Source organism: Lissotriton helveticus, chromosome 5_1 (assembly GCF_964261635.1).
Source record: "Lissotriton helveticus chromosome 5_1, aLisHel1.1, whole genome shotgun sequence".
Lineage (NCBI taxonomy): Eukaryota > Metazoa > Chordata > Amphibia > Caudata > Salamandridae > Lissotriton > Lissotriton helveticus.
Window position 1 is genome coordinate 2,045,564,126 of NC_136065.1, and position 144,179 is coordinate 2,045,708,304.

At 44.8% G+C, this 144,179-nt stretch overlaps 1 protein-coding gene across 1 annotated transcript; it reads left to right on the forward strand.

Moving 5' to 3' along the window:
* The first annotated feature begins 23,503 nt into the window (after positions 1 to 23,503).
* LOC144756251 (kelch-like protein 24) lies at positions 23,504 to 102,815 on the forward strand. The gene is made up of 9 exons (XM_078645889.1): positions 23,504 to 23,960; positions 33,097 to 33,459; positions 76,416 to 76,602; positions 79,007 to 79,153; positions 79,897 to 80,025; positions 82,483 to 82,659; positions 83,698 to 83,844; positions 98,512 to 98,677; positions 101,495 to 102,815. Exons 1-9 carry the CDS (start codon positions 23,577 to 23,579, stop codon positions 101,673 to 101,675), a joined length of 1,881 nt encoding a protein of 626 aa, XP_078502015.1. The 5' UTR covers positions 23,504 to 23,576; the 3' UTR covers positions 101,676 to 102,815.
* Positions 102,816 to 144,179: the final 41,364 nt, after the last annotated feature.

Genomic DNA, 144,179 nt, shown 5'->3' on the forward strand with positions numbered 1-144,179 from the left:
TGCTGCCTAAATACTAGATTCAGGAGCGTTACAAGGGAGTGACAGGTAGGGACCAATGGGTCTCTTACCTGGGGTGACTACACCCACTATTATGCCACTTTCCGGTGGGAGCGGGTCATAGTCCTATCCCTAACTGGATAAGTCCCACCATCTTCAAGACGGTGGGCACTGAATTGGTATACTCACATTCAGGCAGCGTGGCAACTTGCCCTTCACCTACCCTGGCTCTATAGCTCCCATACTGGGACGTCCCGAAGGTGTGTCTTTTGCACATGTTTCCTCTCATCGCAGTGGCAACCACTAGTGCATTAACTGAGGTGGCCATGTTGGGAGGGACGCGAGGGGCCATTAACTGTGTGTGGGTAAAGTTAATTACTACTGCAATGCAGATCTCACCACTTTGGACAGGCTGAACCTGTGAGTGAGCGGTTGCAATTCCCTCAGTGATGGTATAACATGAGGCAACCACAAGTACATTTACAGAGGCGAGGGCCATTGACTGCATGGAATAGAATAGAATAGAAGAGTATTTCTATAGCGCCTAAATACCCGGAGGCCTCGTAGCGCTTGTAGAAAAGAAAGGCAGAGCAGAGCCAATCCGCAGAGCTAAGGAAGCATTCCAAACAGGTGTGTTTTTAAAAGCTTACGAAAGGTCAACAGGTTGTCGTTCCCCCGCATAACTGGGGGAAGAGAGTTCCACAACTTAGCAGCTGTGAGTGAGAAGGAGCGTCCGCCCCATCTCGCCTTCCTTATTTTCTTGATAGTGGCCAGATGTAAAGAACTAGAGCGTAGAGTTCTATGCGGAAGATATGATGTTATTAGTGGGTGTAGAATGGATGGACCAGTTTTCCATATGGCTTTATGTACCAGACACATAGCTTTGAATTGTATCATGGCAGAAATTGGTAGCCAGTGTAGCTGTCTCAGTGCTGGCCTTGCCGATTGCCATCGTGGAACCTGAAGGAGCATCCGAGCAGCACAGTTGTGAACTACTTGTAATTTATTTATTGTGGCCTGGGGGGGCTCCCAAGTACAGGACATTCCCGTAGTCCAGGTGGGACAATATGAGAGCCTGGACCATTATCCTTCTTGCCTCGAAAGGAAGGAGGGGGATAACTTTGTGAAGCATTCTCATCAATCCATAACAGATTGAAGAGAGTGCAGTAGGCTGATACACAAAGTTAAGGAAGCTATCAAGCCAAATTCCATGGCTCTTTATCTGTGGCTTCGGGGATGGCGCAGGACCCAAGCAAGACGGCCAAATGGAGACAGAGATAGTGGGTGATGAATTCCCCAACAGCATAATCTCTGTCTTGTCCCCGTTGAGGCGAAGGTAGGAAAGCTCCATCCATCTGGCCACTGCTTCAAGGCAGGGAGCCAGGACGCTAGATGAAGCTTTATCGTGGTATACCGATACCACTAACTGGGTATCATCTGCATAACTGACAATCTTAATACCAAATGGGTGGATAATACCCGCCATAAGCAAAGATGACACAGTCGAACTACGCTGAAATCTAAAAATCTTCCCTCTCCAGAAAGTCCTAAATTGACTTAACACCTGCCCCTTCTAAATTCGTTCAATCTATGACTACTTCCCTTCTTACAGTCACCCTCTGTGCCTTAAATGGGCCGGTACTCACAGGTACTGAGTACCGGCATTTCTCTACTGCCAAGGAGAGTACTGGTACTCATAAACCGTAGGTGCATTGGCTGCTAGTGGTGGTGACCTGTCTAACAGCCAAGTCACTTCTGTAGCAGTGACTGGTGTGCTGAGCCCCTGCTGAACTATTCAGCGTGGGTTCATTTGCATAACGTCCGGTTTCCACCATCATGCTGTGTTGCAAACACAGGAATTGAGGCAGCCGAGTGACAGCGCAATTAAGAAAGCCAAAGAAGGTAACGAGGTTAAATTGGCTTTAATCTTACCTGCCTGTGGGCGTTTTTGTGTGAGGAAAAAAGTGAGAGAGATGAGGGGATACTATTGTGCCAATCAACCGTATATAACAGTGTGGAAACTGCAAATATTATAAAACAAGGAAATGTTAAAACATCAACGCGTTTGGCTTTTTTTTGTGTTATGAGTAAACACCTTTTGTTCATAGAAACGCATTTCTCATGTGTTTTAGTATGTACTGCAACTAGTACTGAAGTCAATAAGTATCAGCATGTCTTGCTCTTAGCCCCGTCCCTAGCCCCACCAACTCGCCGCATTTAAATGAGTACCTGCACTATTTTTAGGTCTCGCCTATGCAGTACGCAGTGCGCATGCGCTGCATAGGAGGACCTTTAGCCATCGACCTGCTCTTTTTGGAAGCACATTCTCGTGCTTGTGGCGGCTTCGACCTTGCCGGAGCGAGCAGCGGCGCGCATGCTAATTGGCTGTTGCTCGCTCCCACAAGGCAGATGCTGCCACAAGCTTGAGTGTTCTTGAAAACAGCTGCTGTTACTCCCCCCCTCTCTCTCACAACCCTCCCGCCCATTCCTTTCTTTGTTGCTTTTTTTTTAAATTTCAGTGCGAGGCGCGCACGCTTGTTTTTCTTGCTCTCTTTCATGAGCGGGCAAGGACAGTGTCAGCAAGGACTCTTTAGAACACCGCTGTTGCGCTGTCTCAGGCTACTTCAGATTTGCCTTTTTGAACCATCTAACAGATCAGGGAGATAGCGACGAGTCTCCTTCTCAGACAGCGCAAGAGGTCTTGGAAATGTCAGACTCTGTTATATTATGTTGTTATGTTTTGTAAAGCTATTACCATTTGTACAGCGCCTTTAACCAAAAGAACAGTCCTAGAGCGCTTTCTTAATTTGACCACCATTTTTATACAGTTCTGGAATTTCCATCCATTGGTTTGCACAATTGTCTGTGTTGCGCTTTCCATATGTTGTCTGACACACAATATTTTGTCTTTTTTCTACCAGTACTCTAACTCATTGTCGACGCACAGTAGCTCACGAGGCTCCGACCTAAAGCACTTTGAATCCGGCCTCCTCGGGAACTGTAATCCATCTGTAACGGAACTAGTGTCATGTAAAGCGCTCTGATACTGGTCTAGTTCGTGCTATATAAAAATCTTACAAAAACAATAAACGGACCTGTGATTAAACAGTGCTTCCTGCAGCTGCACATTTGGGAAACATCTCTCTGCTGTCTGAATTCGCCTCCCTTTTAATCTTTTTTTCTTTTCTATTCTCGTCCGATTCTTTTATTAGCCAAGAATTCTAGTAGTAAGAAGGGTGTGCTTTTGTTTTGTGGGTGCCGTGGTTAAACGCTGCTACAGTGAAAACTGAAACTTATATTTCAAGTGCCTTCACATAAAAGAAAGAAAGAAGATCGACATACAAGCAGATCAAGTATTAAACAGAGATTAACTCATGGCAAGCCGCATAAAAGGCTTGAGGCTTCCACAAAGAACATTACTCTGATGCAGGCGCACAAAGTTCAATCTTGTGACCTATGATGATGTCTACAGTAGCTTCGGGTAGCGGTCACAGAGTAACCCAAGCAAAGGAAGGGACAACCTACCCTGTTGTATGGAAGGATGCATTGTTAAAGCGCTTACTTTATTTAGAGTGAATTAGGAATTAAAAAGCACACAAATATGCGCTCAAGAAGTGCTTTTACGAGCTTTGTAACTTGTTCATTGGTTACATCCAAGCAGCAAAGCTGCGCCCTGCATGCGAAATACAAAATACTCAAACTTTTCTCCATCAAAATTTTCTTGGCAGCAACTCAAAACAAGTAAATAGGACAGTAAAAAAAAACTAAAAAAAACACAACACACAAGCTGAAGCTATTGTAATTGTTATTGGTTGTTATTGTTTTTTTTTTGTTTGAACCTCCAGCCATATAGAGATGCTTTAACAAAATTATACCATTCTTCCCCTGCCTACAGTTAGTGCTGTAAATGCGTTTACTATTTACAAAAAATAATAATTCCAGAAATTATCTTTATGTCCAGACCTGGCCCCTACTGATATCACACAAGGCTAACCTATGGGAGGAAGCGAGTTAATTGGTGTCTCCTTCAAGGTTTCTTTCCTGATTGGATGAAGGAGGGTTTTGGCACTTTCTTGCAAAGGCACCACATAAATTAAACATCTATACTTAAACCCTCAAATGTATGAGAAGACCAGGAAGCATTAAGGAGGCTGCTTTATTACACATTGTTAATGACCCTTACAGAACCTTAACACTACTCATTATCGGATAACAGTCCTCGACTTATCTGCAATTTATCTGCTGCATTATTATTTTGGAATATTTCTTTAAGAAGTATTTTAATTTAAGTGCATCAAAAATGCAAAGGCTGAAAAATGAAATTTGGGGACTAAGCCGCATCACAGGGTACTATAACATGCAAGGAACCTCACAGCGGCACACATCGACATGCATAATTATTATTTTTTTGCTCTTATCCTCCCAGTGCTGGTCGGAGCAGATTAAATAGCAAGCATTTGCAATGCTATCGGTCTCGCATTTGTTAAAGTCAGAGCTATCGGGGTGGTGAACAACAATATTTTTAACTTTTTTTTTTTGTTGGCAGTGGAGTGATTTAAAGAAACAAGCATTGGCATAGCCAATAGGTCTCGCCTTTGGGACCGTATAAGTGTTTAGCCATGCAACAGTTGGTGTTGTTGCACCAAAGATATTGTGCTGCATAACTAAATACTTATAAAGCCTCAAAGGCGAGACATATGTAGCGTAGCACTATAGTCATCGCGTAGGAAGGCGATGACGTAGTGCGCGGCGGCCATTTTGTAGGCGCATTCCGCGCCAATAGCTGAGCGTCCAGGACCTATTCCAGGCGCTCTCTTTAGTAATAATAAAGTTGCTTCCTCTAAATACTTCCCTAGGTATTGATGACCAGCACGGAGCATCAGCCGAACTTCAAAAGAATGAAAAGCAAGTTGCCCACAGTGTTTGGTGAAACTGTGGGCAAATTAACGAAATTCACGCATAGAATAGACCCCAAGGAGAATGTCACACCGGTTTCACACAAAGTAAGGAACATACCTATAGCAGTCAGGGAAGCAGTCCAACAAGAGTTGCAGCGACTGGAAGAAAACGGGATCATTGAACCGATAAACTGCTCGGAGTGGCTGGCCCCGTTGGTAGTGGCGATGAAACCCAATGGCAAGGTCCGCCTATGTGTGGACTTGCGGAAACTGAACAAGTGCATTATCGTGGAGAAATTTACGTTACCACGGATAGAAGAAATGCTGGCTAAAACAAAGGGGATAAGGTGGTTTTCCACCATTGACCTCACTTCAGCCTATCACCAGATAGCTCTACACCACACGAGCCAGAAACCGACACCATTTATAACACCATGCGGATGCTATCAGTTCCGCCGGATGCCCTTCGGCCTAGCATCAGCAGCGGCAGTGTTCCAAAAACTTATGCACAAACTGTTCGGAGACATAGAGGGAGTACAGTACTTCCAAGACGATATCTTGGTGATGGGCAAGGATCAAACCGAGCATGACAAAAAGCTGACAAAGGTGCTGCAAGTCTTGGAAGGAAATGGCCTGACGGCCGAATGGGAAAAGTGCAGGTTCGGAATGACATCAGTCACCTACCTAGGCCACGAGATCGGTAAACAGGGCATTACACCCCGACGAGACAACGTGAAACCAATATGCGAAGCACCAGCTCCGATAAACAAAGAGGATGTGAGGTCATTCTTGGGGATGGCCGAATACTACAGTAAATTCGTGCAGCACTTTGCCACCAGGACGCACCCCCTGCGGCAGCTCATACGTGACAAAACAACATTTACATCGACTGAAGAGGCGCAAGGAGACTTCCAGAAAATCAAGGAAGACATCAGCAAAGCAGTACCTCTTCAAGGTTATGATCCGCTGGGGCAATACACACTAACTACTGACATGAACGAAAAAGGACTAGGGGCAGTCCTAATGCAAGAAAGGAAGAATGGAGAGATGGCAACCATCAGCTTTGCATCCAGGTGCTTATCGCCAACAGAACAAAAATTCAGTGTCATAGAAAAAGAGATGCTAGCAGTGGTGTGGGCCATGGGGAAATTCCGCCAATTTTTATGGGGTATGAGGTTCCAGCTCAAGACAGATCATAAGCCCCTGGTCAAAGTACTCACGTCCTGTGGTCCCGCCAGTGCCACACCCCGCATCACCAAGATGACTCTGAAGTTGTTAGACTACAGATATGATGTGGAGTACATTCCAGGAACAAGGAATAAGGTAGCTGATTATCTTAGCCGAGCCTCAGCGATGGAGGAAGCGCCGAGCAGCACAGACGAGGATGAAGTCCATGTGGCTTTCGCAGAAGACCCGAAGGAAGTGATAAGTGGCCGAGAATTCGAACAACCATATGAAAATGACCCAGACATCAAAGAGGTTAAAGTCTTCCTGACACAAGGATGGCCCGAAAAAAAACATCTTGGTGCAGCACTCAGGAAATTCTTTGAGGTGCGTGAGGAGTTGTCCATGGGGGATAAGGGGACATTCCTGTTTAGAGGGAATAAAGTGGTCCCTCCAACGTCGTTAATACCTCACCTGCTAGCTGTATTACATGAAGGTCACTTGGGCATCGTGAAAACGAAAATGAGAACCAAACAGATGTACTGGTGGCCGGGAATGGACATCCAGATTGAAAGACATGTAAGGGAATGTGACCAGTGCCAGAGAGCGGACAAGTCTCAAACCCTACTAAGGCCATCACTGAGGAAGTTGACAACCCTGCAAACCCTTGGGAGGAAGTGTCAATAGACATCCTGGGGCCAGTACTGGATGCACAAGGAACCCCGAAGTATGTGTGTGTTCTCATAGACCGGTACTCAAAGTGGCCAGAAGTGGACATACAGGAGGAGATGGACACGGAGACAGTCCTCAGATTTCTTACTGCCACCTTTCTTAGAGAAGGCATACCGCGCTCCATCCTGAGTGACAACGGGCCCCAATTCACTTCGGAAAAGTGGTACAAATACATGGAGCGCAACGGAATCAAGACAAAACACACATCCATATACCATCCTGCCGGCAATGGTTTAGCCGAAAGGTTTAACCGTGTCATAATGGGTTCCATACAAGTCGCCTTAGCGATGGGCAAAGATTGGGAAAAGGAAGTAAGGAGTATGCTGTGGGCCTACTGTATTACACCCAAGGACACTGGGTATAGTCCATTACAAATCCTAAGAGGACGTGATCCTTTCACCAAGGACAATCTGGCGTGGAAGGAGAAGACCGTCACGAGCAAGTGGTCGCCAGCCGTGGTTCAGCACAACTTGGATAGAGCACATAGAATATACACTGAGCACTACAATAAGAGACGCAATGTGAAAGAGGCCTCGCTCGAAAGAGCAGAGTGGGTCATAGTTAAACTTGCCCAGTTGAGAAGGAAAGGGGACAGCAAATACAGCCAGCCCATGCAGGTAAAGGAGGTGTACGACAGAGCTGCATTGCTTAGCGACGGAAATGACTGGTCACAGGACCGCATGTCCAAGTGCAATAAGATATTACAGTGGGCCAATGAAGAAAGATCAAAGACACAACAGAGCCAAGACTCATCAACAGACAGAGAGTTACTGTGCGAGGAGATGAAGACTCAGGAGCTGAAGGAAATGGAGCAGAGTTCGAAGAAGGAGGCAATCCTAGGGCAAGGGAACATCAGGAGGAAGCTGGTGAGACTGCGAGAGGGAGAGTCCCAAGGGAACTGGAAGAGGGCTGGCGAGCCAGGCAGACAGCAACCGGGAGAGCTTCATCTCCACTTCGGTAAGACGTACAAGGGCAGGGAGGACAATAGTGAGGCCTGCCAAATACAGAGACTATGAACAGGGTGAAGCGAAATAACTGGAACCGGAGAGAGACTTTTTCGTTTGTCATTGTCATATAAAGAAGGGAGATATGTAGCGTCGCGCTCTAGTCATCGTGTAGGAACGCGGTGACGTAGTGCGCGGCAGCCATTTTGTAGGCGCATTCCGCGCCGATAGTCGAGCGTCCAGGACCTATTCCTGGTGCTCTCTTTAGTAATAATAAAGTTGCTACCTCTAAATCCTTCTCTTGTCTGGTGCACTTCTTAGGGTGAATCAAGGAACATTACAACCTATTGGCTATGCCAATGCTTATTTCCCATTTACACTGGTCACCCTCATATACTCACCACATCTACAAAGTTTATTATTATTTATATACGTAAAGAAGCTGTGCTCAACCCTGCCAAGTATCACGCATCATGCGTTAGACTAACGCATTTCAGTGTGGTGGTCCGCATCACCGCACTGAAATGCGAAGTCACGCATAATAGCGCCTCGTCAGCGGCGCGAAGTAAACATGCATCTTACGAACTAATTAAACTAAAGATTGTCTCCCTGGAGTGGCAGTGCGCTCTGCACCCTGATACCTGCAGTCTTAAGAGCGAGTCTGGGGCTATACGCTGCTACAATGTGACTGAAATTCACCGGACATGCGCTTCAGCATGATTAATCAACACGTTCATGACGTTGTGACGCCTGCCCCACTTGTTAGGGGCGGGCAGCGGCTAGAGTTAAAATAAAGCGCGGCGCAGCAGGCACTGATCTTATCACTGGGCATGGTGTTAAAATTGCTCTCTGGTAAGCCTAAGTGCGCTCGAGTGATTTCTAAAGCGCAGCACTTCCAGGTAGTGGAAAGTGCAGCGCATTGGTTTTATAATATAAATCTATAAGGTGGCAGGGCAAGGGCGGCTCATTCCCACATTTTCCGTGCTTTTCCCGAAGGCTGGCTGGTGTGACAGCTTCTCACTCTCTCTACGGGAGGAGTCGGGTCGGTGCACGGACAAATGATTGAGGAGACGCAGCTACTGCTGCTCGTCTCTAACTACACTCACTCTGCAGGGGCACATACTTACCAAATGCATTAATTGGTCTTTGGTGCGAAGGCTTTCTAATGCCAAAGAAGCTATTTAAAATAAACTAGCGCCAAACCAACTTTTTGTAGAAGTTCCTGGGTGTTATCAGGTCCTCCTTCCGTTGTCCCAGGCTGTGGCAGGATGTTTCAATTTCCTGCCTGCCAGCCGGGCCCCAAGGCACCGAGGAATTAATTGCTGTTCCTCTGCAGCCGGTGTTCGAGAATTGATCATCACCGGTTCACCTCATGACCTCGACACTATCCTGTTGCTGTGCCCTGCCCAGGCAGTCAGAGCCCAACTAGTGCCCCGGACTCACCATACAAGCGTGAGTCACGTAGTGAGAGCAGGTGGCACAGATTGAGGATACAGTGCAGGACGGCTCGCTGTCTGACTCTTAAGGGCTAACGATCTTGCTGTGACACGCAGGCAGCTCCTCTCAGTAGATCATTCTATCAAGAGACCACACCAGGTAAGTCAGATATTAATTTAATAATCTGCTCCTGAAATTCAAAATGTTTATTAAGAAAATGGCGAGGGGGCTCCAGCATAGCACCTAGTAAATGGGTACACTAAAGTTGTCTGTGCTGTAAATGCAGGCCATCTCCGAGTTTTGTCTGCACTAATAAATCATCAAAACTGCTAGTTTAGTTAAAGGGTTTTATATCTTTGCTTGACAGTGGTACTACAAGCAGCATGAGACTTGCTTGGTCAGACATAAGGCAGGTGATTAATATCCACGCTGGAGAGCTGTCTGTGTCAGACTTTTGTCTCATGGTTGTTTTCATTCACTATTAAGTAGAGCAGAGAGTTTATATGCATACTGCAAATAAAGTTACCAGCATATTGTATTGTAATGAACTGTATTATATGTAGATAGCTCAGTGGGTTAATTCTTTTGTCACAGAGAACCCTTTGATTTTTGTGGTTCAGCCACACCTGAAGCGGAGGTTGGGGTGGTGGGTGCTGATTATTTAAAAATTAAATAATTGCTTTAAAAGCACATGCTACTGAGTTGGACTTTATTATTGCTCAAATCAGTGTGATTTCCGAAATGTGTCTGTTTTCATGGACTTCATTGCATGATTTTGGCCACAAGAAAGTGTAGCCCTAACTGTCATACATTTAGTTGTTAAATGTCTTGATGGAGCAAGGATTCGCACGTAAAGCGCCTTGCTTGTATTCATGATCCTCGAATAACCCTAATTAAAATAATCAACCTGTTTGTCTTATTAATTTCCCTTTATTCTGACATTTGGGTATCCGAGTGACGCTTGCTTATGTGTTTACTAATCCTAATACGCTTGCTACTTAAGATGGCTGCTGCTACGCGGGAATTTCTTCTGTGCATGCGTCGGTCATACCCATGTGACGTGACGTACTCGCAGTTCTGGTGGGAATCTGTTGCACTTGCGCATTTGAGCTAAAATGGCTGCTTTGTGTTCTCACATGCCTGAAGTTGCACCGCAGTTTTTTGCTATGCTGTTCGTTCTGCCTAATCCATAAGGCTAATAGTTATTATAGAGTAATAGGTATAGAGTAGGGATTCATGGTATACAGTGCATTCATTTATTCTGAGTTTTAAAACAGTTTATTTTCCATTTCATGGTACCTTACGAAATGTGGCCGTTTACCCTTGCGGTACTCCATCTTTGCTGAAACTGAGTCTGCGCAAGTTCTGCGAGTCTCCCGCAGCAGATGACCTTTGAAATACTGCCAAGGAGCTGACTGACTGAGAAGAGGCTCATGAGAACTGCACCTTGCGACCCCTAGATGAATACATTGTATTTGTAAATAGGACATGTATTGTTGTACACCATGAGAACCTGAAGTTTGATTGGCGGTCTTGAAAATGAAAATATTGAGCTTGAGAAAGTCAAATCCTAGGTGGTGTGGTGACCTGTCCTTTCTTTTGTCCAATCGAAATTGAGGATCCTTACACTTGCAACATTTGGGGGGAGGTACACTGACCTGAAAACAGTATAACTAGCCTAGGGTTAGCTATAGAATTTGTCCGACTTGTCCGAATAGCTGACCTGTCACTGATCCAATGCTCTCAATAGCTGATCAAGAAACAGAGGTGCTGCGGGGCACTCTGTCAGACAGACTCACAAACCCAATCGGGGTTTTGAGAACCTTAAAGTGCTGGTGAAGCACTTTGCTGGGAAAATCGATAACCCAATCGAGGTTTTGACTGATAGCTGCAGAGAGGGTGTAGCGCAGGCGTTGCAACTGAACTGCGGGTGCTGGTCTCAACTTTGGTGGTCCTGTCCTGATCCTAATCTAGTTTTCCTGTCCTGGTTTCCATACTGCACCTGCTGGCCTGCTGGCAATCTTTTCATTGGGGTTCTCCTATCCTTGACTGACCCGTGGCCAGGGTTGGTCTCCACACGGTTCTATGTAAATACAAATCTGTGAGGGAAACACTTTGCGTTCTTTTCTTACCTTTCCCTGAAATCTTGCTAAAGTTATAATTGGATATGTTCCTTTTTCTTACCCTCCCCTTCTATGAATAAAAGATAAAGCCTGATATTCTAACTGTTTATTAGCATGTTCCAATTTCTTTACCCTCCTATAAGTCAAAATACTGAACGTTTGGTCATGAAAACATAGATTCTTCCTTTTCTTTTCCCTTTCCTTTAGACAAACTGAAGTGATTAGCCTGAATCATTAGTGTGTTCCATTTTCTTACCCATCCCTATAGTTATATGGTAAACTCAGTTTCGTCATTACAGTTCACGTTCTTTCCTTATCAAACCTTTGAACCAATTATACTTTGATATTTAGTATGTTCCTTATTTTTCCCGTCCTTTAGACCTTCCATATTAAAAGTCTAAACCTTGCTGAAAGTTTTTTATCATGTTCCATGTTCTTACCTAACCTTTAGACTTTTAAATGATTGGCATAATCTATTTTTTGCATGGTTATACACTTTTCATGATTCTAGTTATTGATAGTTTGCTTGTTGTGAACTTTATGCTTTCTGACATGGACGAGAACTAGATAAAGGTTTTCAAAAACTTCTCGAGTTTGTGGTTATTTTCAAGAGAGCAAAATGATATAAAGGTTATGAGTATTTTTGTGACTGCTTACTTTCACAGCTAGCTCCCTGATCTGTTGTGGTCATAGGCACCGGAAGGACGAAAATTGGTAAGCCTAGAGGTATAGGAAGTTGTTGGAATCTGGGTTACTGGTAGTAGAGTGTAGGTTACCCGATTAAATAAATATGGTAAATGAATTTTATGGGCCCAAGTGTGCATATGGTAAAATTTATAGTCGGGTGACCTGCGCGCTCTATCAGTAATTTTCTGGTAGCAGAGGGATGGTTAGGGACTAGTTAAAGTAGGTAGGACTAGTTAAGCTAGGTAGGTAGGTAAACTGCTGTTAAACTGTGAAAATTAAAATTTGCTGCTAAAAGTATTGATCGATCAAATGAAAATTTGTTTTGAAATATTCTGAAATGTTTTGATTTTTTTCTTTATATGCTGCTATATTGATATATGTTTTAACAAAACTGGTCTGTGATTGTTATATGTTTGTCTGGAATCCCCGGGGGCAGAGTAGCGAGTGGTATGTCGAAGCCACGTCGCGCAGAGGTCACTTGCTCGCAGGAATGTTAGTGCAGGTTGGGCAGAACTGGAAGCACTAATTAGGGTTTTCTGTATGAATGTATGAATAAGTGATAGCAAAGAGTTCTCTGGCAAAACTTCTATTGTGATATTACCTAGTAAGGGTCACACGGAAGGAGTAGCAGGTTCGTCTGAGCTTGAATGATAGCAAAGGGATTCGCTGGCGAAACTTTGGACTTAGTATATATCCCCGAGTGGATGAGTCTCAAGGAGTAGCAGGTTCTCTAATGCCTGTGTGAAGGGTAGGCAGAAGGGATCTTCTCACAGTATATGAAAAGTAAACAGAAGGGATTTACTTGCAATGAAACAAATCTTTTCTTTCTAGACATTCGAGTACAGTGGCGAATGTTTTTGCGTTGTAAATTAAACAAGGCACTTGCACTTTAAAAGGTAGAAATTGAGTTTTCCGTTACCTTGTGAAGGAGGAAGTCAGTAGCGGAGCTGCGCTGACGTCACTCAGTGCCGCGCTGGTATTGGTTGAGACAGCGGGCGTGTAGTTGAGTGTCATTGTAAAGGAGGGGTGAGTGCAGGAGCGTGAGAACTCATCTCACGAGAAAAGCCGCGCACTCATTGGCTAAATTGTTTTGATACCGCGCATTTGGTTGGTTGCAGAAAAATAAAACACGCATTTGTATTAGAAGTAATTTTTTGTAAACAAAATAATTTTACGAAAAGGGTATATGTGGTATCCAGCTCGTCCAGAGATTCGACCTGATCCTAGATATCAAGGGTTTGTGAGAGATCAGTGGAGAACAGCTAGAAATAACATAATGTATGGAAGTAAGAGGAAAATGACATTTGTAGACAAAGTAAAGAATTATTTTAAGAAAGACAAAACCATCAAAACTAGAGAAGGTGTTATCAGTCCACCACCGAATACCCCCGCATCGTTTATGATGTTTGATAGAGGCTACCACTCTTGTGTATGGTTAGAAAATTGGGTAGAATATACTAAAGATGACGGAATTTTAGCATTTCCCTTAGAAGGTACATTTAATGGAAGAATTTTGTTTAATTTGAGAACCCGCATGAATGATTTACATCCCAGACCTAGATTAACGCAATATGAGGCCTTAGAAGAATGGGAAATAGAGGCTTTTCAGTGAGACAGACCCAGAATTGACAAAGGGTTAGCTAAATTTTACCCAAAAGTAAATAAGGAGACCCGAGAAAAAAGAATGAAAGAATGGAGACAGAACATGATGGTAGAAGGTCTGTACCCTGTATTAACAGTAGAAGAGCCCATGGGAGGGAAAAAGACAGAGAAGACAAAACATTTAATGACCAGTGGTGATTCAGATGATGATTATCTGGAGGATTTGTTAATGAAAAATCCACCACCTTATAATGAGGGTCCAAGATCCCTAAGTACGAGAAACCCATTCCTGAAACCTAATTATGGGGGGAATCAAGTATGACAAATCCTAGGGCCCCGAGTTTAAACCCTCCTTTGATTCCACAAATAGTACATGAAACCTCCATGGACAAAGTTCTTCAGGATAGAGAGCGAGAAGCTTTAATCAAACAGAGAACTGAACTAATCCAGAAAATCTCCCAATTAAATAAGAGTCCTGAAGCTTTGACAATCCCAGTAACTATTGGCCCAGTTGTCCCTTTGTATGGGGATAAGCAAGGTAGTCCGAGAACTCCAGTCATAACCCCATCTGTAGTGCAGCCGAGAAAAGAACCCTTGGTGGTAGATGATCAAGCAAGTGAATGCGAATCTGTGATTTCCTTGATGGATTTACCAATAAGGGAACCAGAAGGGAGTTCACAGAGAAAGAACACTCCTTTTAGTTCGTGAGAAGTTCAGATTGAGACAGCTCCTGGTACTAGAAGTGCCACGGTAGTGACTCCTGAAGAAATAGACAGATGGACCCGAGAGTTAGAGAAACCAAATCCTCAGCCAAAACCATTGGATATATATAAACTGAGAATAGAATTGGAGGAATTGATGGCTGGGAATGTGGGTTTGGACAGATTGAACACCCTTAGTGAAGAAGAGTTGTTATTTATTTGCAAAAGCCTTACCCGAAATACCAGGGTGTACCATGAGAAATTAATGGACACCGCAGCTAGTATGGGAATAGACATTTGCAAATCTAAAGTATTGCAAAAACCCTACAGAGCAGAATTCGCGGACAAAGATTTAGAAAATATGAAAGTGTCAGGGAAAAAGGTGCAGATAAGAGAATTGCTAAACCTGTTACAAAAATGGGGAGACTTAGAAAAATGGAAAGCCAGGTGGGCTAAGAAAAAGGAAGAGGCTCGATCAAAGCAAATGACTTCTGAGTATGTCCTAAAAGAGACAGAAAATGTGGGAAAATTATATCCTATGAGAGAAGTGCCAGGTGGAGGATATGTACATGTTCCATGGTCCCGACAAGATATTGTGTCCTTTACAAATGACTTCCCAAAATTGCGAGAAAAACCCGTAGAATGGTACAGACAGGTCGAGAGATTTGTGAAAGTCCAAAAATGCCTCCTGAAAGATCTAGATGGTTTCTTTGACATTGTAGTTCCCGTGAACTTAGTGACAGAATGTAAAATTGCTGTTGATTGGCCTAGTGAAGAATACCCGAGAGACCCAAAGACAGGGGCTCCTTCAGGGGATGTCATGAGGAAGTACAACCAGGTAATGTTGTATTTGAAAGGAAAGGTGCCTGCAAAAGAAACTGATTGGACCCGAAGAGATAGAACTACCCAAAATCGAGGTGAAACTGAACATTCTTACTATGAACGACTGCTACAGGTGTTCAAGACGTACGGTGGCTTGGATAATATAGAGATGAAGGACATGACCCACTTCATCTATCGATTTGTGTTAGGGTTAAGGCCTGAGATTTCCCAGTGGATCAAATACAATAAAATCTGCTGGCAAGCTAAACCAATTGATGAAGTCCTAAAATATGCAAAGTACTGTGAAGATGTGCTGGAAAACAAAAGAAAAGAGTTAAAAGGGAAAGTCATGTGGGCACAGGTAAAACTAGCAGAGCACCAAGAACAGCAGTTGAGCAAAATGGCTAATAATCAGAGTCAGGGACCCGGGGGTGGGGGAAAGCCGAGAGTAAAGATGAGCCGAGAAGAGGCAAGGAAACAGTTCCCCTGTCACGGTGCGGAAAGGTGGGACACTGGAGAGACGAGTGTAAGGCTGTACAGAATGGTAATGTGCAAATTAATGATTTAAATCCGCAGACGCAGAATGAGACACCGCGGAAGACCCAGCAGCAGGTAAAACAGCATCAGTTGCCGCGTGCACCTAGGCCAAATTACAGGAGCAAAGCACAACAGGGTGAAGACACCACAGATTGGGAAGGAAGGGAGGATAGAAATACAGCAACTATACAATTCTTGTTAAACGACACATTCCTCTGTGACGATACCTACTGACGGTGCCGAGGGGGGAGGACGGGGAGTGCGTGCTTGGCGCCTCCTTGCCGGTGGACCAGTCAGGGCCATACATTGAAGGAAAGGTTGAAGGAAATGATGTCACCTTTCTGTTGGACACTGGTGCTACCCGTTCTACTGTGAGAACAGCAGACGTTCCAAACCTACCCCTCTCGGGAGAAGCGATCCAAGTAGTGGGCGTTTCTAATAAGCTAATTAGTACCCCAGTGACAGAACCTATGGAAATCAAAATAGGGAATTTCAAAGAAATGCATAGATTTGTTGTATGTGATTCCAGTCCTGTGAACCTATTAGGACGAGATTTGATGTGTAAAATGAACTGCACTATCTTTTGCATTCCAAATGGTGTCGAAATTCAGACCCCAGATGAAGACGGAATTTACAAATTAATGTTAGCAAGACCCGACTCAGAAATTAAAAGACTGACAATACAAGACTTACCTGAAGAACTCCAACAGGCAGTGAAACCGGAGGTATGGGATTTTACTGGAAAAGATATAGGACTAATGGCAAATGTTGATCCAATTAAAATAGCCATAAAGGAAGATGCAGTCTACCCAAATACTAAACAGTATAAAATGAGTGCAGAAGTGAAAGCAGGAGTTGCTATTGAAATAAAAAGATTACTGGAAGCAGGCATTTTGCAAGAAGTGTTGAGCAGTCCTTGTAACTCACCGATAATTGGCTTAAAGAAACCAAGTGGTAAGTACAGGGTCGTACAGGACCTGCGCAAGGTTAATAAAATTGTTGTTCCTTGCTGTCCTGTCGTGCCAAACCCTGCAGTGATCCTATACCAAATACCGTGGAATGCTGGATGGTTTACCGTCATTGACTTATGTCATGCATTCTTTTCGATTCCATTACATCCAGACAGCAAATTTTTTTTCTCATTTGAATTCGACAGTCATGTATACGTCTGGAATCGTGTCCCTCAGGGTACACGGAAAGTCCTTCTATTTTTAATCAAATTTTGAAGAAATGCCTTGAATCTTTGGTATTGCCCGGAAAATCAGTCCTGGTGCAATATATAGATGACCTTTTGGTGGTGTCCAAAAGCAGGAAAGATTGTGTTGTTCATACAATTGCCTTACTGAACCATTTAGGTGAAGGGGGACATAAAGTGTCGCCAGACAAACTACAGTTCTGCACCTCATCAGTAAAATATCTGGGGCACCAAATAGAGAGAGGTATCAGGAAAGTTACCACTGAAAGAATTAGGATAATTCGAAATATGGAATTGCCCAATACCCAGAAAGAAATCAGAATGTTTCTTGGAGTTGTAGGATACTGTAGACAGTGGATTGTGGGATTTGCAGTCCTAGCAAGGCCACTGATAAAAAATGACAAAGAAAGGAGCTAAAGACCCAGTGGAGTGGGATGACGAAAGCATGACTGCTTTTGTAACACTAAGAGAATGCCTGTGTACAGCTCCTGCATTGGGAATGCCTGACTACTCGAAAGAATTTGCACTTTTTTGTGATACACGAGACAATTGTGCACTCTCAGTCCTGACTCAAATTCATGGTCTGACCAGACGTCCAGTGGCATATTTTTCGTCCACATTGGCCCCAATAGCAGCTGGATTACCTGGATGTCTGAAAGCTGTAGCTGCAACATGCACAAGTTTAGAACAGAGTGAATCCATTGTTATGGGACATCCAGTAACTGTGTATGTTCCACATTCTGTTGTAATTTTGCTGACAAGAACTAAAACTCAGTATCTCACGCCAAGTCGGCTGACTAATTATGAGAGAATCCTTGTAGGTGCAGGAAATGTAACCATTGCTAGGTGTAACATTTTGAATCCAGCTACCTTACTGCCCAATTCATTCGCAGCAGAAGTAAGAGAAGAAGTTGAACATGATTGTATTGACTTGACCGGGTTTAGTACAAAACCACGCCCAGACATAAAAGAAGAGCCTTTAATCAGTGAAGATTATGAGCTGTTTGTAGACGGCTTATGCATGAGACATGAGGAAGGAGACCTAAGCGCCGCCTACTCATTGTGTACTTTGGGGGGTCCAGTGGAAGCATCCTATTTACATGGAGTCAAGTCTGAAGCTGAAGAAGAACAACCGAGCTCCAGTCAAGATGATTGGGTCCCAATAGTCGATCTGACTATAGATCCTATAAGAACCAGAAGACAAATCTATTTAGATAGACAGTGGGATAGTGAGGACGAGACAGGTGTAGAGGAAGATACTCAGATCATCAAAATTCAAGTCAAATCTGATTCTGAGGAGGACCAGATAGGGAGAGAACAGGTAATTGACACTCCTCCAAGAACTCCTGAGCCAGAAGAGGGACAGATAGAAATTAGGGCAGAGGTTCAGCGGAAGAAAAACAAGAGTTCGAAGAGCTTGAACAGGACCAGATAGGACTAGACAATTGTGTTCAGGAAGAAGAAATCGAAACAGAACAAAGCCAAAATCAGCATAAACCTGAACAAGGTCAGTTTAGGGACCAGGCAGAAGAAACGGATGAAAGACCTGGACCTAGTCAGTTAGGGAGAAACACAGAAGACGGTTCTGAAATAAATGTGCCACAACTGAATGAAAATAAAAGAGTTTTTGAAGAAAGCCAAGAGACAGTGCCAGTTAAAAGACTCAGAAAAGGGGACTCGGTACCTAGATTTGTAAAGAGACTGAGTCTGCGACTAAAGACAATAAATGAAGAACCAGAGCAGATAAATGAAGTCTCAAGTCAAACTGACCCAGCTGCAATAAAACCAAAGCGAAGAAGTGCCCGAATAAAAAGACTGAATAACAAGTATCAGAGTCCTGAATGGACTTATTTTGTGTTGGAAGAATTTGAAAATCTGGAAATAAGTGACGAAAGTGATGAAGAACTGATTACTGATCAGATTGACGAAGAAGCGAAGCCAGCCTGAAAGTTGCTCCGAGTAAGCAAGCTGTGCCAAGTTACAAAGAGGGGTTAAAACTCCTTTAGAGTCAAAATGTCTGATTCCTCTGTGAATGGGAGACCGAGACGAGGTTGTTTAAAAACATGCTGCAAGGTATGTTTATGTAGTATAGCAATAGTACTTATACTGTGGATAGGACTAACAATAGCCATTCCTTCTATGATGAGTAAAGACCCAAACCTGTTCCCTACTAATCAATTGCCAAAAGACACTGAAGAATTCCAGACTAGAAATACACCACAAAGCGTAGATACTCCGGAAAAGGCACTAGGCCTTAGACAAACAAAAATAGATTTAGAAGCACCAGATGAGGAAGGATTACACTATAACAGAATCAAGAACAAAACTCATTTAAATGTTTTTGGAAACCTGTTAGTACATTATGTAGAAGCTATGAAAATAGACGACTGTTATGTCTGTATGAAGCTGCCTACTTCGGTTGCTGAAGGCGTGACCTATCACCATTTACCCTTAACCTATGGAATTTATTGTAGTATTTTAGCTAGTTTATTCTATAGAAGAGGACCTTTACAGTATTATTATTCAAATTTTGATGTGATATTTTCTGAACTTCCTGTGCGAAGAAACCTGAACCCTGTACATACTACTAGAGATGTAGCCAAATACATGAGTGAATATTTTCTAACTGTAGGTAAAATAAATATAGATGACGCACACAAAGATAACCTGACCTGTTCATTACACGAAAAAAAGAAAATGTTTTTGAATATGGTAGAGAAAAGAAGAGAGAGTTTCCAAAAGAAAGCAGAGTGGTGTGGCTCACTGGTTAGAGGCGGCAGACCCGGAAGCAGAGAACGGCCCAGGACCAGGGTTCTATCCCCGATGCGGCAGGGTCGTGGACCAGGGTCAGCGGACTCGATAATTCTCGCCTCGGTGCATACTCTAACCAGGGATCACACTCGGCAACTCTGGGCATTAGCTTGCCTCATCTCCACAACGGCCCCCCACATACACCGAGGATGCCTGGTTTCACCTTGGAGATACCCAGTAGGGACCATCTCACAGGGAAAGCCAGGACGGGTTCCCCAGTGGTCTACAGCGCAGAGATACTCCTTCGGGAGTCGATTCTAGCGCTTTAGAAACCCACAATCAATCAATCAATCAAAAGACAAAAATCAGAAAATTCCTAAATGGGCTGAAAGCATAGGGAGCACCTCAAATGGTGGGGCTAATGCTGCTATGTTGCTGGATTTCGAAAAGAAGGGGAAACTTTGTCTTCAAAGGGAAATAACCAGTTATTATAACAATATATTCATTGGTTCCGGTGAATGCGAACACAATTACAAGATAATTGGGGGTTGGGGTTTCAAAGATGGGTCAGAACCTGTGTTTCCTGAAATTTATTATATATGTGGAAACAAGGCTTATTTCAAATTGCCCGACCATTGGTACGGGAGTTGTTACTTTGGTATTGTCTTCCCAAAGATATACCATGTGGGGAAAATCACTGAAAGCACTGAAATAACTAATGAATTAGTACGTAGAAAAAGAGAAAGTGTTGGAGAAATAGTAGGTGATATTTTTAGTGCATTGATACCTGCAGTGGGAGTGACTCTGAATACGCACAGAATTTGCAAATTGTCCACAGTAGTAGATCGGTTATAAACTGACACTGCTGGAGGGTTCCTGATGGTCAATACCGAAATGATTGCGATCAGATCAATGGTTTTACAAAATAGACTTGCTCTTGATATGTTATTGGCAAAAGAGGGCGGAGTCTGCAGAATGTTGAAAGCGCAACATTGTTGCACTTACATTCCTGACAAAAGTGTGGAAATTAAAGGATATGTGAGAAATATTACTAATTTGGAAAAAGAGGTGTGAAACGAAATGTTGAAGAGCTTGAATTAGAAGAATTGAATAATAAGATTTATAAAAGGATGAAAAATTCTCATCCTAATAAAGATGTTGAGAAAAAAATCAACGAAAAGTTTGAAGAAATTGAAATGGGTGAGATGTGACAAGTTGCCATCTGGTTCCATTAATTGTGATGATATAAAATATCATCAAAGAGGGGATTGATGGAGCAAGGATACGCACGTAAAGCGCCTTGCTTGTATTCATGATCCTCGAATAACCCTAATTAAAATAATCAACCTGTTTGTCTTATTAATTTCCCTTTATTCTGACATTTGGGTATCAGAGTGACGCTTGCTTATGTGTTTACTAATCCTAATACGCTTGCTACTTAAGATGGCTGCTGCTACGCGGGAATTTCTTCTGCGCATGCGTCGGTCATACCCATGTGACGTGACGTACTCGCAGTTCTGGTGGGAATCTGTTGCACTTGCGCATTTGAGCTAAAATGGCTGCTTTGTGTTCTCACATGCCTGAAGCTTGCACCGCAGTTTTTTGCTATGCTGTTCGTTCGGCCTAATCCTTAAGGCTAATAGGTATTATAGAGTAATGGGTATAGAGTAGGGATTCATGGTATACAGTGCATTCATTTATTCTGAGTTTTAAAACTGTTTCTTTTCCATTTCATGGTACCTTACGAAATGTGGCCGTTTACCCTTGCTGTACTCCATCTTTGCTGAAACTGAGTCTGCGCAAGTTCTGCGAGTCTCCCGAAGCAGATGACCTTTGAAATACTGCCAAGGTGCTGACTGACTGAGAAGAGGCTCATGAGAACTGCACCTTGCGACCCCTAGATGAATACATTGTATTTGTAAATAGGACATGTATTGTTGTACACCATGAGAACCTGAAGTTTGATGGGCGGTCTTGAAAATGCAAATATTGAGCTTGAGAAAGTCAAATCCTAGGTGGTGTGGTGACCTGTCCTTTCTTTTGTCCAATCGAAATTGAGGATCCTTACACTTGCAACATTTGGGGGGAGGTACACTGACCTGAAAACAGTATAACTAGCCTAGGGTTAGCTATAGAATTTGTCCGACTTGTCCGAATAGCTGACCTGTCACTGACCCAACGCTCTCAATAGCTGATCAAGAAACAGAGGTGCTGCGGAGCACTCTGTCAGACAGACTCACAAACCCAATCGGGGTTTTCAGAACCTTAAAGTGCTGGCGAAGCACTTTGCTGGGGAAATCGATAACCCAATCGGGGTTTTGACTGATAGCTGCAGTGAGGGTGTAGCGCAGGCGTTGCAACTGAACTGCGGGTGCTGGTCTCAACTTTGGTGGTCCTGTCCTGATCCTAATCTGGTTTTCCTGTCCTGGTTTCCATACTGCACCTGCTGGCCTACTGGCAATCTTTTCCTTGGGGTTCTACTATCCTTGACTGACCCGTGGCCAGGGTTGGTCTCCACACGGTTCTAGGTAAATATAAATCTGTGAGGGAAACACTTTGCGTTCTTTTCTTACCTTTCCCTGAAATCTTGCTAAAGTTATAATTGCATATGTTCCTTTTTCTTACCCTCCCCATCTATGAATAAAAGATAAAGCCTGATATTCTAACTGTTTATTAGCATGTTCCAATTTCTTTACCCTCCTTTAAGTCAAAATAATGAACGTTTGGTCATGAAAACATAGATTGTTCCTTTTCTTTTCCCTTTCCTTTAGACAAACTGAAGTGATTAGCCTGAATCATTAGTGTGTTCCATTTTCTTACCCATCCCTATAGTTATATGGTAAACTCAGTTTCGTCATTACAGCTCACGTTCTTTCCTTATCAAACCTTTGAACCATTTATACTTTGATATTTAGTATGTTCCTTATTTTTCCCGTCCTTTAGACCTTCCATATTAAAAGTCTAAACCTTGCTGAAAGTTTTTTAGCATGTTCCATGTTCTTACCTAACCTTTAGACTTCTAAATGATTGGCATAATCTATTTTTTGCAGTTATACACTTTTCATGATTCAAGTTATTGATAGTTTGCTTGTTGTGAACTTTATGCTTTCTGACATGGACGAGAACTAGATAAAGGTTTTCAAAAACTTCTCGAGTTTGTGGTTATTTTCAAGAGAGCAAAATGATATAAATGTTATGAGTTTTTTTGTGACTGCTTACTTTCACAGCTAGCTCCCTGAGTTGTTGTGATCATAGGCACCGGAAGGACGAAAATTGGTAAGCCTAGAGGTATAGGAAGATGTTGGAATCTGGGTTACTGGTAGTAGAGTGTAGGTTACCCGATTAAATAAATGTGGTAAATAAATTTTATGGGCCCAAGTGTGCATATGGTAAAATTTATAGTCGGGTGACCTGCGCGCTCTATCAGTCTTTCCACTGAATCTAAGACATTTCACACATAAGCAATCTGAAACATTAGCAGCTAAGCTCAAATGAGTGTAATTTCTGACATTCGTATGATTCCATCGTCTTCACTGCTTCATTTTGCTTGCGGGAAAGTGTCACTCATAGTCGTTGCAATGTCACTCATAATTACACAGAAAATATGAAAATGTCACTCATAGCAATCTGAAACCTTGGCAGCTATGCTGTTCGAATTCAATAAATAAAATTGAAAGATGCATTCGTTTTTAGACAGGATAACTAAAAGCAACGTTTAAATTGTTAGATATTTTAAAGCTGTTGATTTTATAGAATTGCGAAATAATTCGGGGCGGGGTCGGTTGATTTTTTTCGCTGTCTACGCTGTCCCCAGGCTTCCAGTCGATGGAGTCAATTGTACTAATGAGCACAGAAATGACGCGAAATCAGCGCAGCCATTGAAAATAGGAAGCGAACAGGAAGTGACGTCGTTTGGGAGGGGAAGTGGCCTTTCAAAACCAAAAAAAGACAGCTACTACTCCACCAGAGGCAGCACCCGTGGAGGCATGGAGCCGGCTCCGCGTAACTGCTCCGCCGCCAGGGCCCCGGAGCCGGAGTATCCGGCCCCACAGCCGGAGTATCCGGCCCCGCAAGCCTCCGGAGAGGAGGGGCAGGAGGAGGAGCTGCTGCTCACCGAGGCGCGGCACCCGCTGCATGTGCTGGAGGGACTGAACAGCCTGCGCCTGCTGCGCTCCTTCTGCGACGTGGTGCTGTGCTGCGGCGGCCACGACTTCCCGTGCCACCGCCTGGTGCTGGCCGCCTGCAGCTCCTACTTCAGGGCCATGTTCTCCAACTCCGGCCTGGCCGAGGCGCAGCAGGAGCGGGTGGCCATCAACGGGGTGGAGCCGGCCATGATCGGCGCCCTGGTGGACTACGCCTACACGGCCCAGGTGGAGCCCCAGCCAGACCTGCCTGCCTTGCATGCGCTGCGTATTGTATACCGATGTGTATTGTCCTGCTGCCCATGCGTTTTATGCCACTTCCTTGCTCTTCATACTGTAAGAGTAACTGCGAGTACTTGTGCTTAGGATAAAGCTGCAAACGCACTATTGACCCATGCATCTTTTCCCGATGGCTTTTAGGCTGTGCTACAGAGGCAGTCGGGGAGTAGGTATTCATCAGTAACTGGGATTTCACCCGATAGTACTAACCATGAAGTGCTAACTTATTATACAAACAGTTATAAGTAAGTTAAAGTAACCATTGGGTTTGATGGTAGGGCTGTAAACCAGGTCTTGTTGAGGCACCCTTCTGACATAGGGTACACGATATCGGCTTGTCTGTGCTATTCAAAAATTCTGATGGTCCCTGTTTTCTGTTCGTATACTCTTTTGATTCATGTAAGGTCTCCTCTGTTAACGCAGTCACTATTGTTAATCTATCCCGCGCATCATTGCACCTTAATACATTTATGTAATTGTAATACATTACCTCGCTGTGTTGGCTGCCTCGCTTCTCTGCACACCACATAACAGTATAACACACAGATGCCAGACTTTGGTGCCACGGAGAGCTACTGCGCACTAGGAAGTTGATGCACGCATCTGACATGCACATCACCCATCGGTAACACTAGGAAGGCAACAAGACTTAACTCACAAGTCCGTCCTCTTGACGCCACTTGCCCCCTCGACCCTCACATATTTGGGGGCAGTTTACAGTTTCTTTATTATTGCATAGTTAACTAAAACTATTGCAGGATTAACACTTAAAAGAATACAAATTTAGCCAAACATTCAATATAACTTCATCCGCCTTTGCTAGTTTTTAAGCGCTATAATTATAAAAAGGAAATCCTGTTAAAACCCAGAGGTAGGGAAGGTTCATTACAAGTTTAAAATCCGAAATAAAAATGGTGATATTAATGAATGTCCTTAGTTCACTGGGTACTGCAGGATAGAGTCACAGGTTTTTTGATCCAGCCGTGCTTGCCCATTGACCAAGATCGTGTTATATATGTTGTTCATATTATCGGGGCTTCTTGCGACGTTTCCATTATAGTGCAGGTGGTCTGTCCTTCGTGTGGTCAGGCAAGGCCTCTTCCAGTCTTCATGACGACCTGCGGCATCAGAGTGTTATGATTGATTTTCAAGTTTTCTGTATTTTAGGCATTTTTTGTTCTGCCAGTATAAGGAATTTTACAAATCAGCATAAATCTTTAATGCAGATCCCAGCAGCCGCATCACAATATAACAGTTCCAAAATAGAACAAAGGCAACAGCTAAGAGCCATGAGCCAACAACACACAGCCTCTTTTAAATGAGGAAAAAAGTAGAAAAGTTCAAGAAGAGTTCAAAGGCTTGAGTAGAAGACTCCGCAACGGAGGAGATGGAAGGCAGGACGTCACGAAACTTGACCGTAGAAGGAAGAAACCCAGGAAGGACGATCCAGGAAGGACGTTCTCTTGAGAGACGTATACAGGATCAGGCAACATCTGAAAGGACAAAGGAATTAGTCCAAGAAGCCCAAAGGAAACAAATCCAAACATGTCACAAAGGTTAAACAAGGCAGAAAGCATTGTAATAAATTACAATAAATTATACATGGTAAAATTGAAACACCATTACAATAAATTAAACATGGAAAAATGTAAAATTGAAACGCCTCCGGTGGAGGGAGGGGGGGATAATGTCAGCCTCCGAGTCTTTAATGAAATCCAGATTCTCTAGTCATGTAAATATGAGAATCGCAATTTCATAACAAGACCGGAGGCTACATTATGCATGTTGGAAGCTTCCTAAAACAGCATCAGACATGTGTTGGATAGGTTTACAGTAATGACGAGCAAAGGTACCTGCATTGGACCAGTCAGCAGCTTTCAAGATGTCATCCAACCTACCTCCAGACCAAAGTGATTTGCTAGCCATAGCGCCTCTAAGGGAATGAGCTTGAAATTTGGTCAAATCGACTCCAGCTAAGCTCATAACAGATTTAATCCATCTAGCAATAGAGGGGGAGCTAATAGCTCTATGAGGTTTAACGAAGGAAATTAACAATTGATTAACGCCGACTGGACGAAGTCCAGACATTCTACGGTCATACTCCTTCATGCACTCCACAACGCAGAGTTTAGGATGAAGGTCAAAGCGAGGATAGAAAATGGAGTCAGACATTGTTTTTGTCCTCCTGTGGACGTCAAACTTAACACCAAAAGGGTTATAAGAACGATAAGTAATATCGAGGGAACGAATGTCTGAAGACCTTCTGCAAGAAACAAGGCATAGAAGGGTAGCCAGTTTAAGAGAAAGATTCTTCCTGTTAAGGAGAGAATTAGAAGGCCAGTCAGAGAAGAGACGAAGAATCAAGTCAACGTCCCAAAGGACGTCATATTTGGGTCTAGGAGGCCTTTTGATACGAATAGCCTTCATGACCCTACAAATAATGAAGTTTTTACCAATGGACTTACCGTTAATAAGGGAATGACCTGCAGAAATTGCAGATCTAAAACAGTTAATAGACCTGTAACTAAGGCCCTTCTCGAATTGTTCAACCAGGAAATTAGTCACATCAACAATAGGGGCCTCCAAGGGATCCAGGTTCCTTTCCAGGCACCAACAAACCCAGAGTTTCCAGATTCTATTGTATCTATAATGGGTGCCTGGTGCCCAAGACTCCCTGAGGAGGATTGAAGCTGAGTTCGAAAGACCTGAGATCTCGTTAGATCTCCTGACACCTTCCAGGCAAGAAGGGATAAACTCCGATTGAGGATAAGAGGATGAACGCGACCGTCCGAGTCTACGAGGAGATCCTCCAGTGAAGGGATCAGGAAGGGAATGCTGCAAGTCAATTCCAGAGCAGTGGGAAACCAGGCCTGGGAGGGCCAGAAAGGGGTTATTAGAAGGAGGAGACATTTGTCGTGCCTCACCTTCTGAAGTACTCGCTGAATCATCGAAAAAGGAGGGAAGGCATAACCCCGGAGATTGCCCCAATGTTGGAGGAAGGAGTTGAATGCCCGAGCACCCGGGTCGGGCATCCAGCTGAAATAATCCGGAAGCTGGGAGGTGAGTCTGCTTGCAAAAAGATCCACCTCTAGGGGACCCCAGATCTGATTCAGGGTCCTGAAGACACAAGGATTCAGCTTCCAGTCGCTGAAATCCACAAGGAAACATGAATTCCAGCATAATGTCAGCCTCCGAGTCTTTAATGAAATCCAGATTCTCTAGTCATGTAAATATGAGAATCGCAATTCAATTGTATGTTTTCCGGATTTAGACAGGCCAGCATTACTCTTCTCATGGTGCGGGTGACTTTCTGCTTGAGAGGTTCTTTTAGGAGCTGTTGCTGTTCTTGGTGCAGTTCCATGCATGAGCAGATTATTAGATGTAAAATATCTCCTTGCTTGATGTTACACAGCCTACATGCTTGATTCCGGTCCAGGAAAGACATGGCTTGGCAGTTCGGGCTGGACTGTTCCCATGAGGCACAGGGTCAAGACTGATTTGCATATGGCCATGTCTGAACTGGGGTGGCTTGGTGAGCAAAATAACGATGGATTAAACCCAGATCTGTCACTGGGGGTGAATATTTTGCCATTGTGCAACATTCCGTCCATCATCTTGTTTGTTTTTCTGATCTTATGCCAGCAAATTATATACAAGCCATACCTGGCTAAGGCTTGTTGTAGAAGACCAAACTCCAACCTTATTTGAGCAGGTGATGTAAAGGGCGGAAGGCAGAACATGGTTCTGTATGCTTTGACCTGTATGTTGTCCAGATCCTTAGTGTCTCTTCCCCGCATTTCCTCGCTGCCATAGGCTATCGAGGGGAGAAGTTTAGCCTGGACTACCTTCAGAGGCGGGGTCAAAGTCTGCCCCATCAATTTATTCACAAGGTTTTTCATCTATAGAGTTATCAACAGTCCTTTCCTTCTTATTTCCTCTTTCTGGCACTTAAACGACCCTTCCTTGTCGATTGTGACTCCTAGATACTTGTACTGTTGAGCTGAGTCAAGTTTAGTGCCGCCCAGGAACCAGTTCCTATGCAGGTTTTTTTGTTGTTTATTGACATTGTCCGAGTCTTACTCAGATTTATTTTTAAGTTGTTTTCTGTAGCGTAATTCTGCATTTCCGTAAATAGATGTTGGAGGCCAGCGTAAGTGTGACTAAGCAGAACTACGTCGTCCGCATACATAAGATTGGTCAATGTTTTTCCTCCTATCTTGTGTGAATGGGAGTTGAGGCATCGAGCGCCTTCGGAAGGTCGGCCATGAATAGATTGAACAGGGTTGGTGCAATCGCACAGCCCTGTTTCAGTCCTCTTGTTGTGGGAACTTTCGAGGCGATGTGTGTGCCGTCACTTAGTTTCACCTGCACCCAGGTATCCGTATGTAGAAGTGACAGAATGTTTAAGATGGGCTGTGGTATGCCCCATCGCTCCAGTTTCCCCCACAGTCTGCCCTCTCTACGTGTCGAAGGCAGCACTGAAGTCAATGTAACATAGGTGTAAAGGTAATTTAGAGGTTTTTGCTGCGTCGATTAGTAAAGCGATTGTGAGGATGTTTGTTGATGTGCTTGCCATTTTGTGAAAACCAGTCCTTCTTCTTCTTCTTCTTCTTCTTCTCTTCTTCTTCTTCTTCTTCTTCTTCTTCTTCTTCTTCTTCTTCTTCTTCTTCTTCTTCTTCTTCTTCTTCTTCTTCTTCTTCTTCTTCTTCTTCTTCTTCTTCTTCTTCTTCTTCTTCTTCTTCTTCTTCTTCTTCTTCTTCTTCTTCTTCTTCTTCTTCTTCTTCTTCTTCTTCTTCTTCTTCTTCTTCTTCTTCTTCTTCTTCTTCTTCTTCTTCTTCTTCTTCTTCTTCTTCTTCTTCTTCTTCTTCTTCTTCTTCTTCTCTTCTTCTTCTTCTTCTTCTTCTTCTTCTTCTTCTTCTTCTTCTTCTTCTTGCTTCTTCTTCTTCTTCTTCTTCTTCTTCTTCTTCTTCTTCTTCTTCTTCTTCTTCTTCTTCTTCTTCTTCTTCTTCTTCTTCTTCTTCTTCTTCTTCTTCTTCTTCTTCTTCTTCTTCTTCCCAGATTCCGGTATTCTGTTTAACAGCCTGACCTCCAAAAAGAGAGGTTGCAGGATATCAGCCCAATCCTCAGACTTTGCTTTGAACATTGCAGGTGGAATGCCGTTTTGTTCAGGATGCCCCTTCTTTCCTCCCTTTGGGGTGGATTATCCCATTCATGTTTTTCCAGAAGCGGGCACTGTCGTTGCAATTGTGTCATAAAGGAGTTTTGCCCAGGTTGCATTCTCTTGGTCTCTGCTAATGTTCCATTCAGTCTTTTCAGTGTTGTCCTTTGGTCCTTCAGAATAATCGTGCGCTGACATTTCCTGGAGTCTTCTCAGCATTCGCAGAGTTGTATTTATTTATTTTTTAATTTTATTTATTTATTTTTTTGGAGGGACTTAAGCTGTACTCTTTGGGCTTTTGGAATTTTGTTTTATTGACATGATTTCTGGAAGTTTTCTTTTATGGAGAAAGTAACTATGTTCTAGTAATGTGGCGATGAACTGTCCCCAATGGGCAAGATGGTCTTCTTGATTGAATGCTTGAGATTTATAAAGTTGGATTGAGCTTTGGCCTGAGAATTTGTTTGTTGTACACAAGTTCCTGAGGGCGATGGACACACTGTCCCCTTGTCCCCATTCTGAACCCATAGGATGTATGGGAACGGAAAGAGCCTTGCAAAGGTGTAGTCCAATATAGAGCTTGTTGTTGCAGAGTAAAATGAATCGACTGGAGGAGAGTAGCCCAGGAATATTCTGTTTAATGCTCGGAGGTTTAGATGTTCTAGATCATCGAGAAGGCCGCTTTTGCAGCAATTTTTCCTTCCATGCAATGGAGTGCATTGTGTGGGGATATTGAAGATGCCATTTTGAATAGAGACCACCTCTCCTTCAGCTGAACCAATGAGCTATTGGTTTAGGTCCCCTGACAAGATAAATAGTTTTTTCCATCTCTGTAGCGTACGTTGCCACTTGATAAGTGAGTTTTTTTTTTTTTTTTTGTCTTTCACTTTACGTTTAGGGTGAAAATACGAGTTGATTAGGCACACCTCTGTTTCTTTGGCCTGGAGGGAGATAATAATTGTGACTGCTATTATTGAAGTTGACGTCGCGCCCGTGAGAATTGCTGAAGGTATACTCGTGGAAACGTAGGTGGCCAGCACCCCAGAGCGATGTCCAAATCTACCGGTCCTTGTTGCTGGTGTAGCAAAGCACATGTAGCCCTGAATGTGCTGAGTATCCGTGAGCCAGGTTTCTTGCAGCAAGATTATGTTGAAGGTTCTAACATAACTCAGGAAATCTGTGTCATCTATTTTTGTTGCTAAGCCATTGATAGTCCACGGGCATAGAATGAGCTGGGTCCCCTTTACCCTCCTATGGGCTTCGTCCTGTGAGTAGCGTCAGTCCTCCTCTGTGTGTATGATTATAGTACGGGATATTGCTTTTCTATTAAATCCTTGCCTTGTGGAAGCGGCTACCCTCTGTGATATTTCTTGTCGATCCCACTGACTGCTAACGCTCTGTTGTCGAGATCTGCCGGCCCGAGCACCTCTAAGTGCACTGTTTGAGTGTGCATGGTGTGTTATCGAGAAGGCCGCTTTTGCAGCAATTTTTCCTTCCATGCAATGGAGTGCATTGTGTGGGGATATTGAAGATGCCATTTTGAATAGAGACCACCTCTCCTTCAGCTGAACCAATGAGCTATTGGTTTAGGTCCCCTGACAAGATAAATAGTTTTTTCCATCTCTGTAGCGTACGTTGCCACTTGATAAGTGAGTTTTTTTTTTTTTTTTTGTCTTTCACTTTACGTTTAGGGTGAAAATACGAGTTGATTAGGCACACCTCTGTTTCTTTGGCCTGGAGGGAGATAATAATTGTGACTGCTATTATTGAAGTTGACGTCGCGCCCGTGAGAATTGCTGAAGGTATACTCGTGGAAACGTAGGTGGCCAGCACCCCAGAGCGATGTCCAAATCTACCGGTCCTTGTTGCTGGTGTAGCAAAGCACATGTAGCCCTGAATGTGCTGAGTATCCGTGAGCCAGGTTTCTTGCAGCAAGATTATGTTGAAGGTTCTAACATAACTCAGGAAATCTGTGTCATCTATTTTTGTTGCTAAGCCATTGATAGTCCACGGGCATAGAATGAGCTGGGTCCCCTTTACCCTCCTATGGGCTTCGTCCTGTGAGTAGCGTCAGTCCTCCTCTGTGTGTATGATTATAGTACGGGATATTGCTTTTCTATTAAATCCTTGCCTTGTGGAAGCGGCTACCCTCTGTGATATTTCTTGTCGATCCCACTGACTGCTAACGCTCTGTTGTCGAGATCTGCCGGCCCGAGCACCTCTAAGTGCACTGTTTGAGTGTGCATGGTGTGTTGTTGGTCCAGGACTTGCGTTGGAAATGGATAGGTTGTTTTTGGTAAGGGGTGATATCAATGCCCCAATTTTGGAATGTGCCCAGATTTGCTAGGATTGTCTCTGCAGTTTTGCTTGTGATTGACGTTGTCTTTGTCTGGCCATTGAGGATTGGTGGTGTGTATGAACTCTATGGGGAGTAGATCCTTTGACCTAATACTGGCAAGATTTGGAATTGCCTTCAAGATATTTCCTCGGTTTAAAGTATCCTGATGGCCCTTAGAAGTGTAGAGGGAATATAATACCAGAGGCTCGATTTCTTGCTGCCTGTTACTTGATGTTTGAGTTGCCGGCAGATGTTGTTTTACTTTGGCCATCGGTATGGGTTCAAGTGTGTAGCTGGTTTCTTCTTTGGGCTGAGTTTCCACTTGATTGCTTAATGCTCTACGGTAGAGCTCCTTGGATGTTATCAACTTGGGGGATATTTGTTTTGAATCTTGCGCCTCGTCCTGAGTCCCTTTGTCCGGGAGACTCTAGCTGGGGCAATCATTGATTTTAAAAGGCTCTGAGCATTGACTCCTGGTTTGACCTGTCTATCTTTCCAGTACCTTCTCTTCTCGGCCCGTTGTTTAAACTCATATTGGTGACTTTTTGCTTTGTTTCAGTTGGCCTTGGCGCCGCAGAGTTGCCCCCTCTCCATTTGACTGTTGAAGGTATACAGATTTGTTGGGTAAGACCCCTATTTCTCCCCTCGGGTCTTGGCAGTGTGTTTCCTGTTGACTATGGCCTCTGACTGGTTTTGTTGTCAACAGGATGGTTGTAATTCTTTGTGTTCTGTGCTAGCCGCAGATGGGGGTCCATATCCATTTTCTTCTCCAGTTTCTGCGTGTGCCATAGCTGCAAGTGACTGTGTTGGGGCACCTCCGTGTTCCGGGGGATCTTTGGAGATGGTTAGAGACTGTTGTGCTTTATATACTTGGGGGGCAGATTTACAAGCCCCTAGCACTGCCATTGCGTCACTTTTTTTTTTGAAGCAACGGCGGCGCAAACAATCCGGCCAATTTACAACGTGACGTATCTAGGGAGATGCATCACGTTGTAAAGCCCTGCATCACATTAAACCTGCGCCAGGTATAATGTATGCAGGCTAGGCGTTCCAACACAAAAAAGCATGTAGAACTGACGCAGTGAAATTGACAACATTTCACTGCGCCGCCACTCTACGCCTTAACTGTGTCAAAATCCCTACTCCTGCTCAGACCAGGCGTAAGGAATGACGCAGTGCTTTTTGTATGGGACTTACCTATCTGTTGTGGCGCAGTGCTGGAGTTGCATCACTTTTATGAGCAACTCCATCAATGCGTCACTTTTGTGCCAACAGATGCAAGATGCGTCATCATTTCTGACGCATCTGTTAATCCTTGCACCATGGAGCACTGTATTGTAAATAAGCTGCATCTATGGTGGCGCAAGGACATTTGGCAGTGGCGCAAGGAAACTGACGCATCTATGCAGATGAGTCAGTTCCTTGTAAATCTGCCCCATGGAATCTGGTGGGATGTTGCAAAAACTGTGATGCAACTGGTCATGCATTTTTTGAATTCTAATATGCTGACTAGTTTAGTTCGCTGCTGTAAGTCTGGTTTAGTTTTATTAAATTACATATGTATCTAAAGATTTATTTCTTCTATTTAGGTGGTGATCAACAAGGGAAATGTGCAGGCCCTGCTGGCTGCCGCCAATCTGCTGGACATGCTGGCTGTGCGGGAGGCCTGTTGCCGGTTCATGGCCCAGCAGATGGACGAGACCAACTGTGTGGGCATCCACTGTTTTGCAGAAGCCCACTCGTGCCTGGAACTACAGCGTCAGAGTTTTGAGTACATTCTGCAGCACTTTGGCCGGGTGTGCCGTCAAGAGGAGTTTCTCAGTCTGTGCCGGGACAAGCTAACTGAGATAGTGGCCAGCGATGACCTCAACGTGTCCAAGGAGGAGACCGTTTTTGAGGCAGTCATGTTGTGGGTCGAGAAGGAGCCGTCGCGCAAACAGAGCTTTGAGAAGGTGGGTGCTGTTGTACGTACTAATAGTAGGATTGGGAAATTGGTGCTGGCAGTTGAATAAATGAGGTGGGCAAGCCAACAAATTAATAGGGAGAGCGGAGCCAAGGGTCTGGCTCGGATCTTGGGGCCCGTTCACGAGCTGAGCCATGAAAATGTGTTCTCTAAATTATACAACTAACCACGTAAAATATGCTAAACTCCCGTCAAAGTAATAAAAAAAAAAGTATTACTTTAACATTTGGAAGCTTTGACATTAATGGGGCATATTATAACACTTATTAAAAGCAATAGTTTTATACAGCTGAACTCCTATTCGAAAGTGCTTTGATACACGATCATGAAGAATAAAGAGTTTTGGCGAAATTAAATATTTGCCTAAGATCACACAATTTAAGCAGGGAAGCTGCAATTTAGCCATGTTTACTGGTTTCACTCTGTTCAGTCCAACTCCGCTGGCAAATGGGTGTCTTTTTTTTTGTCTTTCCTTAGGTTAAGGCTTTGTTTTTTACCTCTTAGGACATTCTTCTGCAGTTTTTGAAATGTAGCACACACTCGAACCAGGGGTATTGAAGCACATTACACGAGCACCAGTTGAATGAATGAATGAAATATAATTTTTTATGGCGCGTAAGTAAGCGAAGATGTCTTAGCGGAAACAAATTAGACAAGGTTATCTGCATTGTTAATAAGCATGGAGAGATTAAGGACATGATTTTGGCGGAAGGGTTACTTCGTCACAACGGTGACGGATATCCCATCTGCTGAAATATAAATCCCATATGCTATATGGGTTATGTATTTCAGCGGATAGGATATCCATCACTCTTGTGTCGGAGTAACATGTCTGCAAACATCTAATTTAGGCCTTAAGCGATTTTCCCAGAATCCCATGATGTTATGCGGACGCATAGACTCAAACCTGTTTCTCGAGTTCCATATTCAGCAGTTCGACTTCATCCTGGGTAGAAAGAGGAAGGTAGACGCCATGTGAAAGCTCAGCTCGTTATTAAAGTTTTCTGTTTACTCAAAATTACTCACCATAACCCATTTTCTAATTTTAAAACTAAAAACCGTGAAAGGACAATACCTACTTAGGCACTTTTATACTTTAGGCTATTTTGAAAAACTGAACCATGCTGTAAAGGATGCAGTCTGATTCATCTCTCCTACAAGGAGTTGAGCTCCAGTTGGGTCTCTTTATAGTTGGCATTCGTTTTAGTCCAAGTTACCTCTCTGCTTAATTTCAAGAATCAGGGGACACAAACAGTTATTTAGGAAATTTTCAAAGATGCCTATAATGTGTATTCAGAATACAAGTATTCCATTTTTACTTTGTCATCATAGGATCTCTGCTGACATTCTTGAACACAGAATAGAATGGCATACTCTCTGCTAAATGCTGCTAGTATAGCATCATGGCACTAAACAACTGCTGTTACTTAATCATACTTTAATGACTACTTAGATATCCTCATGTTCCATCCCAGCAAATGAGTTGTCAAGTTTCCTGAAACAAGAGGCCAGGCCTGGCTCGCGAAACAGATTGCAAAGAGTTTTATGCATTTGCAGCTGCACTAGGAGTGGCTTGGTCATCAAATTTACACGTCCAGGACTTTGGGACGTTAAGGAGAAAGGTATTTGCTCATCCTAATTCTCTGACTGAAGTACATTACGGAAATCTGGAAGTTAAAAAGTTGGGTGAGTTTTTGACGAACAATCTTATGCATAATAGTCATGGTTTTAAAGTTCTTTATTTCTACACGTAGACAATGTAATTGGAGTAAAGAGTCATTTTAGAAGAGTAAGAGATAAGCCACACATCGGTATTCTGGACTAATTTAAACAAATGGCGAACTACTTTTTGGAGAGACTAAATAGGTGGCATTGACATGATCCAATCTGTATTGAATCTGTGCATTCATTACTGTTACGTGGTGATAGGAAACAGTGAAAGGGAGGAAAGATTTTAATATTTTTAAGATGCCAGAAGCAAGATTTGGCCATGTTTTTGACTTTGGTATTTAGTGATAAATCGGCATCAATATACCTAACAAGGTTACAAACTGAATTCACTTGTAGTAGGCCACTGCCCATAATATCTGGCCAGAAATGTAATGGTGGACAGCTACTTTGACAAGACTTGAGCCACCTCTATTTTATAAAATTGGCCGACATCCTCCATTGAATAATGGACAGGGAATTACACCAGGCCCATTGGTCATCTTTACATGAGACATTTTTATCATTTGGAAAACCTGTTGTGTATGTGTGTGCGTCATCCGTTCACATGTAGAGCACAGTTCTTGACTCGTAATAGTTTGTCCAATGGCAATGTGTGAATATTGAATAGCAGACGAGACAAAATAGAGGCTTGGAAGTCCACAGCTGCACTTCCTGGCTTAATCACAAAAAGTGTAATAACCAGAGGTATAAAACCAAAATAGAGGCAATCATGTTCCGGCTGATAACTGAGATACCAATGTCAGCCTATAGAGTAAAATAGTGTGATTAGTGGTGCCAAAAGCTGCTAACAAATTCAGGTGGACCAAGGCAGCCACTCCTTTATTTTTTATTGCACATAGGCCATCCAAGACCAACTCTACTACCATTTCTGTGCTTCTGCCTATATGAAAGCCCAATTCATGATGGCTGAGAATGTCATTGGATTCAATAAAGCTTGTGAGTTGACCAAAGGACTTTACCTAAGAATAGGAGTAGTAAGATGGATCAATAATTGCCAACAACGTAAATATTTAAGGAAGGAGGTTGAATAGTTGTTTCACTACTGTAGACACATCCTGGATCCCTTTTTCACGAATCTTGCAGAGGCAAGGGTTTTAACCCCCACTCCTCTGGCCTGGACGGACCATTTCTTAGTGACGATCCAGTGCCCACTGCATGAGTGTTCTTTCAAACCCATGACCCGAGTTGTACCCAGACGACACTGGAATAAATTAAAACTTGAGGATTTTCATCGCCTTTTGTCTGAGGACCCGTTGGGCCCGCTAGACACTGTGGGAACGGGCTATGACCGTTTCTGTGAATGGGTCACCCGGGCCCTTGACTCCCTCATTCCGGTAACTCTGAGCAAATGCGGATCAAGTGACCCCAGTCCTTGGTATGATGGATCTCTGCGCGCGCTGAAAAGCACGTGTAGACGTGCTGAGAGAGAATGGCGCAAAACTTATGACACCAGCAAAAAAGCCCTGTATCTGGCCACCATTAAAACCTACCATCGCGCAGTTTGTAGAGCTCGCGCAGCATTTTACGCTCTTGAATTCCGCAACAGCATCAATCCATCTAAAACTATTTTTAAGGCTCTTAAAGAGCTGGTGGCAAAAAAGCCCTCTGTGAATGCAATGTGCTCTACTTCACATTGCGAAACCTTGGCGGCCTTTTTTCTTTGGAAAGTCCAAGCTATCCACCGAGCCTTTCCCACTGCTATGCCCCTTGGCGGAGGGCTTTGTAGCCCCCCAGTGCAGGATGTTTTATACTCTCTTCCCTGCCTTCCATCTGAAAGCTTGAAGAAACTGGCTCAGCAAATTAAGTCTGGGTCCCCGGCAGACCCTTTAAGACCGACTTTGTTTAGAGATCCGGCATATTTCGATCTTTTGCCAGTCTGTTCCTTGATTAATATCTCACTTGCATCAGGGGTGGTCCCTGCCAAGTGGAAACAGGCAGTGGTTATGCCCATCCTGAAGAAGCCATCTCTGGACCCGGGAAAACCTGAGAACTATCGTCCAATATCGCTTCTTCCGTGGCCGGCAAAAGTAGTGGAGGCTCATGTGAACACCGTTCTCTCTGACCATCTCTCGCGGGCCAATATCTTGGACGCCACGCAGAACGGCTTCCGTGCTGGGCACAGCACGGAAACGGCCCTCCTCTTCATGGTAGAACACCTACGCACTGTGCTAGATTCGGGTCAAACGGCGGCGCTTGTTTTGTTAGATCTTAGCGCCGCCTTTGACACCGTTTCGCACAAGATTCTTGTGCAGCGCCTGGAGGAAGCTGGCGTCGTTGGCCCTGCGCTTCAGTGGTTCCGCTCCTTTCTTGCTGATCGATCTTTTCGCGTGGCCGTTCCGCCCCACCAGTCAAAATCTTATCCTCTGGATCTTGGGGTCCCTCAGGGATCTTCGCTGAGTCCCACGTTATTCAATCTTTACGTGAGGCCGCTGGCTGAGGTCGTCAAGCAGTGGGGTATGACCATGGTGTCATACGCTGACGACACTCAGCTGGCGGTCACTCTCAGCGGGGATTCTTATTTGGATGCCCCAAGATTCCAGAATGGACTTCGGGCGGTTGCCAGCTGGATGAATTCCAACTGTCTCCAGCTGAACGCAAAAAAAACGGAAATCATGATCATCTGCAAGCAAGCGGAACTCTGGGGTGATAGGTGGTGGCCCTCAGAGCTTGGTCCCACCCCGATCCCGGTTTCGGAGATAAAAAATCTCGGTGTGGTTAGATCCGGCCCTTAGCTTTGTCTGCCACACAAAGAGAACTGCCGCTTGCTGTTTCGGCATCCTGCGAGGCCTAAGACCTGTGCTAAAATTCTTTGATGCCTCGACTAGGCAACTGGTGGTACAGGCGACGGTGATTTCTCGGCTCGACTATGCCAGCTCCCTCCTGGTAGGGATAAATCAGGCCGAAATCACCCGTCTACAACGTGTGCAGAACGCGGCCGCTCGGGCAGTGGTGGGCCTTCCCAGGTTCTGTTCCGCTGCCAACACTTTGCGCTCTCTCCATTGGTTGCCGATTAAACAGAGGATCCAATTCAAAGTACTCTGTTTGTCATACAAGATCCTCAAGGGCTCCCCTGCCCAGATTCTTTTGAATCTCCTGTCTCCCTATGTCCCGGCCCGCTCTCTATGTTCGTCGGACCTTGAACTTGCAGTAGTTCCCAGGTTTAAGCTCAGCCGTGCTGGCGGCCGCTCATTTCGAATACGTGCTGCGGCTCTGTGGAATTCCCTTCCTTCAAAGATTCGTGCCCATGATGATCTTTTATCGTTCCGTAGGGCCGTCAAGACCTTTTTATTTCTTTAACTTGCTGTATTTTTAGTTTTCCATCCTTTAGCTGTGTTATGTTGTTACCTTGTTTGCGCCAGGACGCTCCTTTGCTGGAGCAGCTGTGCGCGTAATAAATGCACTTAACATAACATAACGTGAAGTCAGCACATCTCTGGAGTCTAAAGATTTATTAAAAATCTGGATCAAGAAACCCAGCATCTAGGTAATCTGTCTCTACAACCACCATGCAAGATAAACATCAATGAGGGAACTTGGTGCTTGCCTTAATGTCTAGTTATTAAAAGTTTCGCTATGGTAACCGCTTTACCTTGTTTGAGTCGCTTACCCAGATTACATTTTTTGGCTTTAAGTGTCCCAAACAATAGCTACATTTTTGCAAAGATTTTGAGAGCACAACTACATCCGGACTATGGAGCACCTTTGAAATATTAGAGCTCCTTTGAGACACTTGAATAGTTCATAATTGGCTTGATATAAAATTCTATTTTTGCTTTCTTCATTGGTGACTGGTGCTGCTTATTAATGCAATATTTATAATATTCCTTACGGGAGTGTTCTTATATTTTGTCCCATTTATTTAAAAAAAAAATTATTTATAGCTTTTTTTTACCAGAATAAGCAACACAGTATAATCCGGTATCATGAACAGGGCTTCAGCATCTCCCCATACGGTCAGTTTACATTCTTATATAAATCCCCTCCTTCCCTTCCCTCCCCAACATTCCCTCCTCAACTCCCCTTATTCGACTTAAAAAGAGAGTTCAGCAATCAGAGATACGAAAGTTCTTGGTTGCGATCCTACATGAGTCCATAGTTCAGTGGATCGGTGCATGTCCTTGATTGGTAAACGGCCTACCCCCAATATGCAGAATCACCATGCCAACCCATACCCCCTCCCCCTCGCACCCCCCATCCAGTCCCACCAACCAGCCCCCCATCACTACAGTCCCATATCCTCCGGCACGCGCACACATCAGTCATCTCGTGCATTCTCATCCCGCTCCTCATCATTCGCTTCCTCCCTCCCTTGCCTCCCTGCTAGATAAGCAATCAAGGGTCCCCAAATATCTTTCGGTTGTGACTTCCTCTGTAGTTCCGCATAAATGTGCAAGTACTCCTGCCAAGTGGACATGTCATGTATCCAGCTCTTAAATTTGGGCGCTCGACCCCTACCCCACCTGCACGCCACCTGACGTCGGACAAAAGGAGCCCCAAAAGCAGAAGTTTACAATGTGGTGTTTCAACATCCCCCACTAATCCTAGCAGGGCAGTGACCGGGTGTAGAGGCACAGGGGTACCCAGGATTATTTATTTTATTTATTTTGAAAGTTTTATATAGCGCGAACAAGATCTTTGCAGATATCAGAGCGCTTTACAAAGCCGGTAATACCAACAAGAGAGTGAAATTAAACATAATAAGTGGGAAGGGTAGGTACGTGAGGGAGCAAAGTAGTACATCGCATCAATAATATATAATATAAATATTACAGTTAAATGTGTGCATAGATAGTCAGTAGCGTCGATAATACATGTGAAAGACATGGACATAGAGTTCGAACAGAATAATACAGATCGGTGTAGAGTCTTTCCAGTTCCAAGCTAATAGGTCGGGTGTATTTGGCCATAAAAATAGCTTTTACTTCTTTCTTAAAAAGTGTGATGGAGGAGATGAGCCTGATTTCAGGAGGGAGTGAGTTCCAGATCCTGGGTGCCATTCCTGAGAGAGAGCGTTTATACGTTTTTTTTCCTTCCGGAATCTTCGAGGTTTTAGCAGAAGATTGTTTGTTCCTCTAGTGTTTCTAGAGCCGCCAGAGATTGACAGCTTCTGAGTGAGGTATCCGGGAGAGCTCAGGTGTAGAGCCTTGTGTGTCATGCAGGCGATTTTCAAATGTATTCTGGCTTCAAAAGGCAGCCAGTCCAGTGATTTCAAGTCAGGGGAGATATGCGAGTTTTTTTGACCCAGTGATGAGTCTCGCTGCAGCGTTTAGAGAGGCTCTTAGGGGTGCAGTAGTGGTTAACTGGAGACCGCAGAGGGCGGTGCTGCCGTATTCAATTCGCGGGATAACTAGTGCTTGTACTGCAGTTTGGAAATCTTTGGCTGGTAGGAAGGGTTTAAGTTTCCTCAGGGTATTGATTTGGAAGTTCGCTCCCTTAGTAGCCTTGCTGATATGATGCTGCATGTTGAGATTGGAGTCGAGAGTTATGCCTAGGGATTTCGCTGAATCCACTATGGTGGGTTGGACATTGAGTGCAGTTAACTGTTTAAGCCAGGTTTGAGTGATAGAGATCTTCGCGGGAGGTGAGATCAGCAGGAATTCTGTTTTCAGAGCATTGAGTTTGAGATGATTATCAGCAAGCCAGGATTGGGTGCTTCTGATCGTTGAGTTCAGGAGTAAGATGTCATTGGGGGATTGTAATTTGAGATAAAGTTGGGTGTCATCTGCGTACATGTGAAAAAGTACATTGGATGCTTGTAGCAAGGTGGTGAGAGGTTCCATAACTAGGTTGAACAAAGTTGGTGATAGGGAGGATCCTTGGGGGACGCCTAACGAAACAGGTATTGGAGAGGACATCAGGTTGTTACTCTTGAATTTCTGCGACCTGTTGTGTAGAAAGGAGATGAACCACTTGAGAACAGTCCCAGAAAGACCCATTCTTGTGTTCAAAAGATCGAGTAACTTCTCATGTTTAACAGTGTCGAATGCTGAGGAGAGATCAAGAAGGATGAGGAGGCAGGTATCACCTTGATCTAGGATTTGAAGGGCGTCGTCAATTATGTGAATCATAGCAGTTTCAGTGCTGTGTCCTGCTCGGAAGCCTGATTGATGTGGGTTGAGGAGATCAAACAGATCAATGTGTTTAGTCAGTTGTAGTTGTGCGCATTTTTCCAATAATTTGGCGAGAGTGGGAATATTGGTAATGGGAAGGTAGTTGTTTAGGTCGGATGGGTCGGCAGTAGGTTTCTTTAGCAAGGGTGTGACTTTTCCAACTTTGAGGGAGTCAGGGATGGTTCCTTCTTGGAGCGAGCTGTTGATAATTTTAGTCCAGAGTGGAAGGAGCAGTGGGGTGAAATCTTTGACAGCGTTAGCAGGGAGGGGATCCGTGAGGTGATTGGAAGGTTTCAAGGTGCTGAGCAGTTTGCCTATTTCTTCTTCGGAGTAGGTTTCAAAGGTTGACCATGTTGCATTGTTTTTAGGTTCGGTGGGTGTTATGCAGTTGAGTGTGGTGTGGAGTCTTGCGTCAGTGCGGAGATCAGGATGTCAGTCAGGCCCCTAGTGACCTCCTCCCAAAACGCAGCAGCCTGGGGGCACGTCCACGCTAGGTGCATGAAATCAGCCGGACTCCATCCACATCTCGAGCAGTTATCGTTCTCGCGAAGTCAGAGCTTATGGAGGCGTGCTGGCGTGTGGTATATGCGGTAAAAAAATCTGTAATGTATTAACCTCAGCCTGCTACTCCCCGATACTACGTCAGTTTGTAAACAGGCCAGTTCCCACTGATGGTCTGTAAGCGGAACGTCCAGGTCTTTATCCCACTCAGTCCTAGCCCTGATAGTACGGTCCGGGGGGGCGAACGCACTCGGGAATATAGCAGTGAGGTAACGTGTGCAGGGGCCTCTGATTGAAGTAGGAGGTGCAGTGATGTGAAAATTGCCGGTTCCGTCGGGAACTCTGGCGTCTTGGCTCGCACGCTCTGCCGTAATCTGGTATAGAGAAAGAGATCCATAAAGGAGCACGCGGCCTCCCCAAAGAATTGGTCCTTGGTATGGAATTTGCCATCTAGGTAGAAGTCGCCCCAGGTCACGTAATGTAGTTTATCCAGTAAATTGAGGCAAATCTTTTCAATGGTGACTGGTAACATGGGGCAGTGTTTTAACGGAATTCTGGGGGAATATAATTGGGTCACTCCCTCTGCCCCTGCCTGCCAGCCAGTGCAGTGTTTTTACTGTGCAGTCAACTGTCGTGGCATCACTGTCCTTCTCCTTGTACGGTGCGAACAAGTAGCCGGTGTTGGGGACTGGAGCCATGAGGCCATCTTTAATGGCCAGGTGGGGCATATAAGGGGGGGGGGATGGAACCAGTAAACAGTGAAGTGTGCCTGGGCACTATAGTAGTACTGCTCGAAATCCGGTACATCAAAGCCCCCATATCGATATGGGAGAGTAAGGGTGGTAAGCTTCAGGCGAGCCTGTTTTCCACCCCAAATGAGACGTATCAGTTGCGTATGTAGAGTTTTAAAAAAGTGTGGCCCCGGATGGTAGGGTATATTAATGAACAAATATAGGAATTTTGGGACTATAACCATTTTAATCAGAGAGATTCTCCCAGCCATCGAGAGGGGTAGTTTGAGCCAGGCCGCAATGTTATCTGTCACCTTGGCTATAGCACGCCCGTAGTTCGTCCTCATCAAGGCTTCTTTATCCCTCGTGATGTGGATCCCGAGGTATTTAAAGTCATCCCCTTCCCAATCTAAGGGGAAGTCTAGGGGATGTGGGAGAGTGCTATCAGTAAGGGAAAAAAATCGTGGATTTACCCCAGTTGATCTGGACCGCCGCAATGGCACCAAACTTGGTAATTTCCCGCAAGACCGGTTTCAGATTGTCCCGTGGCTTATGAATGTAGAGTGTGATGTCGTCCGCGTAGAGCGACACCAGGACCTGCCTGGAGGGATATATAAGGCTCCTGTGGTTGTGATGTTGTCGCAGTTTAGCGGCTAGGGGTTCTACCGCTATGGCAAAAAGGAAGGGGGCAACCCTGCCTAGTCCCTCTAGTTATGGCAAAGGAGTCTGAGCGCGCTCCACTAAGGAGCACCCTGGCACATGCTGCCGTATAGAGTAGTCGTATCCAACATAGGAATGCTTCCGGCATCCCCATATGCGCCAGAGTGCCCAGCAAATAGTTCCATTCCACTTAATCAAATGCCATGGTGGCGTCTAAGAAGACAGCCACCGCGTCACTGTTCGGACCAATGTCCTGGATAATAGCCAGAAGTCATCAGATTATGAGTGGTGGCACGGTTGGGCTCAAAGCCCGATTGGTCCGGTAGCACTAATCGCTTTAATAGGAGGTTTAATCTAGTTGCGAGGACCTTGGCCAGTATTTTAGTGTCACTGTTGAGGAGTGACTAGGGCCCGTATGAGTCACACCTGTCTGGGGGTTTTCCGGGCTTTAGTGGGTAAAGGATTTGGGCTTCTCTCATCGTGGTGGGAAGCGTGCCTTCCTCTAATGCTTCATAAAACACGGTTTTGAGGATGGGTGCCAATATTGTAACGTATGTTTTATAAAAATCTATAGGGATGCCGTCCGATCCTGGAGCTTTTCCAGACTTCATACCCATTATTGCTTCAGTAATCTCGTCGACCTCAAGGTCATGCGATAAGAATTTACGTTGTACGTCGCCCAGCCAAGCCAGAGCAGTATCCTCAAAGTAGGGTCCCAGATTTAGCGTATGCTGTCTTTGGGATGTGTAAAGATTTTGATAGTATCCCGTCAGAGTGTCCATTTGGCCCTGCAGGGATCTGCAGGTAACATCCTGCTCGTCCCGGAGTTCGGTGACATAGTTCCTAAACCTAGGGGGCCGAATCGCCCCTGCAAGGAATTTCCCTGGCCTGTCTCCCTCTCCAAAAATTCTAGCCCTGCATTGCTTCCCTCGGAATTTGCATTCCCGTTCAGCAGTTTCCATGTACTCTGATATTTTCTCCCGTTGCCGGGTGGTGAGGCTAGTGACGGAGCTGGTGTTTCTGGGGAAAAAATCTATTATCTCCTGTTCCAACTCAGCCTTAAATACTGTATCCTGAGGGTGCAGGGGGTTGAGTCTCCAGCTAGCATAGGGGGTCAGGTCTACAGGAGGTGTCACCCTGATCACGACCGGGAAATGATCCGAGAAAGTTTTGGCTAGATGATTTGCCTTATTTACCCAGTGCGTCATACCCTTGGAGACAAGCTATTAGTCCAGTCTGGCCCAGGTGTTGTGAAAAGTAGAGTGATGGGTCCCTTCCCGCATGGTCTGGTGTAAATAGCGGCAAGTATCTATTAGATTATCTTGTAGGACAATGTCACGCATCGTGCGCTGGGATACTGTAAAGTGGGCAGCTGTGGCTGAGGACCTGTCCATGTTTGGGTCAATTACAGTGTTGAAATCCCATCACCAGTCCGCACCCCAGTGTGCCTAGTTTGCCGCGCAGTGTGAGTAGGGAGTGCGTGTCATCAACATTTGGGCCATAATAGTTCGCAATAGCGATGTCATGTGAATTGAGCCTGCCCCACAGTAGGCGGTACCGTCCCTTTGGGTCCACCCCCCCCTTCAATAAAATAGGTCCCCCCGCCTAACCAAAATAGCCACCCCTCTCGAATAATTAGAGTAAGTAGTGATGCTGCGATGTGATGCCCACCTGGAAGCGAACTTAGGAGTGGTACCCTGAGCCAGATGGGTCTCCTGGAGGAGAGCGATGTGGGCCTGGTGGCGATCTAAATAGCCCAATACTTGCCTACATTTCCTTGGGTCGTTAGGGCCTCTAACATTCCAGGAGATGATGTTTAGCGCTAGCCTATCCGTGCGGGCATCACCCGAACTGGTCACTCTGTACTATTTGCATGCATCTGTGATCCAACAACCTTCTGCAACTCTCATATCTCTCATTGATTCCGTCTGTCCTGTCCTGTCCCCCCCCCCACCCTCCAACACCCACTCCGGCTACCCCAACAAGCCAGAATAATACCCCCTCCCCCCCCCTTCCCATGCAACCCTGCCCAACTGGGGCCAATGCATCTCAACATTCCTCAACATAATCAAATACATCTACGGGAATGCCCTCAATTGGGGGCCACTAGGGGCTCTCGCCTTAACTACTCGACCTCACTTTCACACCCATCTGCGACCCCTCAATTACGAGGAACCTTTGTGACGGGACGGAGGCAAGCGGCCAGGCGACATAACTATGCCACCATAACCAGCCATAGCAAATCTACATCACCAATCTGCGTAGCGTCCATCAGCAGCCCCGAGGCAGCGCCTCCCAATAGTCAGTCCCTGGTGGTGAGTCGTCCTCAGCCTGGGTCAGAAAGTGGTGAGTGGGATCTCGAGTGTCTGCGCATGGCATCCTCCAGGGAGGCCAATCTTCTGTCATGTTTGAGGTACTCCTCCGCCTGCTGCGGCGTGGTAAAGATCTGAGGTGCCCCTCTATGATGGATCCGAAGTTTCGCGGGATATAGCATGGCATACTGTATGCCTTGAGTTTGTAGCCTTTTTCTAACTGCTGCGAATTTGCGGCGGGCATCCTGTACCTGCTGAGTGAAGTCAGGGTAAAATGACAGAGTGGTGTTTCAACGTTATAACAAACAGGGTTATACCCAATGCAGTCAATGGGGACCTGGGTAGCTAATGGAAAGAAGGGAAGGGGTCCCGAGACCAGAAAGAAATTACAAATTTAAGGCATCTGTATTCATAAATTCCAAAACAACGTTTTTTGATGCAAAAAAGATTTTACTTCAAGTACCACCACCATCCTATGAATTTTAATACAGGAATGGTGTGTCCCTAATTCGGTGTTTTTAATTGTTCCCCAGGATATTGCCCACCCACAACAATGCTTGTCCTGATGAAGACCCTTCCGTAAGGAAAAGACTCCTACAGATTTTTTGGGTCGAAACGTAGACCACTACGTAACCAAAGACCAGCTCCGGTCCCCATTCAGACACTCACGGCTATAACGGAGTTAGGCCTTTTTTGACATTTATAATTCTGGACTCTTGTGGAGCCTACAAGTGTGGCCCTGATGCCAAGGGACCACATGTATACTGTCTTAGTGGATTGAATAAGACTTGTCACTGAATGAATCAGTTCACACATATCCTACCCCCTACACTTTCCCTCACGTCACCCCCTCCACGTTGTGAATGTGGGCGCGTACACTGTAACATAGAGTAAATGTATAATGAACACTGTACCTATTGATTAGGATGTATGCAATCTTGAAGTAAAATCTTTTTTGCATCAAAAAACGTTGTTTTGGAATTTATGAATACAGATGCCTTAAATTTGTAATTTCTTTCTGGTCTCGGGACCCCTTCCCTTCTTTCCAGAGTGGTGTTTCAAAGCGCACTTCCCCTAATCGTAATACCGTGTCTCTGTCCCTGTAATTCAAGAACCTCATTATCACCGGGCGAGGGGGCAGGACGTTTCACAAGGGATCGGTGCGCCCGTTCTATGACCATGTGGGCAGAGAAGGATTCTGATCCGAACAGCTCCACCAGCAACTTTTCCATAAATATTTCAAGTTTCCCTGTGTTGGTCGTTTCTGCCAGGCCCAGCACGCGGACATTGTTCCTCCTAGAGCGTGCCTCCAACTCCTCGTTCTTTTCCGCAATAACTTTGAGGAGTTTATCCATTTGCAGCGCGTGTTGCCTGGATGTTCCTGCCCCGTCTTCCAGGTCTGACACCCTCTGTTCTGCCTCCTTCTACCTTTCCTCGTGGTTGTCCAGTTTCGCCACCACTCCGTCCATTCTTGTGTTCATGGAGTCTATTTTAGCGCCAATGGATGTAAGGCTGCGTTGCACCCCTGCCAATATAGCCTTCCACTCCTCATCTCTAGTGTCCGGGGGGGCCTCTGCGCGTGGTGGCGTTGCTGGGCGTTTTTTGGGTGTCAAATGGCAATTTAGATTGTCGAGGTTCAGTTTTCCCCATGTTGCGCTTGAGTTTGTAGCATGTAGGGGACTGGACAGCTGGGCGTCTCTTGCCCTCGACTCTAGAGCAGTCCTCTCACTCTGTGCCAGTCGCTCTCAAAATGGCGGCGCTGTGCCACTGAAGTGCCGAGAAGTCGCCCCCCGCTCTGTATGCGGCAGTCTCAAGCGGTGCGGGGGCTTCCACTATAGAGTATATTGTGTAGAGGGGCGAGGCTGATGTGCCTGAGGCAGCCGCTACCCCTTGGTGTACAATGCGGAGAGCGCCTGCTGTGTCATCAATGTGTCCGGGGCATGGGCGTCCTACAATGGCGGATACTACCCCGTTCGCGCCCCATCTGACACCCCATGGGTCTGCCTTGTCTTCCTTGCCCGTTCGCAGTCACCAGCACCCCCTCTCACCGTGTTATATGCCGTGGGGAAGTTGCTGCAGCCAGCTCGGTCCTCAGGGTCAGCACAGTGGGGCTTGTGCACTCTCCTCTCGGCGTCTTCCTTCTTCGTGGGCCGGGAGTCTTATCACTGTGGGGGCAACAGGTGCGATTGCCATGGGCTCATGAGCTCATCCCAGTGTTCCTCGTTATTTAGCGCCGGGCCCCCGGTGGTCAATCAAGCAGCTGTCCTCTGCCCCGGCTCGTGGGCTGCAGTGAGGTCTCTGGAGACTCGGCTTTTCCTAGTGTGTGCTCCCCAGGTCGGCTTCCAGGACATGTCCGCCGCGACCCGCCTCCACAGCAGTCAGCGCGCAGACGGCGAAATCGTCCGTGGATCGGCTTACAACTTCACCGGTGCCACTAGTGGACCCTCCGCTCTCGATCGGTCAGCTCTATAGGCCCTTAGAGGGTGGCAGGATAGGTTTGATGTTTAAAAGTTCGCCCGGCTCGGCGGGAGCTTCACACCAAGGCGGCCATTACGGTCCGGCGCCACCTAGCGCCCGTCATATTTTGTCCCATTTATGCTCCAATTGTTGTGTAGTCCACTTTAGCCGGCTAAATTCAATGGTTACCATGAGTTGGATTGTCTATGTTGTCCCTTCCACCTGGTAAGGCGGATTAAGGGATTGAGCACCTTGTTTAAAAGTCTTGTGAAATCTGTTTACTAGTTTGACAGGGAAAAGGATAAAAAACGGTTTGCGCTCGAGCTTACAAAATTGTTTCCCTTTGGGACGCAATCAGTTCTGGAGGACAATGTTTCCAGTTCAGTTGAGCGGGTATATCTCGGGTGAGTTTAAGTTCTGCTGATAAAATGAAAATCACAAAGGATGATGTAATGGTCACTCCACTAGAGAGGAACAGTTTCTCTTATTCTATTACAGCTGTGGTTGAAAAGATTGGGGTCTGATAGTTAACCTGCTAGGAGAATATGCTGTTGATGAATTACATTGAACTATATACATTTTCATTGCTTGCTTGAATTGAATTGGCCAGTACCTCCCGTCAACAAATTTAAAGCTGAAGAGGCAAGATTTAGTAGGCCATATATTAAAATAAAGTAAATATTTATTTTGCATGACCCGTCCAATGGGTCTATGCTGGCATCAGTGCTAAATGATTCAATTTGAATTGCAAGATTAGGGAGCCCCATAACTGCTATTCCCCTCACCCCGTTTGTTACTGTGGTTAACCCAATACTACAATGCTGGGGTACGAGCTCATCTGAGAGTATTGTGTTATTGTTTGAAGTAGGTTTCAGTTAGGAAAAATAAGTTGGCTTGATGTTCAGCCGAATCTTGAATTTGGTGGTGATGTGCAACCGCAGATGTCGTGTTTCAAAGAAGGGCAAGTATATATGACTTCAGTCACTAGCACAACCCCAGAGGTGGAGAACCACTAATTTTTATTAAAATATATATTTCTCTTCAATCAAATTCTTACCCTTCAGGCGGTTTGGGCTTCTGTTCTGGATTTAGGGACAAATGCTGGAAAAAAAATAGAATGTCCAGTACCATTTTCGGGACAAAAAAAGAACCAGAAAAGCTACTGTCCGTGATGTGTTGCAGAGTGGACATATGCTTGGGTTGAAACAAGTCCCATTTGTTTAACTCGCAAGGAGGGGATCAGCGCCTCACAGGGCGATAAAACTTTATGGCCTACTAAGAAATCATTGATTACATCATTTCAGAATTACATTTGTGATGGAGTCTTTCTGCTGAGTGTGGCACTGCTAAAGGGGCACTAATGAAATACACATTTAGGTCAGCCTTTGCTAACTCTAGGAAGTGAGGGTTTTACCTTATCTTCTTGATATAAAATAGGACCCACAGACCACTTGATAAACCACAAGTAAACCCTCTTTAATAAAACACTGCACTGATATTGTAAAGGGCCTTCTTTCCTCATGAAGGCTGTTCATACATTCAGATGGGAAGTTCAAATGACCATACAAGGTGAATTCTGGACCTGTGCGGTTACCTACCTGTTAACATGGCACTTGCTCTGGATAGTAAATCCAGTCTGTATTGCAGTGTCACGTGTGATTCTTCCAGATGAATAGATATTTGAGTTACCATTGTTTTGGCTATTGCAGAGCTGTGAGAATCATTCTGGTTGTGGATTGTTTTAGCTTACTGATCAATCACGTTTGTAGGGAGTGGGCTTTGAGGAAAAAGGCATAGACCTGTTTTTAACGAGTTGATAAAAATACATCCCCCAGTACCACTGATACTTGGGACCTAGATGTGAAATTTCAACATATTGCCATGAGGGCAACCCCTTAGCCAAAAATATGGTTCATGACATTGTCGTCAGTGACCATTCATTATTTTTTTTAATTAATCTGCTTTAAGCATTTGCTTGTTGATTTTTAAATGCTTGGACAACGCATGACATTGAAATTGATGTTTCTGTTGATAAGCCAATGTCATATTTTTTTGCATTTCCCTGGAGTGACCATGATCTGTTTCCTTCCAGTTTGTTGCGTTAACACGTTGTTGTGTTAGTCATTTGAATAGTGGCCCAATTGTTGTTGTAAGTGACTTGTGAAACAAGGCCAAAGCGCGATAGACTGCTCCATTTTCAGCTTGTTTGTGATGTAAAATAATCTCCACATATTCTTTGAAACTGAAAGTCTCCGAAGTGTGCTCTCTATCCTAGGAGGTAGGTATCTGTGACAAGTGTCGGTTTTGCTCCAGAGTGTTGGAATGGAAGTCCTTTCATGTTAATTTTGTGTCTTGTCCACCCAGGGAAGGATGGCAGTGCTACACCAAGGGAGCCTTACCAATTCCCAATCCCCACTCATTCTTTTGGCACTCCTGACATTCTCAGAGAAGCCCGAGGTGTAGTCTTGCACAACTCAATGAAACGCAGCTGTGATAATCCCTGTCTCACGTGGAGTGCTTGTTGCAGGTCACTATTCACTTGGATGGATTTTAACTTCCTTTTTGTAAAAAATATACTTTTTCTAGGTTGGAATCTAAGGTGCTATTTCTTAAACGGATTTTATTGATAGATCGCACATTTAAAGCAGCACCTCGCACACCGAAGTTATCTGCACATGAAATATGAAGCATCACGAAATTGGCAATCTATACAGCATTTTAAAATCAAATGTTTCATCAAACTTGCCAACCATCCAACTCCCCCCCCACCCGGATCCCACCCATCCCGATCGTACGACAGCACTTCCCAGTTTCTCCAATATAAACCACAGTCCAATAGCATGTGTACTTCTTCCTCATGACTCTTCTATCCTATCTCCTGATCCATCTCCCGGTCTATTGGGGGCTCCAGCCAAAGGCCCCGATACTCTGCCCACCTCTTCCATATCTATTAGTGCCTTCGCGGGCACCCACGGGCCACAAAGATTGGCTGTTCCAGCCCCATACAGAAATCAAGGCCCTTGTTCCACACCAAAACTGAGGGAGGGCAGGGGTCCTTCCACGCCTTGGCTATATCCCTTTTGGGGAGGGTGAGACCCAGCAGCAGTAGGTGCCTCTTATATATGTTACCCCCCACCCAAGACGTGTAGCAATCCTAAATGTGGTGTACGAGGAAGTTCCCACCCCAATACCTCTGCCAAACACTTCCACACCCCAGTCCAGAATCTAACCAGTGCACTACAGCTCCAAACCGTATGGATCGGTGTTCCCATCTCCTAAGGGTGCTATTTTAATGTTTTATCTTCTATTTTGGTTGCCATTTTGACTTCCTGTAGTTTTCATGGAGCTCCATTCGGTTCATTATAGACTGACTTGTTCATAAGTCTTTTAGTCAAATCTGATAAGGCTTACAGGAGCCACATTTCCAAGTTTGGAGACAAGGAATTTCCTTTCCCTGAGATAAGTGGCTACAATCGTCATTTATTTATTTATTTTGGAATTTTATAAAGCGCTAGTTACGCTCACCGGCGTGTCCCTGCGCTGAGTTGCTAAAAATGAGAAGAGTGAGGGGGTGGAACTAGGGTAGTGCTAGGCGGAACAGGTATGTTTTGAGGGCTCTGCGGAACATGGTCTCGGAGGGTTCGAGACGAAGTTCAATCGGTAGTGAGTTCCAGTGCTTGGCTGCAAGAAAACGGAACGATCTTCCACCCATCCGGGCTCTGCGTATTTTAGGAACCTTGACAAGGCCAGTATCCGAAGATCTAAGCGTTCGTTCAGGTCTATAGGGGGTAATAAGACCGTTAAGAGGGATAGGTGCCCTGCCTCCTAAAATCCGGTGGCACACACATAGGGCTTTAAATTTGATCCTTTGAGAGATTGGTAGCCAGTGGAGAGATTTTAAGGCTGCTTTGGAGGAAGTGCGTCTCGGAAGCCTTAACACCAGCCTGGCCGCTGCATTCTGCAGCACCTGGAGACGATTGATGTTGCTAACTGTACTTCCCAGATACAGCAGATTTGCATAATCTAGTCTCGAGGTGACCAAGGCGTGTACGAGGGTCTGTCTGTCTCCAACAGGGAGCATATCAAGGACCTTACGTAGGGTTTTAAGTACTCCAAAACACATACCCACAACCCGGTTAATTTGGGGCGTGAATGATAGCTCAGAGTCAAATACAACCCCTAGATTTTTGGCCTGTTGTGCAGGCCTAGGTGTAGGGCCCAAGCAGTTAGGCCACCATGCTGAAGACCACACAGACGGGCCACTCCCTACCACAAGCACCTCAGTCTTGGAGCCGTTCAACTTCAGGCAGTTGTTAGACATCCAGGATGCAAGCTCCTGCATGCAGGCACTGAAGTTGGCGGCTGCGGTGTCGGGCGCCCGTGATAGGGAGATAGCCAGCTGTGTGTCGTCAGCATAGGATACGAGTTGGATATCGTATTTCTCTACAATCGCTGCTATAGGAGAGGCATACAGGTTAAACAAGGTGGGGCTAAGAGCAGAGCCCTGGGGAACTCCTTGATCGAGATGGAATTGTTTGGAGTAACATTCACCCTGTCTAACCTGGAAGCCTCTTTCCAGCATAAAAGATTGTAGCCATCTAAGTGCCTTCCCTTTGATTCCTCCCTTATTGAGACACTGTAGCAAGATGGAATGTGCTACAGTGTCAAAGGCGGCACTTAGGTCAAGCAGGATGAGTGCCATGGTTTGACCCTCATCAACTCCTTGCCTAACCATCTCGGTGGCCAAGAGCAGTGCAGACTCTGTAGAGTGGCGGGGTCGAAATCCGAACTGCGAGGGGTGGAGAAGATTAGCTTCATCTACAAAGGTCATGATTTGAGAATTGACCACCTTTTCCGCCACCTTTGCCATGTAGGGAAGAAGGGATATGGGTCTTAGGTTGTCCAGCTTGTCCCAACTGAGGTTAGGTTTTTTCTGAAGCGGAAGTACTATAGCTAGCTTCCATTTTTTTGGAACAGTGCAAGTTTTAAACGAGATGTCAAGGACATCTCTGATAAAAGGTTCAAGAATACCAATGCTTTGGCCGAGAAGTTTCGGTGATGCCGGGTCAAAGGGGGACCCGGATTTAACCGAATGACAAATTCGTTGCAGCTCGTTAGATGGGGGAATCATAAACTCACACAAACTGTTTGTGCCTGCCTCCGAGAGAGGAGATTCCTTAAACTCAGTTGCATTGCCCTTTCCTCCTGCAAAGCCAGAATAGATATTAGCCACTTTGTCGGAGAAGTAGGTAGCAATACGGTTGCAAGATTCAACTGAGCTAAATGAGGGGTCAACAGAGGCAGTATGCATGGACATTTCTTTGTAAATTTTGAATAGTTCCTTGGTGGAGTTTTGGGCTTCTCCAATCCTATCTGAGAAGTGCTTAGTTTTGGCACATCTAATGAGATTATGATATTCCCTTCTTCTGGTTTTGTAATTCAGTTTTGCTTGCTCAGAGTAGGTGACCCTCCATAGCCGTTCCAATTTCTTACATTCGGCTTTAACTGAGCGGAGTTGATCATTATACCAGGGGGCGGATTTGTGCAATCTACTATGGGGTGACTTATGACAGAGTGGGGCGGTGTTATTCAAGGCCGTAGTTATACGCTCATTCAGTCTGTCTGATGCCGTGTCCGCATCTTCCCCCCCCCGGTCTTCCACCGCTCATCAGAGCCGTCTCAAATTTCGCTTGAGAAAATGTAGTCCATTTCCTACTGGAATATTTAGTGCTTTGGGGTTTCGGTATATTGGTGGCCGGTATAGATAGTGTGAATGGAACAACAAAATGGTCGGACCAAGTCACCGGAATGGGAGAGTGCGTAATTATACCATCCCAATTGGCAAATATTGGGTCCAATAAGTGGCCTTTTGAGTGAGTCAGGGCTTTGGATTCAGTGGAAAGTTGGAGAGAAGAAAGCTGCTGAACAAAATCAGTAACTGCCTTATCAGCTAGATTATCAAGGTGTATATTGATCACCTAGGAGCAGAAATTTTTCTCTGCGTAAAGCAGTTTCTGTGATACCATCGATGAGACGGTTGGTGAATTGGGTCGAGGGACCCGGGGGACGGTATATTAATAGGCCCTTCAGCGTGTTCCCCTTGTTGATTTTGATTGTGAAGGCTCCTATCTCGCCTTCAGCTATGGGGAAGGGTTCAAGTTGGCATGTCAATGGTTGTTTAAAGATGACAGCGATCCCTCCTCCCCTTCCTTCAGTCCTATCCAGATGAACAATGCCATATTCCGTAGGGAGAGAGGCTACTATATCAGGGCCAGAGCTGGAATCCAACCAGGTTTCTGTAAGGAACAGTAAGTCGAGCTTCATATCTAATAGTAAATCATGTATATCCATACAGTGCTTCCTCATAGATCTGGTATTAAGTAGGCCACATATGAGGTTAGTATGCTGTTCCCTAGGCGGGGGTGTAGCCTGCCACGAATAGTGGCAGATTTTGCAACTATTGGATTCCTCAACATTAAGACTGTGAGCACAGCCTTGAGCCAAATTGGGGCGTAGGTTACGTAATTGTTGGGATGTCCAGCATAGTCTAAATTGACCAGGGGGACTGGCCCCTGTCCCCGGCCGTTCGCAGACGGGCTTGCCTTTGGCGCGCCTTTGGCGCGCCCGCTGCGCCCGCCCGTTGCGCGGACGGGAAGATGTCGCCATTTTATACAGTGTGAGGCGGGTGGGAAGCGTCCAACGACTGGACCGCAGCCCTCCTCCTTCCCCCAATATGGCGCCTCGAAGCCTGCCGGCGTCAGCCTCAACCTCGGCTGCACCGGTCTAAACTAAAGCCAAGGAGCCTCGGAGCAACATCAATCTTGCCCCGTGGGGACCGAAATGCAGTAATAAAAAAGCACTATTTAAAATATTTTACACGTTCTTAAAAAATATTTACTGCCTTTGGAAAATAAGCACACCACAATTATCGTGCTATCTGTCTGTAGGGCAAAGGAAAGTAAGAGACCCCCGGCTTTCCGCCTCAGGGGTGAAATGAGCAAATCTGCAGCCTGCCTTGATTTCCGGGTTTAAGTACCTGGTCTGGGCGGGCGGGCGGGAAGCGTCCAACGACTGGACCGCAGCCCTCCTCCTTCCCCCAATATGGCACCTCGAAGCCTGCCGGCGTCAGCCTCAACCTCGGCTGCACCGGTCTAAACTAAAGCCAAGGAGCCTCGGAGCAACGTCAATCTTGCCCCGTGGGGACCGAAATGCAATAATAAAAATGCACTATTTAAAATATTTTACACGTTCTTAAAAAATATTTACTGCCTTTGGAAAATAAGCACACCACAATTATCGTGCTATCTGTCTGTAGGGCAAAGGAAAGTAAGAGACCCCCGGCTTTCCGCCTCAAGGGTGAAATTAGCAAATCTCATGACAATTGACAGTACTCCTGTGATCAATTCCATGCAGAATTGGAAAGAGCTTGAAGTTGTGTTTTTTTGCACCACAAATATTATTAATGTTGCATGGCTCTGGGTGACTTCTAGATGAATATACTCAAGCTAGAGGTCGTTGGTCATATCAGTACCTATAATGGATTTGGAACCACACCTGGTTTAATTCCAGCATTCTGAATTGTGCATTTTCTCACATTTTTTTGCTTTGAGATCCAAAGTGGGTCTGAATCATTTCTTTGCTCTTATTTTCCCAATTAGAAAGTATCTTGAGTGCCCTTTTCTTGTGAATGTAACTGACACACTCCATAGAGCCTTTTCTTCCAAAGGTTCCTAAATCGTTAATGAGTTCTTCTATGTGTGGATGGCTGATTTTTCTCTAGCTTTCCTGATGGAGAAAAAGACTTGAGCTTCAGTTTGTAGTCATTCTTTGCAGTAGATGTGTTCCGATATGCTGCCCTAACAGAGCAGATAACAGTGGGGATAGAAAGTGGAAGTCCTTGTCTGGAAGATTATTTGACTTTTCCAGCTTCAGCTGAGGGTTGTTATCCTCTTTGCTTAGAACGCCTCTTGCATTCGGAGATCTTTCTCTCTACAAATGTCCTAGGTGTTGCTATCTGTGGTTGGGCTCACTGTAAGACTAATGAACACGCGGATGGTGTTCCATGTCTGGGTACCTGTAGCTAGGCAGGGAAAACACCCTGCATTTTTCCACTCTGCTGTTTTTAGGGTGTCCTCTTTAGCCTTGATCTTTGCATTTTGTCTGCCTGGGAACCAAATATAGAGGTCTGACAATAGAAGTCGGATTATCTTATGGTGGAACTCCTGGCTTCAAAGCAGTGAGGATTAACTATGATGAGTATCTTAAGCAGTCTTTGACCATAGCCAGCAAGATCAGTAACCTCAACAGCGGCACATCTAAGCCAGCTTGATTCAGCAGTCTCTTCATTAATTATGTCTGAAAAATCAAGTCTGTCCACAGGCAGGCAGACTTCAAACCTATCCAGTGTACCTCAAAGGGAGCGGTTGGGTATACGCGAAGTAGAGTAGTCCAGCTTGCTCATTCCCGAGTCGCAACCTATGTATCCCAAAATTTGTGGCCTCCTTCCTCCAATCTGCGACTCTTTGTTTGGAGGTGCTGAGGCAGATTTCATGTTTGGAAATCTTTTTCAGCTCATGACACAATGACTGATTTCAGGGCTGAAACGCTCCACACAGAGATTGAGCTGGTTCTGGTTGGTGATATTTCTTCATAAATCTTTGTATTGTTGTCTTAATGTTTATTTCCATGGAACGAGTGGTCTTTACAACGGAATTCTGTCTCATTGTTCGCAGATTACTTCAGAGCTTGTAGAAGGTGCCTCGAGATCTACTGAGCGTAGCAACAACCCCTTGCTCAGTTTTAGCGAAACCATATTCTGTTATCCAAGAAGAGGCTGAACAATAGTTCCTTCCCAAATCTGTTCAGGAACTGGCGCCAGTCAGTGGGTTCCAAGATCCTCTCTTAATTGTAGATCAGCAGTTCTTAACATTTGGACTTCTGTAGATTCCCAGTGGATTGAGACAACCAATCGTCCATACTAGGTTCTGTACGCTATACTTTAGATGCTTCCATAAATCAAGCTATTTCAGTTTCAAGTTGTTTATATTTACAAAGTGTTACGAAATGTTACATCTTCGCTTTTTATATATTTATATGTAATTTCCTAATCTGCTAGTATTTTAATTTTCTAAACAGCTTTTGACCCCTGGTTACGAAGTGTTCATTCTATATACCTTTTTTGTCTTCCCTGTGATAAGTACATTTACAGTGCTTTTCGGTGAGAGGGTGCAAGGTGTCTACAGAAATCTGAAGAACTGGAGCTTACTGTGGAATTGGCACCGTGGCTGATTGTGGAGCAGGATGTGGCATTGCTATTTGAACTGTTTGAGGAGCTAGTTGAGAAACGTGAACAGCATGTGAAGCGGTCTGTGCTTGAGATGGAGTATTTAGGCAGATTACTAATGATTTAGATTGTCTTGGACATTGATGTCCGTGTGAGAAAGTGCCATTTTTCTTGCATTAGTAGGCCCCCACTTTTTTCTGAACTGCTGATGTGCTTCGACTGAGTATGCCCTGGGTTCCTGCCAACCAGGTACCCAGGGCCTGTGTTCCTTCCCTAAAACTAAGATGCAACTAAAACCTAATTGGCATTTCTGGCCCCCTGTCAGTCCCTAGTAAATGGTACCCAGGTCATGGTGACCAGAGAAGACCCCTGAGGGCTGCAGCACTTATTGTGCCACTCTCAGGGGCCCTGTACCCTGACACCCACACAATGCCTTTGCAGGATGAGTGTCTGAGTACAGAACCAAACAAAGAGTCGACATGGCACACATCTTTGTGTGCCATGCCCACAGACCCCACTGCCCTGGCATACTCAGTCACCCCTCGCCCTGGGTGCCCTAGGCCAGAGGTGTGGGCACAGGTGCATGAGCCCTGTGCCCCTACAGTACCCAGGGCCATTCCTGGGCACTGTAAGTGCAGTGATGCCATTAAGAGTATATGGGACACAAGCACTTTGGAACCCGTACCTGGATTCTTGCACACAGCACTTTTTTCCCCATCCCTGCTGGCTCGGAGGAAGGGCGGTTGGCGCGAACGCCTGAAAAGCGGCTCAGAGGTCCCCAGTGCGGGACGTGTGCAGGCGTGCCTGGGCAAAGCCGGGGCTAAGGGCAGGCCCTTCCAAGATCGTATGAGGCTGGGGGCACTAGAACTTATCGGACTCTGCTGTGCACCGGACCCTGCCGCACACGCTCCCGCCGTGAGGGAAATGGCTGCGGGGGCTTCAAAAGCCGCCACTCGCATTGCCGTGAGGGAAAGAGCAGAAGACTCAAACTCCCAGGTGCCCCAGCTGTCCCAGGCGCACCAGTGACGACGAAGCCTGCGCCCGACGGCGCTACAAAGCTCTGGAACGCCTCCCGGGACGCGCGTGGGTGGCGCCGGGCTAAGCCCGGGCGGGCCGTCCGAGGCCAGAGGAGGCTGGGCAGGGCCACCACTTTAACATCTGCAACATCTACTTTGGTGTGGAATTATTTTAAAAAGGTACTGTTTCGGGACTTTTATGTGAACATTTTGTTTTATAGTAGAAATATTTGGCCATAGGGCTGCTATGTGAAATATGTACTGTATTGTGTGTAGTCCTATTCGGGCCATTCTAGGGAGTAAATACTGTGCATAGTGGGATTTTCCTGTCCTACTTTTAACAATGCATAGCACAGGCAAAAATATTAAGACTGCTACCTCTCTCCCCATGACCAGGCATCAGGCTGCCACGGTACAACCTCTCCCGACCCTTACTTCCATTGACAAGATGCTACAGAAAACTATCGGGGGTAGTGGCAACTGCCATAGAAAATACAGAGAGGTGACTGTCAATTACTCCTGCTGTCCCCCCCCCCCCCCCTTCCAGCAAGCAGGGGACTTCTCAACAGTTACTCTCCCCCGACTTTAGTTTTTTTTCTTGCATCTTCTTTTGTTGAGCTGCCCTGTGGTCAGGTTGCTCTTGACGTAAATGACACCCTAGAGGTTCGTAAATCCCCTCCTCAATCTGCAGTTAGAAAGGTCCTTAAACCCCGCCCCAGAAGTAAGAAACTCAAAAATAAAACAGCCAAAATAATCTTGCCCACATCTGATTCTGCACCGGTTGACGCTGGACCTTCAATGTCCTCTGTGGGAACACCTGTCTGGGTTACGCATTTACTATCTGATTTCCAGGCCCATATGGAGCAGACTATTGGTTCATATTTCAAATCTTTGTCATCCAGGCTTGACAGATTAGTCTCTGCGATTAATAACGCAGGTCTAGGGAGAGCTCAGTCTACTAGCCCTTTGGGGAATCTTGCTACTAGGCTGACCCCTAGCACAAATAAGCCTACTCCGAACAATAAAACCATTCCAGTCAGTAATAATATTTTGGGGAATCCTGTTATTACACCAATCCCTAGCACTACTAAGCTTATCTCCAACCCTAAAATTACGTCAGCAAGTGATAATACTCCAGCTGTACCCCCTCGGACACTTGGCAATTCTACCTCTGACACTACTTTGCCTCAGCCCAGGGATGGAAAAGTAGCTAGTGGTAATACCATATTAACGAGGGGGGTGTCTGAAGTAGGGACAAAGCATCTAGACCAACAAGCCCAAGTTAGTAGAAATACTACAGAAGAAAGGCCTCTAACTGTGCTGCCCTCCATTGATCTCCCTCCGGAGTCCCTACCATATGTTGTGGTGCTTGTTGGGATTCCTCCTTTAAGCCAGGGAATAAGCGAGGACCATACTGATCTTAAAAATAAATGCATTCACTGGCTTAGATCCAACAGGCCTCCCCCCCCCCCCCCCCTAATGCTTCGGGTGAAATACTGTGTGTTAGAAGGGTAGATTGGATCGGGACTGGACCTAAAACTATTGCAGGAAATTGTGTTATAATTAATTTTAGGCACACATGTGCTGTAGAACACATCTGCAGCGGGTTTCTTCCCTGGTTTAACACTCAAATCATCCCCCTACACCTGTCATACTTCTATCCCACCCCCCAGTTGAGAACCGGTAAGAATAGAGGTGACCAGCATGAAGGGGGACAGAATAAATTACCCCATAGAATCCAACAAGGGATAACAACTTGGGAGGGCTGCTAGCCCTATACTTCCCTGCTCTCAGTATTCCCTCAAAGAAACATGTTTAATTTGCTGGAACAGGTGGTTTGACGCCCTGAGTGGCATAGTTCTATACTACAAACGGCTAGTAGTCCAGGCACCCAAATAGCAACAGTGGGGGGTAATGGTGCCAGTAGTACCCCTGAAAATGTATCCACGGTCCAATACCTGGCCACAGAGGGTAGGTTGGAACTGGGGGAAAACTGACAAGATGCGGGGTCTGTGCCTCTATTGAGGTGCTGTTCAGCGGTGAGCTAAAGGAAAAGGCAATTGAGCCCAATACGTTAATATGTAGTGCTGGGTCTAACAAAAGCAAGGGCAAACCATCAGCTAGTACTGGGGCAGCTGACGGATGTATAAAAATATTGTCCTGGAACGTGGCTTGGATGAAAAATAAATTGCCCCTACCTGAGTGGGGTTCCTTTATGGCAATGCATGACATCTGCCTGATGCAGGAAACTTGGGCACTGGAGGAGAGTGCAATGCCTGGCATCGCTACTTTCGATATCCTGGCAATAACTAGGGGCAGGGGGAGACCATTGGGTGGCCTGTCAATATGGGTGGGCACGCATTTGGGCGCCCAGGCAGTACAAATACCAACTTACCCGCTTGACGTCCAGTGTGTGCTTTTAACGCCTCAAGCCATGCCCCAGGTGGCCATACTAAATATTTACTCAAGACCACTTAGGAGGGGGCAAGAATCCAACACTATTGTGGCATTAAAGCAGTTTATATAGTCACTTGACCCATCAGTCGCCCATAGTCGGAGGCGATTTTATTTGTCAGTTCGAGCCCCTATTGAGTCCAGACATGGGAGAACAGGACGATGAGGACCAGTTCTGGCATATTCCCGACCCCCAGATCTCTCCTGTCAGAGCATGGACCCCATTGGTCCTTCAAATTTAATCATTCTCCCTTACAAAGTCTCTGCGGGCGTTTAATGGGAGGTTGGAGCCTGACGGACCGGGATCCGTTACGTTTAATAGATTTGAGCAAACTTCTATCATTGATTATATAATGATGGAAGCTAGATACTGGGATGGGTTGATGGAATTTAGGGTTCATCCTAGACAAGATAGTGACCACAATGCCCTCGTATTAACACTTAAACCTGGGAGTTTTGGGCTAACAAACCCTCCCCCCGAACCCAATAGCGCGCCTCCACCTCTTTTGATAGCAAATAATAGGCGGCGGGTTAAATGGCCTCATTTTCAGGGCTCTCCCACCAAACTTGCTGAAATATATCAAAAAGCTATACCATTGCTCTCTGATATGGGGGATATAGGTAATCAGAATCTGGATCTAAATTCCCAGGGCGAAGCCTTGGAAATCCATAAGCAGCTGGTGCTCAGGCTTGCGGATGTGTTTTGGCCTGTTGTAAGGATAAAACCCCACCAGGCCAATACACATCCCTGGTATGATGTCCCTTGCAGGAAAGCAAAAAAAGACCTGCTTTCTGCAATAAAAACTGAAGATAGAACTGCTATCAAGAAACCCCGTCTGGTCTATAAAAAGGCTATTATTAGGGGAAAGAAGGACTGGGAGGAAAGTAGATGGGATGAACTTAGATCTGCACCCTCACGTAAGGATTCCAAATCGTTTTGGACTATTGTTAGCTCTGGTGTGAGTGGTGGAGATCTAATCCCAACTGTGAATATAGCAGCCTCAGTGTGGGAAGCACACTTTGGAACACTATATGCCAGTTCGGACGTAGAGATTATGCCCCCTCCCAACCCCGAACCCTCCCAGTAGTATAGATTGGTGGGGGTGAGAGTTGGATTTGGGGGAAATTGTGGTGCCTCTGTTGACCGTCCCAGGGCCCCGCCATGAGTATCGATTGGTGGAGCCCTTGGGTAGTAAAGGGAGGCAGGAGTCCCAGGTTGTGGGGGGTGAGTGCCATTTGGCACGGGCCGAGGATATTACTCTGAAGGAGGTCGAGTCTGCACTAGCAAGACTACTACCTAACGAGGCTTAACAAGGCCTGGCCTAGACAAAATGCCCGGGGATTTATTTCGGTCCCAACCTAAATGCCCGGGGATTTATTTCGGTCCCAACCTAAAATATGGGCACCGTATTTGCTTGTCCTATTCAACGCGATTCTTACGGGGACCGACCACCAGGCACTTGGCTAGGAGCTGAGATCGTTCCTATCCATAAGAAAGGCTGCCCGTTCACTCCATCTAACTATAGGCCCATCAGCCTTATAGACACTACACAAAAAATAATGGGCAGGATCATCTTAGATGGAATCCAGGGGTGTATGGAAGAGAATGAGATATTGACTATACTCCAGGCCGGGTTTAGGTCCGGCATTTCAACCTTGGATCAAATATTTCGGCTGTAGGTTTTATTTTGGAAAACGGTGAGAGTGGAGGGTGGCAGCCTCTACCTCATCTTTGTTGACCTGCGGGCCGCTTTCAACCTTGTTCCAAGGGAAAAGCTGTGGAAAGTCTTAGCAGACTTGGGTCTCCTGCCCTATCTATTGAACATCCTAATTAGACTCCACACTAACAACTATGCCCAAGTAAGGTTTGGGAGGCATGGAGATCTGTCTGCACGTTTCCCTGTTTCAAAGGGCGTACGCCAGGGGTGCGTGCTGGCTCCAACGTTATTTTGTCTCTACATCAATGGTCTTGTGGACCATCTAATTGGTGTAACAAAGACGCCCCCAGGCTGGCTACAGGGCGGGTGCCCGCTCTGATGTTTGCGGATTACACTTTGTTGTTATCTAAAACATCATCGGGCATCCAGCGTACTTTGGACGGGTTTGCAGCGTTCTGTGTTTCGCGTGGATTAGAGATTAACTTGGACGAGACCAAGTTTATGATTTTTAATCCCCCGAAGCAGACACGCCCTAACCCTGTCCTCAATGGTTTCCCCTTAGAAAGAGTCCAGACTTTTGTCTACCTCGGCATTACCTTGACGGAAAATTTCGACTGGGGTTTCCAAATCTCTAAATCAGCTCTCAGGTTATCTCAAGTAACAGGGGGTATTAATAAAGTCCATAGAAGCTCTGACTTTAAACCGGCAGCTCAGGTTATTGAAATATATCGACTCCAGCCGAGAACGGCCTCAACGTATAGTGCTGAACTTTAGGGCCATAAAAGTACATCTAATCTCCTGAGAATGGAGCAGGGTTTTATGAGGAACCTCTTGGGCTTGCCACGAAGTACACCACTTATCCCTCTGCGACTTGAGCTGGAATCAATAGAAGAGCTAGTAGCAGCACGGCCTATGCTTTCCTGGAAGAGGCTTTGGTCAGTGCCCGAACTGGCTCCCTATAGAGAGGAATTTCTAGAGGTCTGGGCTCTTCTAAAAAGCAAGAATATCCCGTGGTTGCTCCACATCGGGGTTCTTAGTATCCGGATTGGTCTGCCCGAGCTCTGAGAGAACCCTGCGGGGTGCTGCCCGGGGATATCCAAATTGGAACTTGTAAATCAGCTGAGGCAACCGAACTCGCTAGCTCTGCAGAGATCAACTACCCTAGGATGACTGACTGCAGAGTTCCTCCTAGTAAAATCTGAATCACGATCGGAGTAATTCTTAGATGTAATCCATCCACCCCTTGCGAGGAAGCTTTACATCCAGTTAAGGCATGGCAGCCTACCACTCAGGGCATTTACTTGTAAATGGGCAAAATCTGAAAATATGGCCTGTCCGGCTTGTAATTACAAACAAGAAGATGTCTGCCATGTTATGTTTTTTTGCCCTGCTTATGAAACTATAAGGAAATGTTGGCTGATTCCATTATGCAGGAACCTCGGGTTCAGACATTGTACTCAGGCCCGTCGTGTCTTAATGTATGATACTCACCCCCCCATCGTCTTTGCTGTATCTCGTTTTTTATTTGGCATGTGTGGCGTAGAAGGAAAAGTTTTGTATAATACCTGTGACCAACTATGAATTTTATATTTCCATGTCCCAGATAACTACCTAGTTTAATCAATTTTTAAGTCTAATATTGACTTGTCTTATTTATTGTTTTAATGATCTGCGCTTCCTTGTATGTATTTTACTTGCACTTTTATGGTCTTCGACCGAAATAAAGTTATCAATGATGATGGTATATGGTGCTGGGAGGTTGTCATTACGAACTCCACAGCACCATAATGGCTACACTGAACACAGACAGGTTTGGTACCAAACTTCTCAGCTCATTAAACCCACACTGATGCCACTGTCGGATTTAATGTAAAATGCACCAGAGGGCATCTTAGAGAAGCCCCCTGAAAACCTAACCTACAATCCACGTCTGGGCTGAGTGGCTGCAGAGGCTGCCACACAGCAGACATGTTGCTGGACCCCTGGGTAGGAGAGACCCCGCTCTCCTGGGCCTGCAACAATGCACATCTTGGGCGAGGTGCTAGGTCTCCTCCCCCAGGATGGACAGGGGAAAGCTTCAAAGTCATGCCGCCTCTGTGAGCTTCCCCAGACCATTTGCTGTACCCAGCAACCAGCCCCCACCAGTTCTAACCCCCACTCTAGTGGGAAAAACTACGTCGGGAAGGGGGGTGTGCCATCTTTTGCCAACTCCACCCCTCAGGTGGAGGAGGCGAGGTGAAGCACGACCCCAGGCTCTGGCCATCTTGTAGATGGGGAGCCCTTCCCAATCCCGGCTAGTCTCCTACCCCCCTCCCACCGGAGAGGAGCAGACTAGGGGGTGTACTCACCCCAGGACAGGGACACATTGGTCCCTATCCTTGCCCTACCTGTAACGCCCCTAAAATTAGTATTTAAGGGCTCCCTGAACCTTCCTTCCTCGGATTCCGATACCAAGAAAGAAGATCAAGAAGACCGAGTTGTTGATCCCGGAACCTGCTCCTGCCTAAACCCGGCGACTCCCGTGGACAGCAACCTTGGGACACCCAGAGGACCTGCCTGCCTTGACCCTCTTGAAGATTGGGACTCCCATCAGCAGAGGCTCTGCTGCAACAACCCACCTGGTGCAGGGATGTGGAATTCCTATAGCCCGACTCCCAGGACATATTGTTTGGGGTCGAGGGCAACAAGTTTTAACCCCCTCCGGTGCTCATGACGAGCTCAGCTCGTCATGAGGCACAGTGCTCGTGTGCTCATGACGAGCTGAGCTCGTCATGACCACACCCATTTCTATTATGGTCCAGCACAGTAGGGGAATATCTCAAGCAGCCAAGGTGTTAATGTGTATTTTGTCCTTGGGACAAGTAGGCCCAACCCCTTGCAGCACAAACCCTTTGGCTGCCAGTTTGCAGTACCACATTAAGAATCAGGGAAGGGCACAGCCTGCAGTTAAGTTAACATGTGTGTGTATATGTTAATGCTGTTCATAGTTTTGTTTATGGTTTATTAATTGAAAGCCTTTATTTTTAGAGTGAGCGCTCTAAGTAAAGGTAAGTTCTGATGCACTGCTGACAGTGGTTCCAATATAAAAATGTGTACACACGGTTTCAAAAGTTTGGCAATATGAGGCTATGCATATTGCTCCCAGAATGCTCTCTGATTAGATGCAATTATTTGCAGAAGCTTGAAAGCAAGATTAAGGATTCTTTGCTTTCAATATAAAATGTTACCCAAAAAATGAAAGTAGGAAAAAAAAACAATTTGCTAAACTACTGTAAAATTTCAGGTACCATTTCTTTGCAGTATTCTGTATTAAAACGTGTTGATGCATGCTCGTATTTCCCAAAAATATTCATATAGGAAAATCAGTGTAACCAATTTCAATAAGATTATGGGAAACATAAAATTAAACCAGCATTGGCAAAGCCAGTAGATCTGAAATTGGTGGTCAGCTTTTTATTTGGCATTGCGTGACTTGTTTTGGCATGGTTTTTGTAAAACCTTATTGATGTGAGAGCTGGCGGGCCCTCACCATTATAACAAACATTGGCGAAAGCAAAAAATATGTTTGATCTCAAAAAAGCACATGCTGCCAAATTAGTTACTGGCACTGAACAAAACTACTTGTGAAAGAGCAGACTGCTGTCATTCTCAGTGAAGCCAGCCGATCCAGAGAGTGACAGAATTTTAATACACACAAAAGGTCATGGTTAACGCCAGACCAAAATGTGGGGCCCAATTATTAAAGAAAGTTTCAAAAGTGCACCCTTGGTATATGTCCTTGCATTAAGTGCAGCTATATGGCTTTCGTGAATTCACAAGAATTTCCAGAAGTAGGGCAAGAAATAGTACTCCTAGAAAATATTTATGAACTGCATTTTAGCATGAGCAAATTTGCATGTGTAGATTTGCTCATACGAAAACCTGAGTGTTTGCAAGTTCATTTTCCCTCCAACCACTTTTTCCCCAACTTTGGAAGAAGGTTTACATCTGCCTTTGTCAGGAGTGAATTTCCAACATTTCTTATTATGGGAAAAGATTAGAGAAGAGTTGTTGAAAACACTTAAAACATGCAAGTTAGTTGGCTTGCACAGATAAAAAGGGCATTTCAACCCTGGAGCTATTGCTTACCACTACCTTCAGTCACAGTATGTGGATATGTGGAAATGTTGTAACATAAAGGGATTGCTAGTATTCCAACACTACTATGTTATGAACCCTGGCATAATTGGAAAGGCTATATAGGAGCTCTTATATAATGAGATTGCTACCATAATATGTCACCGCACTACATGGCACTAAAGGGACAAGTGGATTTTGTTCCAGGACAAGTAGATTTATGAAGCAACCTGCCCCATGGACAAGTAGATATTTTACTAAATTCCACACCCCTGCTGGTGCCAGCCAGGAAGCTCCGGACCAGCCCACTCTGCACCAGCCAAGCACGGGCCGGGCCCAACTGAACCCAGACCACGAGGATGTCCTCCCGGCGACTGGCGCCCAAAGACCCTCCTTGACGAACCAGACGATGCCTGCAGACTCGGAACCAGGGGCCACTCCAACCGCGACCAGCCGAGGGTAAGCTTTTCCGACACCCAAAGACACCCCGGTGCCCTACAGCCCCCTGTGCCTCCCTTTGGGGTACCTACCTGTGCTCCAACGTCCCAACTGACCTCTCGAAGTGCTGGTCGCCCCTGGAGAGTCTCCGCCCCCGAGCCTGCAACCTTTGTTCCTTTTTGAACTTTCCCATTGGATAACATTGAGCGCCCGACGTCTCAAAAGCACCCTGCACCCAGCCGCCTGAGTGCCGCTGGCTGTGCCACCTTTGACCTATCCTACTCCCCCCCCCCCCCCCTTTGCCCTGAGCAAGTGACCAGGAGCCCAGCTCCCACAGCAGCGAGGCCTGCTAGCCAGCAGCCACCAACCGAAGGCCCCCTTTCCCTCATTGGATATCATTGGGCCTAACTACCTCTGCACCCGGCCGGCCCTGTGCTGCTGGGGCTGAACTAACTGTGCTTAACCTGACCCTGGGGGACCCCTGAGTCTATGCCCAGAACCTTAACTTCACCAGCCAAGTACTCACCTTGAAACCGGTAACTCACTTACCTGCCATTGGATAACATTGACCAATTTTGACTCGCATATTTTCTACGTGTGAAGTTTTGGAAACTAAAAATATTCATATAAAATCATCCGAATTCCGAAGTACTCGCCTGTGATCAGGGGAGAAGCCAGTACTATACCTTGCAGCCCAGTATTGAATCGCTAAAGTAATCGTTACCGGGATTACCAGTAACCTGTATTTTCTCCATAAGAATCCATTGTATGCTTTTCTATGAAATTTCTTCTGTCTACTTTTGAAAACTTGAAATATTCTTTAAAGATTGTACGAAATACTGAAACGCAATTACTTACCTGTTTTGAGTTGAGACCCCAGTGCTTGCCCTAGGAGACCAGTACTGGATTACAAAAGTAACAAGATCATACTTTACCTGCAACCTGAATTTTCTCCCATTGGATAACATTGCCAGATTTTCCTTTGAAAAGTTTCTAAGTGTGAACTTTTAAAACCGCTTTATATTCATGAACATTCACTACAGTAACTAAAACGTTTTTGCTAACTTGGTTTCTGCTTAGACCTCAGGACTGAATTTAGGGTCCAGTCCTGGAACTACAAAAGTAATCCATTCAGTAATTACTTTTATGTTGAAAACCCATTGAGCTCAATGCTATAGTGTGTTTAGGATTGTGCTGCCTTCTTCAACTTCTGTATCTATTGTGTTCACAAATTTATGGCTTCCTTGCAAAGTAGCTACATACATGAGAGTATTCATATCTAAGCAAAGTCTATTTTTTTGTCTGTTGGTTCTAAAAATAAAACATCTATATCTTTGGATATAAAAACAAATGGCCTGGAGTTCAGTCTTTGAGTGTGTGAAATCCTTTGCTGTCTGAGTGTGTACAACAAATGCTTTGCACTGCCCTCTGTTACTGCCCGACCAAGCTACCACTTTTGAGAGCAAGGTCAGTCCTGACTTTAACCTCTGTTATACCTCTGGGGTTTGTGGACTCTATACACACTGTACTTGTCCAGTATATATAGAGCCACTTTCTCACAGTCGGTCCCTATGCATTGGTCCCTTTATCTACAAAAATCAGTTCTTTGGGAACCAGGGTATACATTTCCTGTAACAAAGGTTTTGGAGGTTGACTGTTTAAGATTTGTGTGCTCGTTATACTTTTAGCTGTGTCTGAACTGGGGTGGCGAAGTGAGCTAAAGAACGATGATGGACTCAACCCAGATCTGTGGCTAAGGGTGAGTGTCTGAAAAGTTTCAGCGCTCCGTCCATCTCCTTGTGTTTGCTCTATTGGGTATGTGCCAGTTTTATATTGAATAATTTGAATATGTGCCAAGTGTACAACTAATTTCTAAATGGGCATGTTAGCCAGTTGTCTTTGAAAAGTGATGTATTTAGGAAAAGATATTGAAATTCGAATACTTGCTTCAGCAGTAGAGAGATTTTAAAAAAAATCATCAGAAATCTGCACCAACTTTTTTCTAATGTAGTGGACTCATTCTCTGGTGTTTCAGTGGCAGCTTGCTTGTTTGTTTTTAGTATGAGGTGTATGCATGTGTGTTTTTATATTTTTAAATGTTTTTTTTTATTTATTTCAATATTACATAACGTTCATATTTGCATGGGAATGTTTTCTGCATTTGTCCATAATTCCCAGTGATCTATTTGAGGAATGTTTTGCCATAAAAACAATTCTTGACATCCTTTAGGTCTCCCCCCACTAAGCAGGGGCTCACCTCCCCTACCCGTGCCCTCTGTTTGGCTTCTCCAGCCCTTAGTAATTCCCCACTCCTACAATCGCACTACTTTTTTTTTTCTTCTTTTTACAGATCCAGCTCTGATCGGTAATCCGAAAGAAAACCAGCGTTGTATTGCAATAGGTCTCTCATTTGCAAGAGATTGAGCTATTGGCATTGTAAATCACAACGCCTTTTATTTATGTTATGTTTACAAACATGCAAGCGGTGTGTTAACACCGCTTGCAGGTTTTGTAAACGCATAAATAAAAGGCATTGTCATTTACAATACCAATAGCTCAAACTCTCGCAAATGCAAGACCTTTGTGGCACCTGCGCTTAGCTTTGAACGTATTAAGCTAAAGCGCAGGTACAGCGATTGCTTCAAAAGTAAACAAATAGAAATAAATTCACTTATTTTTTTTCTAATTGGTTACGTTTAACCCCTTCCATGCTCATGACGGAACGGTTCCGTCATGAGCGTCGGTTGAGCTGTGCTCATGACGGAACCGTTCCGTCATGAGCCCATAGGCTCATTAGAACCTTCAGCACAGCGCGAATATTCGCGCCGATCTGAAGGGGTTAAAGCAATCTCGGTACCCGCGCTTTAGCTTAAGATGTTGAAAGCACAGGTGCCACAAAAGTCTTGCGTAAATAAACAGGAAATGAAAAGCATGTGGTTTGTTCGGCCAGCAAATAACAAAAGAAAAGCATGGCCGCCATTCTTCTGGCCAAGGTGTGCCATGCAGGATAAATGGGGGGGCACAAAGCATTGAGGGAAACCTTGTCCTACCTGCTGACAAAGCTATTAAAGGAAATAGTGCTCAGAGGCTGTAAATAAAGAATATAAAGTAATTACACATGTAGCGGGGTGTCCTCATGGGAGATTATAAGAAAAGGTGGTACTAAGGAGGGACTGCTAAGCCTATTGACCAATGAAAAGCCACCATTTTACAAAGGACTTGGACAGAGGCCAATTAAAAAGGTCAGCGGAGCTACATGCCCTTATCCTGAATACAGCATGTCTTGAAAAGACCGAGCAAGCGCTGCCTAGGTGAGACCTAAAAAAGCACCTGCATCATTTTGTAGGTGCGCACATGCTTGTTGCACATGCCTGCAAAATGATGTAGCCTGCCGTGTAGGATTTTCTTTTTGAAAAGCCATGCTGTGCAGCATGTGTAAAAGCCAGTAGGCCCCAAGACCCATATGTATACCTATTTGTGCGATTAATGTCGGTCTCAAATCTATATAATGGCCATCAGTGTTTGTTACAGCTTCATAGGATTAAACTTTCTGTGTAACGGTGAAGGTATTCTTTGATTCAAGGTACATTGGCCTTACCAATAATGTATTGTATTTAGAGAATTTGTTGGCATGTCCTATCATTATGTAGGGAACACGATTCAGTGACCTGGTGAGTAAAGGATAGGGTCCCGATGAGGTGAGACATGAAGAGCACTTGGTAGGGAACAGTTTGGGATACAGACCCAGAAAACATGGGTCCGGCTCAGCATTGTGGGAACTATGTTGTACGACCCTTGAAAGGGCGTTCTGGCTATGGGCAGGGCCTCTCACTGTGAGTGATTGGGGACAGGACCCCCTACATTTGGGAGGCACCAGTCTGACAATCAAGCACTGGCAGCTAGCACTGCCTTCCAAGCATGTGGTTGCTGCAGGTTTTTTTGTTTTTTTTTTTGGTCTATGAAATTTTGTGGTTGAATGTATTGACAGATTCTAGAGTGTGTTTTTGTCTTTTAGTTTATTTGGAACTATTGAATTGCTGAGAACTGAATGGTCTTCACGTATGAAAGGCTGTAGTTCCATTTGTGATGTTCATCTTGGCTTCTTTCAGTCCGGTGAAAGTTATTTGCTGTTAAATCAAGTTTTCGTTTAGTGAAGTTTATATATCTGTTTGCAAGGGAACGGTGTACAGGAAGAGAACGTTGTTGCTTGATAACTAACAGAAATAGCACTGTTTTGAAGTTGTTTTCGTCACAAGAAACAATCAAGCTTGTTTGTTTTGGGTGGTGCAGTGAATTGGGTTAGCCGGTCACGGTTTATGTAGTAGTGGTAAGTCTTGTCTTTTAGGGACTGGATTTCCATGCACAGTTTGACACTGTTATTCATAATGATAAGTGTTTATTCTTTGAAGTAGGGAATTGGCCAAGATCTAAAGAGGATTTAGATGGGATGTCCACTGTACAAACTAGAACAACTGGTAAAGAGATTAAAGTACGTAGGTCAAGCAAGAAGGCTTTTAATATATATTTTTAGTAGGATACTGTTGAAAGTAGAGGGTATACTGACGAATCCTGTTTAACCTTCATCTTTCATTTGGAGCTGGTTGGAGTTATTCTGAAGATTGATCTGTTTTTGCTTGATTGATCAAGCATACCTGTTTGATACATTGATCTTTGTTGGGCAGATAGATGTGTGGCTTGCAGTTATACAGTTGGTTGTTCCGAACTTCAAAATGCTATTTCCCTGAATGGACGGATGTGAGATATCTTTGAGGTGCGGCAGTAGTTCGGTGAGCTAGTATTACCGTGAGTAGTTAGCATTAGTAAGTGTAATTTCTATTCCGTCCTCGATCGGAGCAACTCTGCGTTGGAAGAAAAACATCTCCTGCAAACATTCCTGGTCTGTTCCACCAGCTTTACTACCAGAGCTTTCACACCGAAGTTTCAGAAGAATAAGACCCAACTCTACTGGCACCTAAAAATTAGGCTCCTCATCTGCATTGTCCCACCCCACCCGTTGCTGTGCAGTCTTGGGTGTTGTGTTATGGCTTGAAAAAAACCCTAGATAATGGATGTTTAGTTTGACTGTCTGATCTGGTGATGTTTCATAGAATGGGAATGTGCAGGCTGGTGGTGTTCGCAGTCCTGTTGAAGATTGGCCACTTGTATTTGGTTTAAGTGTTGCGTTGTTCCATTAGATAGTTTTTAGGTCTCGCCTGTCGATGCGCATGCGCATCGAGCTTGCGAGACTATTGGGGCTTAACCACTCTTTAACTAACTTGCAAGGAATCGTGGCGATTCCTTGCAGTGCCCGTGACTTTTAAGCTCAATGCGCATGCTCATTGAGCTTAAAAGCGCGTGCACATCAGTTCCCTCAGCCGCACTCCAGTCCCCTGCTGCTTTCACACCCTCTCCCCGCTCCGCCCCCTCCCCTGCCCGCCGTGTCGCATTTCTCCTCCCCCTCCCCTTATCTGCCTTTCCCTCCGTCTTGTTTTTTTTTTACCCGCTCCGCCCCCTCCCCTGCCCGCCGTGTCGCATTTCTTTTCTCCTCTTTGCTCCTCCAGCAGTTCTGTCACCTTTCCTTCTCTCCTCCCTTGTCCACCTTTTCATTGTTTTTGCCCACCTCTCCTCCAGTTGAACTCTGTCACTAGCTCCTTTCAGCCCCTTCTCATTCCAGTGTTTTCGGGTCCCATCTCATGCTTGGGGTTAAGCTCCCTTTGCCTGCAAATGCACGGGAAAACGGACAGACACGCACCAGGAAACACCACACAGACGCAGTACAAGCATTGATTAATCACTCGCACACATCACGTTTTACTCCTTTGCTAGTGTTCTCGTTGTTTACATCAGAAAGAAACAGACCTTAAAACAATTGAATAATTGACAGAATCCTCAAATATTGTTAATTCCATTGAAGTCTAGTGAAAACGCTGCTCGAAGATGATATGTTGCTAAAATTACCGTAACAAAATCAATCCACTCACTGTAATATTCTTAATGTAATTGTATGTGCTAGCACCAGAAGGTATGGAGTGAAATTACCTAACTTGTGAGTAAACATATTTGTTCACACCCTCTCCCCGCTCCGCCCCCTCCCCTGCCCGCCGTGTCGCATTTCTCCTCCCCCCTCCCCTTATCTGCCTTTCCCTCCGTCTTGTTTTTTTTTTTTACCCGCTCCGCCCCCTCCCCTGCCCGCCGTGTCGCATTTCTTTTCTCCTCTTTGCTCCTCCAGCAGTTCTGTCACCTTTCCTTCTCTCCTCCCTTGACCACCTTTTCATTGTTTTTGCCCACCTCTCCTCCAGTTGAACTCTGTCACTAGGTCCTTTCAGCCCCTTCTCATTCCAGTGTTTTCGGGTCCCATCTCATGCTTGTTATAAAGGGGCTGCCAAAATGCGGACACTCCTCAACCCTCTGCTTCACATGAGACTCTGCGGCTCTCCTGGGACAATAAACCACTCCAGAACAAACATGGAGTTGTCATACGCGGCCATCTATCTCAATTAAAGGCCACATAGCTTCTCTAACCTCTAGGAAAATCTAGCCCTGCTATTTAATTTTGGTGCGGGATTACTGTGTAAAGAAGGTTTGCATAACGTCTCATCTGACTAACTAGTGCTTTAGTTTAGCATTGTATGTGTTTTCATAGGCTTGTGTGTATGTCCTTTAATGCATGTGCATGCTTGTCTTTTTCTGTTCAGTTCCCGTGTCAGTGTGTGCTTACCTGGATTTCCGTTTGTCTAATTTATGTGGCCTTTGTCAACGAGGCAATCCGCTACTCTGTCCAACGTTTATGAAGACGAGACACTCAACCACGCAATGCCACTCACACACACAACGCCACTCACCCACGCAACGCCACTCAGCCACGCAACGCCACTCAGCCACGCAACGCCACTCAGCCACGCAACGCCACTCAGCCACGCAACGCCACTCAGCCACGCAACGCCACTCAGCCACGCAACGCCACTCAGCCACGCAACGCCACTCAGCCACGCAACGCCACTCAGCCACGCAACGCCACTCAGCCACGCAACGCCACTCAGCCACGCAACGCCACTCAGCCATTTGCAAAACGAAAAATTTTAAACTCTTCTATTGCGAGACCTATTGCATTTTCAATGCTTGTTGATATTGAGGTGGCGTGGAAGAAAGCTCTCTGCTTGCTCAGCAGGGCCGTTGCAGCTAAATGAACTAGATGGTGTTGTGCTGCTAATGGACATTTTAGGCTTTTACTGTTTCAGGGCTCGGTGGCATCTTCCTTGGAAGAGTGTTTGCCTACATGGGAAGTGATGCGATGTTGTGCATGATGAGCAGAGAGTTGTGCTCTTGCCATGTTTTGTTGCTGTCTGTCCATCCGTTGGAAACAGAAAGGAGTGGGAGATCGGACACTGATGCCTTCGATCAGTGGTTCCCAAACTTTTTGGACCCATGGTCTTCCTTGAGCCGTGACTCCCCACTGTTATTATTTTGGGGGGTGGAGAGGATGTAAGCCTGGCCTCGGGAGCACTTGCATTTTTCTCCCTGAAAATAATTGGGATGAAGCTGATTATGGTATTTTAATCCTATACGCAAGGTGTTTCTTATTACTAAGAGGGCGCCTCTAATAAAATATTCTTAGTTACACTTCTTTGCCCATTCCTTTTAATTTTTTTGAGTACCTTCTCCAACTTTTTTTTTATCCCACTTAGTGCTAGATGGTACCCATATGCATGTATGCCCCATTCGCACAGTGTTTCCGCGCTTGAATATTTGCATGCACTTCCATTTCAACCCATGGCATATGTATGAACACACCTGTCTCAGCAGGGCGACTGATGATTTTTTTTTTAAACCACATACAGCTTTATTTTTGCTGTCTCATCCATAAAATTGCCTCCAAATCAATGCAAGTAAAATAAATTCCTCAGAATGTATTTATTTTTAAAAACGTCCTTCTTTCTTGCTTCCAAATGTTAGCATTATGCCGTATATGGTGTTTTACTTCCCTGTGATCAAGGAGATAGCAGGCCTGTCTAGAAATGTGTGTGTACTGGAAGTACCTATGATTCAGGTACAAATGTCCATACTTAATAATACTTAGTGTGGTTAATAGACGGGGCAACTGTAATTACCTGATAACTTGCATTGGTATAAAATGCATTTTCCAAAAATGAAAATATTAACGAGTCTAACAAAATAAATCCAGCATCTTCCGCTTACGTTGGGAGTGTTAGAACGTGGGGATCCAGTGAAATATGTAGGTCCTCTCTCTGGACATGCCATCAATTAAGCACAACACTTACAGCTTTAGGCATGTCACTTGTAAATCATCAACATCATGCGTTTAATTCTATTTAGTTTAACTGAAACCAACAGACCCTTCACATTAAATGCATTAAAGTGCTTGGTGGGCGGCTAGGTTTGACAGCTCCCCAGGGAGCACAGTTTCGGAACCACTGCCTTAGATGTTTGTATTTGGATGCATTAAAAAGTGTAGGAGTCGCTTTGGTCAAAAGTGTTTTGGTGGTGTGGTGTTCATGTATGTCGAACACTGCTCAAACCTTATCACCGCCAGCATGGAGCTGCGCATGCGTAGGCACATGTAGGGGCATACCTTCTTTAGAGTGGTTTAGTTGCATCTAGTTTAACCAGATTGAATATACTGTGTAGGAAAGTGCTCAGAGGTGAAGGGTGCTGCCGGGGCCTGTGCAGTCCTCGCACTATAGTCGGAGCCACTGGAATTATGCAGCAGGAGAGGGACAAATTATGTGCCAGGCAGGAGTAAATGATGTGGCAAAAAAGGCCTAATTAAGTGGCACGTTTTGTAATCGTATTTCCTCATTATTTTGTCATTTTTAAACATGGTACACTGTCTGTGCATTTGTTGCCCTTCATTAGTACCAGTTTAATATCAATACCCAATATAGCAATAAGCAACAGACAGATGACCTGTACAGAATTACAAACAGCCTTGAACTGCGTGGCAACATGTGCCGCTGCTTTTTTTTTTTTTTTTTTTTTTTTTTTAGTAACTTTTGAACCGTTTGAGCTAGAAACACATTTTTTTAAAACATCTGCAGATTATGTGGCAGGTGATGGATTATGGGGCCAGTGCGGTAAATCTATTATTATGCGAAAATCTCTGCAGAACCATAATTGCATAATTCCAGTGGCCCCGACTATAGTGTATGCTTTGGAGTTCACAGAGGAGCAGTCCATATGAATGGGAAATTTAACAGCCGGCCTTGGTATCTGCAAAGTCTACACACGCAGCAGAGCTTACTAGGATGCAGCTAGCCATAGTATATGAAAGAAATCACGTTATTGCATGGCACATATTAAATAGCTACCCACCGGCTCAAATATCACTTGATGAAGCTGGGTATACGTGAACTGTAATACCAATATATGCTTTGACAAGCGATTTCTCCTGTTGGTTTCTTTTTGTTGAACCTGTGGTAGTTCGGTGGCTTTGCCTTTAACAGGCTCTCTTTTCTGACAGGTATTTGAGCACATCCGCCTACCCCTGATCAGCCCCTACTACATCCATGACGTCATTGAGTCGCAGAGCGTGGTGCAGGCGTCGCTGCAGTGCCAGCGTCTTATCTCTGAGGCCAAGGATTTTCTGCTGCTCCCTGACCGGCGTAGTGAGCTCTTTGGGCCCCGCACCAGGCCACGCAGGTCCACAGGTAACCAACCCCCTCTCCCTCTTCTGTCCTCCCTAAACCCCGACCTCTGCTCGGAGGCTGCCCATACTGTTATAGTACTAAAAGGGCTGCAGGATCAAGAGTAACATCACACAAGGTGTTTGAAAAGGCTGCGAGTGCAGTGAGTATATATATATATATTTATGAATCAATAAAGGCCTTGGATACCAGGCCTCGATGTGGCTCACCAGGTGAGGTATGCATTATAGAAAGCAGGCTGGGGTGGCAGATCAGAACTCCTTTGTCTTTCCTCAAATCCCCTCCCACAAAGGCACTTAGAAATATGGGGAAAACACATTGTAAAATACACGAGTCTGAAGAGAGAAATCTGTAGAAAACAGCCGTTTTACTGCTGAATCGGTGAAATGTATTCTTGCCATCTGCTGTGCATGACAGGTAATTCCATTTGCCACAACCTTTGGAAATCACTGGTGAGCTCCTTCTGAGCAGCAGCGCTGCTGAGGATGATGGAGGCGCAGGCCGTGCTGTGACTGGGCTGTAGAGAGTCTGCTGCCAGGCTGCGGGGCTCCCAAGAGAGGTGCAGTGGTGGTGCTACACCTGCTGTGCGGGTGATTGGGAGTGAGAGGAGAGGTTGAGCACTATGGATGCCCCCTTTACCGTTGGCAACGTGCTGTGTTGTGTGGGATGCAAATAGCAACAGCAAGGGAGGCAGAGGCGTGTGGTAACTGGAGATCAAACCAAACGTTTACAAATACAATGGGTTTCACCTTGCCCAGCCCTCTAACCAAAATTGGGGCAACAGCAAGGAGGTATCTATCCCAGGTTTTGGAAAGCAGGTCGACTGAGCATGGACACTAGCGTGCACTGGTCCCTCATGTTCACGTGCACTGGTCCCTCTCCTGCTTGAGCTTGAAAGTATTCAAAATTATTTTCATTCATGCTTTTCCACCCTCTAGCTAACCGTATTTGCTATTGAGGTACCTTCATTGAGCAAAGGTTAGCATTGTGCTAGGATGGGCAAGGTTATGCTGCATTGAAAACAGTGTTGGTATCATAAATACTAACAGTAGGGCAAGAGGCACCACCATGCTGCCAGAACCATTACAGTGCCATGCGTGCCCCGGAATCGCTACCAATGCGCCTGGATGAACATTACCTCTACCAAAGATGGGTTATATGTAAAGTCTATCAGGACAAGCATTATGCCAGTACTGTGCAGCATCATATCTAGGATGCCCGCATTGTCTGGAATTCCCTGTATTTTACATGTGGTATGTTTTGTGGCATGGGTGCCCCCTTGTCAAACGCCACCATTACGCATGGGTCTGGATTTCACAGAGTAGGCAATAGGCATCGTGCATGCTTGACCAAAGGTTGAAAACAGTTGCCAACATTGTAACCACGCCTAGATTTTCCCTTGGTAGATAGTGGATATGACACTCCTACGCCTCCTTTGCTGACAGATCGAGTAGTAAAATATGTTATTGGCTGGCACTAAATGTTCGCATTGACTTTTTACCACTTCACTGGATAGCGCATGTCTACTTCATTTTAATTTCCTGCCGGGACAATGGGAGTTCCTAGGCGGTAGGAATAAGGGCCATGTGCGGGAGGATCAGGCAGCTTGTGGGATTGGGCAAGCATTTGCGGCCTCAGAGGGGCAAATGGGACTGTTTCTGTGAGTGGGGTCTGGTGAGCTGTTCTGTCACTTGTATCACTGTTTCTCTTCTCCTGGTTCCTGCGCTCTCTGTGGCCTTGTTTTATTGCCGGGTGGATAGGCACTCACGGCTCCAAGTTAAGGTTTCAGGTAGATTTAAATCCACCCCCCCCCCCCCCCCCTTCCTCCCTTTTACCCTGCTACACTGCGGGGACAAGGGACCCTTGGTTTATCCCATTCAATGCAGCTGAAAGGTTTTCCCCTTCTCCTTTATTGCATGCAGGTATTTGGGTGCTTACTGACAAGGTGCCAGACTCGTTTTATGCTCTTCTTTCCTGATTGGGACATGGGTGCAGTCAGTGAAAAGTGTGTGTGTGGGGGAAGGGGCAGGGGGGAAATGAAGGTTTTGGAGCGTGACTGTTTTGGGTTTAATTTATCCTAAGAATTCTTCAACCCTGCTCTCATATTTTCACTTTGTCTCTTTCTGATTGTGACAACCCCTTGTCAACCATTGTGAAGGTTTTGGGAAGAGGAGTAGGGACACTCCTGTAACTTCATGTAATCTCAGGTTTTACTTTTACTCCTATAATCGCGTTGGTTTACAAGGCCCTGTTTGGACAACTGCACATGCTTCTGGAGGAAAAAAAAAGTGTAAGCCCTAGACACTTGAGGCGTAGAGGTTGTCTTTAGACTGAGGACACCTCATGCTTGTGAGTCAGTAATTCATTGACCTTCTTATGCTTTTCTTTCTACTTTACCTATCCCCAGGAACTGCTGAGGTGATTGTGACCGTTGGCGGAGAGGATGACAAGGTGGTACTGCGCAGCGTTGAGAGTTTTGATCCGGTCACCAACCAGTGGCGTTCACTCTCTTGCCTCTCCTTCGCAGTCAGCAAGCATGGGCTGGTGGTGTCAGGTACTCCATATTCCACTATTTTGTTTGCAACCTCATAGACCTAGTTTCACTCCTGCCTTCCCCTTACTTCTGACTAGACACGTAGAAGCTTGAAAAAGTCTGTTATCTATCTTCACTTAAATTATCGACCAGTCCTCTGCCCCATGGTTAACCCCAGAGTTTGAAATGACCATCATCTACAATCGTGCATCATCACAAAAGCTTTCATATAGGGTGATTGCAAAAGCAGACTCTTTAAGACTTTACTCTGCAGCTTTCATTGGGAAGTTAGTACAACTTTTTGTGGAATAAACAAAAATGCCTCGCGACACAGTGCAGTACTCCAAGAGCAATCGGAGATCATTGTTTTATCTGGCGAACTTCCCACACTAACACACCACTTGCTATGTTTTCCATGACCGCCAAGCGACCTTGTATATTTCTATTCATTGCATAGTCTCAGTAAGCAAGTTTTACACAGGTTTACACTTTTCTCAAGAGCCTTTGTTTCCCTATTATTCCATGTGGCATAGAAATCAATCTAATTTCCTACCTCATTTCCCATCCTCTTGTGTAACTTCCCTCTAGAGGTTACTTTTTGATATTTTCGCATGTGAGACACTTCCTTCCCAGAAAGGAGGCAGAAGTGAGTGGCGGAGCTAAAAGGAAGAGTGTAGGTTTCCAGCAGAATATTCCCTAAAAATGCAGTTGAAGAGATCAACTGGGCTTTTTACAAGTTTAAACTATGTGATTTGTCTCATAAGGCTCCACCCTGTACCTTGCCGGAGGAGAGTTTCCTGATGGATCGGCCAGCCGAGAGATGTGGCGCTACGACCCCTGTTTTGACATCTGGCAGGAAATGGCACCCATGAATGTGGCGCGCTCAGAACTAGGTAAGAGTTCTGAAATTCCCATCCTATAGTTTGTCTGAAAACACCCCCAAGTATAACTATTTTTAGAACTCCTTTCAGTGGGTCATGGGGCAAGAAGGAGCTACTAGGTCCAGCTGTGCGGGATTAGACCTTTTTTAGAGTAAAAGTAAAATGCCCCTGAGCTCAATTTACCAAGAACCTTCTCAGTCCTTGACTCTCATTAGTAGCATGGATCAAGCAGTCCAAACCTTCTCTGGGGATTCCAGGGCTGACCAAAGGCTTTCGACTCAAAATACATTCTATAGCAGCAATAAATGATTGTCAAGTCAAAATACTTGCTTTTATAAAAGAAAAAAAGGTCCGTTCTCTAGTGTTCATTAGGCAGGTCTGAGTCCAATTTTCCTCTCTCTAATGCTAGTGTTCCCCATTAATGATAGGTGACATTCAGGTTAGGTCCTACTAGTGTCAGTCTCAGGAGTCCCACCCGTACTCTTCAAAGTCAAAATGTTCTAGAGCCTAAAGTGTTATGAGGTAGGGCAAGTTCCCCCTAGGCTTTTCGTCACTTCGATCAGTCTTACCTGCTCCTGCAGGGGTTGTGCTACCGGAGTCTCCTGGAGTGTGCAATAGCTGCTGAAAGTGAGTAGTACTCCCTATTTTGAAGGGGCAGCTGCTGGTGGTTCATGCTGCTTTCTCCGATGACAGCAAGTGCCTCTGATCCATCTCGCAGGCAGAGTTTCTCACTGGTCTCAAACTTCAGTTGAGTCTCTGGCTTGCACAGGTCACCATGGCTACCTCTCCTCTCGACGTAAAAAAAACAGGCAACGCCACTTGTCGTTCACAGTGGGGGTCACCAACTTTGTTCCGCAAAAGGGCGACTGCCCGATCAGTACGGCGGTAACACACTCTTCAGGGTGGCCCCCATTGGCATACGAGGTTGCCAGCTTTATTTCGCACATGGCCCACTGGCTTATTAATGCTGCAGTGGCTAGCTTCACTTCACAGCGTCCTCCACTGGCATACGCGATCGCCGACTTGATTCTCAACACAGAAGATGGCCCAAAAGGTGCAGAAGTCTCTTCTTCACATCTTGCTAATTAGATCCACTCACTGGACTTGGCTCCCTCTAACGCTCTCCTCTTCCTCACAGGACGCACTGGTCTGGGCAAGTGGGCAGGCGCTGATGCTCCAGGCACCAGAACAGGTGGTCTTTGATTTCTCTGTTTGATGCCCCTCAACCATCTGGGAGACTGGCAAACCTTAGCCCCCTGTCCTGGTCCCAGGCAGAAATCTTACAGAGCTTCCCCTCTTCACACTGCCCGACCGGCTGTTTGCCAGGTGACAATTTTGTGGGCCTTGAGCTACCCTTATAGGCTATTTTCAGACACAAAATGTGATTTAGTGTCTGAGCCTTTGAAGTTTGTGTTGGGGATCTGCTTCCTTTTGAAGTGCCAACTCCTCTGCTCTGGCCTTCTTCCAGAAAGCAGTATGTCAAAGCAGGAGCGACTCCAAATTTGATAGCCCCACATGTTCGGCCGAGGGAGTGACTGGAGGTTCACACCTGATTGTCAGACACAGTGATATATATGTGCCATATACCCCAGCCCTACTTTTTATGATTCTCCGCTTTTTTTTTTTTTTGCCCCATCTCTTTCCTAAGATGTTTCCAAGCCCTTTTCCAGTGACCTCTCGCAGAATCAAAGAGCACCCTTTGAAGTGTACCTGAGAGCCTCGCTCTTCGTTTTGCCAGTTTAACCAAACAAGCTCTCCAGAATGCAGCAATCCACAAATCTGTGTGGGGGAAATACTCTACCTTCTCACTCTCCCCTAGTCCGCCCTGGGTATCCCAAAATGGAACCCAGAGTCTTCATGTATTGTACAGTACTCAGTCACACCTACACCCAGGGCATGCATGCAACCACATATGTGCTGCAAGGCACTACATACTAACTTGACGTTGGTCATGCGTGAGATAAGCCTGCATCAGAGTAACTTTACGAGCGGTTCTGTAGGCCTCACTCCATTGACACAGGTAAAAAGGCCTGTGCGTGCCTACTGATCACCACACAGTACGCTGCCACCACTGTTCCATTGTAACTTAACTCCTGATAAAGGTAGTAGCTTTGCACCTTCATGAGAGTAGTACTTCGTCAAACATCAAAGCAGTAAACACAATTATGGTGGGCAGGCAAAAGAAGTGTCCTGTTCCTGGAACCCAATCTGTGGTTACAACCCCCATACTTGTGGTTAGTTGAGTTGTGCACACAAGTCAGGTGTCTGTCTTGTGCAATTTCATGGGTAGAGATGGTTTGAGGAGGGAATATTAGTTTTTGAGCTCTGTCCTTTAGTTCAGATTTATGTTTAGATAATTAGGCTCTGCTGCATGTTTCAATGTTCTCCATGCCAAGTATATGGACCTGCCCATGGTTGGAGCATGTTACAGCTTCCTTTACTTACATTCTGTGTATCATTTTTCCCTAGGACTGGCCATGTTAGATGGCCTCGTGTTTGCTGTTGGTGGATGGGAGGGACACTCACGGCTGGATTCTGTGGAGTGCTACAACCCTCACACAAACACATGGCACTTTGTGGAGTCGATGAAGATGGCAGTGACCAGCCCAGCTGTAGTGGCCCATGATGGGCTTTTGTATGTCACAGGTGTGTGCCCTTCATTTTGGGTCTGAATGCATGACTGCCTCTTACACATTTTGCCATTGGCCTTGACTTCTTGTAGATTTGCCACATCATAAAAGGAGTGTGAAATGCATAAGTGAGATCTGAAGAAACACTAGTTGCACATCCAGTCAAAACTGAACAGTATGATCTTACTAATGTGGAGGCACAATTGTACCAAGGGATAGAAAAAGCATGCTCCTTGCACTATAATTAGCCTATAGAGCAATACTTATGTGAATATGACAACTCTGAATATGCAAGGAGAACACACAATGTTGCTTACGCTCCTTTTCGGAGCAGAGATCCCCAGTACATTTACTGCGAGATTGCACAACTACTTAGGCATGTAACATTATGTATATGGGGCAATCGCACCCCAAAGAGAAGCATAGGCATTCAGTGTGTCTAGGTACACCTTATGAGGAGGAATGGTGTGGTGTTGGAGTATGAACAGCCGCAAATGAGAGGTTCTGCCACCTCCTCAATAAAGGCTCCACTTCACAGTGTGCCGTGTGCTAAATGCTACATCTGTATCCGTGAGATCCAAGGTATTAGTCTTTGTTGGTAGCAAAGACCTTGGGTAACCCAATTTCTCCTCTGGTCAGCTGACCAATATATCCTGGTCCTGTCCCACATTTTAGATGTGCTGCCATTCCTGGTGTCTGCTGCTGCTTCTTTTAGTGCTCTTCTAGCATCTTCTCGGTTGTGACTATCAATGTTCTATTCATATGGAACAAAAAAATGTTATACCGGTCCACATTTGTTTGGTCGGAGGTTGTGCTGCTGGCACCATACAAATAAAGTGCCTGTTTTTAGTTGGTATACTTAGTAGGCCTTGAACCTGTAGTTCTGTTCCAAAGAGTAATTTAATAAATCTAGTGTCATTCAGAGTACGTCTTTTACATGTGGAAAGTGACATGTTGCTGGAATCTTATGCGGCTCGTCATTTTCCCCCTTCTGTTCTACACTGTACTTCTGATTCTTACTGTAGATTATGTATCTCCACCACCCCCCTCACAGGTGGTGCCGTCCTGGAAGATGGTGATGGAATGGACCTTGTGCAGGTCTACAATCCTAAAGTCAATGTCTGGACTGAAGTGGCCCCCATGCGCATTGCCCGCTCAGGATCGGCTGCCTGCGTTCTCCGTGGCAAGATTTATGTTATTGGTATGTACAGCTACCATCATCTTGGTGTTGACAATGGTATAACAAAAAGGGATTTTATTTGTAATATATTCATTTACGAGGAATCCAGTTCATTTTCTTGTATAGTACCATCATTTTGCTTGACTACTTTATTCTCAGCCATATTTCCTTAATTGGTGTACCCCTACATGTGTTGCAAGTTCATTGGCTTTCTTAAGGCTTAAAGATATAATTGCTGCTCATCCTTAAACTTATGATGCTGGTTAATTTACCAAAGTCCAGATCCAACTCGTATTTACAATATTTGGTTGGGGAATGTTACTTTTTTTTCTACTTCTACATAGTAGGTGGTTTCTTTGAAGTTATAAATGTAAAATAGGCCCGCCTGCGTGGTTTCTGCAACACTTCAAAATAGCATATGTGTTTAGAAGTGAAAGGCTGCCATTTCCCAAATGCAGACTAAGATTAAGAAGGCTGAATTTATTATGACTTTCTGTCAATAATTGTCACAATGCAGCATAAGAAAATAGACGTGCTGCAACAAAGGAAGACCTCTAGCCCCTACGTGGAAGAAAGAATATGAAGGGAAAGGTAGCGCAAGACTATGACCGGGCAGAGAACTGAAACGCTTGCAGAATTTTCAATTTTATTGAATATATGTTTGCCCTTTTCAAAAGGAGAAGCTGGTGGTTATTTATGACTTCAGTGAAGATGCCAAAATGCAGAATGCCAGAGTATAATCGAAAGACTGCTTGCATCCATGGAATGCAGATATTTCTGTCAGGGTGGAGGCATTCTGAAAGTAAACAATCCATGATATAAGTTGGTTCATATGGAAATCTATACTATATTGGGTAAGAAAGAAGGATGGATTTCCATAACCACCATATTGTGGTGGAAAAAACGCGGTACTGTTATTTTTTAGATTTATTTATTCATTTATTTATCAGATTTACAGTGCGCATGACTGCCCCAGCGACGGGGCGTCCCAGCGCAGACCACAGACTCCCGGACAAGAACCAGATAGGAAAAGCTTTAAGCCGGAAAGAGCCAGGTCTTTATGGCCTTCCGGAAAGCAACATGATTCTGGATCACTCTGATGGACACAGGAAGCGAGTTCGAGTTGCGCGGCCAGCTGCAAACGGAACGGCTCCCGCTCTGGCTTTCCAGACACGCGGGGTGCACACTAGAGCTAAGGCGGCGCATCTTAAAGGACGTGTATAAGAGACAATTCCCAACAGGTATCAATTGAAGGCAGTTCAAATGATGTATGCAATCAGCATTACAAGAACAAGAAACAAGAAGACTCGTGCAGTTTAAGAGCTTGTAATTCACTAGTTCTTAAGGGATGTTTCTCCTAGAATTAAAGATAATGCAGCACTATACAGAGGGAATCGTGTGACAACCCGAAAGCACTTGGTGAATAGTGATATATACAACTTGGTGAAAGTGATGGTGCAAGTGCTGAACGTGAACAGCGTGAGACGGCGCAAAGTGACAAAGATATATACAGTGTAGGCTCAGCAGGAATTGGGTTTGGTCACTTTAGTCATAAATTAAACATTTTTCAGGAGCCAAGTGTAAAATGCGCCATAAAGTTGCGCTGTAATGTCGACGGTGTTTCGATCCCAGTGAGTCGGGATCATCTTCAGGACCAGGTTGTCAGGTAGAGGTGGTGCTGCGGGGAAAGAAGGTCAGATTAGCTAAGGTTATTGGGGAGGGGCAAAGAAGGGCGGTTCAGCCGGGTCGTGAGAAGGTGTGGCCCAGGATTAGCAAGCGTCTATGTGGGGGGTGGTATGGCCTAAAAGGGGCCTGTTCCCGGGTGTGAAAAAGCGGGCGAATGACAGGTTAGGAGGTCAGAAGTTTACTCAGTGGGTGTCAACATTGACTAACAATCTAATAATCGAAGAACATGTGAAAGACGTGTCTTCTGGGTATCCGGAGGAGATGTACTCACGGATAGAATGGGTGCTTGGTAAGTCGGACAAGGCTTTCCAGGTTGTGGCGTGGGAGGCCGTTCCTGAAGTCTGGGAGTGGTGGCGCATGATGGGAGCGGAGGTTACTATATTATCTAGTGCTTAAACGCGACATTAAAACTAGGGGTCAGGTTCAGCTATAGCGGGGAAGTTGACGGAGCAAAGAGTGATTAAAAAGTGCTCCAAGGGCGAAAACTAGGTGCTGGGGTGTCCACGAGATCGGGGGGTCTTATAATACCTTATCTGCACGATGGCAGGCCGCTGGATGGTCACGGGTGGAGGCCGATATGACAGCGGATCCCGTCTATATTAAAGGAAAAGCGTGAATTAGGTCATGGGAAGTTAACGGGAATACGCGGGTGCGATATATAAAGTGAGGAGCAACATACTTCAAAGCGAGCCGATGGCCACGGTGTTCCTGGGTCCAAAGGCGGGGGCAATTGATAGATCTAAGGAAAGAATCCAACAGTGAATTGCCAGGATCTAAGGTGGACAGGTCACAAGGCCAAAGACGCACGGTCGGGTAATTACCTGGATATAAGGCTCGAACCGGCGTAGACAGATTTTAGATAGACAGCGCCTGTAGAAGAAAGGGAGAGGCATGTCACGGTGGGTGAATGCCGGCCTGGGTGAAGTGCGTAGAGACCGCGGGCGGTGAAATTAGGTCACGTACCTGAATAAATCTAGGCGACTGTATGCAGAAGTGGCTCTGGGCGGTCGGGTAGCTCGAAATGAGTTGGAGCAATACCGTGAACCCGGAAAGGGTTCAGCGGTGTATATAAAGCATGATCGGCTGGGAGGGGAGGCGGGGTAGCGTCACAAGGGAGGTGTGGCAGGGAATGGGGCGGGGCTAGTGTAAGGTCGTGTCGGCGCGTTGCTATGGCAAAGAGGGAAGCCCGGAAAAACTTTATTGAAAAAGGTACAAACTAATGTAAAGGCACAATAGTCAATACTTAACATTTTAGGCACTGAAATAAGCGGGGATTGCACAGAATAAATAAACAACCACGGCGATTACTGTGCCCACATAACAATAAGAACATTAAATGCCAATGGAGTAACCAGTGTATGACAATGAAAAGTTCAACAGTTATTTATTTTTTGGGGGGTACAAGACCTGACTGGTAATCTACATGTAAGTCAAAACCCAAATTGGAAAGAAAGCACAAATTAGATCAAGGGGAAGGTTAAATAGTCATTATCAATATGTACATAAATTGTGGGTAATTGAAAAAGGAAGGGATAACTGAATATTACATGATCTTGTCAAAAAGGAGCTGTGGTTGGATGTTAACAGGGAAGTGATGGGAGAACCATCATGGGCAAGGAAATCACCCAGTCAGTAGTGATGCTGTAATTAAGGTCAAGCAAAGACATGGTACTACACAGTGATGGTACTGTTCCACTCATCAAGTGTGTTGAGACCGTGGTTAACTGAGTCAACGCGGACTATCCATTTGCACTCTGCTTTATTCAACAAGTTGGACATGTTCCCGCCTCTGATCGGCAGTGAAGGTTTTTCAATGACTAACCATTTAAGATCTGTGTCCAGGTGCTGTTTGTCAAGAAAATGCGTCACCAGCGGGGCGGTCAGGATTTTACAGTTGATCCTGCTCTTATGCTGGATAATCCGCTGCTTGACCATCTGAGTGGTCCGACCGATGTAGAGGAGGTCGCAAGGGCAGCGGATGGCATAGATCACATTTTGGGTTTTGCAGTTTGAATGGTGGTTGAGTTTGTGAGTGTGTCAGTTGTAGATGAATTCTTTCGTATTGGTGGTAAGGTCACACACACTGCAGGACTGGCACTTGTAATGACCAACGACAGGTTCCAAACCCCATGCAGCTGTTATGGAATGTTTGTCCGGGGTTTGGTTGGGCCAGGTGATTGCATGGACCAGATGGTTGGCGATGTTATTTCCACGTTGATAGGAAAACAAGGGGGGGCTCATGGAACTGTTCGTGAGAGCTTAGAAGAGGCCAGTTTTTCTTAATTATTCTACTGATCTTATTGCTGTCAGGGCTGAAGGTAGATACGAACGGAATCCTGGTCTGCGTCTTCCTGTCGTTTGGAGTCAAAAGGTTCTCACGGTGGTTATACCAGGCGCGTTTTTTCGCTTTCGTCACTAGGCGTCGTGGATAACGCCTGGTTATAAGCTTGTTGACCAATATGTCAGCTTCCCTGAAGTAGTCTTTCCTCCATTTGCAGTTGCGGCGGATCTGCAAGAATTGACCATAGGGTAATCCGTCACGCAGGCCCCTCGGGTGATAGCTGGAGTAGTGTAACAATGTGTTACGTTCCGTGGGCTTGCGATATAATGATGTGCCCAGGACACCATCTTCTGCATGGATAGTCACGTTAAGAAAAGGTAGGTCATTGGTCTTCAGTCACTCGTGATTTTTCCATGTCGTAGACAAACAGGATAGCGAAATTGGGGGCGAAACAAGCGCCCATCGAGACACCTTTCATCTGTAGGTAGTAAGTGTCTCTGTACAAAAAGTAATTGTTTTGGAGTGCAATGCGTAGTAAGTCCATGATAAAGTCAGTGGGGATCTTGGTAGGTTGGGGTCTGGAAAGTAGAAGTTTTTTTTATCACATCAAGGCCTTCGCGATGGGGGATGTTGGTATAGAGTATAGAGTGACTCTATGTCCATACTAGCCATCAGCTGGGTTGACATGTCAATGGTCTTATCCTCAATGGTGGTAATGAGGTCCATTGTATCGCGTATGAAGGTTTTGGTGGTGGGCACGAACTCCTTGATGATTGCATCTATGAACTTTCCAAGTGGTTCCAATATAGATCCACAGCCGGACACGATGGGGCGTCCGGGTGGATTAGTAGAGTCTTGTGTATCTTCGGAAGGACATAGAGGACAGGTGTCCTAGGATGTGGGTTGTTGAGGTAATCAAATTCTTTTTTGGTTATGATACCAAGGTCCCTGGCCGATTCGGTAGCGGCCAGAATTTTCGTTCTGATGTCGCTCAAGGGATCTTTTGAGAGTGGGCGGTAGTGATCTGCATTGGAGAGTTGGCGTTTAATCTCTACGCCATATTGGGTAATACCCATGACCACGCATCTTAAAGGACGTCGTGGCGCATGGAACTCTAGCAGCCCCGTCAGTCCCGCCAGTGCCTGATGTGACAAGATCCTATGCGCCAATCAAAGCGCCTTGAATTGAATGCGCTTTTCTACCGGCAACCAGTGAAGTTTCTTAAATACATGGGAAACCGAGCAAGTGTGCGGAAGGGCCATCAGCATGCGGGCAGCTGCATTCTGTGTCCTTTGAAGACGCTTGACGCTAGCCTTGTTCGCGCCCAAGTATAGGCAGTTCCTGTAATCCAGTCTAGACAAGATTGTCGACTGAAGGATGATTTGGCGAACCTTAGTAGAGAAAAAGCCCAACAACGGTTTCAGGCCCCTCAGAAGCCCAAAACAAGCCACAGCCACTGCTTTGGATTGGGCGTCAAATGTTAGGCCATTGTCAAACCAAATGCCTAGGTTTTTTACTGTCTCCTTGGGCGAGGGGGCAGGTATCAGGCGGTCCGGCCAATAAATCTTGGACCACAGCCCCTGATCTTTCCCAAACAGCAAGTTCTCGGACTTGCTGGCATTAAGCTGTAAGCAGTTCATCGCCATCCAGTCCGCAATCACAGAGAGGTCCTCTTTAAACTTGATCAAGTTGGTACAGCTTTTCTTGCAAAAAGCGATCACTAGCTGAGTGTCCTCAGCGTATGATGCCAGTGACAAACCCCTTCCCTTCGCCAACACAGCCAGAGGCTGGACGTAGATGTTAAACAATAGGGGGCTTAACACTGAACCCTGCGGTACACCCTGGCGCAGGGCGAGCTCTTGAGAATGGAAAGGAGGGAAGTGAACTTGGAAGGACCTTCCCTCCAGAAAAGACCGTAGCCACTCCAGAGCCATGTCCCTGATGCCAATTTCCTGCAGGCGGTTTAAGAGAATCGCATGGGAGATGGTGTCGAAAGCGGCACTTGGGTCCAAAAGGACCAAGGCCGCTGAGTCTCTGACATCCAGGTTCGCCCGAATGGCCTCTGTGACTCCCAATAATGCAGACTCAGTGCTATGGCGGGCACGGAAGCCATGTTGGGATGGGTCAAAGATGGCATTCTGCTCCGCAAACCTGGATAGAATGGAATTCACATGCGATTCTGCCACCTTTGCCAAGAATGGCAGTTGGGAGATCGGGCGATAGTTAGCTGGCTCTGCAGGGTCCAACAAGGGTTTTTTAAGCAGAGGAATAACCTTGGCATGTTTCCAGGCCCTTGGAACAGACGCTGAGGTCAAAGAGAGATTAACCAGGTTGAGGTTTAGCGGACGAAGAAGAGAATGGAACTGACGAAAGTGAGCAGGCGTCGGCGGATCCGCTGGTGAACCTGATTTGATCTTTGAGCAGAGTGCCTCAAACTCCAGCTGAGACAGCGGAGGAAAAGATGACAGGGCGTTAACCCCCATGAAACCCAAAGTCCCCGGGTCCCCCACCACCTGGGGCGAAATAGGGGTGGGTAAACCCTGATAAATCTTATCGACTTTATTCACAAAGTACAGGGCCAACTCAGTACACTGCTGATCGGAGGAGATCGAAGAAGTTCCCGTGGTGCCTCCGCTCTTCATGCTCTTTAGCACAGCGAAGATCGTTTTGGCAGGGTTAGTACTGGCCAGAACTTTATCGGCCACAAACTTAGCTCGAGCTTGCTGAATAAGCTTATGATACTGATGGAGGCCAAAGCTCCATCTCTGTTAGCTGATGTAATGGCCCTATAAAGACTGCCTCCCACTTGAAATGCTGCACTGATGCCTTATGCGTAGGCTCAAAAGGAGCCATCAGTTTAGATAGTATCTGATGAAATTCCCATCTGAGAGGGTAAGATTTCTTCATCCATTCTAGAGTCTTCTCGGATTGGAATAGTAACGAAAGATCCTGAGAGGGTCCTTTCTTGTCTAATCAAATATCGGAAATTTGGTCGTCTCTGTGGTGGTCTACCAATATTTGTACGGATTGATTTAGAAGTAAAACGTGACCAAATTCAGACGAATAATCCAAATCTGCTTGCGTTAAAGCTACGATATAAAGCCTGCAAAAACAGGTCATACAAACTCTAATCTTAGTCAATATATATATATACCTCCAAAACAGACCTCCAAGATAGAGATGTGCGCCGCTCTTAATAATTTCCTACTGTAGCAAATCTTGGAAGAGCCCTTAGCGGATTACATTGTGATAGGGGATTTTAATATAAACTTGTTAATATTCTTCATGCGGGACGACTTTGTTCAGTCACAAAATCAACAATGGGAAATCCCGGAACCAATAACGGAACCCAGAACAACTAATAAACAAACTAGAACGGGGAGAAATCTTGTGATTGACATGGAAGCTCTGGGACTCAGAATATTAAGTGGTAGATTCTCAACGGACATCCCACCCGCTTGCTCATTCCATTGATGTAACGGTAATTCACGTATTGACTACACACTGACATCGCTGTGTACTTTCAACAAAGTGAAAACCTACCGTCTGAATAAATTCATAGTCCACAAACTATCGAGATACGGTTATCCTGTACAAGATCTCAAAAGTATCAAACCATGCAAGGCCAGACCTGCACTATCAATTACAGGTAACTTATATGGAAAACCCATAATGTTGAGGAGACTATGGCAAAAGCGAAAAGTTTAGTTGAAGAATGTTTTAAAGAAACATGGATGAGAACAGTAACAGACCAATGGGAAAAATTTACAGAGAAGATGGCGAGTTACAATGAAAAAACATCATGCGTAGAAAGAAAAAAAGGCCCAGAGTGAAACCAGTGAATCTAACATCTACCTCCCATATACTGTAAAAAAAACTCAGATGTACGCGAAATAGACTTAGGAAACCATTAATTAAGTTTTCATTTAATGAGTAACTACGGGTATTATTAAACACAAATTACAATCTGAGGAAATTAATATGGAATGAAAAAAATAAAGCCAGGCAAGATCTGTGGACAAATCTTCCACGCAAGTTCTTTAACCCCTTCGCTGCTCATGACGAGCTGAGCTCGTCATGCAGTACACTGGTCGTGTGCTTATGACGAGCTGACCTTGTCATGAACAATGGTAAATCTGGGCATGCAGCACAGGAGGGGAAAACCTCTACCAGCCAAGGTGTTAATCAATTTCCAGAACTTCCGTGAGTTTGTTAACAGTTTAGCAAGACCAAACAAGGGTCTGTTTTAACTGAAGAAGAATGGGTGACGTTTCTTTTAAAACATTTAAATACAGAAACCTCAGCAAATTAGCAATGTACGAAGCAGGAAAAGAGGATAAAAGATGACCCGGAAGGCAACTGCGAAATTCATATAACCAACTTTCAGGTGGCCAAGTTGATTAAGAAACGGAAGGATGGGGCCCCTGGTCCCAACGGTATTCCGTTTGCACTATACAAGGAAGCACCAGAATTTTGGTCTACTTACTTGACCGATGTCTTTCGTGAGGTGGTTCGGAGTGGATTGACTCCAAAATCATGGAAAGGATCGCTAATAAAACCAATCTATAGGAAAGGAAATTGGCAAATGCCGGAAAATTATCGGGTAATTACCTTGCAAGACACGGATGCAAAATTGTTTGCTGGGATTTTATTGGTGCTTTTGACTGATTGGGCAAAGGAGAACCAGGTATTGCCCCCAAATCAAATAGGCTTTATCAAAGGCCTTGGAACATCCACAAATATACTAACATTATCTGTATTAATTTTAAAGGCAATATTAGGAAAACCACCCTTATATCTTTGTTTCGTAGATTTTAAATCTGCTTTTGATTGTGTTGACAGAGACCTTCTGTGGGCTAAATTAAAAAAACAAGGATTTCCGGATATTTTGCAAAAAATGATCAGGCTTCTGCACTCTGAAACCTGGGTTAGGGTAAGGATTGGTGATGGAAGCATACTAACTAATGAAAGTCCGACAACAAGTGATCTTAAACAAGGGTGCGTTTTGGCCCCCTTGCTTTTTAATGTATTTTTAGCTGATCTGTCTACTATGTTGAACGAAATCAAGCCTACAATAAGATATCCAATTTGTTGTATGCTGATGTCATACTCCTAAGTCATACCAAAATTGGAATGCAACGATTAATTGATGGCATTTTTAAGTATTCAAAAGCAAATGGGTTGGTAATAAACAAAGCTAAAACCACCAAGGTAATGGTTATTACAAAAAATGTGCGACTCGAATTTAAACAAATGGTTTTTGGAAGACAAAGAACTGGAACAAGTTGCTATATACAAATACCTTGGCGTTCTTTTTAATGATAATGAAAACTTCCTGCCACAGAAACGGGATATCACAAGGAAAGCAAACATCCTTGTTGCGGCATTTAGAACCATTCAGAAAACCATAGGAGACCTGTCTTATCACCCTTTCCTAAAAATAATTGCTGCAAAACTACTCCCTACCTTAACATGTGGTAGTGAGGCAATCAATGGGAAAGATGCTAAGATCATTAACACTGCTGTCGCTAAAGCATACAGAATTTTATTTTCTCTACCAAAGAATGCCTCACAAGCTCAGGTCCGGATGGAATTTGGGCTAAATCAACTATATGCAAGGAAAGGACAATTACTGAAATCTTGGAACATAATAAAAAATTATCAGGACAAATGTCTCGTTTATTGTGGCATGGAGTAAAAAATAACAGAAATGTATGTTTGATCCCATTTAAATAAATCGATAGAAGAATTTGGTAGAACATAGATTTGGAGTACCACTATCACACAGGAAAGCTGCAAAAAAACGATATACAAGCTTACCAACCACATTTCCTTTGATAAAGGACAAAGATATATTAGTAAAAAGAATTCACGCATGGCCAATCGTAAACAGATTCAAGGTAAAAAAGGTACAAAATATTTAGAAACGTCGTGGACCAAGAAAAATAAATAGATTTTTATCAAAGCTAGATTTGGTTGTTTGCCAGGACAATGTCACTCTCTACCATGGAAGAGACCAGAAGAAAACCTATGCAGGTTTTGTAAATTAGGGCAAGCAAATATTATGCATTTACTGTGCCTTTGCCCAGATGTTGAAAGTGAAAGAAAAACTACTCTGAAGAGACTGTTTAATATACACGGTGTAAGGACATGTAGGCAAGCACTGATGGCATGTTTAAATCCTGAAGACTTACCAATGAATTCAGCTTTTGTGAAATTCTTACGAGCAGTGATAATTAAATTGCAGGTTTTTACTTGAGTGATTTATGGAGTGATCCACCATGTATGAAATATAAACAAGTCTTTGAAAAAAAATGCTAAATAATCAATTGTTCTATAACTTAGCACATTGGTTCCCAAACTTTTGACTCCTGAGGACCCCCATTGAGTCACCACTGGAAGCCGGGGACCCCCAAGCAATTTGTAGGAGTTAAATTTCAAACATTAAAACAGTAGTTCGAAAACAATACACACATGTACACACAACAAATACTCAAAGTACTGAGGATTTTGGGGCCAGATGGACGACCATTTAATTTAGCGCCTCGCAATTGGCGACACATTGCGAGTGGCAAATTGCGAGTCGCTAAATGAAATGTACAACAGTGTGTTTAACACTGTTTGGGATTCCCAATGGGGTCGCAAATTGCGAGGTTCATTAATATTAATGAGCCTCTCGCAATTTGCGAGCCCATTGGGAATGCCAGCCCTCCCAGCGATGGTGGCCTGCTGGGCCATGCAGGCCACCATGTCTGGGACTGCTTTTAAACAAAGCAGATTTTTTAAAAAAAATGCAGCCTGTTTATCATGCATTATAAAAAATAAAATGAAACGTTTTCGTTTAATTTTCTAAGGGCAGGCAGAGGTCCCTGGGACCACCACCTGCCCTTAATAAATAATTTTGCATGCATTTGCAAAGGGGAACGGGTCCCCTGGGGACCCCTTCCCATTTGCGAATGTATTACCATCTACTTAAAGTAGGTGGTAATTGTGACTGTTTTGCGACCGCAAAACATTTGTACATGATTTTGAGACTCGCTATTTGGAAGGGAATGCCCCTTTCCAAATAGCAAGTTGCAAAACCTATTTAGAGAGTCGCAAACAAATTGCAACTTGCTAAATAGGCTATGTACATGGCCCAATAGGATTTTGCATGCGCAAACGGGTTCGCGAACCCGTTTGCGCATATAAAAACAGTTCGTACATCTGGCCCTTAGTATTTCATATTGAAGTAATAGCCCCTCTGTCACATGTATTTCATTTGTTTTATAGCATCTCTCATACCATTGTAGGATGTCAGGGCACTTTACATCACACACATATAGAGACATTGAATCATACATGTAAATCAGTGTGTATATAAAATGTTTAAAGAGTGCTTGGTCTGGGAAAGCACAAACTCAGGATTCAGAACATAACACAGTGGCTAGCATTGACTTTAACATTAAAAATGTATTTCCACCCAAATATATCTTTTTAGCAGCATCAGGATAATGAATAACTGGGACAAAATATAAGTCACTAACTGGTGCCATGCAGTTTGCAAGCAGCTCTTTGATGACAATTTATAGGTCCCTCTGCTAGATTACGATTGTCACTTATGAAGTGCACAGTAACAAAAGAAAATCTGTGACAAAAGCAGTAACCTCGAACCTAGGCACATAAAATACTGCTTTTTAAGATGCATGTTACAAGTTCTTTGCAGTAGGCACATTAACCCTCTGTGCTACATTAGTTAAATCGAAGCTGCCACTGAACAAAACTCTCCTCACTCTCCAGCAGGTACATTAATCACTGGCATTCTCTTGACACTTTTATTGTTGCTGGAAAGCTGCTAATTATACAAGAAACGTTTCTGTGCTTCTAAAACTGTTGCCTACGGACCCCCTGGGAATGTGTCACGGACCCCTGGGGGTCCGCGGACCACGGTTTAGGAAACACTGACTTGGCATGTATGATATATAATCAAGTTTTTAGATACAAATTAGAATGATTGTTTTATACGTTTTGCTTGATATTTTAGCTAGTTTTGTACGATTTTAATTAATCAAACACAATACATTAAACTTAACCTTTCTTGGGCATAGTCATGGCCACAATATTTTCTTAATGAAGGAGAGTTGTAAGTTTTGCTGTGCAAGAAGGAGGAGGGTTAATGTTAGTAAACAATAAATATAGACCCAATCGGCACTATTTTACAGCTGGACAGGTTTATTTTTTAATATGCAGTTGCTTAAACATATACAAAATAAAGCAAGAAACAATTAAAGTGGGACACAAGCCTGTATTTAACTTAGTGGGAAGGACATACAACATAAAAATAGAAAAGGCTCAGGCAGAGTAGATTGTTTGTATGGGGCACATTTTGATATGTCAAACGAATTATAGTGGAAACACCATTGAATAAAGAAGTGTATATGGCGCACAACAAGTCAACGGTGTTTCGATCCTTACAAAAGATATAGGATCATCATCAGGACATTATCAATGGTATGCCTGTGTACATTTTGCCTATAATAACTTTGTCCAGGTCAGAGTGACTTGGAGGAGGTACGTTCCAGACAAAGACCGATTGGAAGTCCGGGCCGAGTAAGAAAGATGCTGAGAGCTGCAGGCACGGTCTTAACATTTAGAGGCAGGGTCAGAGTCAACATAATTAGAAGGTCTGTAACAGCTTAAGTAAGACACCGGACGCCGTCCGGTGTATTTCGCAGGCTGAGAGGTTATAGCTGCATAGGGGTCTAGGAATCGGGGTCCAGGAAGGCCTATTTCAGATGGCTGCAGTATATATGGGACTGTAAAATGTACACAGGCATACCATCGATAATGTCCTGATGATGAGCCCATATCTTTTGTAAGGATCGAAACGCCGTCGACTTGTTGTGCGCCTTATACACTTCTTTATTCAATGCTCATTTTGTGCAATAGTGTCTCCACTAGAATTTGTTTGTCATATCAAAATGTGCCCCATACAAACAATTTACTCTCGCTGAGCCTTTTCTGTTTTTATGTTGTACGTCTTTCCCACTAAGTTGGATACAGGCTTGTGTGCCACTTTAATTGTTTCTTGCTTTATTTTGTGTATATATTTAAGCAACTGCATATTTTTTTTAAAAAACTGTCCGGCTGGACAGCTGTAAAATATAGTACTGATTGGGTCTATATCTATTGTTTAGTCACATTAACCCTTGTCTAGTTACCACTGCCTTTAGAAATAATTGATTACCCAAGGTCCCTGACCAATTTGGGTTTCCCTTGTCTTTTATAACGTGCAAGAAGGAGGAGGCATAGAAGGATCACATCCTCTTGGCAAGACACTGGATCATGATTATGATGACACTGTAGGTGGAATTTTTTTTTACTTACTCATCAGGTATTTTCGTAGAGGGTCTCCAAGAATTTTCGTACACTCCTGTTAGGTTCAGGCGTCTGTGTTACATGATTTAAGGAGCCATGCTGCAGAATTGAAGGCAGTCTTGCTGGGTGGTGTATTGATCTTGCATCTTGGTTAACAGTTTGTTTGCATTGAAGCTTCCTGTGTGGTCTTAAACACAGGTAAAGAAGAAATGGAAGCCACCATGGTCTGTGCTATTTGAGGTCAGTATGAAACATCTTTGCATTGACATGCCTCAGTTTCATTCGGATTGATGGAATCCGAGGAACTGATGTAAAAGCATAGATACATTTATCCGACGAGCTAGTTAAAAGGTTGTTTGTTGCCTAGCAATCCTGGTTTCTACATTGGAGGTGAAGTTGATTCCTGTTTAGGCCTCTGACATAAGGAACAAATTAAATGAAATCTTAACTGTCAAGTCAATAGTTTATTGTATATGATTACTACAAATCTAAACTGTTTAGCCATGCCCATACCTGCATTTTCTAGAAATATACGTATTGGTAGATCTAATCTCACTTTTACGGCATCTGATGCGTGTACAAATGTGTAGCACAAAGATCTAATATATATATGTAACATCCACAGTGGATTTTATAAAAACAAAATAGGTAAAATTTAAAGTACGTGAATCAAAGCATGACAAACGGGGTCTAGAGCCGAGACATTTATCATTGTGCTACTCACTCATTTGAGATTATTTGAATCTTAACCCTTCCAATAATCTGTGTGATAAAACAATATAACTATGACTGTTTTGCTCACTTTCTTTAAGTTTGTGTGTTGAAAAACTGATATGAACTTATAAATATAGGACTATTAAAAAATAAAAGCACCTTGCTGAAACTCACATAATCCTATTTGACTATTTGAAATTAATTGTAATATATTTTAAATATGAAAAGGTATAATAAAATTGACTAATAACAAGGAGTCTGTGTATTATATCCATGTCTTCTGAACTTGAGGTAAGGAATTCACTTGTGCAGTACATGTTGGTTAGAATTATATCTATTAAGGAGATATGTTCAGAAGAAAGATGTCATGCAAAAAATGTGAAAATAAAAAACTAAACAGCCTCCTGTTTAATGATGGGATACTATTGATACTGCATGCTGGGGTACCGCACAGAACTGGTTTTGGAAGCAAACCTAGTTTGTCATTTTATCTCCCTTACTCTTTTGTTTGTAGTTTTTGTTCTTCATAAGGTGTTTTTCAACCTCATTTTTTTCAGCCTTTATGAAAAAAGAAGCCTTTTTTAATTGCATCTCAACTTAACCACTACACCTATGACTTAACTCTTACCTCCAATGCTTTGCTCATAAAGGTGGCTGGCATGCCTCGACTGAAAACACAGACAAAGTGGAATGTTACGACCCCAAGAGCAACACATGGTCCATGTGCTCCCCCATGAAGGAGAGACGGTATCGTCCGGGTGTAGCAGTTGTGGATGGGAAGATATTTGTGCTTGGTGGTGAAGAAGGCTGGGATAGGTAAGCCAGAAGCAAGAAAGCAAAAATGGTGTGTGGTTCTGTCTGAAGCCTTTTCAGAGGGCAATTTATTTCTGCAAAGATATATCCTTGGGTGACTGCTGATTGCTTATTGGTGGTTGTGGTAGGTCTAACCTACTGGCTAATATGCCAACACTTAAAATCCATATTCTAGGCTGATGTAAAATCACTTCACTTAAGATAGCCTTTATAGTAGCAAAGTTCAAGTTTAACCATTTACGGCAATACTCCACTACAACATGTACTGCAGGTTTATGCCCAAGGTCCTTTCATCTTTTCATGTCCACTAAACATTTGATTATCCCGTTTTCATCAGTCATCCATTAACAGAGTAGTCTACACACGTGTTGTTGGATTAGCTAGTTTATTATTTTAAGATTTTATACAACACTTAATTGCTAAAAAGAAGTCCTGGCTCTAAAAAATGGATGATAAAGTAACCTGCAGTGGCTCAGAAGAAAGTGTATAGCTAAAGAAGTGCGGTCTAATTACGGTGCAAAAAACCAGGGGCCCAGGTAATCGTTAATACCAATTTTCGACTACAAGACATCTGTAAAGTCGCAGCCTGGATCTCAGCATACACATTCTAAGCAGTTACTGTACTGCTGGAGATGCAGAAAATCACAGGTGGGGCAAGTTGCACATACAAATTTATTCAGAAATTCTTGCTGTTAAAGTCCCCTTGTATGTAAATGCCTGAGGTCTGGAAATCTGTTGATTTCCAACTCCTTTTTTACCCACTGCACCTTGCTTATATTTTTTGTTCTGGTTTCTTTGATTATTCGTTCAATAAATACATTGTTTTCCATTTGGATAATTACCAACACAGGTCTTAATGTAGTTCTCTGTACCATTGCTTTATGTTACTTTGACAGGGACCACTGTCTCTTGTAATACCTTTCTCAAAAGCTGACAAAGGTGTTTTTATAACACACAAAAAAATAATAAAAACAAATCAACCCTCCCTCTAGGTTAAACGGTGATCCTCAAATGGCAAAAACATCAACAGAAGATTATATTCTATTAATCCAAAGACAAGGTGCAGGCTCACTTATTTGGCAAAGACTGCATATTATGCACCGTATCATTGTGCACCCTTCAGGGCCCTGTGAGTGGCACTCCTCTGTGACTACTTTCTTTCATTGATATTCAATGTTGTGAATACTCGAGTGTGCCTAATGAGTCTGTTTCACTGATCCAGACCCCTTGCAAAACTAAAACTCCTACTAAACCAGAATTCCTTTTGGCTTGCTACTCCGCATGACATTGACAGCTCATCTGCCCAATCTTGTGCCTATGATTCCGTGTTACTCCAAATCTAATATCCAGCACATGTTATCCTTATTGAGTTTGCCATACTGTATTCTATTAAATTCATAATCCTTAACGCTTATCCATTGAAATTCATATTGCGTTTGCATCCATTTAGTTTATATTCTATTTCACCTGTCACATTGCTTCTATTTAAACATTCCCTTTCCGCTATGCATTTCTTATGTATAGGGCATTTTGCCAGCAGGCGTTCACAGCTGACCTTCAGATACAAGCTTTCTATATTCTGAGCACAGACTTACCAGTAAACTGTTGGAATGATATTGAAATTCAAGCCTTGCTCTTCAAAGTGGCAATACTAACTAGTTCTGATTTAGTGCGTGTTGTAGCCCTTTTTATGTGCATCATGCAAAGAGAATTAGATAACCCGTAACTCCAAACTTCAGAGAGCTGCGGCAACCTTATTTGTGCAACGCCTTGTGTGGCAAGGGAACTGTCCTCGGCAGGACCTAATTCGTCCTACACACAGATGGCAAGTAGACATGATTTTTCCCCAAAACACAATAGGAGAAAACACAAATGTATTTTTCAAGTCTGCGCGGTTTGCTTAGCTCTTAAAGCGTGCTTCTAACGCATCCGATTAAATAAAAATAAATTAATAAATAAATTCAGGACACATATGGACAACATGGCTTATCTGTAGCCATGAGTGTTGTGAACCTACAATTCAAGCTAGAAAAGTATTGTTTAACAATTACCCCTAAAGGTGCTGCTGTTCACAATACCAGCTAGTCCCTCATTGAATGTATTGTGCATTCTTAAAATTTACCAGCCTTTACCGGTCTATATGCTATCGGAATACTTATCTGGTTAGAACGATGAACCACTCTTGCACCTACCTGCTTCTCTTCATATATTTTGTGTCTTGAGCATTGTGAAACTGGGAAAATTGTAAATTGACTGAACAAAGGGCTACATTGTGATCCACCATGGGATATCTTTGTAAAACATTACTGTTCTTGGTTAGTAATTTAGGCGATGAGTATTGCAACACTGCACTGATGCATAGGACATAGCCTATAGTCTGCGTGATTTAAAGTTTCTGTCCCCCTTGTTAATTCTGTTCCTCTGCGATAAATAGAGGGTTAGGGCCAGTTTTTGTACCGACATTGCCACTGCCAGTTCAGCCAGTTATTCTTTGGTGGAATACAGAAGCAAGTCAATATTAACCTCTTGCTAAAACAGCATGCGGTAAATCAGTTTAGTGTGAACTGTAAAAGTAGTCAAAATGTTAGCGATGGGAGAAATCCATTGATGGACTTCGTGAACATCCCTGTTTATTTGCTACACTCTTTAAGTATTTGAATCTGTCAACTTCTTTAGCATTCCCGAGAGGGAGGGTTCCAGGTCACATCCATCTTATCCACACCCCTACCTACCTGCCTGATTTGTCTTTGCACAAGTGCTAAACGGTACTGCTGTATTATATATGCCTCTGTATGACTACCTTCCCTGTTGCTCCATTAGATACCATGACACCATTGAGCGCTACTGTGAAGAGACCAACAGCTGGGAGATCATCGGCGAAATGCCCACCAGCCGAAGCTGGCTGAGCTGTGTACCACTACAGATACGGAAGGACGTGGCAGGAGCCGGAGGTGGTGAAGCAGGCACGCCCTCGCTGGAGCAGGAATATTCTGTGGACTGAACCTGGTTCATACAGCAAAGAAGTATGCTCCTCTTATGTAGGGAAGGACTGCGGAAGCTCTTAGAAAGAACTGTGCAGGGCTGCGAGCTGACGAGGCTGTCACCTGCCCGATCTGTGTCAAGCGAGGCAGCTATGGGAGCAGGCTGATGCACAAAAGGCCAGTTTTATTTATTGCTGTACATAGGATACTGGCAAAGGTTGATTGCTTAGAGAAGAGGGCGTAGAAGTATCCACCAAAACAGCACTCCCCCACCCCTCCCACCCCTCTGTACTACTCTGTGTTCTTTAGGCCCATTTAGGGCTGAACTGACCACCAAACCGCAGAGGCCACGGACTAAAGCCACTACACTATGACCCTCTATTCACTTTCAGTAGAGAATGTTTGGAGCTCTTGGGCTCTCCACACTGCCCTGACCAATGCACAGCTATGAAAACCACTATAGGGCTCTGCTGTGAAAGTTGTATGCTGCTTTTCCTTTGACACTGACCAACAAAATAGTGACCTCTTAAGCTGAAGGACAGCTCCCCTTCCCACTGCCAGTGCCATGTTTTTAATTTTCCTCTAGTTGTCACAGCTGCAGTATATGTGTTTCCCATTCCCTTGCCTCCCCTGGTATTTCGCAGGCTGCAGTGAGCCCTGCAAACCAGGCACATGTCCTATAGCGCCTAGGGTTTGAACAGCACCCACATGCAGTCCATACTGAGTCCTGGGGCTTTTCATTCAGCTGAGTCTTTTACTAAGAGATCCCTCCAGGCGAAAGTGTTGCTGTGTATGTTTTGGCCCATCACCCAAATTACTTCTCCATGAACAAAATCTGCGACATTAGCACTGAAAGGAAAGACATAGTACGGATAATTTTCTTTCCTCTGTTTTTACTAAACATTTTTGGGGGGGAAGGGCCAGTCCATTTCCAGACATTCAAGACCCAATGCAGGAAAAGGTGCCAGCTGTAATATACAGAAGAACATGGGTGAAAACATGCCTCACTTAATACTCACGTGGAAAGAATCAGGGAGGGCACGCTGTGGTGAAGACTAGAGTTTGCTGTGTGGGGGGAAAACCTGTAGGTGCGCTGGGACGCCTCGTCGCTGAGGCAGCCATGCGCACTATAAATACTCTATAAATAAAAGGATTCACTATAATGAGACATTCACATCTATTTATCAAGCTGTAGCTACACTTGCAAGCGGAATCCTGGAACAGTTTTTTCCAAACTGAGGAAAAACTGCAAAGATAGGCCTTGGAAATTTTTTGGTATCCCTGTTTCCTATATATTTTTAAACTAGCTGCCCAGCAAGGCATGAACTTCTTTAGATACATGGTACAAAACAAACTTTTACAATTTTACAGTCCTTTCATGTAGACAGCGTGGAGGGTTCTTTTCCAGTGCACAGTAAAAACCTATCTCAAGAGGAGAGGGTCTTTCGTCTATCCCCACCTGGCTCCTGGAATATCATTCTCAACAGAGTACCCCAAAGACTCCCAAAGACATTAAGCAGACATAGGTGTACACATCTATCAAATGTCTGCAAACACTGTCAATGTAACAGAGTAGTTTTCATCAATTATTGAGTTCTATTTCATGTTATTACAAATACTGTAAAAAAAAAAAAGGTAAGCAACGTTTTCTCGAGTAAATTGTTTTGGTACTCTGCCTTAAGGCACACAGTTACTGTTCATGGGTTAGTGAAGATGTACGTGGCGGAGATCCAGGTTTTTTTTTTTTTGCATATCCCTCCACAATTGCTTTTCACTCAGGAGAAGGGAAGAAAAGAGGGCATTGGTAAATAGTGGGTGACTTTTGAAAAGGGCATGGCATAAGCAAGAGGGCCGGAACACCCATAGGTCCATGTCCTACTAAAACAAGTCAAATGAAAAAAGTAATCGGGTTGCGCCAGAAAGTAGTATGAAATGAAAAACGTGTAACCAGGAGAGTCAAACTAAGTTTCTGATTCCCTTTGTCTTATGTAGCCTCAGCTGCTGCACTGTGATAGTACATAGTATCAATCAATCAATAACATTTGTAAAGCGCGCTACTCACCCGCTAGGGTCTCAAGGCGCTGGTGTGGGGGCGGGGGGTGGCTGCTACTGCTCGAAAAGCCAGGTCTTGAGTTGCTTTCTGAAGGAGAGATGGTCCTGGGTGAGTCGTAGGTGGGTGGAGAGGGTATTCCAGGTCTTTGCCGCCAGGTAGGTGAAGGATCTTCTCCGGTGGTGGTTCTGCGGATCCGTGGGACGGTGGCGAGGGCGAGGCTGGCGGAGAGGAGCTGGCGGGTTGGTGTGTAGAACGTGAGGCGGTTGTGGAGGTATTCGGGCCCAAGTCGTGGAGAGCCTTGTGTGCGTGGGTGAGGAGTCTGAACGTGATCCTCTTGCTGACGGGGAGCCAGTGCAGGTCCCTCAGGTGGTAGGAGATTTGGCTGTGTCGGGGGATGTTCAGGACGAGTCATGCTGAGGCGTTCTGGATGCTCTGGAGTCTTTTCTGTAGTTTGGTAGTGGTCCCAACGTAGAGGGCGTTCCCGTAGTCCAGGCGGCTGGTGACTAGGGCCTGGGTGACCGTCTTCCTGGTCGCAGTGGGGATCCAGCGGAAGATCTTACGGAGCATGCGGAGGGTGTTGAAGCAGGAGGAAGTAACGGCGTTAACTTGCCTGGTCATCGTGCGGGAGGAGTCAAGGATGAAGCCCAGGTTGCGTGCGTGGTCCGTGGGCATGGGAGGGGAGCCCAGAGCAGTTGGGGCCACCAGGAGTCGTCCCAGGCGGAGATGGATGGGCCGAGGATGAGGACTTCCGTCTTGTCTGAGTTCAGTTTCAGGCGGCTGAGCTTCATCCAGTCCGCGATGTCTTTCATGCCGTCCTGGAAGCTGACTTTGGCGGAGGTGGGGTCGTTGGTGAGGGAGAGGATCAGTTGAGTATCAGTTGGGTATCGTCGCCGTAGGAGATGATGAGGTTGTTCTTGCGTGCGATGGCTGCGAGGGGGCTCATGTAGACGTTGAAGAGGGTGGGGCTGAGCGAGGAGCCTTGAGGTACGCTGCAGATTATCTCGGAGGCTTCTGCAAGGAAGGGCGGGAGACGCACTCTTTGGGTTCTGTCTGAGAGGAAGGAGGTGATCCATTCCGGTTGGCAGACCGTGTCGAACGCAGCCAAGAGGTCGAGCAGGATGAGGGCGGCGGTTTCTCCGTTGTCGAGCAGGGTCCTGATGATGTCGGTGGCTGCGATGAGGGCGGTCTCGGTGCTGTGGTTCGCTCGGAATCCGGACTGTGATGGGTCGAGGGAGCCGTTCGTCTCGAGGAAGGCTGTCAGCTGTTTGTTGACGGTTTTCTCGATGACTTTTGCGGGGAAGGGGAGGAGCGAGATGGGGCGGAAGTTCTTGAGGTCTGAGGGGTCCGCGGTGGGTTTCTTTAGGAGGGCACTGATCTCTGCGTGCTTCCAGCTCTCTGGGAAGGTGGCGGACTCGAAGGAGTTGTTGATGTCCCGAAGTTTGGGTGCGATGATGGAGTCTGGTTTGTTGAAGATGTGGTGTGGGCAGGGATCGGCTGGGGAGCCCGAGTGGATGGTGTTCATCTTGTGGGTGGTGTCTTCTGTGCTCACTGGGGTCCAGGCGCGCAGGGTGGTGGTGGGGGGGGCGTAGGTTCGGCGGCGGGGTACGAGTTCTGGGCGCCAAAGCTGTTGTGTATGTCGACGATCTTACGCTGAAAGAAGGTGGCAAGAGAGTTGCAGAGGTCTTGTGAAGGTGTGATGTTGTTGTTGCTGGCGTTGGAGAGCTCTTTCACGATGTTGAAGAGTTCCTTGCTGTTATGGGTGTTGTCCAGTCGTTCTGTGAAGGATGACCTTTTGGTGGTGCGGATCAGCTGGTGGTGTTTGCGGGTGGCGTTCTTGAGAGTGATCATGTTTTCCGTTGACTGGTTGTGGCGCCAGGCTTTCTCGAGGTCACGGCAGGACTTCTTGGAGTCTTTGAGATCATTGGTGAACCATGCGGCTTTCCTGCTGTCCAGGTTGCTAGGAGGGTTTTTTAGTGGAGCAAGGGCATCGGCGCAGTCGGTGATCCACTGTGTGAGGTTGCGGGCTCCTTCGTTGGGGTCCGTGGTGTTGGTGGGAGGGTTATGGCTCAGGGAGGTGGTGAGCCGGTCGGTGGTGATCTTGCTCCAGCATCTACGGGGGGTTAGACGCGGGCGGTAGTAGGTCGTTGTTTTCCTGAAGTTGAAGTGTACGCAGCTGTGGTCGGTCCAGTGGAGCTCGGTGGTGTGGCTAAAGGCGATGTGGCTGAAGGCGATGTGGTTGCTGGAGGAGAAAACTGGGTAGAATAAAGCCTAAGCCACATTCTTTTCATAGCCGATATCAGTTTAGTGTTTTTGAGTTTTCTGCAGCTGGCTGGGGAAACTTTTCAATAGAACTTTAAGTGTTTTATTTTCTTTGCACAGTTGTATACATGCACACACACTGTATGCCCTAGCATGTGTTAAGATGCTGGGGGGAGAAATGCACTAGCTACCTATGATACAGCCCAGTAGTCCCTAACAAGAGCCCATGCCACTCTTAAGCAATCGTGAAAATGCTCATGCTGAGAGAGAATTGGCAAAATTCACCAAATAGTTTTTTCCAATCTAAATGTTTTAAAGTAGAAGTGGATGGATCGTGCAGCTGAGTTTACTTTCAGACTGCGACGAAAAGAGCGTGTGAACCTAATTGGGGCTTGCTGAAAGTATCGGTTATTGTAAATGTGCTGCTCAGTCACTGTAATGCCGCTTAATTATGTTAAAACTGCAGGAACCTTTGCCCATGCACTGCCGTGGAACTGGGGCTATCACTGAAGAGTTAGGCCCTGGTCTTCACCAGGACGAAGGAGGCACAGGCTTAAACATTGCCACTATCGCCAAATAAGTTAGCAGGTTATTTTTTTTCTGTGTTAATTGACTTTTATCTGGTATAAAAGTGGTACCAAGTCTTCAGTGCAATTAAAGATTCTTTGTCTAACACATCTGCCATTAGTTTGTGTGTGCGTATCTACATATTTAACTGCAAAGTAATTTGTAGCCGGTGGGCATTGCAAAGTCGTCTAGGTTACCTGGATCTCTGTCTGCTGTTACATAACTAACCCTACTTAGTTTTTAGAGTTCTTTGCTCTCTTGCTTCCGTTTTCACCAAGTCTCTTTGATTACTGATTTTGCTCCCCACCCAACTGTTGTTGGAAGCTTGTTCCATGCCCCATCTGTTGCTCCTTCTTTTGTGCTCTTTCATTATGCTGTCATTCTTTCCAATTGACCTCTCCAAAAGATGCTGTCACTACAAACTATTTGCTCGGGAACTCTGCTTAATTGGACTATCCATCCTGATTTGTGCGCCCTACCACTTATTCGGATGTCACAAATGTCCCAGTCCAGAAGTGCTGGTCCTGCTCTTTTGGGCATGTCTCCTAGATGTGATGTCTCCTACATGTGCTCTCATTCTTGAAAGGGTTATTTTTTATTAGGCTTGACTTTCTTCTTTTGAGAAATGCCTGTGCCTATCTTGCTCAGCATGTTCTTAGAAACCAGCTTTAAACAGTGCATGCAGTGTGGATGATTTTCATTTTTTGTTAGGGGGTTCTTGGGGGGTGGGGGGGCATTAGTGAAACCTCACTATGGCTATGTCTCTTTTTGGGGAATTTTTATTGATTAGAGCATTTCCATTCTCTGTGGAAAGTGAGTGAAGTGGGCACGTCTTCTGTTAATGAAGCAGGTATAGTTGGAGACCATTGACTTGTAGGAGGCTCCACCCACTGCTCCTGGTACCAGTGACTTAAGACCAGGTGTGGTATCAGTTGGCATCAGCTATCTTTACGCCCGAAAAGGCTGCCTTCCATGTTCTGTAACACCAACTGCCAAATCAAGAGATAGAAACCCTCTAGGCTCAAGCGCTTGTGAATACGTAACGATGAGAAGCAATGAATGTATATAGTTTGTAATGCAAAGTCTCACCTAAGCTAAAGTATCCTGAACGGTAGTGTGGAAGTAAAGCTAAGCTGTAGAGCCATGGTTTCAATGTCAGTAGCCGTAAAAGCGGACTCCTATGGACCATGAGAGGAAGGGTGAGTCAGTGCTTGACAAGCCATGTAAAACAATGAATGACCTACCAAGTGTTCCCTCTTAATGCAAGGTAAGCTTAGGAGGTTGGCTGTTGCAGTATATAGAGTTCTAATGGTACTGTAAGCAGTAATTCTGCATGGAAGAAAGATGTTCGAGGCATATGAGCTGCAGATTGTACATTTAGCAATAGATCGACACCTGGTGTTGGGCTCGGATGATTGCAGGTTGTTGTTGTCTTCTTGGAAGAAGTCTTTGTAGTCACGACATAGGTGACTCCTCCCTTGGACAATACTGTGCATGGTCATCAAATCTATCCTCAGATTGTTTTTTTCCGCCACTGGGTTCGGATGAAAGTTTTCCGCTCCGGCTAGAAAACACTTTTCTGCATTCTCGAAGCGTGAAACTTTAGAAAAACTTCTTCGACATCGAATAGACTTTCGACATCACCAGCTACATCCCGGTGCGTCGACGTGGGCCGTTGGGCCCATCGGCGCCGTACCGCCTACGCCTCATGGACAGAACTCCATTCAAAAGATGCCCGGTATGTCGAGCAAAATTCCCTCATAGCGACCATCACGAGGTTTGCAACCTCTGTCTCTCGTCAGAACACGACGAGTCGACCTGGACAGCCTGTGCCTCCTTCCGATCGAAAAAGACCATTCGGGATCGGAGGGCCCGTCGACACGAGATGAGATCAGCACCCGCACCGGAGGCCATCTTTGAGGAGGAGATCATCGAAGAAGACTTCTCCGAGGACGAAGATCCAATCGAAGATATCTCCGAAAACGAAGCTCCACTCGTCGCCGAGTAAGACTTGCCTGATCTTCAGATCATATCGGGAGCAAAGGACTTGGACGATTCGATCCCATCTCGACAACCCGCGAGTACCTCTTCCCCTGCAAAACAGACACTAGCCAAACAAAAGGCAACGATCAGCACTACGCCCATGGGGCCCAGTCGAGACCGAAATTTATCCTCCAACGCCTCTCCTTCGGGCTCGGCACCGAGGAAACCGACTGCCTTCCGGTGCCTCGGCGCCGAAAAAACATCACGTGCCAAATCCACCTCCTCCATTGGCACCAAAAAATCCTTCAACACCGAAGGAATCGTCGACACCGAAGCCAAAACGCCCTTCGGTGCCCAAAGACAAAGACACTTCGGCACCAGAACCCAAAGACACATCGGTACCGAAGCTAAAACCCATACCAGACCCGAAAGCTTCGACTCCGAAACCTTCCGGTTCAAAAGACAAATAAGGGAAGGCGGATTCCGGCGCCACAAGCCCAGCAAAACCTGTCTCCACGCCGAAACATCCAATATCTGTACCAAAGACTCCAGATAAGACTAAACAACCTTCGGCACCGAAAACATTGTCACAGGAATCAATTAATCCTCCTAAGGCAAAGAACACAAGACAACCTCTATCGGCTCTGGAAAAAATCGACGCCGAAGATTTTAGAAGAGGAAGAGCTGTTTAGACCAGATCCTAAACAGAAAAAAGTCCATATTAATCCAAAAACTGGACATGTGGAAGCAATTCCTTATAAAAAAAAAAAAGACCAGCAGACACACCACTTACACCTGTGGTTCCTGCCAAAAAGGATTGTGCAACTTCTTCAATGCACCCTTCCTCTCCTTCACCTTCTTCCTCTCCTATTAACCCATATGTTGAACCTATTCAATCTCCTGCATCATCACACCACACTGACGAGGAGTATGATTTAGGTGGGGGGGGATGATGTACCAGACTCACACACATACCCTTTAGATGAGGATATCAGCCCAGAATATCCCAAGGATGACGATGCATATAATTTTGCACCAAACAATGCACCAGACATCCCTGATCCTCAGTACTACCAGACAAAACCTTCCCCTCCAGAGGATAGTATTGGGTTTAATCACTTATTAAACAGAGCTGCACTTTACCATGGGGTTCCTATGCACTCTGATGCCATTGGGGAGGACTTCTTATTAGACACTTTTATTAGACACTTTTGAACAGTCACAAAGGTCTTCCCAGATATTACCCATGATCAAAGGAGTCATTAAACATGCCCTAGAGATTTTTAAAGATCCAGTACGGTGTAGGGTACTAAATCCCAGAATAGAGAAAAAGTATAGACCAGCACCAGCTGATCCAGTATACATTAAGGGACATCTGCCTCTAGACTCTTTGGTAGTGTCAAATGCACGCAAAAGAGCCAATTCTCAAACTTCTGGTGACACACCCCCGCCTGACAAAGAATCCAAGATTATTGATGCGTCAAGAAAAAGAATTGCTGCACAGGCAACAAACATATGGCGCATAGCAAATACACTAGCTTTCTCACGATACAACAGGGCTCATTACGACCAACTAGAAAAGTTAATGGAACACCTACCAGATCAACAAAAAGATCTTGCAGCAGAGCTCTTACAAGAAAGCAAATTAATCTAATGCCTCAATTAAATGCGCACTAGATGTAGCTGACACAGCATCCAGGGCAGTTAACACTAGTGGTGTTCTCTTTTTTAAAAAAAATTTTTTATTACATTTTATTGTTTTCTTGCAAGGAAATACAGCAGTACAAAGTTACATAAATAAAAAAAGATATCCAAAATAAAAGCAACATACAAAATTTATACAATTCAAACAATATGATTAAATCCATTCAGCAATAGGAGCCCAAATTTTCTCCCCCAGAGCTCTTCTTTTAACCCCCTTTAACTTATAAATAGCAGACTCGATATTATACATAAACAGTAGTTTTTCCCGCCAAGTAAAAAATGAAGGAGGATCTAAACTAATCCATTCCTTTGTAATACAAGACCTGGCTGCCGCCATACATATAAATAAAAAATAAGATATTGGCTTTGACCTAGTAGGGGTATGCTCAATACCCAATATCACCATCCCAGCAGTTACAATAATCACACATTTAAGAACAACAGAGAGGAAGCTTTCAATTTGTTGAAAAAACATCCTAAGTTTGGGACAGGAGAAAAACATGTGTACTTCATCAGCTGCAAATAGCCCGCAGCGGCTACAGTTTGTTCCAGTTGTCGTACTCCACTTGACGACTTTGCTTGGAGTATAGTAAAGATTATGTATACACATAAAATGCTGGGATTTCATCATCCCTGTAATCAGACAATCTAAAGCAAATTTAATAGACAGCAAGATATCTATATCAGGAATACCTAACTTATTAGCCCATTATCCAGTATTAGGGGTGTCTTTCATAGATTCACATGCCTGAATCATTCCCCGTCGTCGAGACGGGAGCCTCCGGTATATAGAAAAGTAATGTCCTATAGACATACATAAAGAAAAATAGGCCTAAGGGCCTCACCTTAGTAGCCTATCCTTGTCCTTATGCAAAAAGGACCAAACTCTTAGAGCCAGCCAATCAGCTATCACCTCCCTCTAGAACCTTCCCTGCAGGAGCCTCAGTCTCTCAGATTTTCTACCGCACGTTGTGCTAAGGGAGTCTCCTCTGAGCTCTGCTCAGATTCTGTGTTTTTTCACTTAATTAAATGACTTTGTTGTCAAGGATTCTTTTCTACTATGGATTATCTTCAAATACATTCTCTAAAGAACGTCTGGTAAGGAGAAGAAAAGATTTTTTAAGAGCCTGTGCAACTTGTTTCTAGAGGTTGCTCTGCTTTGATCCTCACACGGACCGCATTTACTTTCTATACCACAGGCCAAAGACTGCAAGGTATGTCTCACTTTCTCAAGTAAGTTGTTGAGAGGTCGTGAAGGGCGATTTTTAATATGGTGTCAAACACTAAGACCTGAAAGGAGGTTTTTTATTTTCTCCAGTGTCCGTGATGAGGCGTTATCCTCAACGTCTAGGAGACCTCAGTAGAGAATCTCCTCAGACTCATTCCTCAGGGGAAAATCCTGAGAAGGCCCTCAAAAAGATCACCCATGGGTCTTCTGGGCGCAGTTCTTAAAAATCTCCTCACTCTGTGGTAAAGGAGAGTACAGGACTTGCTTTTGGGAGAAAAAATCATGTAAAAAAGACGACTTCACCTCCTCTGGTCATAAGACCCTTCAGGAAGGCGTCTTCTATAACTCCTGAGGTAAAGACTAAGAAGCCAACATCGTCAACAGGATCGTCGACGAAAAAATCATCATCATTGCCTATTACAGCCTCTTCGTCTACGATGGCCTCGTCTACGATGGCCTCGTCTACGATGGCCTCGTCTACGATGGCCTCGTCTACGATGGCCTCGTCTACGATGGCCTCGTCTACGATGGCCTCGTCTACGATGGCTCGTCTACGATGGCTCGTCTACGATGGCTCGTCTACGAGGGCTCGTCTACGATGGCTGACGGCCTCATCTACGACGGCCTCATCTATGATGGACTCTTCTACGCCTCGTCTACGATGGCCTCGTCTACGATGGCCTCGTCTACGATGGCTCATCTACAATGTCTCGTCTACGACGGCTCATCTACAATGGCTCATCTATGACGGCCTGTTTACGGCGTCGGCGATGACCTCGTCTACGATGGCCTCGTCTATGATGGCCTCATCTACGATGGCTTGTCTATGATGGCCTCATCTACGATGGCTTGTCTATGATGGCCTCATCTACGATGGCTTGTCTATGATGGCCTCATCTACGATGGCTTGTCTACGATGGCTCGTCTACGACTGCGTCGTCGACGACTGCCTCGTCTATGACTGCTCGTCTACGACGGCCTGTCTATGGCGTCGACGATGGCCTCGTCTACGATGGCCTCATCTACGACGGCTCGTCTTCGACGGCCTTGTCTGACTGCTCGTCTACGACGGCCTGTCTACGGTGTCGACCATGGCCTCGTCTACCATGGCCTCGTCTACCATGGCCTCGTCTACCATGGCCTCGTCTACCATGGCCTCGTCTACCATGGCCTCGTCTACCATGGCCTCATCTACGATGGCCTCATCTACGATTGCTCCTCTGCAATGGCTCGTCGTCGACGGCCTCGTCTACAACGGATCGTCTATGGCATCGCCTACGGCGGCCTCGTCTATGACTGCTCGTCTACGACGGCATAGTCTATGACGCCGATCTCGTCGACGGACTCGTCGACGAGGGAAATTCTGACAATTCTGGAATCTTATAATGTGGTAGAGAGGGCTGCTCAACCGTTTAAGATCTCAATGGTCTCTCAAGAACAGGTCTGCTTCTTGTATGACTTCACAGAACCTCTCAAGAAGGCAGTAAGGTCAATACCGATTATCGATTGCTTATAGTCAGAGGGGTAAGGGTCATGCAGAACCTCTCCTCTGTATCACCAGTGATCCCTCAGTTGGATAAGAAGTATAGGGCGCCAGATACAGCGCCGGCGTGTTTAACAGGACATACTAAGCCGGACTCCGTGGTGACACAGGCGGCCCGGAAGACCTCCAGGAATCCTTCGGCCCCTCTGTCGCTTCCTCCTGATAAGGAGGTAAGAAGAGTGGACAACATGGGGAACAGGTTTTCCTCAATATCGGCAATGACGGTAAAGGCCGCGAACGCCCTAGCACTCTTGGGACGTTATAATAAGCAATTGTGGGCACACATAGCCCCATAGCTGTCGGAATTGCCAGGTTCATCCACTGAGGTAGTAAAGAGGATTCTGCTAGATGGTGAAGCATCGGCGTCAGAAACTATAGACTGCGCGATGGATATCGCTATGACAGGGTTCTGCCAGTTGGCTGGAGCAGCAGTCTTGCGGCTCCAAGGAAGGCTAAAGGCAACCTCTTTCCGTCCTGAGGTGCAAACAAAGATTTTGGACATGCCATATGTTAACCAGTTACTATTTGGAACACAAAAATTGACGAAGCTGACCTTGCAAGAGCTTTGGGCACTCTTCAGTATAAGGATCAGTCCTTTAGTAGAATAGAGGAAGAGGACAGTCTTCCTACAGAGGAAATTATTAATACAAGTCTTCCTGCCGTTCGGGCCAGAGTAGACCGCAATACCAACGGCGCCAACAACAGCAAAACAAGCAATCCTCTTTTGGGAGGTCGTCCTTTCAGGGTAAAGGACAGCGGACATAACAAAAATCTACGGCTGCTTCTATGAGAAATCTCGATTATGCTGCAGAAAGGAGCAATAGAGAGAGTACCTCCATCTCAGAAGGGAAAAGGGTTTTATTCCTGCTTCTTTTGGTCCAGACAAAAGACAAGAAGTGGAAACCAATCTGGGACCTTAGGGCCCTCAACAAATTCCTAAGAAGCAGTTGTTTCGCTTGGTAAAGATCCAGGAGGTCTTGCGACTACTGTAACAGCAGGATTTTAGGGCGTCCCTGGACATACAGGACGCTTACTTCCATGTCCCAATTCACAGGAATCACAAAAAGGTACTTGCGATTTGCAGTAGCGGGCAGACACTTGCAGTTTCGCGTTCTGCCCTTCGGGCTCAAGTCTGCACCGCGCATATTCACGAAATGTCGTACCCCGGTGGAGGCATATCTCAGACAGTGCCCTCACCAAGTCTTTCCGTACCTGAATGACTGGCAGGTCAGGGCTCCATCCTTAGAAGACACGTCCAGGCCTTCCAACGCCTGTTTAAGGCTTTTCGATTGCTTGGGTCTCACCCTCAATCAGGAAAAATCGGTCCTACAACCTTCTCAGTGCATCAGTTTCCTAGGTGCAACCCTGGACACACGGTCAGCAAAAGCTTTCCCATCCAGAGAGAGGATGAACAAGCCCCTTGCACTAGCTGCTATAGTAGCCACGAAGAAAGTCTTGACAGTCCGTATCTTCAAATCCCTCCTGGGGATGATGTCAGCGTGTATCCTCCTGATTCCTCACTGTCGACTACGAATGAGGAATCTACAGGAAATGCTCTCGAAGCGGTGGGTCCAATACACAGGGTCATTCGACGACCACATAAAGGTGAATCCTCAAATGGTCGGAGACCTGCAATGGTGGATGTAATCTCAAAACCTGTCTCAAGGCTTGTCATTCCTGCTTCCGGCTGCTCCTCATGTTCTCACAACAGGTGCCTCCTTGGAAGGCTGGGGAGCTTTTCTGCAAGAGCTACAGATAAGCGGGTAGTGGTCTCCTATGGAGAAGAAACTACATATCAATCTGCTTGAACTGCGGGCGGTCTTCCTGGCCCTTCAAGCTTTCCTGCCAAGAATAAAACATTCCCTGGTGCTCATCCGGACAGACAACACCACGACTAAGCACTACCTCAACAAAGAGGGAGAGACACGCTCTCTGACACACTCTCGCGAGTTGCAAAAAATAATCTGGAATTGGCTCACACTCCACAATATAACCCTAAGAGCGGAATATGTCCCAGGCATGGACAATGTGCTCACTGACGTGTTCAGCAGGCAGAAAACATCGTCACACGAGTTCGAATTAGATCAACAAATTATCGACCACATCTTCTCCAGATGGGGCACGCCGCAAATCGATCTATTTTTGACGACAATGAACGCCAAATGCCCACACTTCGCAAGTCGGCATCCCCAGTCAGGGTCTCTAGGGAATGCATCTTCCATCGCATGGCGCAACGTCGTTGAAACGCCTTTCCGCCATTCCCCATGCTTCCCAGAGTCCTCAGCAAAATTTAGGTGGAGCCTTGTACTCTAATTTTAATAGCCCCAACTTGGCCGAGGCGGCATTGGTTCACGGAGCTCCACCGTCTATCCCTGGAGCCGCCGGTCCACCTGCGGCAGTATCTATCTCTGCTTACAATGAACAACAATAAAGTGCACCATCCGGATCTAAAGTCTCTCAGGTTCGTCGCCTGGCTCCTGAGTTCAGAGAGTTCCACAATCTGAATATTCCACAAGACTGCAGACATTCTTGCCAGAGCAAGGGCGGATAGCACGACCAAGACGTATTCCCTGAAATGGACGCGCTTTTGTGTTTGGTGTGCAGATCACGGAATTCGGCCTTTCTCCACATTACCGGAGCAAATATTAACTTATCTATTACATCTGGCACAGTCGGGCCTAGCCCACTCCTCCATTAAAGTACACTTAGCAGCAATATCTCGTTATAAAGAACTTCAACGAGTCCATCGCTCTGGTCAAGCGGGTTGATTAAGCAATTTCTAAAACGATTATACAGATCTTTCCCGCCAGTAAGGATGTTGCCACTACCTGGCATCTCCATGTGGTTCTTAACCAGCTCATGAAACATCCGTTCAAACCAGTACACTGAGCTGACCTAAAGTATGCCTCGTGGAAATCAGCACTCCTCCTGACGCTCACATCTGCAAGGGGGGTCAGTGAGCTACAGGTGTTTTCAATCCAGCATCTTTTTCTACTATTTAATAACGACAGAGTAATCCTGAGAACCAATCCTAGGTTTATCTCAAAAGTCCCGTCGGACTTCCACCTTAATGAACCGGTGGCTCTACGTTCCTTCTTTGCAAACCCTACCACTGCAGCAGAAAGAACATTACACTCCTTAGACCTCAAAAGGTGTATAAAGTTTTACTTGGACAAGACGAAAGGCTTCAGGAAGTCTTCACAACTTTTTGTGGCCTACAGTAGACCAAGGCTTGGTCTACCTCTAACAAAACAGAGTATATCTAGGTGGATCTCTTCAGCGATAGCATTCTGCCATGATAAGGCCGGCCGGCCGTTGAATGCCACGGTTCATGCACATTCCACAAGAGCAATGTCCACATCAGCAGCGCTGTTCGCTGGAGTGCCGATTCTGGACATATGCAGAGCAGCGACGTGGAAGTCACCGCATACGTTCGCCAGGCACTACTGCCTGGATGTTGAGCTTCTGCAGGACACAGCAGTGGGTCAGGCAGTGCTTCGACATCTATTCCAGTGAGGTGAGCCTTCCTACATCCCGCCATCCTGGTATGCACATCTCTTCTATTTGGTTGTGTTGATGTATCCTAATGCTTACAGTCGCATGATACTAAGTGTGTTATATCACTGATTATATGGCATCATTGCTTCGAAGATGTGCATAGTGTATTGCTAACTACTCTGATTCAGGCATGTGAATCTATGAAAGACACCCCTAATACTGGATAAGAAATGCGTTACTTACCTGTAACAGCAGTTATCCAGTATTGGTGTCTTTCATAGACTCACATGCAACCCTCCCGCCTCCCCTGGAAGGTCTCACTTTCTCTCTACCTGCATTACGCCTACCTAGCTTGGTGCGTACGAAAATCTGAGAGACTGAGGCTCCTGCAGGGAAGGTTCTAGAGGGAGGTGATAGCTGATTGGCTGGCTCTAAGAGTTTGGTCCTTTTTGCATAAGGACAAGGATAGGCTACTAAGGTGAGGCCCTTAGGCCTATTTTTCTTTATGTATGTCTATAGGACATTACTTTTCTATATACCGGAGGCTCCCGTCTCGACGACGGGGAATGATTCAGGCATGTGAGTCTATGAAAGACACCAATACTGGATAACTGCTGTTACAGGTAAGTAACGCATTTCTTTCGACTGACATTGTGCCAGATCGTCCCCACATTCCTGAATCAGACTTAAATAAAGAGTTCCTATACGAGGCTCTTTCTGTAAAAGTTCTAATAGTGGAATTTTTATCATTTTAACTGGGGTAGTTGAATGGTAGCTCTGTAAAAAGCTTCGAAGTTGAAGAAATTAAAAAAAGTCATTTCTTGCCAAAGAAAAATTACTCTCTAATTCCTGAAATGAAGCGATTTTGCCATTAACGAATAAGTCTCCCAAATATCGTAATCCTTTCTGCTCCCACCTATACATCGTTAAATCACCAAAGATGGCTGGCAAAAGACCCGACGATGTTAAAGGGGTATACAAGTTTATTTTAGGTAGAGCTAAGAGTTTTTGCACTTTTTGCCACACTCGAAAGGCTGCCTTCAATGTCTTATACTTTGTTTTTTTGTGGTAGCTGGGCTCGACAACCTTAAGAAAGCTACTCTTCACTGTTTCGCCCATAGTCATTTCATAAATCGATGGAGTTTGGCAGTTCGGCACTTTTACTCTATCTCCCATAATTAAAGGACTAATGAATTGCAATACAGCAGATAAGTAATAAAAAAAGAAAATCAGGAACATTCCAGCCGCCACACTCGTTACTGAGTATCATTTTCTTGAGGGCTTTACGATGACGTTTATAGCCCCACAAGAACCGGAAAGTAGTCCTTTCTAAATTTTTAAAAGAAAGCGATTGAAATTCTAACGGTATAGTGCAATACATATACAACACTTTTGGTAGAATCAGCATTTTTAAGATGTTGAGTCTGCCATACAATGATAAGTGTAGATGATCTAAGCGGTGTAGCATGATGATAATTTGTACTATCACAGGATTTATATTAAGTTCCGGTATTTTCTCTATGGGCAAAGAAATCTTAATTCCCAAATATGTAACCTTTGGAGTAGTAGAGATATTCAAAGGTGGGTTGTCCCCAGAGCAAAGAATCTGCGTTTTCTCTAGATTAAGTTTATAACCGGAGAAGGATCCAAATTGTTTAGCAAGATCATTAATGGCCGGTAGGACTGTCTGGACATCAGTAGTAGTTATCACTATATCATCGGCGTAGGCTAGTGCTCGATAGTTAATATTAGCCAAATGGATGGGTTTGATTTTTGTTCCAAAATAAAACGGTTGATTAAAGGATCAATATAAAAAGCAAAAAGTAAAGGAGAGCAGGGACGTCCTTGTCTGGTGCCCCTGGTGATTGAAAAAAAAGGGGAAATGTTATGTTATGGCCGTACTTTTAGAGCGCACGGCTGCCCAAAGGGGCGTCCCGGCGCTTTGGCAAAGAGGCCTGAGATCTACAAACACAAAGGGTAGCAGCACTGTTGTCACAAAATTACACAGAAAAGAGCAGAGTCTTCAGCTCTTTCCTGAAAGCCAGGAGGTTCGTAGCTTTGCGTAGAGGGAGAGGGAGCTCGTTCCAGCATCGGGCTGCCGCAAATTGAAAGGATCGTTCTCCCATCCGAACGCGCTTAGCCGGGGGCACCTCCAATTTAGCCAAATCGGCAGATCGTAACACCCTCCGCGGCACATAGAAAGCAATCCGCTTCCTAATATAATTGGGACCGATGGAGTGAAGGGCTTTGAAGGCCAGCGTAAGAATTTTAAATCTGATTCTCTTAGAAATAGGCAGCCAATGCAGCCTATTCAGAAGCAGTTGAGCGCTGGCTCTCCTTGGCAGGCCGAAAATAGCTCTGGCCGCCGAGTTTTGGACAATTTGCAGTCTGGCCAAAAGATACTTGGGCAGACCTGCAAAGAGCGCATTAGCGTAATCTAACCTAGATCCCACTAACGCCTGGACTACTGTCTTCCGGTATTGTAGGGACAGCAGAGGAAGAAACTTCCTCAGCATCTTGAGGATGCCAAAACATTTCCCGGATAACCCCATGATATGGGGGCTAAAAGAGAGAGCATCGTCCAACATCACTCCCAGATTTTTCACTTGGGAAGATGATTTCTCCGGGGGAAACATATCCTGGGGCCACCAGGACTTCCAGCCCGGGTCAGGAGCACAGCCGAAGAAAAGCAACTCAGACTTATCCGAGTTGCACTTCAGGCTGTGTCTCTGAAACCACGCAAAGACTGCGCTCAAACAGCCCTTAATCCTGTCGCCGTCAAAAGCCTCACCTTTGCGGCAGGTGAACAAAAGCTGGGTGTCATCAGCGTATGAGATGACCCGGGCCCCATAAGCCTCCGCTACAAGCGCCAGAGGGGCCATATAGATATTGAATATGGTGGGGCTCTGAATGGACCCTTGAGGAACCCCAACCTTTAGCGCTTGCATTTCGGCGGAGAACGGGGGAGCCCAGATCATCTGCCGGCGGTCCGATAGGAAAGAGTGGAACCAATCCAACACCGTCCCCCGCAGGCCGATCTCCCTGAGTCTTAAAAGGAGACCAGCATGAGGGACGGTGTCAAAGGCCGCCGACAAGTCCAACAGGACTAACATAGCCTTACCCCCGAGATCGAGCGTCTCCCTGATGGCGTCGGTCACCTCCACGAGGGCCGTCTCCGTGCTGTAGTTCGCACGGAAACCAGATTGAGAATCATGCAGAATGTTATTCTTCTCGATAAAGGTGGTAAGTGTGAGTTGAACATGCTTCTCAACTACCTTCGCCAGAGCAGGGAGGAGGGAGATCGGTCTATAGTTAGCCAACTGCAGCGGGTCTAACTGAGGCTTTTTGATAAGCGGCAGAATGAGTGCATGTTTCCACTCCCGCGGCACCACTCCGGAACTCAAGGATAAATTGAGCAGGGGGTTCAGCAAGTTGTTAAATGCCGGAGCCACCCTGCCCAAACATCTTGCTGGACATACGTCCAGAGGCGAGCCAGATTGAAGCCGGGTCAGTAGCTCCAGGGAGGTTGCGCAAGTCATTTGCGGAAAGACCGATAGTATGGGTTCACTTTCGGCTTCTGAGGATGGTACCTGTCCGTTCTGGGCGAAAGCATCAGCTGCCCCGGATAAGTCCACAGGTGGAAAGGAGTCCTGAATGGTTTGGATCTTTGTGACAAAGAAGTCTGCAAGCTGTCTTATCCATCCTTCTGTGTGAGAGTGTGGGAGAACTCCTACAGCAGGGTCTGCAAACTCCTTGACAATTCTAAAGAGTTCCCTACTCGTATTTTCCGCTCGATCAATCCTACGCTCAAGGTATTCCTTTTTGGCTTCAGCAATGTTTTTGTGGTAGCCTTTAATGGCCACACGATATTTGGATTTCTCCAATGGATCGTATTTACGGCGCCAAAGACGTTCCGCCTTTTTACAATCTTGACGCATGGAACGTAATGTGGCCGTATACCAAGGAGCAGAGTCGTGGCGCGGAGCAGTTCTCGTGAGCTTCACAGGAGCCAGCTCCATGAATCTCGTTCGAAGCCATTCCTGAACCAGAATCAGATCAGTTTCTAAGGTCCCTGTCAAATTACAGGGGTATTGGCAGAGAGCGTCGGATAGCATATCCGCTGTCACTAGGTGAAAAGCTCTGGATTGACGAGACACCTCCTTCTGTATTCTTTGCCTAGGCCTAGTCTCATAAGACATAACACATTTTATTAAAAAATGGTCAGACCAAAGGACTGGAAGCGGCGGAGATACTACTATCGGCGCCGTGGAAAAAAGTACATCTAACGTGTCCTTTGACATGAGTGGGGCTATCAATAAAACCTATGAGTCCCAAGGTTGCAGTTATTTCCCGTAATTTTGACGCATTAGCGTCGGATGATGAATCCAAATGTAGGTTTAAGTCACCCAACAGCATACAATGCGCAGAACGCAGACAGGGTACAGAAAGAGCTGCCTGCAGGTCCTCAATAAAAGTACCAATCGGGCCAGGAGGTCTATATACAAGAATTCCGGTGCACGTCTGGGAGGACGAAAGGTTGAGTGTGAAGCCTAAAGCTTCACAGCCTACAATGTTCTCCACAGGAAAAGAGGAACAACCCAAGGCCTTATCCACTATCAAGGCCACTCCTCCTCCTCTACCCCCTATTCTGTCTTTCCTCAAGATGGTGTAGTTAGGCGGCAGAGCACAGGCAACATCTGGTTCGGAGCCGGCCCCTAACCATGTCTCCGTTAAAAATAGACATGACATATCGGAATTAGCAAGCAAGCTCCATGTATCTGTTGCATGACACGCCAAGAGACCTAGTGTTCAAAAGAGCACAATGATGGTTCTGGGTAAGAGGAGGAACGAACAGGAGTAGGCGAATCCAAAGGGCGCCATCCACAGGTGGGACAGCCTTTCCCCAGAAGACGTCCTCCGGGGAATAAACATTTACACCCCACTGGATGAGCGCGCAAGGATGTCAAAACATCCGCGCTGTAAGACAGCACCCCGGAAAGTCGTGCGCGACACATCCCCCAAACAAACAGTTAACCCTGCTAAGCCTGTAACGTCGTCCAGAGTCACGCCTCGAACGCCTCCTAGACGCTGACGAGCGCAGACGGGCACGACTCCGGCGCAGGGAGGGCGCGACCGCTGATTGTAGGGTGGGAGCTTTAAGTAGGACTCCCCAAGGGCGTGAGGAGCGCTAGACCGCTCCCTCCTGGAGTGACTCGGTGTCCAGCCCACTCCAAGATGGCGCCCGTCCTCTGACCACCGCCCGGGAACCGGACCCGCGAAAACGCGGTGAAAATTCCTTTATGGTGCAGGTAAGGGGCCCTGAATGGCGCGGTTAAAATCAGGGGATAATTTAAAGCAAAAAAATAAATTAAATACAAAAAAGGAGAATTTAAAAGAGCGTGCTGCGCGTTAAGCGTTTTTGACCAGCAGAGCGTTGTAAGGCTAAAGCATCAATGCCGAGGGCTTACCGGCAAGTGCTCGCCTTAAGTAGGACTCCCCAAGGGCGTGAGGAGCGCTAGACCGCTCCCTCCTGGAGTGACTCGGTGTCCAGCCCACTCCAAGATGGCGCCCGTCCTCTGACCACCGCCCGGGAACCGGACCCGCGAAAACGCGGTGAAAATTCCTTTATGGTGCAGGTAAGGGGCCCTGAATGGCGCGGTTAAAATCAGGGGATAATTTAAAGCAAAAAAATAAATTAAATACAAAAAAGGAGAATTTAAAAGAGCGTGCTGCGCGCTAAGCGTTTTTGACCAGCAGAGCGTTGTAAGGCTAAAGCATCAATGCCCATTAATTCGAATATAAGCTTTGGGAGCAGTATACATAGTTTTTAGTGCTTTAATAAAACCTGAACCAAGTCCCTTCCTGGATAACACTTCCCATAAATAGCCCCAGGCAACCCGGTCAAAAGCTTTTTCAGCATCTAAAAATACAAGACCAACATTAGGCCGGGTTGCTTGGGACCAATCCAGAAACGTGATCACTCGTCGAATATGATCTGCTGTATCTCGGGCTGGGATAAAACCGTGTTGATATTTAGAAACTAGCGGAGAAATAATATTAGATAGTCGTGAGGCAAGGATTTTAGAATTTTTTTTACTAACGGCGTTTATAAGTGATAGGGGACGAAAGGATGAAGGTAGTAAGGGAGGTTTGCCCTTTTTAAGAAATACAGTGATTATAGAATCATGCCATGATTGAGGGGCAATACCTTGTTGAGCTCTTAAACATAAATCTACTAATTCTAATTTTAGAATGCCCCGCAAATGCTTAAAGAACTCTAAAGGAATAGCATCAGGGCCTGCAGCTTTTCCTGAGGCTAAAGACATCAGAGACAGTTCAATCTCCTCCCAAGTGATTGGTAGATCCAGTTTCTCACTCTCATGACTGGGTAAAATAGCATTCAAAGCTGATTCAATAAATTGAGTGATCTGATCTGAGCAATAAATTGAGTGATCTGATCTGAGCAATCTCCCACGACGTCCTCCGTATACAATTTAGAATAAAAATCACAAAACACTTTAAGTATATCTTCTATTTTGTTAACGGTCATCCCAGTGATGTTATTAATTTTGTCAATGCTAGCAAATGCCGCTTTCTGCCTAGCCCTCTTAGCCAAATATTTTCCTGAGTTTTCTCCAACTTCATAGACTTCCGTCCGAAAAGCGGAAATTTGCTGAGCAAACTTTAAAGCAAATCCTTGATGAATCTTAACCTTAAGTGCCAATAGTTCCTTTATGATAGTTTCTGTAGCTAGTCCTTTGTTACAAGCCTGCATAAGCCGAATCTCCAACAATCTTAAATTATTCATTTCTATTTCCTCTTGCTTTCTAATCTCCTTCTGTTTTCTTATTGAATAGCTCAGTGTTTCTCCTCGAACCCCACACTTGAAAGTATCCCAGACTACTTCTAAGGAGGCAGATCCCTTGTTATTAGAAAAAAACTCAGGAATCCAGGTATTCATATGCTCGACATAAGATGAATCAAACAAAAGTTTGCGATCAAAAGACCATGGTCGAGGGGTGGGCAGAATATTCAATTCAAAGCTAAGAGTTATAGGATTATGGTCTGATATAATTTTTGGTAGCACCCTGTATTTCATTTGAGTAAGTTCATTATATAATGTCTTAGAAACAAAGAAGTAGTCCCGCCTGAAATATCTTTGCTGGGGGGGGCAGAAAAAAAATTACATTCGAGTCCCCCCCCCCCCCTTTTTCATACCCCACGTCTATCAATCTATATTCTTGAATAATCCCCTTAATTGCCTTAAATACATTCTTCTTCCTCCCTACGTATGGAGTATTCCCGTAAATATCAAATGTTTCATCCAAGTGTAGATTAAGATCTCCACATAATATTACGTTGGGTAACCATAAAGCTAACTCCACACTTAAATGATGTAGTACTGTGGGGTCATCGAGTGTAGAGGCATATATTGAACAAATAGTAATGATTGATCCCCCAAGTTTGAGTTCAGCAATAACCCATCGTCCCAATGGATCTTCTTTAATTCTTTTAACTTTGCCTAGTCCAAACCTCTTTAAAATAGCCACCCCTCTTATTGTGGAGCTTTGACGGGAGCATCCTACTACCTCCAATCCAAGATCCCTAAGCCACCCTCTGTTTGCCCAAGAGATATGGGTCTCCTGTATACAGATTAAATCCGTCCGCATAGATTTTAGCATCTGAGCCATTATACCCCTTTTTCTTTTATCATTTAAACCACAAACATTAATGGAACATATCGTCAATTTAGCCATTATTTTGTATTAGTACATTTGCGCAATTAAGCATGTGGTAACAGAAAATTCCAAAAATTGGCACCTGCCAGACAAAAGTCATGAAATTTAAAGCAATGCATCCTTCAGCTGTATTTCCTTGCACCCAAAAGAAAGCCTTTTCCCACCCACGTCCCCCCAGCACACCCTTCCCAGCCCACCCTCTTCCCAACACCCCCCCACCAGAAGCTTAAGGGCAAAGGCCCTCATTGATGGAAAGTGAGTATGAGCTGTGTGATTCCCCCGAGCCGACCAGACCTAAATAGTACCCTATTTCTGGCACAGAAAAAAAATAAGAGAAAAAAAAAGAAGAAAGTAAGTGAGAGATAGGTGGGGCAAACCACCAAAACTGAAAAATATATAATCATTATCCTTGTCCTGTCCAGTCTTCTACTACATTGCATCTAAGAATTGCTGTGCTTTAATCCCAGATAAGAAAAAAGTAGTTTTTCACTTATGAACAACCTTGAGTTTAGCAGGATTTAGAAGAAAAACTTGCCCCCCCTTAGACTGTATTGGTGCCATTAGTTGTTTAAATCTCCAGCGTTGCTGCACTGTCGCCGGGCAAAAATCCGGTCGAACAAAAAACTCATGCCCCAAACCCTTTGTAGTTTTTAAAGGCCTAGCCAAATCATACAAGATCTCACGAAGTAAGTAGTTCTGTAGACATATAAGGATTGCTCCAAGCAAACCGGCGCAGATACCACATCATCTTTTAAAACACACACACAAACCTCCTCTAATAAAGGCTACTTTAGAGGAGGATACAGAGGCAATAACAACAAGGGAAGAGGTAGAGGTAATAACAACCGCTCCTCTTCCACTCCCAAACAGTGACTTCCCTCTGCCTCCCCTACAGCACTCCACTCCTGTGGGGGGCGGACTATCACAGTTCCTACCTGTCTGGAATTCCATCACAACAGACAAGTGGGTAAGACAGATTATCCAACATGGCTACTACCTAGAACTCACAGCAACCCCCCCAAACATACCACCCAGACAGCGTCCAATGTCCACAAAATGCATAACCCTGCTTCAACAGGAAGTTCTAGCACTCCTAGAAAAAGATGCTATTCAAGTAGTTCCTCTAGAAGAACAAGGAACAGGAGTTTACTCACTGTACTTCTTAATTCCCAAAAAGGACGGGACACTGAGACCAATTTTTGACCTCAGCCCCCTCAACCATTATATACAATCGGATAATTTTCACATGATCAATTTACAACAAGTACTCCCACTGCTAGAACAGGGAGATTTTCTTTCAACACTAGACCTAAAGGACGCCTACTTTCATGTGACTATACATCCTGCGCACAGGAAGTATCTAAGATTTGTCATACAAGGACAACACTAACAGTTCAAAGTCCTTCCATTCGGGTACAGAACAGCACCACAAGCGTTTACAAAGTGCTTAGCAGTAGTAGCAGCACATCTCAGAAGACAACCGATACATGTCTTCCCTTACCTAGACGACTGGCTCATAAAAGCAAGATCGTTCAACCAGTGTGTACAACACACAAAACAAACGATTCAAACATTACACGACTTAGGGTTTACAATAAACTACACCAAGTCGCACCTAGAGCCTTCGCACTTTCATCAATATCTAGGAGCTACCATAAACACATCAGTAGCTCCAGTGTATCCCAGTCAAGCCAGGATTCAAAGCATTCAAAACTTAGTTTCCCTTTTTCAATGCCAACACTCTCTTCAAGCCAGAGTGTTCATGAAACTAATAGGCATGATGGCGTCTTGCATATTCATAGTTCCTCATGCAAGACTGCAAATGCGCCCATTACAAGAATGTCTAGCACAACAGTGGAATCAGGCTCCAGGTCAGCTCACAGACCTGGTGTTGGTAGACAGCTGTACATATCGCTCTCTGCAATGGTGGAACACCAAAAACTTGACAAAGGGACGGCCGTTCTTAGACCCTGTTCCACAAATAGTGCTCACAACAGATGCATCCCTTACAGGATGGGGAGCCCATCTCTTGCATTATACCACACAAGGCCAATGGAACAATCAACAGAAACAGTTCCACATCAACCATTTAGAGCTGCTAGCAATTTTCCTAGCACTCAAAACTTTTCAGGTACAAAACAAGGCTGTTCTAATCCGGACGGACAATATGACAGCCATGTATTATGTACAAAAACAGGGGGGGCCGCACTCTCTGCAACTGTCCCACCTTGCACAGAGCATTTGGAGATGGGCCATCCCTCAAAACATACACCTGACAGCAGAACACCTTCCAGGAATTCACAATCAGATAGCAGATCTGTTGATTCGTCAGTCACAACAGATTCACGAATGGGAGTTGCACCCACAAGTTTTCCAACCATTCTTCCAAAGGTGGGGGCATCCACAGATAGATCTGTTTGCCACCCACGAGAATGCGAAATGCCCAAGCTTCGCCGCCAGATTTCCACACCCACAATCGGAAGGAAATGCGATATGAATGAACTGGTCAGGCAGATTTGCGTACGCTTTTCCGCCTCTCCCACTCATTCCACTAGTATTACGCAAGCTCAGACAACAGTCTCTCAAACTAATACTAGTGGCACCCACATGGGCACGTCAGCAGTGGTTCACCACGCTACTGGATCTCTCACTGGTTCCACATCAAAAATTACGGCTCACGCCATCCCTATTAACACAGAACCATGGAGAAATAAGACACCCAGACCCAAACCAACTGAATTTGGCGATCTGGCTCCTGAGGTCTTAGAGTTTGGTTACTTAAACCTCCCAAGACTGTATGAACATAATTAAAGAAGTTAGAAGACCCACTACCAGAGCATGTTATTGCAGCTAAGTGGAAAAGATTTGCAATATACTCTAACAACAATAACATTGATCCACTGGATGTTTCCATCCAAAATATCATCTGCTATCTTCTACACCAGAAAAGGTCCAATTTGGCTTATTCTTCCATACGCCTGCATTTAGCAGCAATTGCAGCCTGTTTACAAAATAGGCAGCACTTATCTCTCTTTAGAGTACCTGCAATAAAAGCGTTTATGGAAGGATTAAAACGAATAATCCCACCAAGGTTACCACCTGCACCAGTATGGAACCTAAACGTGGTCCTTACAAGACTTATGGGTCCCCCCCTTTTGAGCCTTTACACAAGTGTGAACTGCAATTCCTAACATGGAAAACTGCCTTCCTTGTTGCCATCACCTCTCTCAGAAGAGTAAGTGAAATACAAGCATTCACAATAGAAGAACCATTTTTTCAAATCCACCCTGACAAAGTGGTTCTTAGACCCAATCCAAAATTCCTGCCAAAAGTCATTACTCCTTTTCACCTGAACCAATCAGTAGAGTTACCAGTGTTTTTTCAAAAACCGGACTCTGTTGCAGAAAGGGCTCTACACACCCTAGATGTTAGAAGAGCTCTACTATACTACAAAGACAGGACAAAATCCTTCAGAAAGACAAAGAAACTATTTGTATCTTTCTCTCCCCCACACAAGGGCAATCCCATCTCTAAAGGAGGAATTGCCAGATGGATTGTAAAGTGTATTCAAATATGCTACCAAAAAGCGAAACGTACACTAACCGTTCCTCCTAGAGCGCACTCCACTCGCAAACTAGGAGCCTCTATGGCTTTCTTAGGAAACATACCATTAGAGGACATATGCAAAGCAGCAACATGGTCTACAATACACACCTTCACTAAACACTATTGTGTTGATGTGCAAGCCAAGCAGTAAGCTGCAGTAGGCCAAGCTGTCCTTAAAACACTATTTCATTATGCTGCAATGGATACAAGCGACCACCACTAGGGGAGACACTGCTGCACAATCGTTGCTAAATGTACAATCTGCAGCTCATATGCCTCGAACGGAATATGCTACTTACCAGTATGCATCTGTTCTTGGCATGTAGAGCTGCAGAGTTGTACATGCCCTCCCGCCTCCCCGGGACTTGTATCCGTTCCAGTACTCATCTTACTTAGATGCACACGCATGGACATCCTTTCTCTCTTTTCTTCTGATAACTCCATTTCCCATCATGGCGAAAAACAATCTGAGGATGGAGTCGATGACCATGCGCAGTATTGTCCAAGGGAGGAGTCACCTATCTCGTGACTACAAAGACTTCTTCCAAGAAGACAACAACAACCTGCAATAATCCGAGCCCAACACCAGGTGGCGATCTATTGCTAAATGTACAACTCTGCAGCTCTACATGCCAAGAACAGATGCATACTGGTAAGTAGCATATTTATTGTCCGTTTTGTACATTGCTCAGTGGCAGGTCTAGAGTACCTTCAAAATTGAGTGCTTGGCAACTGAGTGAGTAGCAACCGGATGAAAAGTAACCGAAGAACGAGTGATAGTCTCTGAATGAGTCTTGCAGTAGCATTCTAAATGGCAGTTCAAGTGTAGGGAGATGACATAATTCGAAGTGTGATGTCACTGATTTTTACTACAAATTTTCGTCAGTCTAGTGGAAGTAGGGCCACCACCTTAATCCGCATATGGACGTAGAAGAGGCTGGGGGAGACCTTGGAAATATGTTGCAGAGGGAATGATACAAAGTGGTCCGACATGAATCCAAGATTTTTGGCACCTTCGACTGATATTGGATTTTGTTCTTCTCTCTTGGCAGTCTGAGTCAGCAAAGCTGTCAGGTCTCCAAAGATCAAATTATAATGATCAGTACGGAGCTGTAGACAATTAGGTTTCACCTACGTGAGTATGTCTTGCATGCAGTAATGGGAGCTCTTCAGCGCTGGACCCAAATCATCATCATCATTGAAAGAGACAATTTGAGCACTGTCTGCTTAGGACCACATCAATTACTCAAAATAATGTGTAAGAGAAGCCAGGTTAGAGGCATGAGCAGTTTAAAGCCAGATTGAAAGGAATGCAACAAGACTGCTTGTGAAATCCTAGTATGGAAAAGTGATCCATTCCAAGGGGAAGCCTTCAATCCCAGTGTGTCAAAGCTGATTGAGCATTGTAGGGCGATGTGGTAAACTTTTAAAAGACACACTGAGTTCCTTTAGGATCAGCACTGCTGTTTGACACTAGAAGGACTACTACTGTTCCATTTAAGAGATTGGCGCCTGCTTGAACATTGTCAACTAACGAATTGCTCTCGGTGAAGGAACTGATGTGCTCTGTTCAATCTTTCCCAGTTAAGGTAAATAGCAAATGTTGGTGTATAGTTGCTAGGAATTTTAGGGTCTGCTGTAGTTCTTTAGGTTGACGTTTACAAGACAGCATAACTGTTTGGTTGCAAAGACATGTTGGAGACATGCTGAAAGCTTACCTAGGAATGCATTGCTTACCATTGGCTTTGATTTGTGACTAATATTTATCCAGCATTGGATCTTCATAGATTCACATGCTTGAATCATTCCCTGTCGTCAAAGTGGTAATCCCACGGTATCATAGTAAAGATATATATATATATATATATATTTTTTTTTTCAAACTTGAATCCCAACGTCGATAAAAGAATGGAATGTCCAGGCCAACTTTATGCAGATTTACGAGCTTTTTATTGTAGCTCCACTCGACGCGTTTCGAGATAAACTATCTCTTGGTCACGAGCGTGAGTGTTAGTGCACTAGTGCTTTAAATCTGGTCACATGTGAATGGAAATAATAAAGAGACTCCCAGGTATGCTTACAGGAGCTATCTAGCACGTTAGAAATTTACATAATGGTTTAAACAAAATGTAAACACGACTATGCGGCAGTTGCATATATTGTCCACAATTATAGAAATGTCAAAATAAACATTAAAGAAAAGGCCAGCACGAACGCATGACGGCCAGGGACCAAAACAGGCGTAATTCATACATTTAACTGAATTCAGAGTAGCGCCCAAGTGGGCAATTAACATCCCATACTGATGCAAGACAAAGTAAATTCAAAGGTATAGTCACCACCTAGGGATTATACTCACATCCACCCATGTGGGTAAAATCCATGATTCAAAACAGAACAAAAACCGCCCCAGTGGGCATATTGTCTATGTTCAAAGTTCAGCCCCAGTGGGCACAATCCAAAAAGCATACTTGCTCAGGCACAATCTTCGAAACAGGGTGATGAACCGCCTGTGTCCCAATGCATACGTGCTCAACTGCCATACATGTCGAAAATTAAAATGCTGGTGCAGTGAAATCTCTTGTGCATCCTTTCAGAGATCTGGTGAAATAAGTGAAACAAAATGTGATCAAACATTGAATCCAAACAAGGGTTTCTCAGTCAGATATACAAAACAACAAACATCTCACATACTATTAAAATCTAAAACAGCTTGATGGACCTAGTCATATACGATGTTACACTCACAAATATATCATCTAACCCAGGTGCACTTCTAGCTCTTCATCCAGATTGTGTCCCCCAGGCTGCATAGTGTGATATTTAATGATAAGTCTTGATTCAAATCTGCGTAATTCTTGGAGTCTATCACCTCCCCTCTCTCTCTGAGGGATTGACCCCAAGACGCAGAAGGACAACAAATTGGCATTACTCTTGTGGTTTTCTTCAAAATGTCTGGCAATAGGGTAATTCTTGTCTCTATTCGTGATAGCCCTCAAATGTTGCAATACCCTGTCTTTGGCTTGAAGTTTCGTGCTGCCAATGTAATTCAGTTTACATGGGCATGTGAGGGCATACACAGCATAGTCAGTGTGACATGAAGTATGGGACATGATTTTGAAAGCCTCCATTGTTCCAGAAAGTTTAATTGATTTAGTTCTAGAACTGTGTTTGCAGGCCTTGCATCTGCCACAGACGAAAAATCCTTTGACAGGATTCCGTGTCGTTTTCTTGGGAATTGTACTAGTACAGATCATGTCTTTGAGAGATTTGGCTCTCCTATAAGTGATCTGTGGGTAACAACTAATGCTTGTGGCAAGGTCTTTGTCCAATTTAAGGACATTCCAATATTTATCAAAGGCTTTTCTCACCTCTCTCGTCTGACCATGATAATCAGTGATGAATCTGGTGGTATTGATGGCTTTGTCCTCTGTCACTTTCTTTTCTAGTATAATGTTCTCCCTTTCTATTGTCATGGCTTTCGCACTAGCTGCCATTAAGCACTTCTCGCTGTAACCCCTGTCTTTGAATCTTTCTGTCATGATTTTGACTTCCTTGGTGAAATCTCCCTCTTCAGAGCAATTTCTTTTGGCTCTAAGAAATTCACCAAGCGGTATTGAGTTAACCAAACTTTTTGGGTGACAGCTCCTGGCATGCAGAAGACTGTTCCCTGCGGTTTCTTTTCTGAAAAGCACCGTGGTAAGTGCATTGTCGACCACCTTGATTTTCAGGTCGAGGAAATCTATTTCCTGGCTGTCGGACTGGCACGTGAAGGAGAGGTTAAATTCATTAGTGTTCAGTGTATCTACAAATTTAAGCGCTTCCTCTTCACTGCCATTCCAAATGACGAAAATATCGTCAATATATCTAAGCCAGGTTATGACTTTCGTTTTGAAGTCATGGAATTGTTGTACCACCTGTTCTTCCCACCAGCCCAAATAGAGTCCAGCGAAGCTGGGGGCAAAGCAAGAACCCATTGCGGTGCCAAGGAGTTGATGATAGACTTCTCCATTAAAAATAAAATAATTTTGGGTAAGGCAGGATAGTGCCATATCCAGAATCATTTCTGTGTGTCTCAAGTGTGAGATGGATCTCCCCCCCAAGAAGTGTCTACATGCTTGTATCCCCAAATTATGTGGGATACACGTGTAGAGACTGTTGACGTCTAGGGTCACCAGTTGCCACCCTGGTGCCCATTTGATGCCATTGATTCTTCTGAGGAAATCACCCGAATCTCTAAGGTATGATGGGAGATTCTGCACAAGCGGTTGGAGGAAGAAATCCACATATCGTGAAGTGTTCTCCCAGCAACTGCCCCTGGATGATACGATGGGTCTACCCGGGGGTTTGGTGAGACACTTGTGAACTTTGGGTAATAAATACAGCGCGGGCAACTTGGGATTTCTACACTGTAAGAACTTCAATTCTTCCTTCACTATTAACACTGTGTCATGCCAGTCTGTCAACTGGTTCTGATATTTCTCACAACAAGTTTTATACATCACTCTGCTGCTTTTCTCATACTTGAGACTGTCGTTCAACTGGGCGAGACCTTCCTCAATGTACATCTGCAGTGGCATAACAACAATATTCCCACCCTTGTCAGATTTCTTAATGATAATGCTAGTGTCTTTACTCAGCCCTTCAATTGCATCAAATTGCATTTTGGTAAGATTCTTTTTATCACAGTTCATCTTTCTGGATATTTTCTCAAATTCACAAATAACTCCTCTTTCAAATACGTCAATGGAATCATTAATTATCTGTGGTAGGAACACTGACTTTGGTCTAAAACCACTTTTTACACTCTGGGTGGTATCAGTGTCATCAGAGATAAATTCTAAAATAGGGTTGTTAACTGGGTCTCTGTTCTCCCCCAATTCATACATAGTTTTGAGAAACTCCAAATCATCGATTACAATGTTACTTAGTTCTTTTTCACAGCCCACCTTTACATTGGGTGCTTTGGTACTAAACCATTTCTTTAACCTTAATTTGCGAGTTAAGTGGAATAAGTCAACTCTACTTTTGGCGTAGTCAAAAGTGGAAGAAGGGCAAAAGGAAAGACCCAAGGACAGTACCTCTTTTTCAACTCCACTCAGCTCTCGCTCCGATAGGTTGATCACTGTCATTGTCTCCATCATTTTCCCTTTTGCTGGCCCCTCGTTCTTGATCCCACTGGGCTCGAAATGTTGCTTTTGTCCATCGCGACGAATTTTGTTCTTGTGGCGCCTCTCCCTCCTCGACCTCGTCCTCTTTGAGCGTTGGCGTTGCCTTTCCCTTGGGCCTCCATTCTTCCCTGGGCTACCATGGCAAACTCCTTTAAAATTTGGTCTTTTGGGCTTAACATGCCCGGACTTCTTGCTTGTTCTGTTGTCTCAGTTTCTGTATTGCCTGCCGCTCTGCTGTTTGTTGATTGGTTATTAACTCCAGTGGCAGGAGTGACTGTAGTACCGGATACTGTTGTGTTTTTTGCTCTCAGATGGTCATACTTCTTGGCGAAAGTCAGCACCTGACCATTTTCATAGTCAATTCGATCTCTATTGAATTTTCTTTCTTTTTTCTCTCGAATCTCTTTCTCTATTTTCTCAAGCCTAACTTCCATTTTCTTGTAATCCGTTTCGTACTCGGTCAGATCATCATACATTTCCTTGTTTGTTTGATAGTTCTTCAATTTCATTAGAGAATCTATCCACTTCTAATAAGGCATATTTCACAAGTAATTTCAACATAATCATGGAGCAGCCATGGCTATTCTCAGCCCATTCTTCAATCAGTTGAGGATCAGGCTCGTTAAATGTAGGAGTAATATATATACGTAACCCTCGGGGAATTCTATTTGCTTCTAGATATTTTTGTAAAGCTCGCGCTTCCCACCATTTATTTTGTTCATTTTTTAAGGCTTTCCATAATTGATTCCAAAGCGCTTGTCTGCTTGTTGCATCATTGCCTGCATTTCCGCGTGTTTCGCCACTCACTGAGTTTGCAATGCTGTTGTCACAACGAAACATGGTATCGGCCATCTCCGCTCTCTTTTTATTCCTAGTTGAAGCCATGAATGTTTACACGCTTATTCTTGGAAAGGCACGTATTATTTCTGTGCCCGCTCGTTTTTCATCTGCAGAAACACGCCGCGCTGTTAAACCGGCGTTGTTTCTATCCGTTTGCCTTCACGTTTAGTGCAACTTCAAACCCCCGGTCTCCCGCTTTACTTGAGGAAAAGGGGAAACATGCAGCCGTGCGCACTCACCCGGTACCGTGTGGCTCAGTATTAAAGTCTTCCGCCAATGTTCCGAAAGGTCTCACTGTCAACACATCAATCTTCCGAGTGTGTGTTCGCGCTTTACTTACATCAGCTGGCTGCGGCTCCTAAGGGTTTGGCAAGCACTCGGTCAGTGCTACGGAAGGCGGGCGGGGGTCAAACAGGAAAATCCAAAACTTATATATATATATATAGCTCCAATTCCTAGACTCCTCGGCTAGGAAACAGCACTCGAAAGCCAGACTGGTGCTCGTACTTATTTTTATTTTCAAAACAGAGTGAACAGACGCGTTTCGGCTTCAAGCCTTCCTCGGTGTCAATCGCGCTTTGCAGGTGAGCCATACATATTGTGTTAATGTTGTTGTAAACATAGAAGATGGACCATACCCCTAGCATATCTATGGGGGCCATCTTTGAATGGAGTTTTGGCTTTTGTGTGGCCGTGGATCGGCATACCACCCTTCAAAAGAAATGCTATTGAGGGTTTACAAGGACTCAAGTGTAAATAATAATTTCTAAGCAGTTCAAGTTAATTAATTAGTCGTATAGACCTAGGTGTCTTGCCGTGGATCGGCTGGGTACCCTCGTACAAAAACTCTAACGAGGGCTGTACCATTAAGAGACCATGTTCTAAATCATAATAACTCCATATCAGAATCTCAGTTCAATAACCTTCTGCATATTCATATCCAGTGTCTACAGTACATTAACAATAGCAATGCATTACTTATGGGGAACTACGTCTTTTAAGATCAGTGCAGGAATCAAAATTACAGTTTCTCAAAAATTACATCATATTATGTCAAATAACAAAGTTGGATTCGCCCCATATAAAGAATGAGGGGTTCATGAGCCCATGAACTTTTCAAATCAGATTATCCAAATAGAGAAATCATACCTTAGTTAATCAGTTGTCTCTATCTACAAAATTTACAAATTTTACACAATTGACAAGGTATAGTGAGTTTGCCTAATCACCATATTCAGATTCATTACCCTATTTAGAGCGGAGCTTATTCAAGAGATTCTCTTATGTAGCAACAGATTTCACAAAATGCAGATCGATGTTTTTTATACAGTATAGTATCTATTTGCCTAGGTGAACTGCCAGTTCTTCCCCGCTGTTCAACCCTCGAGGTGCCTTTGTCATCAGATCTATTATATATCTGGATTCCAGACGTCTCAGTTGTTTTAGTCTGTCACCTCCCCGGATGCTTGCTGGGATACTATCAAGTCCGAAGTATTGTAGTTTATTCCTATCCCTATTGTGTGCCTCATTGAAGTGTCTTGCGACTGGGTACGATGTATCGACCTTCTCAATTGCCCTTTGGTGTTCTAAGACCCTCATCTTTAGTGGATTGATGGTGCTGCCCACATATCTTAGGCCGCATGGGCAGACAAGACAGTAAACAGCGAATGGTGTACTGCATGTCAAAAATTTCTTTATAGGTTTAATTATGTCTGCCCCAGGTACGTGATAGGATAGTATCCGTCTACTCCCAACACAGGCTTTACATTTACCGCAAGGGTAAAAACCCTTCATCTCGGTCAGTGTCTGTTGTTTAGGTTTCCTCTGTTCAAAATGGCTTCTCACAAGTGTGTCTTTAAGAGATCTCGCTTTGCAGAATGTGATCTGTGGTTTCGCGGGAATATCCTCTTTAATTGTCAGATCGGTTAGAAGGATATGCCAGTTTTTGGCCAATATCCCTCTGAGGATATGTGATTCTGAGCTGTATGTTGTTATCATGCGAAACTTGCAGCCTATATCTCTCTTCTTTGCTTCAGTTCTCATGTGTAATAGGCCAGCCCTTGGAATTTTCCTGACCTTCACCAATGTTCTTTCTAGAGAATATATGTCATATCCCCTTTTGGTGAATCTTTCAATGCTCCCCTTTGCCGCTAACTCAAAATCTTCGTCTCTGCTGCTGTTTCTTTTTAACCTGAGCAGCTCCCCATAGGGAATGCTGTGTATGTTTGGTTGGATGATTGCTGTTTGCCCTTAAGATTGAGTTTCCGGCTGTGGGTTTACGGTATAGTGAGGTATGCAGTCTATCCTGATCAACAAACACTCTTAGGTCAAGAAAATCCACTGCCACTGGATCTACTTTTCCCGAGAAGTGTAGATTGTAATTGTTGGCATTTAAGACCTCGATATATCTCTGAGCCATCTCCATCGTCCCTTTCCACACGATGAAGAGGTCGTCGATATATCGGTGCCACCTCACTACCCTGCCTGTCTCCTGCCCCTCTGTATAGAGTACCATGGGTACCCGCTCCTCCCACCAGCCCACGAACAAGTTCGCGTAGCTGGGAGCGAAGCAGGTACCCATGGCCGTCCCAGATACCTGTATATAGTGTTGGTCATCAAACAGGAAGATGTTACTTGTCAGGCAAAATTCCACAAATTCCAACAACATACAGTTATGTAAGGCAAATCTTGCTGGTCTCTTGTTCAGGTAGTGCTCAACAGCTGTAATGCCCAATTCGTGTTTTATGTTCGTATAGAGACTCGATATGTCCAAAACCATCAGTAAGTATGTTGGTTCCCATGTAAGATCTTCAATTTTCATCAGGAAGTCTTTGGTATCCCTGATGTGGGATTTCAGCTCTCTGACCAATGGGAATAGATAGTTATCAATAAATTTGGACATGTTCTCCGTCAGGCCATTAATTGATGAGACTATGGGCCTCCCTGGTGGTTCGGTGGCATTCTTATGGAATTTCGGCAGGTGGTAAAATGTGGGTACCGTTGGAGTGTTGCTGCGTAGAAAGAGGTTTTCCTCACTGCCCAGCATCGATCTTTTGTACCATTTGTTTATCAGTTCGTCGTACTGCATTACACTCTCATTGTATCTCTCCACATTTATTCTTTGATAGTAGCTGGTATCCGCTAATTGTTTTAGGGCTTCTTTGTGGTAGTAGTCCCTGGAGAGAATCACAACGTTTCCGCCCTTATCAGAGGGTTTAATAATGATTTCTTCGTCTTGTTGAAGATGTTTGAGTGCATTCCTTTGGTCGACTGTGATATTATCCACCCATTTTTATGTTTTCACCTTGCCTCTCATTTCCACTAGATCTTTCAGGACTGTTTCTGAAAATGCATCGATGGCGTCCCATGGCATTAATGGACAAAAAGTTGACGCCGGTTTAAATGAACTTTCATCTTTGTCTTGTTCAATTTCATTCCTTAATGCTCTTTCCACCATTGACGCATCTTGTGAGTTCTGTGTATCGGAGTTTAATCTCAGTCTTTCGAGATTATCCACACTTTTCAGGTCATTGCACGACAATAAGTCAGTGGCCGTCAATCTTTTCATTGTTGCTTTCGAGGTTTTTGTTGCTGCCCTTAATTTGTGCAGTTTTAGTTTTCTTACGAAGCCATGCAGGTCGATTCTAGTTTGTGTGTATTCGGATCTATTTGGACTAAAGGTTAACCCCAAGCGCAATAGATTTTCTTCCGCCTCAGTCAGTGATTTATTTGTGAGATTAACAACAGTTCGATCCTCCTTTGCTTCTAAAATCTGTTCGTTTTCTTTCAGTTTCTCCTGGGTTGGCTTTGCCCTCCTCCTGCCGCCACCTGCCCTACGTGTCCTGCGTTTTGGCTTTCTGGTGGCTTCACCTTTCCCCCACGCAACCATGCTTGGCGTATGACCTTGAACTCGTCCTGAAAATGGGGAGTTGAGGCTGTCTGTTCTCCCTTGGATCTCTCAGCTGTGGATTTCTTATGGCGGTCCTCCACTGATTCGTTATCAGTTACGTCTGATTCAGATGTAACTTCAGGTGAGACTATGCCCAAAGCTTTCCTACGGTACACCTCCTTTCTGGGCGCATCGTATTTCTTGGCAAAGGTAAGTACTCTACCTTGTAAATAGTCGTTTTCGTCTCTGGTATATTTTTCTTGTTTTCTTGTTTTTATTTTTTCTTCATATTTGGTTAGTCTGATTTTTCATTTGGTCTTTTAATGTTGTGATTTTATCAACTGCTTCCTCCTTTGACAGATCTGCTTCTAATACTGGGATCTCCGGCAAAGCTTTGTCGCGGTCACTCCAAGCATATTGGACTAGGATTCGTAGAGTTCCCTCGCAGTAGTTTGCGGTATGTGCCGCCCAGTCTGTCAGCAGTTGAGGATCAGGGTTCTCATATGATGGGATGGTGTACACTCTGAGACCTCTTGGTACCCTTTTGTCGTTGATGTAACTCTGCAAACTTGTTGCCTCCCACCACTTGCGTACCTCGCGCTCATATAGCCTCTCCAACTTAATCAAGAGCTCTTCCAGCTTTGTGTGTCGTTGTGGCTGCTGAATATTTGTTACTGCAGCTACTGCATCCTGCTTCCTAAACATGCCCCTGGCTGCATCTCTGCGCGCATTCTCGCAGTACATGTCCTGAATGGGCTTTTCGTTTCCACTCTGTTGTGCTAGTACGTGTGCACCAGTCTCTAGTTTCCTGTCACCCTACTGTGTACCGCAATTGTTCAAATATATGTTCTTGAACACGCGCTCACCTTGGGAATAGATCTGGCTCCGGTCTCCTCGATGGGTCCGGTGGCTTCCTCCAGCCAGTCACGCTCAAACTTTTTGACCCCCGTACTTGGTGGCGCGTTGTGGTTACAGCGGTGCCCGTCTTCTGTTTTATATTTATATATATATATATATATATATATATATATATATATATTTTTTTTTTTTCACTTTTCACTGACAAAGCCCGAGTGGTGAAACGCGTCTGTCAAGGGTGTCAAGGGGGCAGGGGGTCTGCCAAATAAAATTTTGCACCTGGATGAGAGACTTTTGAGTGCCGTCTTTTTGTCGTAAAAATAACGACTTGTGTTGATTATTTATATATATATATATATATATATATATATATATTCACATTCACTGAAAAAACCATAGGTTTCACACACGTTATAGTTAGGAATTCGCAAATAAAAAACCTTGCAAATTCATTGAAACAACCATAGGTTTCACACATGTTAGTTAGCTGGACATTTCACTCATACAAAACCTATGAAATTCCCCCGTTATAGTTAGTTCAGCTAACTATAACTCGCACGCCCGCAATGCACTGCTGATGACGTCACATATTACATCATAAATGACATGGTCAGTGACATCACTGATGACATCACTGATGACATCTCAAATGACATCACTGATATACACATCCACTCATTCACTAACAGTTCTATATAGTCACTCATACATGTACTCACTCATCATATGTACTGATACACCTATACATCCTGTTACACACCGACAGTCATCCATAGTTAACCACACACATACTCACACATGCAAATAAACTATCAAACATCCATTTATTTGCATATACAGCTATACACACACACACTACCACACTTACTTCTACGGAAACTTACACATACTTACTCTCTTAAACAATCACTTATAGAAACACATACTTATTTAAACAGGAACACTTCCAATCTCTCACTCTCACATATACTCACTTATATGTGCAGCGTGTTTAGAAACCGAGTCACTGAACCATCTGTGTGAGACAGACTCGCTAGTCGCGCTGAAATAGAGCGCCCGTATTTAACCAATTTTGTATCATTTTTCTTTTAAAATTGCCACACTCACTTGGTTGTGAATTGTGAATTGTTTGCCCTTGTATTTGTACTCGGCTCTTCCCTCTGTGCCCCCCCCCCGGTGCGCCGCACTTTGTGCCGATTGTGCGGAGGGGTAAGCACCATCCTGTTCACGTAGGCTGCCGCCTCCCACCACAGCTGACAAGGCAGGTCAGTGCTCCACTCCAGGTACCTTCAGTATGCGCCAGGCAGCTGTGTTGTAGAGAGGTGTTCAAAGGGCACGCCCCCTTTTTACAACACTCTGCTACACAGCTCTGTGGCGCTTACTGGAGATACCTGTTGGACTAGTTGCCCCCTAGGGGACCTCTGGATTGAACAGGAATTAATTCCCCAACTTAAAACGTGCCTCAGGGCATGTTTGCACTCAAATCACCTCAAGCCCCGCCCCCTACCTTCACCACGGTGCTAACGCGCCCTGTAGAGTGTTCTAAGTTGGGGGATTAAGTCCCCTTACATACTGGGAGTCCCTGGGGGCCAACTAGCCCACCAGGAACCTCCAGTATACGCCAGGAGGCTACGTTGCAGAGAGGTGTAATGAGGCCACGCCCCTTTTTACACCTCTCTGCGACGCAGCCTACGGGCGCGTTTGCAGAGGGGGAACTAATTCCCCTTGCATACTGTGGGTCCGTGGGGGCCAACTAGCCCACCAGGAATCTCCAGTATGCGCCAGGGGACTGCATTGCAGAGCGGTGTAATGAGGCCACACCCCTTTTTACACCTCTCTGCAACGCAGCCCCCTGGCGTGTTTGCAGAGGGGGAACCAATTCCCCTTGGAACCTCCAGTATGCGCTAAGTTGCTTTGCCCCGGGGGGTGGCAGTGTAGGGGGCGGTTGGGGCCCCCCCCACACTTCTTTTTCACTATGCCCCCGGGATTTGGTACCCCGGTGGGTAATTTGAAATAAAAGCAGACCGGATTTTTTGAAATTTGTTTTGGGGCCTTGGGGGTCTGTGTGGGACCCCCTGAGCAGGCCTAGGGGGGTCAGGGTGTTTCTACCCTGTCCCCTTTTTGCATTCTACACGTTTGTTTTTCTGCTTTCTTGTGCCGTGGTCTACCGAGCACAAGATGGCTGCCAACACTTCCTGGTTTGAAGTGTTCAAAGCCAATAAGCATGCAGCTCGTGCTCGGAAAGGTACGCGCACCGTACGCGTAGGGTGCGCGTACACTGCGATTTTTTTTTTTTTTTTGTCAAAAAAATTTGGGGTGGGGTTGGGGGGTCCTTTTGGGACCCCCTGAGCAGGACTAGGGGGTCAGGGTGCTTCTACCCTGCCCCCTTTTTGATTTCTAAAAGTTTGTTTTTCTGCTTTCTTGTGCCTCAGTCTACCGAGGCACAAGATGACTGCCAACAATTTCTGGTTAGGAGTATTGACAGACAGTTGACAGCCAATCAGCATGCAGCTTGTGCTTGGGAAGGTACGCGCGCCTAGATATATATATTTTTTACTTTTGATTTTCTAAGGAACTGCTGGAGCGATTTACACCATTTGAGCAAAAGCGTGATCTGCGGATCAGACTCTACTATTTTGCCAAGTTTCTTGTAATTCCGTTCAGCAGTTCGGCTGTAGCCATGTCTAATCGTCCTATGGAAAATAACATGGCGAAAACACGTTTTGAGACCCCCCCCCCTTTTTTTCCTCAGCCCCACTTGACGAATCCCTCCAAAACTTTCAGGGAAAGAGCGGAGCGGAGCGGGCCATCTTCTTTGAGAAATTTGCAAAGATTCATTAACTGGCGCCAAAGTTATTCCCAATAGAATGTTGCGGATTTCTTATGGAAACTAGGTCCTAACTATAACTACCTACTGGCGACCGCCAGTAGGTTATTTATTTATATTTATATATATATATATATATATATATATATATATATATAACCTACTGGCAGTCGCCAGTAGGTAGTTATAGTTAGGATTGTTTTCCATAGGAAATCCGCAACATTCTATTGGGAATAACTTTGGCGCAGATTGAGGGATCTGCCTGTAATTTTCCTTAGATTTGCCTCGCTGTGCTCCGCTCCTTTCCTGAAAGTTTCGGGGGGATTCGTCAAGCGGGGGCCGAGATAAAAGGGCGGTCCCAAAACGTGTTTTCCCCATGTTAATTTCCATAGGGCGGTTGGACTCACTTTTAGCCCGAACGCTGAATGGATTTCCACCAAACTTGGCAAAATTGTAGGGACTGGTAGCCCGATGTGCCTTTGCTATGTCTCAAGATATGTGCTTCAGTGAATTTTGAGTAATTTAGGATAAAAAAAATATATATATCTATAAGCGAGCCCCGGTACGCGCACCGGAGGCGCGTACCAGCGCGCTACGCGAGTTCATGCGTGGAAAGCTGATTGGCTCTCGGGTGTCTGTCAACATTCCAAACAGTCCGGAGAGGCCGCTATCTTGTGTCTCGGTAGGATCGAGACACAAGAGGTGGCAAAAACAAAGGGGGAAATGACCATAAGGGGTCAGGGTAGACCCCCCCTGACCCCCTAGGTTTGATATGGGGGCCATAAAAGGGCGGGGGGAGCGCCCGGTACGCGCACCGGGGAGCGTACCATGGGGAAAACCCAGTGAAACAGTAAAATAATAATTTAAAGTGCTTAGAGGTAGGGTAGCTCTGAATAGAGTTGTTGTGTGGGTGATTTAAGTATCAACATGTAGGTACCAATGCATAGTCTTAAATTCAATGTACACCGTCTCCTCTGTAGATATCTTGCATGTTGTTACAGAAGTTATTGTGGTATATGGAATCCATACCATAGTCTGTCAGGAAAGCAGAAACAGATCCTTTAAGCACTCCCTGAGAAGACCTAGGGGATCATGGGTAGTCTACCCTGCTCCCTTATGATGTTTTAAAATTGCACAGTATACTGTAAGTTACACTGTATATTATAATATAAATATAATCATTTTGGTAGTACTTCATGAATTACATATAAAAATGAATAATGTCTGAAACAATTTTTAATTATTAAATAAAAATTTATTCGTTAGAATTTTCATAGTTTAATAAAACTTCCAGCATTAGATGATCTGGAATCTCCTCAAAATTGCATGATTCAATATCTTCTAAACAGTCAATAAATTGTTGGTCCAAAGACTCATCCATAAAATCCTCGTCAACAAAATCTTCATTAAGAATCTCCTCATTTGTAATTTCTAAAGAAACATTGATGTTTTCTTGTTCTCCTTCCATTTTATTGCTGTAAATTACATAAAAAATAACTATCAGTAGAGTTAGGGCACTGTTGGGTTTAAGTTCAGACAGGTAGTTCTGATTTTTTAATACTCAATTTATCTTTGGGCAGTGTATAGTATGCTGTCATTGGGTGTGAAGGATGTCTAGTGAAGCAGAGAAAAGGCCATTTGATTAATCATCGAAAATTGAGTTGCGAAAATCCAGAGAAAAGGGAATTTTACTATTTAGCTCTTTTGGAACTCTTTAAGCCATGGCGTACAGAAGAGGAACTACTTGGAGATTTTCTCTGTTACGAAGATTCTTTTAATGCAACCAAGGATACCATAGAATGTCCTGTTTTTTCCAAATTATCTGCAAATGTTGAACGAAGAAATAGAGCAAGAAGTCACAATTGCTGTAGAGAATGCTACAGACCGTTCTCAAGACAGTCAAAGTTCTACTTCATTGAGTCAGGATCCACTAGGAGGACCAATTATCCAAAATGAAGCTGCCACTGCCATGGATGAGGTGGAAAGAGCTATGGAACAAGCTCAAGATGATGTAGTTAACTTAGAAGATTTGGTGAAACAACTAAACCTTGAGCAGAAACAGATATATGATGAAGTCACAGAACAGATTGAACATGGATTCAGTCATGAGAAAAAAAGAGTGCTCATGTACATCATTTAAGCCTGTCCAACTGTACATGAGTGGAGAAGCGGGAACTGGAAAAAGTTTTCTGATTAAAGCAATTGCAACTTATCTGCAGAAAAGGACTGAATCACCGCTATCTTGTGTTGTTACCGCTCCAACTGGGCTGGCAGCACATAACATTAAAGGGATTACTTTACATCGTTTACTGATGCTACCAGTCGAGCATGATAACAAATTGCAATACCACAAACTATCTGGAGATGCGTGTTCCGAAGTTTCCAGAGTCCTGAAGAAAATGAAACTTCTTATCATTGATGAATTAAGCATGGTCTCAAATCTAATGCTTGCTTTTGTGCATTTGAGAATGCAAGAAATTCTTAGAACAGAGTATGATGTGTTATTTGGAGGGAAACACATTATTGTTTTTGGAGATTTACTGCAGTTGACTCCAGTGAAAGGACAACCAGTGTTTAAAATGGTCACGCATGAAGATACCAGGAAGTGCCTAGGAAGCATTGGAAACGTTAATATATGGTTACATTTCAAATATGCAGAACTACTCCAAAATATGCGACAGGCAAAGGATGAAGATTATAAAAATATTCTACAAGATGTAAGAATCGGAAAAGTAAGTCAGCATGGAAAAGAAGCTTTA

Bases quoted from the DNA above. Each gene is read 5' to 3' on its own strand.
- LOC144756251 (XM_078645889.1), top strand. From the start codon at position 23,577: ATGGAGCCGGCTCCGCGTAACTGCTCCGCCGCCAGGGCCCCGGAGCCG. The intron at 80,026-82,482 runs GTAAGAGTTCTG...ATTTTTCCCTAG, and splicing joins TGTGGCGCGCTCAGAACTAG to GACTGGCCATGTTAGATGGC. The intron at 83,845-98,511 runs GTATGTACAGCT...TTGCTCATAAAG, and splicing joins TGGCAAGATTTATGTTATTG to GTGGCTGGCATGCCTCGACT.